This window comes from Pelodiscus sinensis, chromosome 1 (assembly GCF_049634645.1).
Source record: "Pelodiscus sinensis isolate JC-2024 chromosome 1, ASM4963464v1, whole genome shotgun sequence".
Classification (NCBI taxonomy): Eukaryota; Metazoa; Chordata; order Testudines; family Trionychidae; genus Pelodiscus; species Pelodiscus sinensis.
Window position 1 is genome coordinate 48,811,912 of NC_134711.1, and position 106,881 is coordinate 48,918,792.

The window sequence follows — 106,881 nt, forward strand, 5'->3', positions numbered from 1 at the left end:
TCCTATCCCCTGGCTAATAGCACTCCATGGACCCAACCTCCATGACTTGATCTCACTTCCCTTTAAACTCTGTTCTAGTTCTAGTCTTCACAGCCTCCTGCAGAAAGGAGTTCCACAGGTTGACTCTTTGCTTTGTGAAGAACAACTTTCTGTTACTAGTTTGAAGCCTGCTACCCATTCCTTTCCTTTGGTGTCCTCTAGTCCTTCTTTATGGGAACTAAAGAAGAACTTTTCTGTATGCATCCTCTTCACCCAACTCCTGCTTTTAGAGACCTCTATCCTGTCCCCCCTCCGTCTCCTCTTTTCTAAGCTGAAAAGTCCCAGTCTCTTTAGCCTCTCTTCATATGGGACCTGGTTCCCAACCCCTGATCATTTTAGTTGCCCTCCCCTCTCCCAGCCTCTCTCTTCCCCTCTTCCACCTCCTTTTCCCAGTCTCCCCCAGTTTTGTTCAATAAAGACAAATTCAAGTTTGGAAGACACGTTATCTTTATTTTGTACATCAAGAAGAGGGGCTAGGGAAGGGTAAGTGGAAGGAGGTGAGGGAGGAATGGGGCACGAGCCCCCGATGGCGAGGACTGGGCTGGCTCTGCGGGCTTCTGGGGGTGGGAGCTCTCCTGCAGCCCCCCAATTACCTCCTCTCCCCAGATGGCAGCCTGTGGCAAGTGTTGCCGGTCTGATGGCCGAGTGGTGTGATGTGCCCAGTGTGGGTACTCCGGGCACTCCAAGCCAAGACTGCTTTGCAAGCGGGGCACCCCTGAGAACTGTCTGTCCGGGGTGGGGGTCGGGACCCTTTAAGCACAGCCCTCGGCTAGCCTGAGACAGCATCTCCACGCTCTAAGTCCTCCTCTGATGCCCTGCCGGCACTGCTTCCGGCCATCCTTAACCCCGGTTCAGGGTCCACTTAATGTGGACATGCTAGTTCAAATTAGCAAAACGCTAATTCGAACTAGTTTTTTAGTCTGGACCGTTAGTTTGAATTAGCTTAGTTCGAATTAACTAATTCTAACTAAGTTAGTTCGAATTAACGTTGTAGTGTAGACGTACCCACAGAGAAGATACAAAATGTTTAACATACTCAGGGCTGAATTAATTATTCTGGGGGCCACATAGGGCTCTGGGGTGGGGCCAAAAAGGAGGGGTTCAGAGTGTGGGAGGCTGCAGGTTGAGGCAGAAGAGTGGGGGAGGGAGGGAGGTGATGGCGCCAACTGGAGATGCAGGCTCTGGGAGAGGCTAGGAGTGAGGAGTTTGGAATGCAGAAGGAGGGTCGGGACGGGGGCTGGGGAGCAGAAGAGGGTGTGGAGTTTGAGCTCTCGGAGAGGGTTCAGGACAGTGGCAAGAGGTTAAAGTGTGGGTCTGGAAGGGCGTTAGGGTGAAAGAAGGGACTCATGGCTGGGGCAGAGGGTTGGAGTGTGGGGCAATTACCTGGGGCAGCTCCCCTTTGGTGTGGGGGGAAGCAGGTGCCTCAGCATGGGCTGCACTGTCCTGCATTCTGGGCATCGGTCCCCACAGCTTCGTAACAACAGCCATACTGGGTCAGACCAAAGGTCCATCCAGCCCAGTATCCTGTTGGCCAACAGAGGGCATAAGGTAACAACAGGTAACCATCACGTGATCAGCCAATGGGAACTGCGGTGGAGTCTGAAAGTGAGGGCAGCACAGGGATGGAGCTTACCTGTGTTTGTGGCAACACAGCACTAGCCCAGCAGAGCAGATGGCAGCATGCGGAGCTGCCTCCCCACTCTGGCCAGGCAGGAACAGATAATGCACAGTGCCCAGGGCTGAAAGGGCCTCGCAAAAAGATCTGGATGTTGGCAGCGTGGAGATCTTTTGTGGCCCCCCCGAGTCTGGGGCCCTAGGCTACAGTCCCTATATCCCCTTTCTTAATATGGTCCTGAACATACTGCATAATTCCATTTGAAGAGGGGAGCAATGAAGCCCTGCCTATCACAGCAGAGAGATGTTCAGGCCACTAGCTCTCCTTTAGACACTAGAGACTTAAGCTCCTCCCTCTCTTCCTCTAGAAGCTCTTCTATGAATTGTCATACTTTGTCCCTCTTCAGATAGGCACTTCTGTGGAAATAGTGACTTGTAATTTAAAATGTGCATCTGAATACTAATGGAGGAGACTTTTCTAGTGAACGAGTCAAGTTTCTTAGGGGTCCTTCTTCCTTGGGTCATGTTCAGAGGCTCGCGCTGTTTGGATCTTTCATGCACTACTATTGCCACCAGTTACTCTGGGACTGGTGGAAGTAGAAACACTGTAGAGGGAATTGGATGTTTATCAGCTTTCTTGGACGTGGGTGTCAGAGATGCTGCAGTACATCACAGTGTCTTAGCTAGGTCCAGCAACCCCCTGTTGAAAGGCCTGGCAAACCTACCAGATGGGGAAGTAGGGTGTGGGCATGCAGAATAATTTACTGGCAGTAAATTGCGGGATTTTTATTGCACTACCTCTACCAGAACCTCCAAAGTGTCTGCCATGCATCACAAGAGATCTTAGAAGATCAAAAAAATCATCCAGATGGCTACTAAAAGAGATAACGGCCTCTTCAGATGGGGAAGGAAGATACTGCTTTGAAATCAACTGAATTTCTGCCTCCTCCTGGTTCTCTTCATATCTCTGATGCTCCTGCTGGAACAGATCATAAGATCAATAAACCTTCTTGAATAGACCTTGTCACGTTATTGGATTTTTGAGGGGAGCCGGGTCACCACCCATGGCGGGTGTTCGCCCCAAAAGTGGTACAAAGGGGGCCATATGAGGTGTCAAACAAAATCTATCTACTGATTCTGTATATGCCCTTCATATATCTGTATGATGTCTGGGTGTGGAGTTATGAATATGTACTCTGTATGGAGACTGGAAGTTTCTCTGTATGTGGTTGAGCAATGGGCTCAGCCTATGGACATGCTAATTAGCAAGGCTCCAGGGACAATAGGTCTCGTAAGTACCCGAGACCCACCTATAAAGGAATCTAGGTGCCTGGTCAGAAACCATGTGACTGTCTCCAGCTTGGAAGAAGCCATGAAGGAGATATAAATAGGCCATCTTGGTCTCCAGATCTGCTCCTGACCCTAGATGCAGCCTTGCAGGGATTCACGAGCTGGGAAGAACTGTGGACCCATCCTGGCATAGGATGTGCATCAAGGACTTTTAAGCCAGCATCTAAAATATCTCTGCTGCAAGCCTGCACCGAGAACTGGGAGATTCGATGCATGTAATGTATGATACTTTAACAACCTTACTCTCATGCTTTACTTTCTTGATGTTAGATTCTAAAGGACTGGCTCAGCGTGATCTTGTGGGTAAGGTCCAGAGTGTAAATTAACCTGGGATCTGTGGCTGGTTTCTTGGAACTGGACAGAACTTGTTCAGGGAAGGTGAGGTTGGGCTCTAAAACCCCTCACCTTTGTATGAGGCCTGGAGCCATCTGGAGCACAGATATTGCTGTGGTGTCAGAGGGGTTTTGCTCATGAGGCTTCAGGCAGGCATCTGAAATGTTCTGTGGGACTGGTTTGTGGCCTATTTGGGGTACTGAGAAAGCATAAGTTAGGGAATCAGCTAGCTATTATGAACTATGTGTATGGCTATACCCTTATGGCTGCCTGTACTGAAGTCTACTTCTTGTCTTGTGCTAAGAAGAGGGAGAGTGGCTCTTTGGGGTCAGCCTCAGATTGGATGACAATTAAGTATAATCAACAACTGAATAACCCTGATCCTTGCAGAGCAATGGGGTTGCCATAATCTATCTTGATTAGGCATCTCAAACTCACGGCCTAAAGGCCATCTATGGTCTGAGCAGTTCTATAATCTGGCTCATGCGCAGCTGCTGGCATGTGAGTCCCTGTGGCCATGGGGAAGGGTGACAGTATCTTTCTCCCAAGTGCAGCCCCTGCTGTGCTGCCACCCCAGCTCTTCTTCCCCTGTCCCACCCATCGCACCCATTTCCTTAAGCCCCTCCCTCGAGAGACACAACCTCAGGGATTACCGGGGGGCCTGGTGCAGGGCAGCAGTGGATCAGGTCCCCTTGTACTCACTATGGTGACAGGAGATGCAATGAAGTGGAGCAATGCAGCAGCCTCTGCTCTGCTCCACCGCCCGCTCCCAGCCTAGCCCAGTCACTCCACTTTACCACGGTAGCAGGAAGCAAAGCACCCCAGTCCTAGGACGGGCTGGCTTGGGAGATGTTAGCAGAGTTGAGCAGGCTGCTGCATAGCCCTACTTCCCTACGGCTTCTGCTGCCACGGTGAGTGTTGGAGGGGCAGCCCCTAGCTTGCCCAAGGTCCCACTGGCTAACCTGAGTATGGGGGATCATTCCATCCATAAGACAGCAGGGGTAGCCACCACAGTGCCCCCAAAGCATGGGGTCCAGGGTGTTGTTTGCACCAAATCATCCTATGAATTGGACGGCTCTGTACACACCTCCCCCCAGGCTACAGGCACATGCCAGCAGTGACACAGAGCTAGCATCCACAAGCCCCTCTAGCCCCACTGAGCTACTGGCGGTGGTGCTGGAGCCCCCTTAAAGGGGGTTACGTAGCCTGGGTGCAATAGGCAGGATGAGAGGATGTATAGGTGGGGATGCAGGCCAACAGGTGGGGCTGGGAGCCGTATGGGGGGCAACACTTGGAGACCTTCCCCAGTGCCCTGCCAGAAAGGGGAGCCTGCTGGTGCACTTGGAGGATTTGAGAACTGGCACTTAGGTAACACTAAGTTTGAGCCATGTTCTAGATGGGGGTGGGGAGCCTAAGACCCGGGGGGCAGATGCAGGTTCCAGCTTGCCTGGATCTGGTCCCTGAGGCTCAGGGCTCCCCCCACCCTTGGGGGCCCACACTGGCATGGGGTGGGGGGGGGGTTGTGTCTCACTTGTGTGCTGCCCCTGATTGCTTTTTCTGAGGATTAATAGCCCTGACCCAAAAAAGGTTTCCCACCCCTATTCTAGATCAAATCAGTTATCTCCAACTTGTCTGCAGAGGAGAAGCAACAAGAAAAAAAAAACCACATGAAAAGGAACACTGAACCAAGATGTTAGTCGTTAGTCTTGTGGCACCTTAGTCTCTGTCTATACTGCATCATTTTTCTGGAAGAAGAAATGCAAATGGAGCACTCGTCTGCCTATCTCGTGCTCTCATTTGCATATTCTCTTCTGATCCTTTTTGTGGAAGAGGTTTTTGCACAAAAAAGCACTGTATAGATGGTACCTTTTTGCGCAAAAAACCCCTTTTGCACAAGAACTCTTATTCCTCAAAAAATGAGGAAAAAGTGTTCTTGCGCAAAAACCTCTTCTGCAAAAAGGATCAGAATATGCAAATGAGAGCATGAGATAGGCAAATGAGCGCTCCATTTGCATTTCCTCTCCCAGAAAAATGATGCAGTGTAGACGGAGCCTTAGAGATTAACAAAAAAAGATATGTAGTATCATGAGGTTTCATGGGCAAAACTCACTTCTTCAGCTGAGCTAGAAGCTGGACTGGAAATAACAGGGACCCAGAACCTATACCAGAAAAAAAAAGGGTAGAGGAAAAAAAGTTTCTGGCAGCAGTACTGGTGGTAACAAGGCTAACTGAGTGAGCTGGATGTGTCCCATACTGATGTAAATAAGGTGTTAAATGCATAGAGGGCTGGCTTTATAATGTGACATCCAGTTAATGTCTTTGTTCAAGCCAAAGGAACCAGTGTCAGATTGCATATGAAGATCAATTCTGCATTCTCTATAATTGGCTTGTGAAATTCCTTTGTTGAATAGCTACTCTTAAATCCATGGCTGAGTGCCCAGGCAGGTTAAAATGTACAGCCGGGGTGGCCAAAACTGTGGCACTCAAGCCACATGCGGCTCTTTGCTCATAGAAATGCAGCTTTTTAGTGTTACCATGCGTCCGGTTTTTCCCAGACATGTCCTGGTTTTCCTGGCTTCTTTAAAACACAAAAAATGTCTGGGATTGAGGGAGGGGGCGGCGGCACCTGCCTCCAAGGGGAACATTTGACTGTCTTTTGGAGCCATGTGCCTGGACAGTTCTGTGCATGCGCCCCAGAGCCTGGAGGAAAAAGCGCTTGGCTGCAGCGGCAGCTCCCGTGAAACCCAGGATATTAATAAAAGAATCTGGGGCTGCCTGGCTCTGAGGGAGGGGTGAGTAGCTAGTATTGCTAGATGGTGGTCAGTTCAAACTGATGCATGACTGATTGCTGGCCTGGTGATATTGGGAAGGGAGCCCTCCCAGGAGCAGCGAGCTCGGGGCTGTATTTCTATACCTGTGGTGGATGGGTCAGGGGAGAGCGGCAGTGAGGGTGAAAAACTGCATGGCCCCAGATCCCTCTGCCCAACTCTCTCTCTCTTTTTGCTATTTCAAAATAGCGCGTCCACACTGAGTGGATGCTGAATCGCATTTAAGGCCAGCTGGAACCAGGTCTGGAAGGGCATCAGGTCAGGAGTTACTTTCTGAGGCCTGTGCTTAAAGGGACACCTCCTGGACAGCCAGTTCTCAGGTTTCCCTGCTTGCTTGCCTACCTCGATGAGGGACAGCAAAGCATTTTTGTCTCTGTGTGCTCTGGTTGCCCTCACTCGGGACACCACAGCACTCTGCAACATGGACCCAGAGCTGCCTCTGGGCGCTCCAGTGCTTGTTGTAGACACTTTGCTACGAGCCTGGCTGCACTTTCTGCAGGCTGCCATCTAGGAGGTCCATCGGGGGCTTTCAGTATCCAGGAAGCCCTGCAAGAGAGCATCCACCCTGAGGAAGACTAAGAGCTCCCCTGGTCTGCCCCACTGGGGGCTTGTGCCTCATTCCTCCCTCACTTCCTTCCACTTACCCCTCCCTAACCCCGCTTCCTGATGTCAAATAAAATACATGTATTTTCATTAACACAAACTCTCTTTATTTAACAAAACGGGGTGGGGAGGGGGGGAGATGAAACTGGTGACACCAGGGAAAGGAGGCAGGAGAGGGGAGAAGAGAGGGTGGGAGAGGGGAGGGGGAAACCTAGGAGGAGGGAGCTGGAAGGAGGAAGAAGGGGGAGAGGAAACTCAGGGTTGGGGGTCTCAACGGACCAACTTGATTTTTATGCAAACCTGCTCCTGGGTTCGCATGTGGCCTTTAGTGGCCAAGCTGGCAGCTATCCTGCCATAGACGGCCACATTCCTCCATCTAGTGCAGAGATCATGGACGTTGGGTGCATCCCCCCCAAACCTGAATAAGGTCCATGATCGCCACCCTAGACCAGGAAGACGCCCGCCTTCTCCAAGCCCTGGCAGGCTCCTGGGAGCTGGCAGACTGCTCCTGGGGAGTGGTGGAGGGCTGGCTGCCAGTGGCTTGCTGGCTCATGTTTTGGGGCCACTGGGTCGGGGCAGTGACTGCTGGCTCTGGGCTGCCAGGCTTGGAGCTGGCACAGGCACTGTGGCCAGAGTCTACCCCTTTAAGTGTTCCGGGGGGGAGGGAGAGGAGTGTTCTTGGTTGAGGCTGGAGGGGCCACCAGGGCACCCTGCGAAGGCTGGAGGCCCCCTATTTCGATATAAGTGTCTACACAGCCCTTATTTCAAAATAGCTATTTCAAATTTGGCATTATTCCTCATGAAATGAGGTTTATCAAATTCGAATTAAGCGCTCCGCTATTTCGAATTAATCTCAAAATAGCGGTTTGGCTGTGTAGACACTAGTAAAGTTATTTCAAAATAACTTTAATGTGTAGACATACCCTAACTGGTTGGCCACCCCTGACCTATAGGTTTATGTATGTTACCATTTCTGATATCTGACTTATGCCCATTTATCCTTTGCCCTTTGTCTCTAGTTTGGCCAATATACATGGCAGAGGGGCATTGCTGGCACTTGATGGCATACATTACATTAGAGGATGTGCAGGATGAGTTCAGACCTCTGAGGGGTAGATGCTAAAGCTATTGGTGGATCTTGAGCAATTACCACTGGTTTTGGGAGCTCAGAACAGCAGGTCTCATTCTCTAAAAATACCAAACAGAGAGTTTATGGCCAAGGAGTGAGCCTTGTCAGTAGTAAGTAGCAAGTGACATGCATCTGACAAAGTGGGTCTTTGCCCACGAAAGCTTATGCTCCAATACATCTTAGTCAGTCTATAAGGTGCCACAGGACTCCTTGTCACTTTTGCAGATCCAGTACTTGGATCCAAACATAGCCTGGTGAGTATTCAACAAAGTGAATGGTTCCAATATACATGGACAGCCAAAATAATCCAGTCTTGCTTTCATGAAGTTAATGTGCATCAGAAATGGAATCCACGTGGATAATCTTTCAAAAAAAAGAACTAGGGGACTTCTGGTGGGATTTTCAAATAATTTTAATAGGAATTGGGCATCTAAATCTCTTAGGCAGGGATGATAATCTCAGTCTCAACTAAACTGAAAGGTAATAATTACAACTTATTAAAATAACTTCTTTTACTCAGTCCTTATTTCACCTGTGGAACTCATTGCCACACTATAAAATTGAAACCAAGAGCTTAGCAAGTTTTAAAGGAGTATATATTTCTATGTATCATAAGAACATCTGCATTTACTTTAGAAAGGGATAAAAAAGTGAGAAATATAAACCCTCATGCTTCAGGGTATATACTGACTGATGTGGATTAGAAGAAAACTTCCACTACCAGTGGTCCATAGTTTATTTTGTAAACTTCTGCTCTGAAGGGTTTGGTCTTAGGGACTGTCTTACAGATTGTCTTCTTGTGTGGTACTCTGGACACTGATATCAGCTGAGGTGCCTATGCCAACATCTCCTTCATTTATATAGGAAGAGGGTGATGACAGGAGCTTTCTGGTGAGTGGCTCTCTATTTTGGAACTTGCTCCTCCCAACTAGAGCTAAAGTCCTTCTGTAAGTCCTGCTGGATCTATTCTCCCAAGATGGGACAGTAGAATCCAAATTTGTAGTGATAGGGGAAGTAAAGTTCATATCAGGTTGCACATATCTATGAGGTAAAAGGAAATGAACATGCCTGATCTGTGCTTCTTCCTGTCATCATTCTAGTCATTCCCCTCACCATGTCAACCCTGAGATAAATAAGTCAAGACTGAAGTAAACCTAGACTGATGAGAAAATGTACCTTATTTCTGGCCAAACAACTTCTCTTTTTAATGATCTGATGGCATCAACATGGACTTGGGGTGTGTCTAAAACTACATGGCTCCGTTGACGGAGCCATGTAGTCTAGACGTACCCTTGGTGATCAGACTGTTGATATTGCTCTTTAGTGTACGCAAGCATATGGAGAAGTCACGTGTATTGCAACAAATCTAACTTCTCATAATTTACATTTATGCCTAATCTGCCCATCTCATGTGATGATTCTGTCATAGATGTTTACTGTTTGAGTCCTGACTCATAATCAGTTGTCAATTACATAGGATTTAATAAGAAAATATTTAATTTACTAACTGCAAGATCCTATTAAATGGAATATCAACAATTCAAGCAACAGAATTAGTTAAAACATCATCAACAATAATTGACTAATTTTTTTAGGAAGAAGACAAGTCTACAAATATAAAATCTGGCTCAGCCTTATTTTTCCATGCAAGTCAGATTATTTAAATTCATGAATAATGGATACATCTTTTTATGATGTCTCATTGCCTTTCATAGTACAAGAAGACTAGCATTATGCAAATTTAATGTCTTGAAAATGGTTTTGTCAAATAAGCATCATTTTGTATTTTCTGTTAATGTAATTGACAAAACACTCAATACTACTGATTGTCTTTTCTTGTAAACCACTTATTTTATAGGCATAAACAGCTGTGTTTATGCTTCTATGAATTTCCGATTTCATTATGACGTTGTCACCATGCTGTGAAAGAGTAATAGGCAGAGTCCTAGACACTCTAGTTACCAGATGGCAAAAGCATTTCTTTAGTAATAAAGGTATAATTCAATCAACATTGGTACATTTCTAATAGTGCAGGAAGGTTTCTTTTTTTTCTTTAAATAGTTGATCCTGTGTGGATTTAACAAGTTAATCTGAATGCATGTAACTCTTGATTTACATAATAGTACCTGTCCTTAAAGCTTTAAGCAGATGTCATCAGTTAACCATTCGAGACATACCCTTTGAGGTCCTGAGCAAGCTCAACTTCCTTTGAAGACTTCTATGGGACCATTGCAGCTGCCCTAAAGTTAAACTAGGGGGAATTTCATCCACCAATGGCTTCAAAATCAGGGAAGTGGTAAGGTGATTCATAGCAACCACTGCACAAAGGATGTGTCCCATGAGATCCTATTCTTCACTCTGTTACACAAGTTTTACACCAATATAACTTGACTTACTACAGCAGGGTTCCACTATAAATCTGGTTTAACAGAGTCAAGAATCCATCCATTTTTGTCTAAGAGTTTGTGCTATACAGTTGTTATTCATCACTAAAAATATACCAAACCTCCTCTATAGGTGAACAGATACATTTCCCAGTATTATTGCTCTTTTGTGCCCAAAGCAGCCAGTTAAATTTTGGAACCCTGAGGATGCTCCAGCTGGACACAGAAATAGAGTGTTAGTATAGTGTGTAATGCTGTCTTGTTTATTTATAAGGAACTAAAAGATGTACCCTGTGTTGCTCAGGTCCTTAATTCAATTAATTTTCTTTTTTTTTGGAAAATAAAATGAAAATGTACATGCTTAATTTTACTCATTGCTCTGAAGTGGGGTTGGGTTGGGGACGAGGGGATCAATATGCAGGCTGTTCCAGGGAGACAGGACAACCCAGGCCTTCTCTCACTGTAACAGGTTGGGGTCAGATGAGAAGTTCCTCTCTATGGCTGCTGCAGCTGCAGCGGGCATAGCTGGGGAAGGAATGCATGTCCTCCAGGGGCAGGTCCGAGTTTGTCTGTCCCCCGGACACTCTAGCCAAAGTGAGAAAAGCAGCAAACTGTTGACTTTCTCCTCACTCCCTGATGAAGGGGAATATCCAGAGATGTCCCTGTAGAAATCTAGGGGACAGATTTCCTAAAGGATGCCTGGTGGGTGAGAGCTCAGGGCTGATGCAGTGCCGGATGTGGGGGGAGTACACTCCCAGCTATCCCCTTTCACCTGCCTGGTGATTCTCTCTCTTTTCTGTATGGTTTTCTGAGAAGCTATCCCATTCCAGACACATCCCATGTTCCTGGCACAACCAAACTGTTATGTTGTTTTAAATTATAAGAGGAAGCTGTATACCAAATTTAGTGGTCCTAGATCTTACTGTTTAGGAGTTCTCGAACAAACAGACAAACTCTCTCAAACTCTCTATATAGTTGATGCACAAAGCCCTGCTCCTTAAACACAGGGGGAACCAAAATCATAAGAAACTATTTCTTAGCTTAGCAGTGCCAAGACTCTTTAGACAAAAGAACCAAAAGATGTCTCTCTTGCCTCTTCCATGGCCACACTATGCTCCCAAGCTACTACTTGGTTTTCTTGCTTTTTGCCTCTGTCTCTCTCTGTGGCTACGTCTAAACTGGCATGATTTTCCGAAAATGCTTTTAACGGAAAACTTTTCCGTTAAAAGCATTTTTTGGAAAAGCACGTCTAGATTGGCAGGATGCTTTTCCGCAAAAGCACTTTTTGCGGAAAAGTGTCCGTGGCCAATCTAGACGAGGTTTTCCACAAAAAAGCCCTGATTGCCATTTTCGCGATCGGGGCTTTTTTGCGGAAAACAGTACTGTGCTGTCTACACTGGCCCTTTTGCGCAAAAGTCTTTCGGAAAAAGACTTTTGCCCGAACAGGAACAGCATAGTATTTCCGGAAAAGCACTGACGATCTTACATGAGATCGTCAGTGCTTTTGCAGAAATTCAAGCGGCCAGTGTAGACAGCTGGCAAGTTTTTCTGCAAAAACAGATGATTTTGCGGAAAAACTTGCCAGTCTAGACACAGCCTGGGTATATTCTTGTGAGTCCCTAATGTATGTGTGTTCACTCTGATCCCCACCATACAAATATCTGGATAATATACAATACCCAGTGCATCTCCTAACCTACATGGTGCTAGCTTTTGCGCAGACTCTTTTAGGTCTTGTTTTGAGTGAAGCGTCTTGGGCGTGTCTTACAAGTAGCTCTATCAAAGAACAAGTTTACTTATCAGCTTGAACAAGGTTTTAACTCAGCCTATAATAAAGTTTAGCGCAGCTCCCAACAACTCACTCACCTTCCAGATCTTTGCTTCCCCCATTATCTTTAAGTGGCCTAAAATAGCGATACCCCACAACTCATCCCAAACAGAAAGAAAATAATGAACAGAACAAATTACAAATCATGCAAGTTTAACTGTTCACATATATAATGTCTGTGTTAAGATAGTTTCACACCACCAGCATAAATATTCTTATTCCAATCCAAATCTCTTTGGGACTCTGCTCTCTGATAGACTTTCTTTGACCTACCAAGGAAGGACCCCTTTCAATCAACTCTGAAGAATGAATGTTGCTTCTGTAGAATTTGCTATCTAACACAGGCAATGTCCATTCTATTTGAATAGGACACTCAAGGTAGAGGGCTGCTCTTACCAATATGTGCTGCATAGGGCACCACAGCATTTGGGGGGGACCATTCCTCTGCTGGATGGGAGGGACTGTATTCCAATAAAGTAGGTAAGAGTGGGAAGCTAAATGTGCCAGCATGGTGCATTCAGGGTTCTCCGTGCTGGTGATGGGTCTCTGGGAAGAAGGGGGGCCTGGATAAGGGGAGTGACAGATTCACCTGTGAGTCTCAGTCTCTCCCCAACTCCTCTAATTCAGTGAGAGTAGGGCCAGCAGCCAGGTTGCACTGCTGACCACAATAACATTATCATATTCTTTCCTTTATCATATCTACCTCTTCTGCCAGAGTTCTTCTTCTACACCAAACCCCTGCCCACACCTGCAAAGTGAAGGCTAGCTCTGGTCCTCCCCCCGAATGTCCCAGCCCCTCCCAGCACAGAGCTCAGCCCCACCATGGAGGGAGGGTGTAGGTGCAGGTGCTAGCTGTCTGCATATGTACTGAGAGACTGAGTCATTTCAACAGCAGCCAGCCTGCCAGAGCATCCATCTGTTCTGCTCCAACTCAGTGACTGCATGCAGACTGCGGCTGCTGCAGAACGAGTGTGACATGCAGCACAACATTCATCATCAGCATGGACAGGGAGTCCCCTCTGTACTCCTTGCCAAGTGGAGCCCAGCCCCAGACAACCCCCCAATGCTGAGTGCACCAACTCCTCACACCCACTCTGACAAAAAACTTGTTTTAGAGGAAACGTTGACAATATATACAAACCCCAAAATGGCAATTTTTGGGGATCTTATTCAACTGCTAGGAAAATCTGACACAGTAATATCTCTGAAGTGTAAGTGAAAATTAAATAAATACATTGCCACAATTTGGGACCAAGAATTCAAAATGAACTGATCATGCTAAGGAGTGGTAAAGTGAGAGACAAAACTGTTCATCAGTTTCTTTGGCAAAATACTGTGCCATAATTCTAGATTGCATTCCAGACGTGTCATCAACAACAGATGTCATTACAGTGAGATTTGTTGACATTAGTGATTCAGCACAGATTACACTTAAGGAATCATCACATTTTTAGAAATACAGAACACTACAGGTTTTGGAATTCTTCAAGCTCTTCTTGATGAATGAAAATGAATGTGGCTCTCTGCACTGCGGGGGGAGGCTTGGTACGCACTGCCTCCACCCCCAGTAAAATCTCTCAGCTCCCATTGGCCAGTTTGCATGAAAGGGAAAAGTTAATTTTTATACCTGTGTGTCTCAGAAAATATCACACAGGATCTTATTAAATGTGAAAGGCACAGTATGACCATCATTTACAACTGTACTTACAGAGAAACCTTACTTCTTGGATTTGGTTTTGCTGCCTTCACATTTTTTTTGCTCTGGCTTTTTACTAGAGAAATGGAATAAAAAGTGCCATATGTCAGTTCCACCTGTCAATTATTAACTCAAGAGTCACAGTATTTATCTTAATATTGCATCATTTTACATTCTGATATAAAAATTACAAGGAAATGTTATTCTTGTAGTTAGAATGTTATGTGTTGAACTTCATTTCTTAGTTTCACAGCTAGAGTAGAAGATAAAGAAGAAATTTAAGTAAAAAATGGTTATTCATCTTTTGTATCTGTTGTTCTTTGAAAGGTGTTGTTTGTGGTTGATTCCAATCAGGTGTGTGTACATGCATGCCCAGTAGCTGGAAGATTTTACCCCTAGAAGCTAGCTATGGGGTCAGCCTGAGTACCCCCTGGAGTGGTGCCCATAGCGCGCCCAATTTAGGGCCCTGTCAACCCCACCCTCTTCAGTTCCTTCATGTTAGCTACTCCAACAGAGGGGAAGGAGGGTGGGTATTGAAATTGACATAAACAACACATCTCAAAGAACTATAGTTCCAAAAGGTTAAGTAACCATTTTTTCTTCTTTGAATGCTTGTTCATGTGCATTCCAATCTGGTTACTCACAAGCTCAAGTCTAAGAGGTGGGGTCAGAGTTCTGCACTGACTGCCCAAAGGCTGCATCAGATCTCCACTACTGTGTAATTGTGTAGTGCTCAGCAAAGGTATGTATTGGGAACCAGGTTGCAGCCCTACAGATCTTCTGAGTGGGCATCGGGTGAGGAACCCTGTGGAGGCCTGGTCAATGGTAGAGTGTACCATGACCAGGAGCGGAGGCATATCCATGAGGCCATAGCATTCTGGGATACAGGATACTATCCATGAAGAGATGCATTGAGATGATACAGGTTTGTCCTTCAATCTGTCTGCCACTACCACAAAGAACTGAGGTGACTTCCTGAATAGATTTGTTCTGTCAAGGCAAAAAGCCAGTGTTCTATCCATATCAAAGGAATGGAGAACCTGTTCTCCAGCACTAGAGTGCAGTTTAGGGTAAAACACCTAGAAAGAAAGATGTCTTGACTCATATGGAAACTGGAGACCACCTTTGGCAAGAAGGCTGGATGCGGGCAGAGTTGCACCTTGTCCTTCTAGAAGATTGTATTATGAGGGCCCTCAGCTCAGATATCTTTCTAGCAGAAAAACACTGAATAAGAAAGGTAGAGCAGGTAGAAAGTGGCCAAAGTTTCGAATGGGGGCCCCATGAGATTGGATAGAACTAAGTTAAGGTGCCAGGGAACGACTGGTTGGTGAATGTGAGGGTAGAATCTGTCCAGGCCCTTTAGAAATCGGCAAACTATTTCACGAGGCATACCTGCGCCGGTCAACAAAGGCTTCCTTGTTGACAGCGGCGCGTCCAGACTGCCCCATCTGCCGACAAACAGCTGATCATCAGTTGGTCGGCAGAGCACGGCAGCCATTTAAATTTAAATGAAGCCGCGATTATTTAAATCGCGGCTTCATTTCCCTCTGCCGATCAGCCTAATCTACATGGCTCCATCGACGGAGCCATGTAGTTTAGACACACCCACAATGTCCTGACAGGTATGACTTGAAAGCCTAACAAGCTAGCCAAACTGCCCTTAGCTCCATGACATTGATGTGTACCATTAGATCAGCTAGAGACCAAAGACCCTTAGTTTTGAGGTCCTCCAGACGGGTGCCCCATCCCAATTTTGAGGCATCCGTGACCACCATTTTGTGGTGTCACAAAGGGAACCCCTAAGCAGACTTTCTGTGGGTCTAACCAACAGGTCAGGGAATCAAGAACTGGGTGAGGCAGAGTCACTATCATGTCTAAAGCATTCCTGGTAGGGCGATAGACCACTGCAGCTGTGGCTGGCATCAGTCTGAGTCTGAGCCTGGCATGTCACACCACAGACACACAGGCAGACATGTGGCCGGGTATCTCAAAGCAGTTCCTCACTGTAGTAGTCAGGAACTGTTAGAGACTTTCAATGAGATCAGATAGGAGCTTGAACCTTGAGTGTGGCATGTGTTGAGTCCAGGACTGCTCCTATAAACTCTATTCTCAGAACTAGCAACAGCGTGCACTTCGCTTTGTTCACAAGAAGAATTATATCATTGAAGATGGTCCTGATAAATGCAAGGCAAGCCACTGGCCGATGAGCTTGGAGCAAGCTTTGATCAGCCAGTTGTCAAGGTACGGGAACACTTGTATGTGATGTCTGCAAAAGAAAACTGCTACCACTGTCATGCATTTGATGAATACACAGGGAGTTGCTGATAGACCGAAGAGAAGTACTGTGAACTAGAGGGTGCCACTCACCACAAATTTAGAATTTCCTGTGTGGCTGAACAATCACTATATGAAAATACATGTCCTTTAAGTTGTGGGTAGCATACCAGTCTGCCAGATCCAATGACAGGCTAATGGAGGCCATGCAGAACTTGGATTTCTCTATGGATTTGTTGAGTTCTCACAGGTCTAGGACTGGTCTGAGACTCCCCTTGGCTTTCAGTATTAGGAAATACCAAGAGTAAAACTCCTTGCTGCTGTGCACCTGAGGAGCCTCCTCCACTTCCCCCAATTGTAGAAGTGATTGCACCTTCTGCATTAGGAGTTCCTTGTGAGAAAGGAGGGAACTGAAGAGAGACAGGAAAGGGGATGGTTAAGAATTGAATAGAGTATCCTGTCTACCGTGTTGAACACTCAATGCTCCGTAGTGATACTGGACCATGCATGGTAGAAAGGGGATAGTCGGGAGGAAAAGGTAAATGGGGGTGGATGTACTGGCAAGTGTGGTGTGCTGTCCCTAACCGTGCCTTCAAAAGGCAGGCTTTGGCCCTGGAAGGGGCTTCAGGTGGCCTGAGTTTTGCCCCGAGGGCTGATGTGACTTCTTTCTGCCACTTCAGTTTCTCTTCCTAGAGCCATCTTGATAGCTCTGCTGTGGGAAATACTGTTGAGGCTGTGGTTGGAAGTGCCCACATTGGGTAGAAAGGGTAGAAAGGCACAGGGATCCTAGGGTAGTCCTGCAGTCTTTTAGGCTGTTGAGACTCTTCGGCTACGACTACACTGGCATGAATTTCCGGAAATGCTTTTAACGGAAAAGTTTTCCGTTTTAAGCATTTTCGGAAAGGCGCGTCTAGATTGGCAGGACGCTTTTCCTCAAAAGCACTTTTTGCGGAAAAGCGTCTGTGGCCAATCTAGACATGCTTTTCCGCAAAAAAGCCCCGATCGCCATTTTCGCAATTGGAAAACAAATCTCTGCTGTCTATACTGGCCCTTTTGTGCAAAAGTTTTTCGGAAAAAGACTTTTGCCCGAACGGAAGCAGTATAGTATTTCCGCAAAAGCACTGACAATCTTACTTGAGATCGTCAGTGCTTTTGCGGAAATTCAAGCGGCCAGTGTAGACAGCTGGCAAGTTTTTCCGGAAAAGTGGCTGCTTTTCTGGAAAAAGTGGCCAATCTAGACACAGCCTTCGTGTTCTCTGAGAATAATCCCTCTTCGAATGGCAAATTCTATATTGTTTGTTGGACTTATAGGGGAGGCCTGAGACTTGCAACCAAGACTCTTACGCATGGCAATTCCAGTGACCATCACCCTAGTAGCAGCATCAGCAGAGTCTAACGCTGCCTGTAGGGACACTCTGGAGATGAGTCTCCCTTCTTCAACCAAAGCTAAAAACTTGGCCCTGGAGTCCAACGGGAGGAGCTCTATGAACTTGGCCATTGCCAAACAGATGTTGTAGGAGCAGGTGGAGGAGTACCTGCTGACAATGGCCTGCTGGTTTGTGGTTTGCAATTGTAAGCTCCTGACAGAAAAGGACTAGGCATTTTAGCCTCTCTGTTTTTAAGGCAGGTCCCCTGAAGCCACTCTCTTTCCCTCTGATTAGCAGCATCTACGAGGAAGTTTAATTGCATCTGAGCGTAAAGGGGACAAAGTATCATCTCCTATTCCTTGGAGGGAACAAAGTATCATCTCTTATTGCATTTGGCTGTAGCTCATCAATGTCATGGATGCTGAGATCCCTGGCTCCTGCTCTGACCCTGATGGAAGGCCCAGGAGATCCAAAAGGGTTACTGTGGGGGATTCTGCCATTGCAGTGGCCATTGGGAACAGTGGAGCCATCTACTGTCATCGCTGCAAGGATGACCACTACCTGCTGCTGCTGTACTCCGATCTGTTCAAGTCCGACTCCAATTCGAAGTACAAAACCCAAAGGAGAACTGCACTTCTTGACACAGATTTAACTGAGGTAGGAGATCAGCTGTGGTTCCTGGAAGGGCAGGGAGAGCGAGCTCTAGACAGCATCATCACCAGCTTCCCTTTTGATTGCCTTGGTGGCCTCAGAAGAGGTTAAGGCACCGATGCAGAGTACTGCCTGCATGGCAAAAATAGTGCCAAAAAGCACATCAAGTTCTACACCACATGAAACACATCCCGTATGGAAGGCTAGGGTTGGCACTTTAAAGGCACTGATGAACAAGACTGTCTGGACTGGGCAGGAGTCAACATGGTCCCAGTGGCGGTTTTGGCAACATGGCCCTACTGTGGTGCTGGCACCATCCAATCCATGGGCATCAAAGCTGGAGATCAGCCTCTGTCCCTCTTTTTCTTCTAGCCTGGAGATTGGGAACAATACTGAGTGCCAACATGGCCCTGAGTGGAGGCATGTTGGTGCTGGTCCCTGCTAAAGTTCTTCTTGGCACCATCTCTTTCAGCATTGGCACCAGAATCTCTGGGCAAAGGAAGAGGCACTAGGCACCATGTCCACAGTGCCTGGGCTGACTGCAGTCACAGAGCTACTTCCATAAATAAAATTCAAAGAGGTTGCTCCTTCTCTCTTAGGGTATGTCTACACTAGCTCCCTAGTTCGAACTAGGGAGGCTAATGAGGGTGACCAAAATTGTAAATGAAGCATGGGATTTAAATATCCTGCACTTCATTAGCATGTTCCCAGGCAGTCGCCATTTTGGAAATTGACTAGCCTGGATGGAAGAACTGCCCGCATCTACACACGGCACAGAAGGGTGATTCCGAAATAAACCCTTTACTTCGAATTACCAGTTAAACCTCATGGAACACGGGCAGTTCTTCCGGGCTAGTCAATTTCCAAAATGGCAACCGCCCGGGAACATGCTAATGAAGCGCGGGATATTTAAATCCCATGCTTCATTTGCAATTTCAGTTGCCCTCATTAGCCTCCCTAGTTTGAGCTAGGGGGCTAGTGTAGACAAACCCTTACACTTCTGGGTCAGAACCCTTTACACATCTTGCAGTTCTTTTAGTGATCCTCACGCAGGCAATTTAAGCCGGAGGAGTGAGGATAATTTTTTGGCATGTTCTTGGTGCACTACTGACAAGCCTTAAAACCCAGGGAAGGAAGCATGCATTAGGAATGGCTTTTGATGAAAGGGGGCGTAATGAACTTATCCTAACACCAACACTAAGAACTACTATAACTATGAACTAACTAATAAGAAATAATGCTTATCTGCTTGCAAGGCAAGGAATGAGCAAGGGGAAGTTCCAGCTACTATCACTTGTGGTAAGAAGGACTGAGGAGATGGCGAGTTGGTAGGCCCTTATGTTGGGTGCCATATTAGCGCTACTCCAAAGAGATGCCCAGGCTAACCCTATCGCTAGCAACCAGGGGAAAAATCTTCTGGCTTCTGTGCTCATGCGCACGCACGCACGCACACACACACCTGATTGGAATACACATGAACAAGCATTTGAACAACTCATCTTTATGCACCACATGTAGTTTTTCCAGTGCCTAATGGATTCAAAGGATGCGGTGCTTTTTTCTTTTTTTTGTTAGAACAATAAAAAAATTCTTAGTAGGAAAGTTATATGATTTTGCGCACACATGCATGCGTATATGAGTGCATGTGTGAAAATCTAGTGACCACACAAGACAATGGAGTTCTCTCTGCTCCATCTGAGCACCTAAGAAGCACACAATAAAAAGTGCCATCAAAGACAAGCCATTACTACCCCCGGAAACCTGAAGTCATCTCCTGAATGGGGTGCAAGCAATCTTCAATTTTTATTCAAGCAGAGTGCGGAAAGTTATGACAGCTTCAACTAAGGGTACGTCTACACTACACATTTCTTTCAAAAGAGAACGTCTAGACAGCAACAATGTTTTTCGAAAAAGTGACAAGCTTTTTCGAAAGAGCGCACCCAGACAATCTGGATGCTCTCTTTCGAAAAAGCCTTGTTTGCGGTCAAGAAAGCCTTTTTTCAAAAGAGCGCTCTCAAAAAGGCATTCTTCCTCGTAAAATGAGGTTTACTACTGCTGTTGAAAAAAACACCGTGTTCTTTCGGTTTAATTTCAAAGAATGCAGCAGCAGTCTAGACACAGGTGAAGTTTTTAAAAAGGCCACTTAAAAAAAAAAAAAACCCTGTAGTCTAGACATAGCCTAAGAGGTAAATCTGGAGAAAAAAGAAACTGATAGGGGTAGTTACTGGATGGCATTTTGGAGTAGGAGAGACTTCCCCCACCCTTCTTACTTCCCGTGGATTTCCTCCATTTCCAGAAGCAGTAGCTATTTTCCTCTCAGTCCCTTTAAATAACATTTTAAAACTTTGATTCCAGCTTCAGTTCTCTCCTGCCTTTTAAAAGAAATAAAAGCTGTTGAACAAAGGGTGCCATTTATGCAGGACTAGGTGGGCAGTAGCCCCGTCCCGAGTTTAAACCCTCTGGATTTCATACTTAAAGCTGCAACAGAAGGACTTCTTAAATGCAACAGAGTTTGAGCTGCTTGCAGTTTTGGATTGGGACAGTGAGTTTGTTATAAAAAGCAGGAGGCAGGCAATTAATAACAGAAGACTGTTCATTCAAGTAATTAAAGATCCTTAAATCACCATGAAAACATTGTCAGGTATTTAAAAGATGGCGGGGGGAGACGGAGTAGCAATGAGTGTTGTGCTGCTGGGATTTAAATTTGGAGCAGTACTGATACACTTTAGATGTTCTTGAAAAAGGGGTAAATAGTGAGGTGGCAAAATTTGCAGATACTACAAAATTACTCTAAATAGTTATGTCCAAAGCTGACTGCAAAGAGTTACAAAAGGATCTTACAAAACTGGGTGACTAGGCAACACAAGGGCAGCTGGAATTCAGTATTGATAAATGCAAAGTAATGCACAGTGGGGGTGGGAAGGCTACCCTCTCATAGACTGCCACCCCGCATGGGCTGGAAGCCAACAGCCCCTTCTCCTACAGCTGCTTCTGCCCAGCGTGAGCCTGCAGATGGCTGGGAGCTAGCAGCCCTTCCTCTGCTGTTGCTTCCCCTCTCTCTTCAGCACGTAGCTGCTGACTCCTAGCCCATGCTGTCTGTAAACAAGCTGCTTGGTAGAGCTTGAGCTGCCCCATCCATGGTGCGGGGGCCACTCCAGCCCAGCCGTGATGGACAGGGGTGGGACACTCCAGCCCAGCAGACTGAAACGTCTCTCCCACCCTGTTTAATCAGTTAAATGGTTAAACTTAACATTTAATCAGTTAACTAATTAAATGGGATTTTATATCTCTAAACCAAAAATAAACCCACAATTTCTGAGAATCGTGAGTTGGTTGCACCAGATGCACATATGCACGAATGGGCTGAAGCAAGAGATCTGAAATCTATTTTTTCTCACTGATGCTTGGCAGGCTGGTTCTTGCTCACCTGTTCAGAGTCTAACAGATCACTATTTGTGGGGATGGCAAGGAATTTTCTTCCTGATTAGATTAGCAGTGGGATTTTTTTTGCCTTCCCCTGCAGCATGTGGAAGCCAGGTCACCTGCTAAAATTACAGTATCTGGGTATTTCTCACTTAATCAATTCCCTGCCATTGTGGGGGCAACAAACACTGGTGCATCTCAGGTCTTCCTGTTCTCTGCTTGTGGCACTTCCTATTCTCTAGTTTCCTGTGGTGTCTAGTACTTTGGTATCATTTTGGCTGATGTGTTTAGTGCTGGGTAGTGGTGACCTGTGACAGAAGAGGTCAGACTAGATGATTTGGTGGCCCCTTCTGACCTTAAATTCTATGAATCTATTCCAGAGACTTTTGTATGATCATAGACAAGTCATTGAACCGCACTGCTTCATTTTCCCTTTTAAGAACTGAAAATAATATTAACTTTTTGTCATAAAGCACTTGAAATCTATGTTTGAAACACTCCATATGTATAATAGTGATAGAGATGTAGCCGTCTTAGTCTGGTGTAGCTGAAACAAAATACAGGACTATGTAGCACTTTAAAGACTAACAAGATGGTTTATTAGATGATGAGCTTTCGTGGGCCAGACCCACTTCCTCAGATCAAATAGTGGAAGAAAACAGTCACAGCCATATATACCAAAGGATACAATTAAAAAAAATGAACAAATATGAAAAGGACAAATCACATTTCAGAACAGAAGGAGGATGCGGGGGGGGGGGGGGAAAGGAAGGTGAATGCCTGTGAGTTAATGATATTAGAGGTGATATTAGAAACTTCTACCCTTCCCCACCTCTAATATCATTAACTCACTGGCATTCACCTTCCTTCCCCCCCCCCTTCTGTTCTGAAATGTGATTTGTCCTTTTCATATGTGTTCATTTTTTAAAATTGTATCCTTTGGTATATATGGTTGTGACTATTTTCTTCCACTATTTGATCTGAGGAAGTGGGTCTGGCCCACGAAAACTCATCATCTAATAAACCATCTTGTTAGTCTTTAAAGTGCTACATAGTCCTGTATTTTACTCCATATGTATGGTATTCTACAATACTTCCCATCTATAGCACAGGGATTATTTTTACCATGCAGAGGTGCCAGATGATGTTGATGCTGATGTTTCTGTTATTTCTGAACCTTTCTTCACAGGGTTACTGGATATCTTTTTTGCTGACCATTCGGAGGCTGCCCGTGTAATTCTTAGAATCCTCTCTGAAATCTCACTGCCTAAGGAATATATAATCATGTGCAAAATTAAGCTCTCTTTCATACCTTAACATTGGTTTAGCATTCGTGACATGCTAGTTGCAGTGTTTTCTGAATTTTCTCATATAATTCTGTATGTGTTCCACTGTTGAGCTAAACTGTACATTTTTTCTGATTACTAACTTTCACAGAACACAGCTATTTTTGTGATACTTAAAGCTCCAATTGTATTGACATGATTCTGTTTTCTAATCAAATCTAAATGTAAATCTAGTGACACCTATTTGAGATGATAGCACTGTTACACCAATAACTATGAAGGCAACTTTGCTTTCCATTGCTATAGGCAAGGTCCTTCGCATTTGCTTCACAGATGAAATGATAATCTAAAGAAACTGGCATGTTGACTCTGAATCTAACTCTTACATGAACCTTGAGATGCTGTTCAAAATCTTCCTGTGCAGCCATTTTAGTCTATATATAATCTGTAGGTAACACGGATCTTTCCCTCTCCATGCAGAAAGGAGTGCACTATTGCCTTTCACTCAATATCTGTACTTTTTTAGGAATCCGTGTGGGCAGGGCATGGGAGTGAGCAGGAGAAATGGACCTGAATTGGTGGATGCACTTAAACACACACAACACAGCCCAAGCTCAAACGTCCATACCATAATTAAGCGGACCCTTAACCCAAGCCTCTTGAGCCTGATATGGGTAAGTCTCAGGTGTTTTAACTATTGTGCAGACATACCTTAGAGGGTGGGAAGTGAGGGCCAACTAGGGAATACATTGTAATATAGCTCCACTGAGGCTAAGGCAGAAATACTAGCAACCCAGAATCGATTCAGAGGACCAGAACTCCTCAAAATGCCCCTGTGTCCTAGAGGATAAGCAGTGATTTTGGAGGTTCCTAGTATTTGTGAGCTTTCCCCTAGTTTGCTCCACACTGGGGCAAGAATCTCTCAATGGAAGAATTCAGGGAAACTCTGGAAGGAAAAGTTGATGGAGTTTCCTAGTCCTACATTGGCATTTCCTTGCAAGCAGTAGCTGGTCAACACTTGAGCCAATCTGGGGACCCCAGGAGCACCAGAACCTTTGTAGAAGGGAGAGCGCCACAAACATTGGAACTGTGGCCCCACCCTTGCTCCTCCTCTTTCCTCTGTCAGCCCACCCATTGCTCCTCCTCTTCTCCCTGAGGCTTTACCCCCTGGTTAGCCCAGATGATGGAACTGGGTCAAGGAAAGTGTCTAGGATGCTATGGGAAGCACTGGCCCTCCACCTGCCCTGGGGAGAGAAGCCTGAGAGCAACCCCTGGCCTGTCTCTGTCCCCGAGTGTGTTGCCCATGGCAGATGGAGGATTGGCAGGGGTGGAGGTATCCCAATATTAGCTCAGTCTGTCTGGGTTGCTCTAAGGGGGATGAGACGTGCAGGAGGCAGAGCCCTATAGTAATTTAGGACTAAGGCTCAGCTTGGATGTTGCCCTTCTATTTACTTCATACTTTAACATTTTTAACTTAAAGTATATTTAAATACTTAAAGTACTTTTGTTGGTAAAATATTTTGGTCAGGGGGGTGAAAAAACCATCCCTAACTGCCAAAAGTTTCACCAACAAAAGCACTGGTGTGGACAATGTTGTCAGTGGTAGATGCTCTTCTGCTGACAGAGCTACTGCCACTCATCAGGGTGGTTTAATTATGCCAGTGGGACAGCTCTCTCCAACTGGTATAGAGCAGCTACATAGGAGACCTTTCAGTAGCACAGCTGCAGTGGTGCAGCCATGCCATTGAAAGGGTCATAATATACTGTAGACATAGCCTTAGGGTGTGTCTACATTATCAGTCAGCTCAACAAGCAACAATCAATACAGCAGGATCAATTTATTGAGTCTAGTCACCGAGTGCTCTCCCGTGGACTTCAGTACTCCACCAGAACAAGAATAGTAATGGGAGTTGACAGGAGAGCATCAGTTGTTGACTTACTGCAGTGTAGGTACCACTGTAAGCAGATCTAAGTTTGCTGACTTCAGCTATGTATTGTCCAGATTATGAACAGGAGGCTTCCAGGCAACTCTCCAACACTACATTCTACAGGCCATTTTCCTCTGATCGAGGAATATCAAAAGGAAATATACCATCTGCTCAAGAAATTCCCAACCAGAAGTATTATATCTCCTACCCAAGATCCATAAACCTGGAAATCCTGGATGCCCCATCATCTCAGGCATTGGCACCCATACAGCAGGGTTATCCATCTATGTGGATACTCTCCTCCCACCCTATGCTACCAGCACTTAAATACTATGTCTAAACTACATCCCTCTTTCAAACGAGGGATGTAAATTAGGCAGATTGAAAGTGCAAATGAAGCGGGGATTTAAATATCCCGTGCTTCATTTGCATAATTGCATCACAGCGTTCTTTTGAAAAAGGGTATTTTGAAAGTGAGACCGCCACTCACACCCGTTTTTTTTTGTTTTTTTAAACCTTTTTCAAAAGATCCTGTACTCCTCACTTTTTGAAATGTACTCCTTATCCTGTACTCCTCAACTTTTGAAAAAGATTTTTTTTTGAAAGAACCACGTCTAGATGGCAGTTTCACTTTCAAAATACCCTTTTTCAAAAGAATGCTGTGACGCGATTATGCAAATGAAATGCAGGATATTTAAATCCCCACTTAATTTGCACTTTCAATCTGCCTAATTTACATCCCTCTTTCGAAAGAGGGATGTAGTTTAGACATGCCCCAACACACTGCTGAGTTCTCGAGGAAACTACAGCGCATCAGTAATCTTCCTGAAAACACCATCTTTGACACCATGGATGTAGAAGCTCTCTACACCAATATTCCACATGAGCATGGAATACAAGGTGTCAGAAACAGTATCCCCAGTGATGCCATGGCACAGCTGGTGGCTGAACTATGTGATTTTGTCCTCACACACAGCCATTTCTGATTTGGAGACAATTATACCTTCAAGTCAGCAGTTCTGCTATGGGTATCCACATAGCCCCACAATATGCCAGCATTTTTATGGCTGACCTAGAATGTTTTCTCAGCTCCAGATCCCTAGCACCTTTCTTCTGTTTACGCTACATGGACGACATCTTCATCATATGGACCCACAAGAAGGAGACCTTTGAAGAATTCCACTGGGATTACAACAATTTGCACTCCACCATCAACCTCAGCCTGAAACAAGCCACACAAGAGATCCATGTCCTGGACACTACAATACAAATAAGTGATGGTCATATAAACACCACCCTATATTGGAAACCTACTGATTACTACTCTTACCTACAGGGCACATTACACCTTCCATTCTCTATAGCCAAGCCCTAAGATACAACCATATCTGCTTCAATCCTTCAGAGACAAACACCTACAAGATCTTTATTAACATTCTTAAAACTTAAATACCCACTTGGGGAAATGAAGAAACAGATAGTCAGAGCCTGATGAGTATCCAGAAGTCACCTGCTTCAGGACAGGCCCCAAAAGTTAAATAACAGAATACCACTGGTTATTACCTATAGCCCCCACTAAAACCCCTCCAGCACATCACTGACAATCTACAGCCAGTCCAGGAAAACAATGGCTCAGTCTCACAGACCTTGGGAAACAGGCCAGTCCTTGCCTACAGACAGCCCTCCAAGCTGACACATACCACAGAAACACTTACCAAGAAAGCTATCACTGCAACAAAGCCCATTGCCAACTTTGTCCACATATCTATACAAGTGACACCATCACAGTACCTAAGCATATAAGCCACATCATCAGGGGCTCATATACCTGTACATCCACTAATGTGATAGATGCCATCAAGTGCTAGCAATGTTGTCTGCCATATGTATATTGGCCAAACCGGACAGTCTTTGCACCAAAGGATAAATGGACACAAATCAGGCAGCAGAAAAGGTAACACACATAAACCTGTAGGGAAACATTTTTACCTCCCTGGACATTCAGTAATGATCTGAAAGTAGCCATTCTTGTACATAAGAATTTTAACACACAATTACAAAGGGAGACAGCTAAAGTGGAATTCATTTGCAAATTAAATACAATCAATTTAGGACTGAATAAGGGTCTCAACTGGTTAACATACAACAAAGGCAATTTCCCCTCTCTGGATATTCACATCTCAACATCAAATGCTGTCTAGAGGCCACTTCTACTCTAACTTGATTAGCCTCATTAACACAAGCAACTTTTTCCTTATATATATTCCTGCCTCTGTTACTTCCACTCCAATTCATCTGATGGAGTAGGTTATACCCACAACAGCTTATGCCCTAATAAATCTGTTAGGGTACATCTACACTTGCCCCCTAGTTCAAACTAAGGAGGCAAATGAAGGTGACCGAAGTTGCTAATGAAGCGTAGGATTTAAATATCCCGCACTTGATAAGCATAGTCGCGGCCAGTCGCCATTTTGGAAATTGACTAGTCCGATGTAACTTGCCGCGTATAGACGCGGTACTCCGAGAAAAACCCCTTAACTCGAATTAACTCGCGCTCCATTAGCAACTTCAGTTGCCTTCAAACTAGGGGGCAAGTGTAGACGTACCCTTAGTCTCTAAGGCTGTGTCTACATTGGCAAGATTTAGCGCAAAAGTAAGCACTTTTGCGCAAAATTTTGCCGCCTGTCTACACTGGCCGTGAGTATTTGTGCAAGAACACTGACGTTCTACTGTATGAAATCAGTGCTTCTTGCACAAATAGTTTGATGCTCCCGCTCAGGGATAAGTCCTCTTGCGCAAGTGTTATTGCGCAAGAGGCCAGTGTAGACAGGTAACATCAATTTCTTGAACAAGAAAGCCCGATGTCTAAAATGGCCATTGGAGTTTTCTTGCGCAAGAGAGTGTCTACACTGGCACAGATGCTTTTGAGCAAAAGCAAATCTTTTGCGCAAAGGCACATGCCAGTATAGACGCTCTCTTCCCCAAATACTCTAACGCAAAAACTCTTGCGCAAGAACACTGACGTTCTACTCTAACGCAAAAACTCTTGCGTTTAGAGTATATGCGTTAAATCTTGCTAGTCTAGACATAGCCTAAGGGTACATCTACATAGCAGCGTTATTTTGGAATAACTGACATTTTTCAAAATAACAACATGCATATCTGCACTACAAGCCATTATCTCAAAATAATGTCAAGCTGGAGGACTTCTTACTCTGACTCCTGTAACCCTCATTTCATGACGAGTAAGGAAAGTGGAAGGAAGAGTGTTCTTTCTTCAACTTCTTGCTGTGTAGAGAACATCAAAAGCTGAATTAAGCTATTTCAACTTCAGCTACACAATTGATAGAGCTGAAATTGAGTATCTTAATTCAACTTTTGTCCTGCTGTGTAGATGTACCCTAAGGTGCCATAGAGCTACGGATGTTGGGTAATTGGCTAATCATGTAGTCAATACAATTTTTATCAACTACACTATTAGTCGATAAGGGAAGGCACTCAATCCTAGCTCATGCCAGATCAAGGAACTACCCCCTCTGCATTTCTGCAGTTTAAATGTAGTAGAAGCCAGAGTGCAGGCAGCCCGGTTCCTACTACATTTAAACTGCAGAGGTGCAGTAGGGGTAGTTCCTGGACCCAGCACGAGCCAGAATTGAGCCGGGCTTGCTCAGTCCCAGCTCGGGTCCAGGACATAACCTTATTGCACCTCTGCAGTTTAAATGCCCAGCTCTTACTACATTTGAACTGCAGAGGCCCAGTGGGGATTGGTCCCGGACCTAGCACGAGCCAACACCGAGCAAGCCCGGCTCAGTCCTGACTACCTCCACTGTAGCTGCTCGCCCAACTCTTAGTACATTTAAACTGCAGAACCACAGCAGGGGTAGTCCCAGTTGCCTGCCTGGCTGGAGCAAGCCCTGTTCACGACAGCCCAGGCTTGAGCCTGCCACGGGCAGAGGCTGCTTTGTGCCAGCCTCTCCTGCTCCTTCATGCTGCTGCTTTTGACAATGTTGTATAAATGCTTCATAAAAATAAGAACCGAGAGTATTGTAATGGAAGAAGAACTAGGCTGGGTAGGTTGTGGTTATTTTTAGCTAACAATAATCTGTGTAATTATTACCATTCAATTTTAAACCAGATTCCTTTAATATCTTTCCATATGATGCCCTCCTTGCAAATGTAGAGTTGTCAAGATAACAGGTTGGAGTGCTGCAGATAAAGGACCCCTTTTTCTGCCCAGGAAGTAAGTCCGTTTTCTTGTCTCTGTGACATGCTGAATTGGGAAGAAGAGATTTTCTAAGAAACAGTAAGTAGTATAATTCAACTCTTTTTAGAAGAAAGATTTTTGGAATTAATGTTTCTTTAAAAAGTGCATGAGCTGCTTTACAAAATCTGTAGGGAATACAAAATAAAGATCTGAATGTAAATAACCTTAAATTTCCAGTATACTGAAAAAATTAACTTAGTCTCGCTCTTCTTTTATAGTGGGTTCATAATGGTGCTGACATTCAGACGGGGGGGGGGGGGTCTAAAATTATGTTGCACAAATTACCGACTGGAAGTAATGATAACTAGTTTACACAGTAGCAGAGTCTGCATTTAAAAGAGCCAGGGTATGTCCTCTGGAGAAATAAAGAGAGTTTCATCTTCAAAAGGAGGAGGTTATTCTTTGGAAAATTCACAGTTTTGTGAGACCACAAAGATTTTCATTATGACACAGAGAACAGAGACATTTATCTTTCATCAGTAGAACACAGTTGAAGTTCCCACTGCCTAAAGTATAGCCCTCTTCCACTGTGAGAAGATCTGACTTAGAACGGACTGACCAACTTATCCTTGCATCTGAATTTGGTAATATCAGGTGCAGGAATTGTAAGGAGGGAATATCAAATTCTGGCCTTTGACCTGAAGCCTCTACTAGGGTGTGTCTAGACTACATGCCTCCTTCGACGGAGGCATGTAGATTAGCGAGATCGGAAGAGGGAAATGAAGCCGCGATTAAAATAATCGCGGCTTCATTTAAATTTAAATGGCTGCCCCGATCTGCTGATCAGCTGTTTGTCGGCAGATCGGGGGAGTCTGGACGCGATGCCCCGACAAAGAAGCCTTTCTTCATCGACACAGGTAAACCTGGTTTCACGAGGCTTACCTGTGTCGATGAAGAAAGGCTTCTTTGTCGGGGCATCGCGTCCAGACTCCCCCGATCTGCCGACAAACAGCTGATCGGCAGATCGGGGCAGCCATTTAAATTTAAATGAAGCCGCGATTATTTTAATCGCGGCTTCATTTCCCTCTTCCGATCTCGCTAATCTACATGCCTCCGTCGAAGGAGGCATGTAGTCTAGACACACCCCTAGGGAAGCACTGAAAGAAAAATATATGTCAAAATAATTATTATTAAAAATAAACTGCCATGGATGGTTCTTTATGAAATAGGTGCAAAAGTGACCCTTTCTTCATTTTTACTCGGTATGAACTAGTCTGCTTATTTGTGGAAGTCCCCTATAAGGACCTTTAATCTGCTGGGGACTGCCAAAATTCTTTGTACTCTGGCTACTGCCTCTCTTCACCGTTATCTATTCCTGCACATCAACATATTGCCTGTGCTGGGATCTGCAATGGGGGGAGGCACAGATGATAACTCTACTGGCTCAATGCCCCTTGGGGAGTAACAGGAGATTTCTGGTCCCTCTGTGCCAACTGGGTGACACAAAGGGAGCTGGAGAACCTAGCTCAGTATCTTTGAATTTAAAACAAATGTCTGATTAATTTAAACTTTTTTTTTAAACCTGGAAGACATATTTCATTGTAACTAGTCACTATAGGGATCAGTAGATCAGTAAACCATGTATGCTGAATTTACATACCTATCTGTAACTATTTGTATATATATTCTGTGGTGAAGATAGGGCCTAGTGGCATACTTTTTTCTCAGGCAGATCTAGCAAATAGAGGCTGAAAGCGCTGCAGAGTTAGTAAGCTGAATTCTTGGTAAGAAATCTTTCATGCTTCTTTACAGGGAACCCTTTGCTTAAAGGGGATGTGAAAGGTGCTCCATTTAGCCCTCCTCAGCTAGAATAAAGGTGGCAGCAACGCAGATCCTTAACAATGATGAGGTAGAGCTAGGAGAAGAGGTCATCAGAAACCTCTGAGGCGGAAATTAGAATTTCACTGAATAATTAGCAATAAGTAAATATAATGTTATGTTACAATGAAATATTGTCCATTAAAAATAGAGTGATTCCTATTATAAGGTTTATGTGTACACAAAAGCTGTACCAATTTAACTATTCTGGTACACTTAAAATGGTACAACTCTCCAGTGTGAATGCAGTACACAAATATAAATTCACTTATACCAGTATACAGCTTATTCCCATACAAGAAGGGAAATAAGTTAGTGCAGAATAAGGCACTATAAACAGTATAATTGCATCCACACTAGGACTACTCCAGTATAACTATGCTGGGGGGGAAAACCCACATTCCTTACTAACACAGTTGTACTGGTACAAAATCTGTGTGTAAACAAGGCCAACAAAATGATCCTGATGACTGATGGCACCATAAATATTTAATTTTGTACTATAGGAGGAAAAATATTCATTTCCCTTCATCATTAACATATTTGTCTTGAGCAGTGGCCAATCTAGTTAAAATAAGCTGCCAACACTTGATGGCTAATAAAAATTCCTCCCATTGAGAGGAAATTTCATGTTACATTGCAGATCATAATCAAGAGGATTTGGATTGAATCAAGAGGCTTTGGGTGATATCATGCTGTATCTGGAGGATACAAACTTTGGGCATGTTTTAATTTGAAGTGTTTGAGAGAAAGGGAAAACTGCTGGCTTTATTTTTTATTTCACTGTGATTTTTTTTTAATAATGTCAAAGGGTCCCTATAACTAGAGCTGGATGACATTTTTCAAATACTTTATTCACTGATGAATGTAGTTTTGAGCCACCTGAAACTATTTATTAATTCATCTTGGGTGCGTCTAGACTGGCAAGAAAACTTGCCAGCTGTCTACACTGGCTGCTTGAATTTGCGCAAGAGCACTGACTTTGTAATGTACAAAATCAGTGCTTCTTGCACAAATACTTTCATGCTCCCGCTCGGGAAAAAGCCCTCTTGCGCAAGAATACTTGCGCAAGAGGGCCAGTGTAGACAGGGAAGAACTGTTTTGCACAAAAAAAGCCCCGATGGCTAAAATGGCGATCGGGGCTTTCTTGCGCAAAATCGCATCTAGACTGGCCACAGATGCTTTTGCGCAAAAGCACTTTTTGCGCAAAAGCATCCGTGCCAATCTAGATGCGCTTTTGCGGAAATACTTTTAACGGAAAAACTTTTCCGTTAAAAGTATTTCCGCAAAATCATGCCAGTCTAGACGCAGCCTTTGAGTTCATTGAATAGCTTTGACCAAACCAAAAACAAAAAACTGAAATATTTTGTAATGTCAAAAGGAAATGTTTAGTTTTGGCTTGACTTTTTTTAACCAATTTTCAGTCATTTTGACAAAAACAAAGGAAAGGAGAACTATATTTACAAAATGACTGGAGGAGTAATATTAAACACAGAAGGTTCAAGAGGCACATCATTGCAGCAAAGTAGTTAAAACACTTTCAATGCTCTTACGATCAAGTGGCAACTGTGACATTAATGAACTTCCAGCCAACAAGTTGACTTTCATTATTGTGTGAGGAACATTGAGAGACCACAGGAATCTGTAAGACATTTATGAGAAAAAAAAGCCACTTAACATTTTTCATAGAAGCTATTGCCATTATATTGATTCACTTCCCTCCAATTCTCCTCATAAGTTGTCCCCAAACCAGACTAAATATGTTCTTAATTTTACACAAAAAATGCCAACTCAGATATAGGGAGTCCTACTCAAAAAGAAAAACATGATACTGCAAGTTGGATTAATATTTACTGTGATTTTTAATAATTTATTAATTTTATAAATTAATACTATTTATTTTGTTCTCTTTTATTATGTTCTATAATTTATTATGTTCTCTTTTCAGGTTTTAGCTTGTTATAAGCCGCAACACAAGTATTCTATATATTTGGCATTCTTTATAATGTTTTATTTATTTGTGTGTGTGTGTGCGCGTGCGTGCAGTCGTATGCCTCATAAAGGACAGCTCTAAAATATAAATATTTTGAATAAACTTGCATGTGCAATACCAGACTAACTCTCCTGGAGGCAGTCATGTTCAGGTTTTAAGTGTCATGCACAACAATGTTCCAACATCATAGTGAAATAAAGATAGTTGTCAATTTATTTAATTACTATGGGTATCTATACATAGCTCGTTAGTTCGAGCTAGGTAGGCAAATGAGGGAACCGGAGTTGCAAATGAAGCCCGGGATTTAAATATCCTGGGCTTTATTTGCATGTTCCTGGGCACCACCATTTTTAAATCCCCCTCATTCCACGAGGAGTAACAGTTAATTCGAACTAAGGACTTAGTTCAAATTAACATTTAACTGCCGCGTCTAGCCACGGGCAGTTAGTTCGGACTAAGGGGGATTTAAAAATGGCGGCGCCCAGGAACATGCAAATGAAGCCTGGGATATTTAAATCCCAGACTTCATTTGCAACTCTGGTTGCCCTCATTTGCCTACCTAGCTCGAACTAACGTATCAGAGAACTTAGAAAGAGAAAAGACCTATACGTCATCAAGTCTCTCCATGCTGGGTCTTCAATAGATTCACAGTTCAGATAGAAAACAACAAACTATAATATGTGTACCTAACCTAATTACAAACATTATTTATGCTTTATTACAGTGGTTTGCAACCTTCTCTGGATCCCTAAAAGTTTTGAATCGACGTGCAGACCCATTTGGAACTCTTACATATAGTCTGCAGATCCCCCTTGGTCTGCGGCCCTCAGGTTGAAAACCATTGTTCTATAGTAACCATATTTGGTAGGTTGCTTAAATAGTCTATAGAACTCCTGGGGTCTGTGGACCACAGCAGGAAAACCTCTGTTTTACTACCTCATGGTATTCTTTTGTTTGTCAAATGTTGCACTTTCTATCCTCCCTATCCACTTTAATCTCACTGTTTATTTATGGAGTCCCAGGAATAAAAATGTTAATATGTGCTGCTCTTTGGTATGGTCATTTAACTTAATTTTTGTACTAAACTAGACAGAAGATAATATAAATCATGTTTATTTTTATTTTCCAGATGAAAAACTTTGCTAAATTGGAGTTAAGTTTGACAGACATATCCATAACATAAAGATTTAAAAAAAAAATCAAGAATGTTGTAGTAACAAAAATAAGGACAAAATCAGGAAATTCAGAGTTAAACTTAAAAGAACTTCAATGATGTGAAAGTATGGACATGCACAGTTGATTTAACCCAAACAATTTTATCTGCCTTTGTTGTGGTGCTGGCCTTCCCTCTTGTAGCCATCATGACACAAATATATTCAAACTGTAAACCCATGCAATGTGATCTACTTGAGTTTGCAGACCAGCTGAAACAACAGCTCTGAGTGGTATAAACTGCCTCATTATATTATTTTTCATGTTTTATTTAATAAAATTCTCTATTTTATTTTTTTTCTGAAGATGCCACAGAAATTTCTGCCAGAGCACTGCCACATCCAGTGACTTTGCACAGAACATACATCCTGTTCACCACAAAGTACTTGAACCTTTCACCAGAATCCTAATGAAAAAGTTATTTGTTTAATTGGGAATATTTTTTCTTTTACTGCACATATGACTGCACATAGCACAACTGCTGCATCTTTGAAAATAAGATATTATATTTTTTGAGGTTACTGATTAAAACAATATCCTTTTCATGGATAAGATTGACATAGATGGCATGACCCAGGGTTTGAACTCAGACTCAAGACTAACCTTCCACCCATTCTTATCTACAAACAGCACTATCCCAGGGCTGGATTTCAGGGTCTCAGGATCCCACAGGGATGGAGGGTCCAAGCCTAAGTCAAACTTGGATTCAGAGTTCAAGTCCTATTGCTCTTCAGTGTAGACACAGCTCCCCTTGGATCCATGCTCTGAGAGTCTGCCAAGTGCATCCCACACTCATATGGACTGACTTTCTTTTCCTATGGACAGTCAAGTTTTCACATGCTGCACCATGAACAAAGCACAAGAGCAACCACATTTTGGAAGGGTATTAGGAAGACTGGGATATGGTTGGTTAGATTTGGGTGTGAGTACTGCATTGTGGATGTTGAAGCCCCAGGTCCAGGCCTAGGCCCAGGTCAGAACAGTTATTAACCTCAGGTTGACAAACAGTGTAGATGCCCAAGCTCTGGACTCTAGAATCAACTCACATGTGTTCCTCTAACCCTAGGCTTACATTGCAGCATAGGTGTACCAGAGTTAGTTTTCTCCTGAAATACATTGTTATGAGAGACACACCATGTTATGAGGGCATTCTTATGATTGGGTGACTTATTCAACATATTCATAAATGAGCTGGAAAAAGGGGTAAACAGGTGGCAACATTTGTTGATGACACAAAACTGCTCAAGGTAGTAAAATCCAAAGAAGACTGTGAAGAGCTTCAAAGGGATCTCACAAAACTAGGCGATTGAGCAACAAAATGGCAAATGAATTTTAATGTTGATAAATGCAAAGTAATGCACATTGGAAAAAATAATCCCAACAATATATACAAAGTGATGGAGACTAATTTAGCTATAACCACTCAAGAGAGAGATCTTAGAGTCATTGAGAATAGTTTAGCTCTCTATCCATTCAATGCGTAGCAGCAATCACAAAAAAAAAAGCAGCAGCAAACAGACTGTTAGGAATCATTAAAAGAGAGACTAAGACAGAGAATATCTTATCTCAGTATAAATCCATTGTACACCCACATCTTGAACACTGTGTTCAGAAAGACTGCCATATGAGGAGAGATTAATAGGACTAGGACTTTTCCACTTGGAGAGGAGACAGCTTGGAGGAAGTGGCAGCACCGTAGTTTGGGAGCTGGGCAGCCCTACAGGCTGGAACAGCCCCCCCGACCCAGGGGAATCCCTCTTAACTGGTTTAAGCAGCTAACTGATTCAATGGGATTTTACATCCCTATTCCATATCTTGATTCCTGCTCCCCTTCTCATGTTGCGTACAGCTAGACTACAAGTTTTTGTCTGAAAAGGGTATGCAAAATGCGCTCCAAATTTTGTGTACCTTTTTCCGATTCTTTTGTCAGAAGAGGCTTTTCCAACATTTGGCCCTTCTAGACTGGGCCAAATGTTGGGAAAAAAACCCTCTTTCGGAAGCCGCAGCACGAGGAATACAAGGGCTTCCGAAAGAGCACATTTATTCTTCCACCAAAAAAAGAGGAAGTGCAAACACGTTCCCTGGACACGGCAGAGTTTTTCTGGGATCCCGAAATCACCTCGCAGTCTAGCCGTACCCTTTATCTCTCTCAGACCTAAAGTTTACAGGACCTACTACAGATTCCTGCAGAACACTAGGCCAAATGCAATCATTTTGGGAAGTTGGGGGAGCTGGAAAAGATGAAGATTAGAGAGCAGATGACTCAGGCAACCCAGCTCTGAACCTAAGAGGGCTGCAGGATCAGTTGAGTACAGGGGACACTACATATCTTAAAAACTCTACAAGTACTCTGCATGAAGGAGAAGCACTGGAAACCTAAAAGCACTATGGGCTTCAGGATTCACTGGAATCTAGTCTAGTAATCCCTGGCTACTGGCATGCACAGCACAAGAACAGCTGGCTGGGGGAGGTTAGCCACCAGTCCTACCCCTTCCGCCCAAAGCCCCATCCCTTCTGCCCTCCCCGCCAGAGCCCATGGGAGGAAGGACAGTTGCTACCACCGCAGTCTCTCCAGTCCTGAATCTGGGTCACAGAGTGGAAGCAGAGGCCTAGGAATGGAGCATGGGAGGAGCCATGCCTCTTTGCCTATGGTACTTGCTGCCCTGATGGTGTCTGCTGCCTTCCCACTATTATTTTGTGCACCATAATTTTGTAAGTAATATCAGGAAGCTATGCATTTCGAGCCTCCAGCTTTCTCTGGATTCACTTTCAAAACTACCAAGGCTGGAGGGAGATATGTACTATACCAGAAGAAAGTTATGCAGGACGATGTGAATATTGCCTTCACTGCATTGCTTTCTACCCTCTTCTCCTTTTGTACCCTCCCCCACTTTTCTCCACCTTGTTTCATTTGTTGCTGCCTTTTTAAAAATCTCTCTTTTATTCTTTCCACACAACCCTCCCATGAATTATACTGTACTGATACACCTATCCAATGAAACATGAGCTCTCAATGACTGGGTTAAGTGGTGTTGAGTAAAGAGTACCCTGTGGATTTCCCCATTGTACAGGTTTAATGGTCCATGTCCCAGCCACCTGCAAACCCCTCCATGCTGAAAAGTCAGTTACTGGTTTCCATAGCTAGTGTTCTTCAAGATCTGTTGCTCAAGTCCATTCAAAGCAGGTGTGTGTGCTTGACACATGCCACAGTGTTGGAAGATTTTCACTCAGTAGTATCTGTAGGAGAACCAGCTCCCACATCGCTGCAAGTGACACACACATGCTGTCCTATAAAATGCACTGCTGGACCCCGTCTAATCTCAGTTCCTTGCTCACAACACTCCTGTTAATGCATCCCAGAATCATGTTTGCTTTTTTTGGAACAGTGTCACACTGTGGACTCATATTTAGCTTGTGGTCCCTTTCTGCAGTACTCCTTCCTAGACAATCACTTCCTATTCTGTATGTCTGAAACTGATTGTTCCTTCCTAAGTGGAGTACTTTGCATTTGTCCTATTTACCTCAGATCATTTTTCTAGTTTGTCCAGATCATTTTGAATTTTGACCCTATCCTCCAAAGCACTTGCAACCCCTCTCAACTTGGTATCATTTGCTAACGTAATAATCGTATTCTCTATGTCAATATCTAAATCGTTGATGAAGATAGCGAACATAACAAGTCCCAAAACAGACCCCCTGCAGAACCCCACTTGTTATGCCCTTCCAGCATGATTGTGAACCGTTAATAACTACTCTCTGAGAACAGTTATCCAGACAGTTATGCACCCACCTTATAGTAGCCCCATCTAAGTTCTATTTGCCTAGTTTATTGATAAGAAGGTCATGCAAGACCGTGCCAAATGCCTTACTAAAGTCTCAGTATACCATGTACACCGCTTCTCTCTTATCTACAAGACTTGTTATCCTATCAAAGAAAGCTATCAGATTTGTTTGACATGATTTGTTCTTTTCCATGCTATGCTGGCTGTTTGTTATCTATCACTTTATTATCTTCCAGATGTTTGCAGATGAATTCCTAAATTACTTGCTCCATTATCTTTCCTGGGACAGAAGTTAAACTGACTATTCTGTAGTTTCCTGGGTTGTTCTTATTTCCCTTTTTATGGATGGGCACTATATTTGCCCTTTTTCAGTCTTCTGGACTCTCTTCTGACTTCCATGATAGATGTGAACTAGAGCATGAGATTGTGATTGAATGAGGTCAGATGGCACCATGTGGGTGTTTCCTGATGTGCTGATTATGCCATTCACACTCACCTCCTTACTCTTTGGGGTTCCCCACCACCGTGGTCTGCTGGACCAGATTCTCTGGTTTCCCCAAGACAAGGCACAAATTTGGAGTAACTGCCTTTCATGAAGAGCAATGCAGACACTGAAGCACAGCACCCAGAAATTCCGCCCCCAGAAAGGATCAAAACCCCAAATAAATCCGTCTTCCTCTGACTAAAAGTTTACACAAAGAAAGCCTATGAGGATGTTCACCCTCTTTATCAATGAAAGAGAAAACAAGCACATAAGATTACTCCCCTCAGACAAAAATTATTTACACTGGGCTCAATAGTAAACAAAGGTGACTTTATTAAGTACAAACAGTAGGATTTAAGTGGTTACAAGTGAAAACAGAGCATAGGAAATTGCAGAATTAAAGTTAAAAGAAAATGCATAGCTAATTCTAATGCACTAAAAAGCTTATAAGCAGTCCCTTACAGTAAAGAGCTTGTTCTTATTTCAGGACAGTCTTCAAGTCAAAAGATGATCCTTTACTCTGACTTGGGTCTCCCGTAGTTCCCTTTGTATCTTAGTATGTCAGGCTCTTCCTCAGGCCAGCCGATTATATATAGATTCTTCTTGGGTGAGAAGAATCTCTACCTCCACCTTCCATGGAAAATGATCTTGTCAAACTGGTACCCTAATATCAGGTGGCATGGTCACATGTCTTCCTAAGGCCAACCACTTCTTAGACTTAAAAGGACAAACAAGGGTGTTCTCAAGTCATTAAGTTGATCACCCAGTCAGTAAGGCTTCCAGGGAGCACTATTGAGGGCTTACATTTGCATATTTAAAACTATAAACAATTTCACACCTCATATTTCTAACTTTTCATATAAGAATGATACATGCACCCAAATAAGATATACAGATCCAGCAGACAGTAACATTAAGATTGATAGGTTATGTGAGGCATTTTGTCCAAAGCATCTTCGACACAGTAATATTTATACTCACAAGCCAATTTCATAAAACATGTTGGGGGGGGGGGGGGACTGAGCTCTGAACTCCTTTTTAGAAACATCAGGCAGGGCCAGCTAGAATTTGGACATTGCCTGTCACATAGTGGGCTATGATAAAACTATCAGGGCCTGGTGATTTGCTACACAAAATTGGAGGCTGGAAGAGAAATAAAGTTTGTGGCCAAATAAATCGAGCCTCTTAAAATCCTTATTCTTTCGGGTGGTGCTAACTTGGCCTTGATGCTTCCACTTCCAGAACCAGAGTACTAGGGGTGGGTGACTATATGAGTACTCATGCCCTTTGGTGGGAACAAAGTACTTATGCTCTGCCAAGGGGGGAGGAATGAGGTAGTCTGACAATCTTCATGACACCATCATGCAGGGGCAAGGTCACTCTGGCTGGGGCCACCTGTCCGAGCACCACAGAGTGTCCACAGTCTCCTCCAGGTTCCTCAGCTTGGAGTTTTAACTGAAAGGCCACTCTACAAAAAAATCTTGATGTGCCTTCCTGTCATCCTGTGGGGCTACAGGTGGGAGCCCCACTAGAGCCTCATTTAGGGATGAAGAGGAGGATGCTTGTATTGATGGACTTTCCTCTGGTAACGGGGGTGGGGTCAGAACATTGTTCTGCTACCTCCATCTTGATTGATGGGGTGGTGGCCCCAGAGACCTCAGGTGCCAGGAGCTGGAGGCTGATGCCACCTCTAATGACCCAGCTACTGAACAAGGCACCTGGGGTTGCACAGGGAATGCCCGTAAGTTCCATGGACACAAACGGCAAGCACATGCGCCTACTATGAATGGACATGAACAAGCACTTTAAGAAGAACTAACATAAAACTTCAGTGAGTTTTCTGGATCCTTTTTTCCCCACTTTGCTATGTTAGCAAGGAAAAACATGTTATTTGTTATTATTATTTGTAGGACCAGTGACACCAATCTGTGATCAGAGTCACATTTTGTTAGGTACTATACACAGTATTAAAAACAAAAACAAAAAACAAAAAAAACCCACCAGTCTCTGCCCCCAAAGAGCTTTAGAGTTTTTATTTTCTAGTTGCAGTTCCCAATGGAGTGTATTTCTTCCATAACTGCAGAAAGGCCACCTGACCCTTTAACACTGAAATATGTCAAGTGTAAGATTTAATACTTCTAAATTCATGGAGAGGCTATCAGGAAATAGCTTTAAAGACTGTCCACTGAGCCATTAGATCAAAACTGAAGTAATAAAGGGATGAATCATGTTCCAATATAATGAATTATATTGGAAAAGAGGAATGTTTCAGCTCTTTTGATACTTCTATTATTAGTCTGATATACTTATATCTGTCTGTAACATTATGAGATCTCTTTTTATAATAGCCTGGTTCATCAAAAATGACTCCATGTCAATGTATCATCTCAGAAGCCTGCTGTGAAACCAGTACTTGTAAGACTTGCTCAAATACAGAGACAGAAATAAATGTAGTTGTTTAGCGCAATGTTAAATCTGCAGATTATTCATTCCCTAATTTAGCTTTATTGTAACTATTCACAAAATCACTAGTTTCTAGATAAAGCAGTAACCATAGCAACCAGCCTTCATAAATTAGATAGCAATCAGGATTATCAGTCATAAGCAACAATTTCAGTCTGGTAATGTGAAAAAAACAATAGTTACAAAGTATTTGTGCCTCTACCTTGTCATATTCAGAAACAATCTACTGTGTTGAATTTGCAGTCTGTATGTACAAAGAATTGTTGCATATGTTTACTGCAATGAACTGGTCTGCAAACAACAGCTAGCAGTAATAAATAACAACAACTGAAATCCAGAGCTTTCCTTGGAGGTTAAAGATTGACTGGGAGGAGTTTCTGGACAAAGTATTTCTGATCCTTTTCTGGTTAACAGCCACCTTACTTAAAAAAAAAAAAGTGATATTTCTAACTGGTGATGTGGCTATGACATTTGAGGGTGCAAGCCATACAAGTGATGTACTGTGACATTCTTTCTCTACACCCTAAGATACCTCACAATGTTTTGCTCTACCTGGACCTCTCAAAAATGGACAAACATTATGAAGATCACACTTGAAGTGTCTGTGTATAGCTGCAGCCTGTCAGGAAACTCCAGTCAGACTTTGATTTTCACCAACCTATGTTATTATTTGCAGGGTGACAACAACATGCTCTCAATCCCAAACTCCTCTCCTGTGTGTCTGCCTTCTCAGGTATTTTGGGTCAGTTGCCCATGTAAGGGGATCAATATACAACAGTTTGCTACTTTAAAATGGAGTTATCCAATCCACTACACTGGATTACTTTTGATCTGAGAATAAAACAAATGTATCTAGAAAGAGACATATTTTAAGGGAATATAATTATAAGGCATTAACGTCAGAAACAACAATAAAACACTTTCTCCTGCTAAAACTTAAACTAGGCTTGATTCACGGTGATATCGCTATGTTCCCAGTAATATTGCTAACCAAATTTTTAGGCCAGTATCTGCACCTAAATGAACTCTTAAAGTTAGTATTATATTTATTGCGTTGTAGGGCCGCTCTAATAGTATGTCAGGGTCATTTTGTGATCAAAGTCTTGCAACATTTCTCCAATTCTTGTCTCTCCACCATCCAACTTCCCAGGTTTTCATCAGACAGGGTTGCACGAGAGGGCTTTTGCCCGAACGGGAGCAGCACAGTATTTCCGCAAGACTACTGACGATCTTACATGAGATCGTCAGTGTTCTTGCGGAAATTCAAATGGCCAGTGTAGACAGCTGGCAAGTTTTTCCGCAAAATCATCTGATTTTGCGGAAAAACTTGCCAGTCTAGACACAGCCTTTGGGTTTCAGTGCGGGGCAGCACCGCCCCGTCACAAATAGGAACAAGAAGACGACAACAACAATTTTATTTAACTTTATCAAATATGCTGATGCCACTTCATGGTTTGAATAGAAAGACTTCACACTTTTTGAATCCCTGCAAGTGTAACAGCTTTGCTTCTTTTCTTGGTAACTGTCCTGTTCCTTCTCTAGGTTCACCATTCATTGCTCCATTCTGGAACTCTTTGTTATCTTGTAACACAATGCACGACTACCTTCAGCATAAACTATAGAACCATTCTATTCAGATAACTTACTGACCTATCACTTTATATGGCTTGGTTTCAAGTCACTAGTCAAACAGATTTTAGGGTCAAAAACCTCTAGAACTAAGCAACAATAATTCTCCTTGAAGGTGGTCTATTCACATTTAAGGAGAATTTTAAATTTGGTTCCTGTTGGTGTTTATTCCCACATGCATGGAAGCAAACAGGATGATTTAAGAATGTAATACACCTTTTCAAAAAACTATAAAAAAAAAAAGATTGATCCACAGCTAAAACCAGCTTCAGAGTTGAAATGAATCTTTTGGACGGGGGCCAGGAGAATGAGAGATATTGAGGGGGTTACTATATATCAAGTAGGCAAACATTTACAGATTTCACTTCCACCCCAACTTAGTGATATACTAGCAGAGATCTGAGTTTCTGTCTCTAGGGACCAGGACTTTTATGTCTCACTGATATGCACTCTAAAGCCAACTTCTAAAGATCACATTTCACCAATGTTTAGGTAGGATAGTGACAGGCAAATACCAATGCACAGGCCAGAGGCAGTTATGAACATAAGAATATAAGAACAGACATACTGGGTCAGATCAAAGGCCTGTCATCTGATAGTGGCCAATTCCAGGTGCCCCAGAGGGAATGAATGAGGTTTCAAAGGATACATCTACAAAGCAATGCTATTTCAGGATACCGGAGTATCCCGAAATCGCTATCCCACATCTTCACAGCAAGCCTGTTATTTTGGGCTTGCTATTCCAATGTCCCTGTAAACCTCATTCTGTGAGGAGTAAGGGGCATTGCAGAATAGCTCTTTATTTTGAAATTTGGCACTGTGTAGACAGCACCAAAATGACAAAATAAGCTATTTTGAAACAGCATTGAAATAAGATAAGCAATTTGCATAGCTCAAATTGTGTATCTTATTTTGAGTTATGGTGCTGTGTAGACACACCCCAAGTGATCCATCCACTGATGCCCATTCCCTGCATCTGATAAAAAGAGGTTAGGGATACCCAGGGCGCAAAAAATTATGGAAAACCCTACTTGCCAGACAAAAAAGGGACTCGCCACCCTCCCCCCAAAAAAGTTTTTTTTAATAGCATAAATTCCTAATAAGAATAAGAACAGTAATTACTAATAAGTTATTAATAAATATCTTATAAACCTCTACTTTTTTCCTCTGCTGCCATGTCTCCTCCCCTTGCTCCATCAGCTCCCCTGGAACCTGCTGCCCCCCAACCCCTCACCCTCCTCTGCTGTCCTGACTCCTGCCCTTCTCACTGCCCTCAGCCTTCTGAGACCTGCCCCCCTCCACTAGCCCTTCTCAACACTCTGTGCCCACTCCTCCAATAGCCCCACTCTGATCATGTGAGCTACCCTTCCTCATCCCTGCTCCTAACACCTTCCTGTACACACCTGCCCTGCCTCTCTCCTCTGATGCTGGTCCCTCCCCTGCAGGTGTCTGCCCTTCTGCTTCACCCCCAGAACCCCCTGGCACCTGCACCCTCCTGGTGCCTCCCACTTCCCTCTCTGCTCCTGCTCCCTTTGCTCTCTTTTTCCCTGATACCCACCCCCTCACCACCCTCTGCCTGTTCCCTTCATGCCCCTGTGCTCTTACACATGCCTTGCTCCATATCTGCCTTCCTCATGCCCACTCCTTCTTTCAAGCCTTCTCCCAGCACTTCCCCCTTCCCCCACTAGCCCCCAGTGCCCTTACCCTCTCCTCTCCCAGCATCACCCTGTCCCCCTTCCCACTGACACCTCCCCTCCTGCCCTTTTCCTCATTGTCTGCACTTGCCCCCCTGGGATTTGTCTCTCCTGCACCCCTGTCCCTTGGTGCCTTCCCTTTTCATCTTCTTCTTCTCCTCCTGACCTCCTCCCCTCCCCTCCGCACAAGCCCCTTCCCCATATTTTTTCCCTCCCCTCTCCTCCCTTCCTCTCCCCCCAGCCCATCCCAGACCCTTCCCCTCCCCCAGGGCCAGCTATAGGTTTTTTGCTGCACCAAGCTAAACATTTTTTGGCCGCCCCCCCCTTTTTTGTTGTCTTTTACACATTTGCATTTTGCATTGGGTTTTTTTTTTGTTTGTTTTCGTTTTTGTCCAGGCATTTTAGCCCTATAAATAGCAAATAACATATTCATTTGTTTTTTTCCATAAAGATACAGGTGCTTCAAATGAACTCCCCCTTTCACTGCTGCTGGGTCACAACAGCCTTTTCCCTGCCCTGTCCAGCCTCTCCCTATGGACAAGTACCCCATACTCCCGACCCACAGGGGGAGCAGGGTGCAGGGACAGCACAAAGCCAGGGGGTGGAGGGAACAATGGGGGTGAACAGGGGTGGCGCGGGGAACAAGAGGCACAGAGGGACACAGGGATCGGGGGGAGCAGGGTGCGGTGGAGGCACGGGGAATGGGACGCGGGGAACGGGAGGGGCAGAGTGATCAGGGAACAGGCAGAGTGCAAGGAACAGGCAGCACAGAGCTGGGGGGCAGGGATCGGGGGGAGCAGAGTGCAGGGTGCAAGGGCGGTGCAGAGCCAGTGAGTCGCAGGGAAGAGGGAGAGCAGGAGGTCCGGGGTGCAGGGGAGCAGGGGCGGCATGGGGAACGGGCGGCACGGAGACAAAGGGGTGTGGGGGCGGGCGCAGCTAGCTGGGCGGTCGACAAGGAGGTGTACCGGTAGTTCGGAATAGGAAGCCTAGTCCGAACTACCTAGTTCGAGCCCCGTGTAGCCGCGCTGCACGGGGTTCGAACCAGCGGGGTTTTAAAAATGGCGGCTCCCCGCTTATGCAAATGAAGCCCGGGAAATTCAAATCCCGGGCTTCATTTGCAAGTGCGGTATGCCTACATTACCCCGCTAGTTCAAACTAGGAGGGTAGTGTAGACATACCCTTAGTTAGTGAAACATTCCTTCATAGCACTAAAGAAAGGGGTTAGTTCTGTTGCTCAGTTCTGATTTAGGAACTATAGTCACTTTCTTGCTTTTGGCAAAACAGACACAGAAAGGGAGAGAAGAGACAAAATAATACTGATGGGGCAAATATGGCTTTTGTTGATGTTCTCAGATTACATGGCAGCTAGTCAACCACAGACAGATGCTTTGGGCTGACAAATCACTCACAACAACTGTTGATCTGTATCTTGGCTCACCTCCGGGCTCTGGTAAATCATCTGGTTGTTCTGGTCAGGTCCCTGTTCCTCACTTGTCCTACTCAGGGTCAGCAGAGCTGGATGGGCTATCTCATCCCAATGTGCTGATGCTGTACAGTACAGCCAATTTCAGGATTTGGTGAAAAGCAAAGGGGAAGGGGAAGACAGGAGGAACATGGGAGGGACAGAAAGGAGTACACAACAAAGAGGAAGGCAAAGTAAAATCTCACTTGTATCAGGTTGGGGGTCCTTACTTGTGCAACATGATGGTCAAATATCCCCACTGGAGTATAAAAGTCTGATGTCATAGCAACAATCCTGACACAGCTATTTTGATGGTAAAAATATCCCCATTTCCCCAAAAAAGTCTGTTGATAAGGGTTCCACTTAGGCAACGCAATAATCCATCCTCTCATTATTATGTCCACCAATGAAGCCTAATTTCCAACACACACATGTATTGGTTTATTGATTTCTGAGTCTCAACTTCTCTTGTTTACCAGTGGTAATAGTAGACCCTTTCTGTTTAAAGAAATTCACTTGCTCTGTTTCCTTCTCACATCCTTTCTTAACTGGTTTCATATACCAGATCATTGTGACAACTCCTGAACTTCTACCCACTTTTCACCAAGTAGGCTAAGAATTAAAGTAGGCATATTAAGTCACAATTATTACCTAAGGTCCTGCTCCATCTACAGGCCTTCTTGCCCCTCTTTCAAGAATGGGCAGCATTTCCCCTGTCTGGCAGCTGTCCTTAGAACCCCCAAGGGAACAGACCAGTATGAAGGGAGCTCCATACAAACACAGGCTGAATGCATTTTTTAATACATTTATCATTAGTTATTAGGGAACAATTACATCACCCAAATCTCACTTTTAAATCTCTCCTCAGGTGGACTCTGATCTATAGAGTGTCCTCCTCAGGATATGTATGAGGGGAAATATGGTGCCACAAAGGTCAGTACAGGAAAGATATTCACATCTGGATCCTCCTCAAAGTGATGTCATTAGGACTTTTTATTGGCTGTGGCATCTGATGACACAGTTACCAGGACAGAAATTGGGAACAACTGCAAAGAAAAAGGCACCCCACAATGAAATGATGGTTAGGGTCTCTTCTTAGGAAAGTGTACAGCAATAATAAGAAAATTAAGTTATCCTCACTTCAGCCACAACTAAAATAAGTCTTTAATTTCTCCTTGCAGTAGCCATATGCACTAGTACTCACCTATCATAGAACTCTGGCATTTTAGGACAATGGAAATCTTCTACATCAAAGAAATGTTTACTCTCTTTGTCCAGTATATAAGCCTATTGAGAAGAAAAAAATATTAACTGTTGGTAGATTATCAATAAGTCCGATACATCAAACAGTGAAATTTTGGGACACATGAGCAATGGGAAGCTAAGGGAGTTAAGATTTCCATAATCATTATTGCTTTGAATGTATTTATCTGGGGGAGTGGATGGCTAGAGGAATCGCTCACAGGAAATTGGGCCAACCTAGGTTGTCAGTTATGATGCAGCCCATGTCAGCAGTGAGCCAAAGTTATTGCCATGAAAGCTGTTTGATGGCCTGTGGAGATAAAGTGGATGGCCTCTCCGCTTCCCAGTGGATCCACACATCACACAAATCATCACAATAATTGGCACTTTTGGGCAGCCTTAGCAGAGGCACTCAGGAACGGTAAACATGGAGACTGTACTATCCTTTCTTTCCCAGATACGAACCCTCCAAGGAAGTGTTGAAGCACACTGGCATGGCAGTTTCAGAAAACCGTGCACTACTGTTGCCTATATTGCATCTGTTCTGTGGAATAATGGGGGAAGCAGGACTGAACCCGCCAGGATTAATAAACCAGCTCTATACTCACACACAGTCATTTAAAATAAAGTGTTTGTTTACTGTTACTAATAGTACACTAATTGCTACAGTATTTAGCACATTCTTATAGTGCAAAGAACAGCCTTAAAAGAGTATGAGCAATCTAGCAAATGAATTTGAAATACCCGAATTACAAGAATTCAGTGACTAGACATGTCCTACACAGATTTCACACACAGTGTTTTCTTCCTCTTACAAACAATTCGTAAGATATTTACAAACGTGAAAGAATAAAAGAGAAACTGTTTTGTTCTATAGGAAGAAAGAGATGTTAAAAGTTCAGATGCCAGTGACAATGGGTTAGCCTCTGTCTAAGCCAACAAAACACATAAGCACATGCTCAATTTCAGCTAAGTCTACACTAGCACTTTGTAGTGCTGTAAACTTTGTAGTGCTGGCTCAGGTATGTGAAAAAATACTCCCACCAAAGCACAGCAAGTTACAGTGTTATAAAAGGCCAATGTTAATCTGTCTACAGTGCAGTAGCTACTCCCCTTGTGGAGGGGGTTTACATAGAGTACTGGAAGGTCGCTCTGCCAGTGCTCATGCCATGGCCACAATTTTAGTTTAAAGCACTGCCACTTTTAAGAATAGACAAAGCCTTAAAGTACATGGTTATTCACACTGACATCAGTAAGATCACTTGTGCTTAAAATTCAACCATATGCTTTAGTGCTTTGCTCACTCAGGGACCAGAGCCTTACTTTGGTAAGTGAGGACACATCTACACAGCAGGGCTAAACTAGAAATAAGCTATGAAACTTGAGCTATGCTAAATGCATAGCTTAAGTTGAAATAGCTTATTTCAAATTTGGCCAGACCTACACAGCACTTACTTCAAAATAGAGCACTTTTCCTCTGACCTTCCTTAATTCTTGTAAAATGAGGGTTACAGGAGTCAGAGTAAGATCCTCCAGAAGCCTCAACATTCTGTCAAAATAACTGTGGGTGTAGACGAAATAACGGTGCTGTGCAGACACAGTCATACATAGCCTTGGTCTACACTACAATTAAGTAGATGTAAGGCAGCTTACATTGCCCTAACTCTGTAAGCATCTACATTCAAATGTCATTCTGACCTATGTAACTCAGCTGCTATACCAACTTAAAACTCCACCTAAGCAAGGGGCATGGTGGTTAGGTTGATGTACATGAAGCCCTGGCCATCTAAGGTTTTGCTGTTCATTGCTTCACCTATTTGTGGTGCACTGTGTGACATTGGTCTAAGCACATGATGCAGCGAACTGATGTTTTTTTCAGTGCATTCTAGTAAAAAAAATTACAATAATTAAAGTAACAAATATCCTTAATTATAGCTCCAAAAAGAAAAGCGAGTGTTGCAGACAGTGGTCAAGAGGCTAAGAAGGGGAAAAAGGCAATGACTGTAAGCCACAAAATTGAATTATTGGATAAACTTGCAAGTGGTCGTAGTGCAGCCTGAGTAGCTAGAATGAACAACATTAAATTTTCTATGTTTTATGTTTTAAAAAAAGGAGAAAAACATAAGGGACTGCAAATGGGTCAGCTTCTGCAAAGGTATCATGTGTGAGTTGTGTTCCTACATAACTGAGAAAATGAAAAAGGCATTAAGCATTTGGATTGAAGATATGACACAAAAATGAACACCTACAAATAGTGTTGTAATTCGCCAACAGGCTTTGAGCTTGTGCAAGCATTTTGCGCAAGCCTTGGGTGTAGAATGGGGAAGTCATGACAATCATGACAGTGCAGTGTTATTCACTGTGAGCAAAGGGTGGTTTGACATTTAAAAAGAAGCAGTTTACATCCGTGGTCCCCAACACGGTGCCAGCGGGCGCCATGGCGCCCGCGGGGGCATTTCAATGCGCCCGCCAGGTGCTCGGGGCTGGCCTGGCCCCGGGCACATGGCACGGGCGCTTGCGGGGGGAGCGCGCTTGGCGGGGGGAGCGCTGGGCGCGCGGCACTCGGCGGGGGCGTGCGCCGGCCCCGGGCACGCGGCGGGGGGAGCGCCGGCCCCAGGCGCGTGGCGGGGGGAGCGCCGGCCCCGGGCGCGTGGCACTCAGCGGGAGGGGGGGAGTGCCAGCCCCGGGCGCGCGGCCCTTGGAGGGGGCCCTGCCCCCGGGCGCGCGGCTATGGGGGGTCCCCGCCCCCGGGCGCGCAGCTGGGGGGGGCCGCCCCCGGGCATGCGGCAAGGGGGGGGGCCGGGGGGGGGCCCGCCCCCGGGCGTGCTAGTGTCCCTGCCCCCTGGCGCCCGGCGGGCAAACGGCCATGCCCCCTGGCGCCCGACAACCTCAAAAGGTTTACATAATGGTTTACCACTGGTTTACATAATGTGAAGTTAATGGGGGAATCGGTGCCAGCAGACCATAAAGCAGTACAGGATTATCCCTCACAGGTTCTTAAAATTATTGCGGAAAAGGGTTATGTGCCCCAACCATTTTACAATGCAGATGAAACTGTCTTGTTTTGGAAAAGGATACCCAAAAGAACATACCTTTCCAAGGAGGAAAGGACAGCTTCAGGCTTCAAGGCAGCGAAAGACAGACTAACCCTTCGCCTTTGTCCTAATGCCACAGGAGACTGCATGGTTAAAAAATATGTTGCTCCCGCACTTTGAGCGCCAGGGCATTAAGAATAAACTCTGTTTGCCAATTTTTTGAATGTCAAGCAGAAGGGCTTGGGTCACAGCTGATGTATTTTTGGACTGGTTCACAACTGTTTTATCTGTGAGGTAGAAAAATACCTTTGGTCCAAAGGGCTGCCCTTCAAAGTGCTATTCATCTTGGACAATGCCTGAGGCCACTCAAAAACACTCTGCAATTTTCCCATCCTGACGTGGAAGTGGTTTTCTTGCCAACTAATACAACTTCCCTCATTTAGCCTCTCGACCAGAATGTGATTGCTACTTTTAAAGCCTACTACACCAGGCACACCTTTGTTCAGATTGGTAATACACTGGAAGATGATGAAACACTTGATTTCAGGAAGTGCTGGAAGGAGTACAACATTGCTAACTGCATCACTATCATAAAGGAATCAATTGATTACATGAAATCTAACAGGGTACGTCTAGACTACAAGCTTCTTTTGAAAGAAGCTTTTTCGAAAAAGATTTTTCGAAAAAGCTCCTTTCGAAAGAGAACGTCCAGACTACAAAAGCGGATCGAAAAAGTGATCTGCTTTTTCGAAAGACAGTTTCCAAACTGCTAGGATGCTCTCTCGCAAAAAGGGCATGCGGAACCACTTCTGGCAGGCCTTTTTTTTTTTTTTTAACTGCCTCCTCTGCATCCACACATGCCATTTTTTGAAAGAGCTCTTTCGAAAAAGGTGTTCTTCCTCATAAAAAGAGGTATACCAATTTCAAAACAAGCACCGCGTTCTTTCAATTTACTTTCTAAAGAACGTGACTGTAGTCTGGACGCAGGTAAAGTTTTTTCGAAAAAAGGGCCGTTTTTTTAAAAAAAACCTCTGTAGTCTAGACATACCCACAGAGGCAGCAAGGGGGAGCAGGGAGCAAGAGCCGGTGGGGAGCCAGCTTTAAAGCTGGCTCCCCAGGGAACACAGGATCCATGGAGCTGCCAGCTCCCTTCACTCAAGCACAGGGAGGAGATGACAGGTGAGAGCCAATATACATGGGGAGCCAGCTTTTAAGCCAGCTCTCATGTGCCAGCTCCATGGAGCTGCCTGTCCTCCCCACCTGCCTCACTGCTGCATTGGATGCTGGGGCCCACCATGGACAGAGGCTGCTACCACGGCCTGAAACAGAGGCAGCAGCACAGAATGGTAGGGGAATCAGTTTTTAAACCAGCTCTCCTTGTAGACTGGTTCCTGCCTGCCATCCCATGCTTCTGCCTTTGCATCAGAGGTAGTAGCATGAGGTAGTTGGGGCTCCCCAGGAGTCAAGCCAGGAGCACACTGGCTGCCAGCCCCATCCCCAGAGACTATCAAATGGTCGTGTAACTGCTAAGATTTCATGTGGTTAAATGACTATTCAATTAATCACTATCTAATATACCTAGCAAAGCCTAGCAACTGCTCAGCTGACCATGCCAGCTCCATGCTGCAGACATGCTCCTGCATGAAGTACACAGGAGGTGTTGGATCTTCTGGATCTGTGTGGAGATCAGAGTGTGCAGGCACAGCTTTTATCCAGCTGTAGAAACACTGATATCTCCTTGGGGCATGCAAGAGAAGGGATACAAGAGTGACCTGTAGTAATGCCAAGTGAAAGCCAAGGAGTTTCAGCAGGAATACCAGAAGGCAAGGGACGCTAACACTTGCTTTGGTGAAGCACGGCAGACATGGCATTCTTACAGAGCTGCATGCCATCACCCTCAAGAGCACCATGGATACTTCAGATGAGTAGGAGTTACAGTCCCCCTGCTGTGAAGTGATGAGGAGAAGTAGTATGGAGGGACAGGAGACTGAAGGATCCAGTGGCACAGTGGCCAACACCAGGGAAACTTGTCTGCCCCCCTCCCAGCCCCGGACTCCTTAAAGGGGCACGGGCTGGCTACAGTGCCCGTGCCAGGTGCAAGACTGCCAGCACCCAGCCAGCAGACCCTGCACCTCGCACGGATCGAGCCAGCCACCCGATGCCCCCCAGCCCTCCCCCTCTTCCCGGGACCAGGCTGGCGGCTCCCGAGAGCTTGCCCGGGACCGCAAGAGACGGGCACCCGCCTGGGCTAGTGCAGACATCGTGGACCTCGTCCACGATCTCCACACTAGGCACAGGAAAGTGGCCAGCTTGGGCAGGAGAGCTGCCAGCCTGGCCACCCAGGAGCAGGTGTGCAAGAGAATCAAGGGGGTCCACTGAGACCCCCGACCCTGAGCCCTGAGCTTACAATGGCCGTCCTGGGTCAGGCCAAAGGTCCATCTAGCCCAGTAGCCAGTCTGCCGACAGCGGCCAACCCTAGGGATCCTGGAGGGGATGGACCGAAGACAGTGACCAAGCCATTTGTCTCGTGTCATCCCTCTCCAGCCTTCCACAAACCTTGGGCAGGGACACCACTCCTACCCCCTGGCTAAAAGCACTCCATGGACCCAACCTCCATGACTTGATCTCACTTCCCTTTAAACTCTGTTCCAGTTCTAGCCTTCACAGCCTCCTGCAGCAAGGAGTTCCACAGGTTGACTCTTTGCTTTGTGAAGAACAACTTTCTGTTACTAGTTTGAAGCCTGCTACCCGTTCCTTTCCTTTGGTGTCCTCTAGTCCTTTATGGGAACTAATGAAAAACTTTTCTGTATGCACCCTCTCCACCCAACTCCTGCTTTTAGAGACCTCTATCCTGTCCCCCCTCCATCTCCTCTTTTCTAAGCTGAAAAGTCCCAGTCTCTTTAGCCTCTCTTCATATGGGACTTGTTCCCAATCCCTGATCATTTTAGTTGCCCTCTCCTCTCCCAGCCTCTCTCTTCCCCTATCCCACCTCCTTTTCCCAGTCTCCCCCAGTTTTGTTCAATAAAGACAGATTCCATTTTGGAAGACACGTTATCTTTATTTTGTACATCAAGAAGAGGGGCTAGGGAAGGGTAAGTGGAAGGAGGTGAGGGAGGAATGGGGCACGAGCCCCCGATGGGGAGGACTGGGCTGGCTCTGCGGGCTTTTGGGGGTGGAAGCTCTCCTGCAGCCCCCCAATTGCCCCTTCTTCCCAGATGGCAGCTTGCGGCAAGTGCAGCCGGGCTGATGGCCGAGTGCTGTGATGTGCCCAGTGTGGGCACTCAGGGCACTCCAAGCCAGGACTGCTTTGCAAGCGGGGCACCCCTGAGAACTGTCTGTCCGGGGTGGGGTCGGGACCCTTTAAGCACAGCCCTCGGCTAGCCTGAGACAGCATCTCCACGCTCTAAGTCCTCCTCTGATGCCCTGCCAGCATCAGCAAAACGCTAATTCGAACTAGTTTTTAGTTCTAGATGCGTTAGTTCGAATTAGCTTAGTTCAAATTAACTAATTCGAACTAAGTTAGTTCGAATTAACGTTGTAGTGTAGACGTACCCTCAGGCTGTGTCTAAACTAGCAAGTTTTTCCGCAAAATCATCTGCTTTTGCGGAAAAACTTGCCAAAAGGGAATTGAGTTCAGTATATCAAGCTTCCATTTATCTTGTGAATAATTTCCATTCAATTTGTGAATAGTACCTCTGCATTGTATCTTTTGCAGGCAAAAATGTAGCCTGGACAGTGAGATCCTCAACACTGGCAGAGCCGCTCAGCCAGATAAGAATGAGGACGAAAATGGCAAAATGACATATTCCAAGAGATATTACAAGCCTCTGCTGCTTCAAATACCAAGCACAGGGCATGGAGGATCATTCATGCAGATAGTGGGGACAGGAATAAAGCAGAAAGAAGAAAAGCACAGGAAAAGGAGAGAGATGTGTAGCAGGAGTATTACCACTTCTCAAGCAGCAAGCAGATAGGTTGCAGACTCCTGTTGGCATTCAGGTTCAACAGACCTGTCCTCATCTCCCTCTGAAGCCCATTCCATATGGTGTATGGGTTCCCTACACTATTCCTACCATTCCATTCTGAGGGAGAGTACAGGTAATCACAGCTGCACTTATGCTGACCTATACAAGACAAGGTATACATGTATGGGAAGTAGAAATGACTGTTCTTTCCCCTTCAAAAGTTCTTTTTCCTTTATTTATGAAGTTCCATTCAGTTATAAATGCATCTATTTGCATGGGTTGGAATAAAAGTCTATTGATGGAAACTTAATTCATCTTTATTAGTTCACAACATATGCTTGCTGGGGCTGACATCAGGCACAGATAACAGCAATTGGTACATTTGCATCGGTACATGTTTTATTGCTACACACGCAACCTGTTCAGAGTTGGTGAGATTGGTTTTCATAACCTCTCACCTGTGTAAGGTGTGGTGCTGGCTGTGGCACAGGTAAGGCTGGAGTATCTCAGGAGATTGATTGTGTACTTCTTGTTGGTCAGAGTATCAGCTGAAGTGTCCTGTGTAACAGGTTTGGTGCCTTACAAAGAAGGATCCATAAGTAGACCTGATTTTAAGCAATTCACCCTGATTTGACCCTCTCAGTGCTGCACCCAGACTCCCTGTTATATTACAGAATGCTGCTGTGGTACAGCTGCACCAATACAGTTGTACTGCTGCAGGTTTTTAACTGTGGACTAGAGATGTAAAACTTTAACCGATTACCTGAAAAACATTATCCTTACCTGCATGCTTACCCAGTAGCTAGTTAACCAAAGGGCCAGGCCCACTATGAGCAGCCCCCCCCTGTTGTGGAGTAGCCAGCAGGGTCCCAGCCTGAGTAGGCCCAACAAGAGCAGATCCTCTGTTCATAGTGATCCAGCCAGAGCGTGCGTGCGTCCCTGATGTCATGGGAAGAGGTGCCGGCACAAGAGAACACCGCATTCAAAAGGGGAGTAGAGCAGAGTGGAAGAGAGGAGGGAGGCAGAGGAGAGCAAAAGTTATTTCCAAAAGCCGTCGCAGTCCGCACAGTGAACCCCTTCGGGCCGCATGCAGCCCACGGGCCATATGTTGTGCAGGCCTGCTTTAGCTAGACACCACTAACAGCTACAATGAAGAGAGAGTGGGTGGTGCCCCTTATACCGTGCCATGAGAGATCAACTTCAGAGGGTGCTGACCCACTTCCCTACAGATACTGCTTAGGGAAAAATGTCTGACATCAGTTCATGTGGCAAGCACACACAATGTGAAATGGACATGAGCAATCACTCGAACAACCCCACGCCTCGGTTTCCCCTATCTATCCAACCCAGTAACTATGGAGAAGAAGGCCATAAAGTTAAAGCCAGTAAAAACAGGGATGATTAGCTATGCTAGACCACGGAATTGCCAACTCCCTACCATTCTGAAGGGGACCAAGACTAGGGGGAAATTGAGTCATAACAAGGACTTGACAAACATGGAATTGGGTGAGGTGCCATAAAAGGTATAGCTCCTCATTTTGCCACAAAGGAACTCTAACAGACAAAGACGTCATAGTACAAACCACAGTAAGTAAAATCACAGTTTTTCTATCACAGTAAGTAAAATACAGTTTAAAAAAATGGATGGTGTTGCCCAGAAAAGAGGTTTGGCTGGCAATGAGATAATTCAATAAAGCCCGATCAGCAGTGATTTTATATTTCCTTTTTATATAACCTGTTCTGTTCTATGTCTGTTCTTATACCATGGCACATTGTCGCAGTATCTGAGCATCTTCCATTAGTGCATTAATATCTGTCACATGTTGTTTGTTCTCTCATCCTCTCGCTGGGGAAAGAAGCCTGGCTATGTCTAGACTACAGGGTTTTTGTGGGATAGTGGAGGTATCCCGCAAAAACCCCGCCATGTTCAAGGAACGCGTTTGCTCTCCTGCTTTTTTTTGCAGAAGAGAAAATGCACTCTTTCGGGGAGCCCTGTATACCCCTGTCTAAACGGCGCCAAATGGCGGAAAAGCCTCTTCCAAAAAAAAAAAAGCAGAAAAGCTACGCAAAATGCGGAGTGCATTTTGCATAGCTTTTTCCGCAAAAACGATGCAGTCTAGACCTAGCCTGTGCTTGGATTGTGGAGCATCTGCATTTTATTTTGGTACAGTTTCTTTTAGAACCAAGTATTAGTAGTTACTGCAAAAAAGATGTAAAATCAACACTGAAAGGTGGAAAGAACGATGCTCTATCTTAAGCAGCTAAGAATATGAAAAAGCCCTCTATCAGAGAAAGATTAGATCATGTGCAAAATCTGTAACAACTATGTGGGATGAAATTTTTCTTCAGAATTAGCACAAATATCAATAAAAACTGCGTCTGCTTAAACATGGCTGATTTTGTTCCCATGTCTGACCCATGTTCTATTAAAAAAAAAAAAAAAAAAAAAAAAAAAAAACCACTGAGACAGAAGTTGAACTAGAAGCTTAGTAAGGATGTCATTTACCTTTTCATGATCTTTATTCTTCACTAAAGACTGTGGATCCTCTCTAGCCATAAGTGATTGTTTTATAGCTCCCTTTATGATCAAAGTGGAAATATTAAAAGGTTTTAGCTTCTGGCTACAGTTTAAATCAAAAAGTGCTCTCTTCCTTTCTTTCACTGTATTCCAAACAAGAGCTCGAATGCAATATATATCCTGGAAAATAGGAAATGTATCAGTTAGTTCCTGGAAGACCAGGCCAGAACTAAATTATGGCTGCACTAAAAAAAAAAAGAGAATGGGAACAAGGGGCTTTTCCTTCCAATTTCTCTGTAGTTAAGGGGTCTGAGCTAGCAAAGCTATTAGTTATTGTCTAGAGATGATATATGTCTGGGCAAAATGATGGGACCTGATGCAACACTAACACTATAGGGGTGGGAAATGGCTAACCTACCTCTCATAACTGTTAAAAACATCCTTTAAAAAAAACATTGACAAGTCCTGTGGCACCTTAGGCTGTGTCTAGACTGCAGGGTTTTTTCGAAAAAAGTAGCCTTTTTTCGAAAACTTCACCTGCGTCTAGACTACAGCTGCGTTCTTTCGAAATTAAATCGAAAGAACATGGCTTTTCTTTCGACAGTGGTACTCCTCATTTCACGAGGAATAACGCCTTTTTTCGAAAGTGCTCTTTCGAAAAAGTGTTCTTTAATGCAAACTATGCTTTTTTGAAAGAGCATCCAGACTGCCTGGGTGCTCTTTCGAAAAAGTGGCTTGCTTTCTCGAAAGTACTGCTTGCAGTCTAGACGCTCTTTTTCGAAAGAGGCTTTTTCAAAAGTATCTTTCGAAAAAGCCTCTTTCGAAAGAGGCTTGCAGTCTAGACGTAGCCTTAGAGACTAACAAAAACATATGTATAGTATCATAAGCAAAATCCACTTCTTCAGATGAGATGATCTTGAGTGGAAAAGGGGGGACTCTCAGAATAAGAAGGGAGAAAGGAAAGAAAAAATTCCTGTCAATTCTAGTCCTGGTGCTAATGAGGCTAATTTAGTAGGCTGGAAATGTCCCATACTTAGCTTTTGATGTCAATAGGATATTGAATGTAAAGAAAGCTAGGCTATGTCTACACAGCAGCATTATTTCAGAATAGCTGACATTATTCTGAAATAACATAGTCCGCATCTACACACAGTTATTTTGATATAATGTTGAGCTGGAGGACTGCTCAACCCTCAGGCTGCGTCTACAATGGCATGATTTTGCGCAAATACTTTTAATGGAAAAGTATTTCAGTTAAAAGTATTTGCACAAGAGAGCGTCTATACTGGCATGTGCCTTTGAGCAAAAGATTTGCTTTTGCGCAAAAGCATCCGTGCCAGTGTAGACTCTCTCTTGAGCAAGAAAGCTTCGATGGCCATTTTAGCTTCTTGCACAAGAAACTGATGTTACCTGTCTACACTGGCCTCTTGCGCAAGAACACTTGCACAAGAGGACTTATCCCTGAGCGGGAGCATCAGAGTATTTGCGCAAGAAGCACTGATTTCATACAGTAGAACATCAGTGTTCTTGCACAAATACTCGCGGCCAGTGTAGACAGGAGGCAAGATTTTGCTCAAAAGTGACTGCTTTTGTGTAAAATCTTGCCAATGTAGACAGCCTCATTGTATGAGGAGTAAGGGAAGTCAGAGGAAGAGTGCTCTAACTCAAAATAACTGCTATGTAGACAGTGCCAAAAGTCAAAATAAGCAATTTCAACTTAAGCAATGCAATTAGCATAGCTCAAGTTGCGTAGATTATTTCAAGTTAGCCCTACTGTATAGACATGCCCCTAGTGTCCTGAAGAAGTGGGTTGTGCCCATAAAAGCTCATGATACCATCTACATTTTTAATAGCCTCTAAGATGCTGCAGAAATATTTGTTGATTTTAAGTATTATAATATGTTAACCAGTTCAAATTTGTTTATGAAAGTCAATTCCACACTTTCTCTCTAGTTGGCTTTTACAATTACGTTGTAGAAGAATGGTTACTTTTAAGTTCATTAATGATTGCCCAGGTAAGTTAAAATGTTCCCCTACAGGTTTATCTGTTACTATTTTGAATAACTGATTTGTGTCCATTAATCCTTTTTCATAGAGATTGTCCAGTTTGGCCAATGTACATGGCAGAGGGACATTGTTGGCATTTGATGGCATATATTACATTAGAGGATGTCCTAGATAGGGACATGAGACAGGTGGAAGAAGCTTGTGCATGTGTGGAATGTGCAGTTAACTGAAGGGATGGGATTTTGGCAAGGTTGTAGCAGGTTGTAATGCAAGCAATGATTCAAGAGGAGAGCCTCTGGGAGGAAACAAGTAGGTCCTTGATTCTGTCTGCAATCCACTGAGTGGATTTCCTAGAAGGTCTAGTGTGTTCTATATAAAAATCAAGAACGTTCCTGACATCCAGAGAATACAGTGAAAGTTCCTTGTTGGAGACATGTAGTTTTGGGTAAAACGGTGGAAGAAAAATATCCTGACTGACATGAAATGATGACACCATCTTAGGTGGAAAAACTGTGGAGTTGTAGCTGAACTTTGTCCTTACACTTCTTTTTTTTTTTGTAAGATGGCTCCGATGTCAGGGCCTTAAGCTCTGATACCGACCTGGCCACTGTGATCGTGACTAGGAAAGCTACCTTCCAGGAAAAATAGTGGAAGGAGCAGGTTGCTAACAGCTCAAGGGAGGGGAAGGCATCAATTTGACAGCTCAAAATTAAGATCTCATGAAGGGATTGGCTGTCTCATGAGAGAGGAAAACCCATCCAAACCTTACAAGAAGCAAACTACCACTGGGTCAGAGAAGAAGGAGCAGCCCACTGAGCCAGGACCAATGTGAGTCCCTTGGGAAAGGGACACCCGTACACACTGCCATGGCTCAAGCCACCACTGGAGGCAATTAAGGACTTGAGGTGTGAGTGTGACCAACCTGTTCAATCAATCTTGACCCGGTCTGTAAATCTGAGGCAGCCATACCAGAAGAGGGCAGAGTCAGAGCTTGGCATGTTATACTGTGTAGGTACAGGCTGACATGGGGCCGAGTAGCTTCAGACAGTTTCAAGCTGTCATGGTGGGAAAGGCATTAGGTGTCTTGTAAGTGCACTCAAGGTAAAAAAAATGAGATTGCAGGAGAAGTTCTGGCCTGGATCAAGTCCAACTTGGCTCCTACGTACTCTATCCTCTGATCAGGGATGAGGGTTGGCTTTGTCATGTTCAGGACCATGCTGTGCCTGAGATAGGTGTCACATTCCTGACTCACATGGTTCTCCACTTAGGCCTGAGACCTTCCCTTGACCAGCCAGATCATCCAAGTAGAACATTTGCACATGCCTTCTGTGCAGGAAGGCTGCCGCAATGGCCATGCATTTTGTAAAGTCGTGTGGGGCTGCCAGTAGGCCAAAGGGGAGGACTATGAATTGGAAGTGTTGGTTACTTATCAACTGATATAAACTCCTGTGGAAAGGATTATGGCAATGTGGAAATGCACATCTTTCAAACAGAGGGTGGTATGAGTCACATGGATCCAATGAGGATATGATAGAGGGCAGACAGACCATACGAAACCTTAACCTTTTCACAAACCAGTTGAGATTGCAAAGGTCTAAAATAGGCCAGAGACCACCCTTGACCTTGGGGATTAAGAAATAATGGGAGTAAAATAAACCCCCAAGCCTTTGAACTCCAGAGGGAATGTCTCTATTGCTCCTAACTGTAGGAGCATGCCTGCACTTCCTGTATGAAGACTTGCTTGTGTAAATGGTCCCTCAACAGGGGCAGAGAGAAGCAAGAGCTTTAGAGGGGATATCCCAGTTCTACCATGCTTAAGACCAAGTGGTCTGAGGTGATCCAGGCTCACGCCTGGTAAAAGTGGGATAAATAGTTCCCAAACATAGGAGAAGGACTCGGGATAAGGACTCATTTTGCCTCCAGGTGCACCTTCAAAAGGGACTTTGTTAAGCCCTAACCCTGATTATGAGAAGAGCTTGGAGGTCTCCTTCTATTTCTGTGACCACCGCTTCTATTATAGTCCTGCCTGTGCTGGGAAGGATAGTAGCAAAACAGTGGCTGTGGTTCAAAGGGCTTCCTCCGTGTGGCCAATGTATGGTGGCCCAACAACTTTAAGGTTGCCTTTGTGTCCTTATGGAACCTGGAATCAGTCTGCTTAGCAAAAGCCTAGAGTAGTTGAAAGGCAAGTCTTCTACTGTGTGCTGTACTTCTGGTGGAAGGCCAGAAACTTGTAGCCATGAGTTCCTACACATCATGATGCCCAGGGACATTGTGCAGGCCATTGAATGCACAGAGTCTAAAGCCACCTGTAAGGAGGTCCTGGAAATGACCTAACCCGCTTCTACAAGAGGTGCAAACTCAAGGCAAGAGTCTGCAGGGAGGAGCAGTTTGAATTTTGCCAAGGAGGTCCAAGAGTTAAAATTATAGCAGCTTACCAAAACCTGTTGGTTAGAGATTCTAAGATAAAGGGCCCCCAGTCAAATAGACCTTATGGCCAAAGAAGTCCAGCTTCTTGGCCTTCTTCAATTAGGGATAGGCCCCTGATGGTCCTGACTTTCCTTGGCATTGGTCGCATCCACTACCAGAGTGCCCAGTTGTGGATCAATGAAGAGATATTCATAGCCTTTGGAGGGCACAAAATATTTTTTCTCTGCTCCTTTAGCTGTGGGCTGAATGGATGCAGGAGTTTGCCACAAAGTCTTTGTGGTCGTAGATATAGTTTGGATCAGTGGCAACGCCACTCTAGATGGCCCTTTGGAGGCAAGGATATCACTCATGGAATTGATTTCTTCCACCACCTTCTCTGCTTGTTCTGAGCTACCCTCCTAAACAAGTCTCAGTAGGATCTACTGTCCATGTCTGGTAAGGATGTGGATGAGCCAGCCACTGCTTCATCCAAGGATGATGATAATGCCCCCACAAGTCCTCCTGACCTTCAAGCTCTCTAAGGGCATCCATGATGGGTGGTATGGTAGGCAGAGCAAGTGTGCTTGCAATGCTTGCATGCACCTTGGAATCCACCTCCAATGCAGCAACAGGTTCAGTGCCAATCAAGGTGACATGTTTCGACTGCAGTAGCCAAAGGACTGTGGTACTAGCTGGGAGCCAACGGCAGTGCTGGGTGGCAAAGGCGGCACCAGCATGGGAGACTGTTGCAGAGCTGTCTGGCAAAAACATATTGAGGCACCACCTTCTGATCCCCTTGGCAGTTCTCTGGCTAATAAGATGGATGGTGGAACTCGCCTGTTTGATGCCACTGGAAAAAAAGCCAGGAACTGCAGCCCTTGGCCTGGTGGTATGCCCATAGCATCCAAAAAGGCCATTATGCTGAGGGTTGCCACTGAGGTGCCCAAAACATTATCAGGGCCTGGAGAGGTTGTTCCCTACAAGATTATCTAGAGTGGTGTTGACTTCTCAACTTATAGGAGCCTGGCTCCAAGTCAAGATTGAGCCTGACCACGAGGACCATGGGGAGTTATTCCAGAGTGTGCTGGTGAGCAGTGCTAAGGAGAGCAGTCCCGGCAGTGATGGTGTCCAGGAGAGTGAAGCCAGGGCAACCGGTACCGAGGTGAGGGTGACAATTGGTGCAGCATTGCCGGCTTGCCCCAAGATGGTGCCAGTGACTTGAAGGGGCCATGATCCTGTTGGTGTGAAGGACTGCACAGAGACGGTTGGACCATGAGCTCAATAAGGCTGCCTCAAAGGTATTAGGGATGGGAAGGCATTTCCACGTCCTTCATACGGCTCTTCCTTGCCAGGAAATCGACCTGCACTGAACTCAACGACTCTGGCTGTGCCAAAGCTGATGGAGTGGGCTGTTCTCAAGGCACCTCAGAGCATCCTTATGTGGGATGCACTCCATTAGTTTTATTGACTCTGCCTCTCTTCAGTCACTTCTGCCTCTTAAAGACACTGGAGAGTGAGAGCAGTGCTAAGACACTTCAGTGTAGAATGGCGGTGCTGTTGTCTATGGTGCTGAATTTTTTGGCAATGCTGAATTGTTCCACACAGAGGTCAGTGCACTGAGATTCAGTGAGGCTGGTTTGGGTGCTTGGCCCAGCTACATGGCGTGAGAGTATAACAAATTCCATTAGAAGGATTTTCAATCTGAAATCTTACTCTTTCTTTGTGTGAGGGCGGAAACTCCTACAAATCCTTTACTTACCTGTTTGATGTGCTTCTCCCAAGCACTTAAGTCAAGATTCACGCAGGTCCCCTGTGGGCACAGACTTCTAGCAAGAAGCACAAAATGTGAAGCCCTGGGAATGAGGCATGCTTCGGTCTCCAGGGAAAGGGAGGTGAGGGCCAATCCCACTAACTAAGATGATAAGCTATATAGAAAGGTGTCTATAAGGTACCATAGGACTCCTCATTGTTTTTACAGAATTACACAGCTACTCTTCTGAGACTATTATACAAAAGGTAGCTTACATGAGCCTTAGGGAAACGCTTGCTGAGGCAAGAGAAGGAAGCTCCAATGATCACCACTGGTGGAAAGAAGGAACTGAGCAGGAGGGGGTGCGGAGTGGCAGTGGCTTATATTCAGTGCTCTAGCAGCGCTACTCCAGGAGACTCCATAACCAATCCCACGAGTACTAGAGAAAAAACCTTCCAATGACTATCCATGCAGCATACACAGCTACTTGGAATCAACATATGCAATCACTTGAAGAAGAACACCTTTTCTACTAGTGCAGTAAAAGCAGCTTAGCTGCACACTGCACTCTCCATAGCACCTCTAGATGCACATGCCTTACAAAGTCACTCTTGCTCAGGTGATGCACCTACTCTCATTTTTTGTATGACTATTCCTTTAGGGTACATCTCCACTACAGCATTAATTCAAATTAACTTAATTCAAAATAGTTAATTCAAATAAGATCATTCAAATTAACACATCTACACACAAAACCTATTTCAAAATAGCATTTTGCTATTTCGAAATAGTGTGTCCACACTGAGTGGACCCTGAACCGAAGTTAAAGCTGGCTAGAACCAGTGGCAGCAGGGCATCAGGTTAGGACTTAGTGTGTGGGGCTGCTGCCTGAAGCTAACTGAGCTCTGTGCTTAAAGGGACCCTACCCCCACCCTGGACAGACAGTTCTCAGGGTTCCCCGCTTGCTTGTCTACATCGAAGAGGGACAGCAAAGCAATCCTGTCTTGGAGTGCCCTGAGTGCCTGTACTCGGGACACCACAGCACTCGGCCACATGGAGCCAGAGCTGTCCCTGGGCACACAGGTGCATCTCGTGGGGTCGTTGCCATCAGCCTGGCTGCACTTGCTGCAGGCTGCCATCCGGGGTGTCCATCGGGGGGCTGTCAGGATCCAGGAGGCTCTGCGGGAGAGCATCCACCCTGAGGAGCCCTCAGAGCCACCCTGGTCCTCCCCACTGGGGGCTCATGCCCCATTCCTCCCTCACATCCTTCCACTTACCCCTCCCTAGCCCCCCTTCCTGATGTCAAATAAAAGACACGTATGTTCCAAAACAGAAACTGTGTTTATTGAACAAAACTGGGGGGGGGGGGGGAGATGAACCTCTGGGGAGACGGAGAAAAAGGAGGTGGGAGAGGGAAAGAGAGTGTGGGGGAGGGGGAAACCTGGGAGGAGGGAGCTGGAAGGGGGAAGCAAAGGGAAGAAGGGGGAGGGGAAGCTCAGGGTTGGGGGTCTCACTGGACCAACTTGATTTTCATGTGAACCTGCTCCTGCGTTTGCATGTGGCCTTTGGTGGCCAGGCTGGCAGCTATCCTGCCATAGATGGCCGCATTCCTCCATCTAGTCTGGAGATCATGGACATTGGGGGCATCCCCCCAGACCTGAATAAGGTCCATGATCTCCACCGTGGACCAGGAAGGTGCCCACCTTCTCCAGCCCGTCAGGCTCCTGGAAGCTGGCAGACTGCTCCTGGGGAGCGGTGGAGGGCTGGCTGCCTGTGGCTTGCTGGCTCATGTTTTGAGGCCACTGGGTCAGGGGCCCCGTTGGCCACTGCTGGCTCTGGACTGGCAGGCTTGGAGCTGGCACAGGCACTGTGGCCAGAGTCTACCCCTTTAATGGTTCCGGGGCTGGGGGGGGGAAAAGAGTAAGTTTTCATGGTTGTGCCCAGAGTGGCCACCAGGGCTCCCTCGGAAGGGCTAGAGGCCCCCTATTTCGAATTAAGTGTCTAAACAGCACTTATTTCAAAATAGGTATTTCAAATATGGCGTTACTCCTCGTAGAATGAGGTTTACCAAATTCAAATTAAGCGCTCTGCTATTTCGAATTAATTTCGAAATAGCGGTTTGCATGTATAGACGCTATTAAAGTTAATTTGAAATAACAGCTGTTATTTCAAATTAACTTTGCAGTGTAGACATACCCTCAGACATAATTTTGCTCACAGCCTCTAGACTCAAACTACTGCGCAAAACTTGTACTACAGCCTTAGAATTTGTCCTGTAGGTCACCATTATTTGAATTTTACTACACAATCATAGAATCATAGAATAGAATCAAAGAATCATAGGACTGGAAGGGACCTCAAGAGGTCATCGAGTCCAGCCCCCCGCCCTCAAGGCTGGACCAAGCTCCGTCTACACCATCCCTGACATCTAACCTGTTCTTAAATATCTCCAGAGAGGGAGATTCCACCACCTCCCTTGGCAATTTATTCCAATATTTGACCACCCTGACAGTTAGGAATTTTTTCCTAATGTCCAATCTAAACCTCCCCTGCTGCACTTTAAGCCCATTACTCCTTGTCCTGTCCTCAGAAACCAAGAGGAACAAATTTTCGCCTTCCTCCTTGTGACACCCTTTTAGATATTTGAAAACCGCTATCATGTCCCCCCTTAATCTTCTCTTTTCCAAACTAAACAATCCCAGTTCATGAAGCCTGGCTTCATAGGTCATGTTCTCTAAACCTTTAATCATTCTTGTCGCTCTTCTCTGTACCCTTTCCAATTTCTCCACATCTTTCTTGAAATGTGGCGCCCAGAACTGGACACAGTACTCCAGCTGAGGCCTAACTAGTGCAGAGTAGAGCGGCAGAATGACTTCACGAGTTTTGCTTACAACACACCTGTTGATACAACCTAGAATCATATTTGCTTTTTTTGCAACAGCATCACACTGTTGACTCATATTCAACTTGTGGTCCACTATGACCCCTAGATCCCTTTCCGCCATGCTCCTTCCTAGACAGTCGCTTCCCATCTTGTATGTATGGAACTGGAGGACTTCTTATTTTAGCTCCTGTAACCCTAATTTCACGAGGAGTAAGGGAAGTCGAAGAAAGATTGTTCTTCTTTTGACTTCCTGCTGTGTAGACAGCGCCAAAAGCCAAATTAAACTATTTTGACTTCAGCTATTCAACTGATGTAGCTGAAGTTGCATATCTTAATGTGACTTGCCCTGCAGTGTAGACAGGGCCAGCTCTAGGCACCAGCAAATCAATCACGTGCTTGGGGCAGCACATTTCCAGGGGCAGCATTTCCAGGTAAACAGCCGCCCCAGCAATGCCTGGCACCGCCCCATCCTGCCGATTTTAAAGGAGCTCAGCTCTGGCTGCGTGTCCCCGGGAGCTGGCTGCGGAGCGCGATGCGGCCAGGCTCCTCCCCGCCCTGTCGGCTCCAGCCCTGTCACGGCCCCAGCCCCTTTCGCCGGTGAGAGACCACTCCCTGCCGGCTGCCCGGCTCGCTCTACCTATCCCGCCCTGCGTCCCTATGGCTCCGCGCTGCCCGTTCCCCGCGCCACCCCTGCGCCCTACACCTTGCTCCCCTACACCCTGTTCCCTGAGACTCTCTGGCTCTGCACCATCCTTTCACCCCGCACCCTGCTCCCCCCGATCCCTGTGCCCCTCTGGCTCTGCACTGCCCGTTCCCTGCGCCGTCCCTGAACCCCGGTCCCCATACTCCTCTGGCTCTGTGCCCCCTCTGCACCCCGCAGCCCCTTTTCCCTGCACCCCTCGGTCTGTGCTCCCTATTCCCCACACTGCCCCTGGACTCTGATCCCTCTGCCCCTCCCATTCCCATGTCCCATTCCCCAAGCCTCCCCTGCATCCCGCTCCCCAATCCCTGCATCCCTCTGGCTCTGTGCCTCCTGTTCCCCGTGGCACTCCTGTACCCCTCACACTGTTCCCTGTACCTCTCTGGCTCTGCACACCCCAGCACCTCAGTCCACCTGGTCCCCTCTGGCTCTGCGCCTCCCATTTCCCACGGTGAACCCTGCACCCCCTGTTTCCCATGGTTCTCTGGCTCTGCACTGTCCCGGCTCCCCCTGTGGGTCGGGAGTGAGGGGTGCTTGTCCATAGGGAAGGGCTGAACAGGGCAGGGAAAAAGCTGTTGTGACCCAGCAGCGAGTGAAAGGGGACAGGGAGTTTACTTGAAGCGCCATTGCTTATGGAAAAAAAAATATTAAAATTATATTTGCTATTTATAGGGCTAAAATGCCAGGACAAAAACGAAAAAAAAAAATCATTGCAAAGTACAAACATGTGTAAAAGCCAACAAAAAAGGGGCCGGGGGGAGCAGCCAAAATTTTTTTTGCTTGGGTCAGCAAAAAACCTAGAGCCGGCCCTGAGTATAGACGTGCCAAAGGGGGAAAATGATGTAACAGATAGAGGATATGTTAGCACTGACTAGCTTTGTGCATAATTCCCAGAAAAGAGTAAAATTACGTATGAATAAACCACGTGCAATGTATATTAGGGAGTAGAACATGCAATTCATGTCACTGTTACTTACAGGGTTCACAGGGTCTAACTCAACAGCCTTGTTAGCATCATCTATTGCTTCTTTCAAATTACCTAGAAACAGTGAAGAAAACAGAGCACAAAATAAATATATAAGAATCATTTTTCTAGTATCAGCTATATTAATAAGTAACAGATTTAAAACAAACAATAGGAAGTTTTTCTTCACACAGCACACAGTCAGCCTGTAGAACTTCTTGTCAGAGGATGTTGTGAAGACCAGGAGTTTAACAGGGTTCAAAACAGAACTAAATAAATTCATGGAGATTAGGTCCATCGATACTTATTAGCCGGGCTTGACAAACGGCGGCAAAATCTACTCGCCAGCCCTGCACTGTGCATACCCAAGACCCGCATTGCGCAAGCGCACGCCACCGGTGAACAGGGCGCCTGGCTGAAATCTATTCACCACGGATTCACTGATTTGTCGAGCCCTGCTTATTAGCCAGGATGTGTTGGAATGGTGTTCCTAGCCTCTGTTTGTCAAAAGCTGGAAATGGATGACAGGGGATGGATCATTTGATGATTACCTGTTCTGTTCACTTTCTGTGGGGCATCTGGCATTGGCCACTGTCAGAAGACCAGATACTAGGCTACATGGACCTTTGGTGTGACCTAGTATGGCCATTCTTATGTTCATAAAGAAACCAAAGCATTACATGCAACAGCACCATTAGATAGCACTGCTACTGTTGACTGTGATATCTTCTTGACAGGATTGTCTGGAATCCCTCTCCTTCCAAAGACCCTGCATTGCTCTGACCTTGGCTTAGATGAAGAAAATGTGATGTGGTAGCTCCTTCAATTACGTGTTCAAAACTATTTCTGTGGGTGGGCAGACATATTCCGTGTAAAGGGATATGAATTATGTATCTCTCCACAGGATCTAAGAACATTGTCTGCACTCAAAAGTGAACTTAGTAAGGACACAAACTCAAAATCCCTTGGGGGCAAACACAATAAAATACCACAAAGCTGTCATGCTGGCTTGAGGCCACAGATTTCTGAGATTATATGGAGACACATTAGACTCTATTATATATGGGAAACAGTGATTATTCAGTATTTAAAACTAAAATAACTGCTAGGAAAACTTTTCTAAAGTCTGACTTTTAATGGTAGTTTGGTGAATAATATTTGTCTTAATATTGAGCAAAAATGCCACTAATTTATTTTAAAAAGTATAAACTGGGATATCACCTAACAAAATTAAGATCCACATAATCTAATAGACACTTGAAAAGTAGTGTTGTATAGCTGACAGAGAAAAGAAGTGGGAGCCAGAGCTCCTGGGTTCTATTAGAAGCTCTGCAAGTGTCTCACATATTTTCCCAGTAAGCCCTATACAACCCTTGTGAGATAAGTAAGAAAAACAAAATATAAATTAAGAGGTTTGTGTGGACCTAAATCCACATATATAAGTGCATCCTGGGTACAAAGAAGAAATGCATATGCTGACAATTTTCAGTCGGCCTGGTTGGGTATTCAGAATACCTGCATGCTGAAGAATGGGCACTTACAAAGGAGTAGGCAGTGAGCACAATCAGAGATACTCATTTTCAGAACTGTGTGGGGTCAACAAGCTAAAGTTGTAATTCCACAATCAGCAGCACTAAAATATTGTTATTTTCGAGTGAAACAGCCATCAGAGGGGGACATACTCCACACTCTGCCAATATATTACACTAGCACAGGTAGAAAAGGTCTCTACTCAGCCACCTACTGTCTGCTAGATTACCCACTCTCATACAAAACAGGCTACAGCTGAGAACAAGTGATAAGAAGGGGGATAGGGTTTGTGGGGAGAGATTGTATAGGCAGAATTTAGGAAGCTGTTACAGGGGACAGCAGACAGGGCTTGAGGAGATGCATTGGTGAGAAAAATATAAAGAAGGCTTAAATAATGCTTAATATTGATTTAGTATAGTACAGATCAAACATTTTTGTATAAATCTTGAGGAATTTAACATTTCTCCAATGCATCCTTATGAGCAAAAGGAGTCTGTCTTCAGAAACAAAGAGAATGCATTAAAAATAACTAATCTGTTTTGAAGGCATAAGCTTGGCTTCAGAACTCATCTTCATAGCTATGACCTTCTCAGCTACAGAAAAAAATTAGAGAAGTGGTCTAACAGCTGAAGTGGTAAGTCAATTTTACCTATCACAAATCCATTCACTTCTATTTAACCAAACAAACCCTTTAAAAAAAAAAGGACAAAACAGATATGCAGCAGTTTGGCAATACTAAACTAAATACGCACTAAAACCTTCCCCAACACGCATATCCTTCTGTTTTTTACCCTACATTTTCATCAGACACCGACTGTTAATTTGTATGTCACTCAATTTTTGCTAAGCTTCAGCATACATATTTCAGATAGGTTTTCAAGGCAAAATTAATACAAATATGTGTTCTGTGAAATAACTTATCAGTGTTTATAAAGCCAAATCACAGCATAAATGGTATTAAATTCATTCTGCAACCAAGTACATTTTGGAGGAAGATTAGACCATTTTGTGATATTTAAGAATTATACTGAATGTACTAGGACATATAAAACTCTAAAGGAAAGAAGTACTTTGATAATTTTTAAGAGGTAAGACCTTAAGCAGTAGTAAGTTATAGCCTAATAACATAAGGCTTTCTGTATCCTCCAGTAGTTATCTACATCTATGGTCATATTACATAGCCTAAACAATGCTAACTAGCTTCTCACATTATATAATGATGAGCAGAATTTCAAAAAAACATTGCAAATGGAAAAAGATTTTGAATTTGATAGCATTGTATTTTCACTGCTCTTCAGCAGGAGCTACCTGTGTCAAGCTGGTCTCTAACATGTACAGTAAACTTCCGATAATACGGCACCTTTACGACCCGGGGGTGCTGGATTATCAAATATGCCGGACTATCGGAAGGGGCAGCTATGAGGGGTCTGGGGAGGGGTGGGGCGGATGCCTCCCCTTCCAATAGTCCGGCCCTGCCCCAGGCGTCCCTGATTCAGCCGCTGCTGTTCAGTTTCAGGAGCAGCTGAATCGGGGATGGCTGCAGCAGAGCAGCTGGGGTGCTGCCGGGTTGGTCCTGTAGAGCCGACCCATGGCGCCACGAGACCAACCCGGCAACACCCGAGCTGCTCTTGGGAAAGCCTGGCTCCTCGGCGCTACTGGACCAACCCGGCAGCACCCCAGCTTCTCTGCCCCAGGTGTTCCCGAGTCAGCCACTGCTGATACTGATCAGCGGCTGACTCCAGGAAGCCCGAGACAGAGCTGCTCTGCCCCGGGTTTCCTGGAGTCAGCCACTGGTCAGTTTCAGCAGTGGCTGAATCAGGATGCCTGGAGCAGAGCAGCTGCGGGGGGCTGACGGGTTGGTCCCACAGCGCCGAGGAGCAGCGCTACTGGACCAACCCGGCAGCACCCCAGCTTCTCTACCCCAGATGTCCCCAAGTCAGCCGCTGCTGAAACTGATCAGTGGCTGACTCCAGGAAGCCTGGGGCAGAGCAGCTCTGCTTCGGGCTTCCTGGAGTCAGCCGCTGGTCAGTTTCAGCAGCGGCTGAATCGGTGACAGCTGGGATGCTTCCGAGTTGGTCCCGCAGCCCCGAGGGGCAGCGCTAGGGGACCTACCCGGCAGCACTCCAGCTGCTCTGCCCCAGGCTTCCCCAATTCAGCCGCTGGTCAGTTTTAGCAGCGGCTGAATCTGGGGGCAGAGCAGCTCCAATGGTCCGGCTGCCTGGAGCACTTCCGGGTTCCTGATGATGCCGAACCATCAGATGCCGGACCATCGGAGTTTTACTGTATAAATAAAAAAACTGTTACACTGATGTCTACACTGCCACTTTTTCACCTTTTAAGGTACTTTTATTTAATTTAAAAATGCTAATTCTGTGCATGTTCAAATTAATTTGAATTTACATCCAAAGAGAACTTGACACATCACAAGTAAAAAAATTAATAAACATTTAATAAATAAGAAATGCATCACTCAACTTTTCATAACATAATAAAAAATGTAAACATTAAGAATGAATAAATATTAGTTAAGCCATATAACTGTTTAAATAAATGTGTATATACCTTATTCTACTGATTAGCAAAAAGAAGCACCATATTTAGTGAAAAGTCCACATTTAATTGCAAATCAACCTGTTTTAATGGTTACCAACTAATGAAAATTAATCTTTGTTTATGAGAATTACTAAAAAGTACTAAGGATTAAGACTGATTATTTAAATCAAGGTTTCCTGCTTGCTGATTTTAATGAGTAAAACTGGTGATTTAAATTGCTTTGATTTAAATCAAACCATCCTGTTCTAGATGCCAAAATTCAAACTGTTTGCAAAGTTTCTAAAATTGGTCACAATACTAATCAAATGCTTTTTTGTTAGTTCCATTGTCTTAGAGCCCCAGACTTTTGGTGATCTGTAATTTTAAATACACGTTGCCTAGAAAAACACCAAAAACATCTTACAATGAAATACAATTATTCTTAAGAACAGATTTTCCATTCAGTTCAGTGTGAGCATCAAAAAAACTATGTGGTGTTGATTAATGACCATGAATTCACCACAGAACAACAACATCCGATTTTTTGTTAAGTTCCATTATTAGTTGCTGAACCTCTTCATACATGCCAGTGTTAACATGTCAGCAAAAAAATTCACAAGAAGTTCCCAGAGTTTTGTTAGAAGGAGCAAATGGGACACTGGAAGGTATGAGCCAGTATTTTGAGGGGGCACTAAGTATTTTCTGGCTCATAAGTGCCGACTCCAAGGTTGCTCCCCTGGAGCACCCCTGGAAAAAAAAAGGTAGTTTCTGAGCATGCATTGGCAGCCCCTCCTATCAGCCCCTTCCTACCTCCAGTACCTCCCACCTGCTGGTAGACCCTGTGGATCAGCACCTTCCTCTGCACTTCCCGGATATCAAGATCAGCTCATGTTTTATGGCATTCAAGACGCTGCGAGGAAGGGGGAAGAAGCAAGAATGTGACATACTCAGGGGAGGGGATAGAACGGGACAGGATGAGAAGAGGTGGGATGGGGAGAGGGTGGGAGTGTGGCCTTGAGAGAAGGGGTAGAATGGAAGCAGAATTTGGGGCAGAGCAGGGAATTGAGCACCTTGGCTGGCTGGTTCTGGTCCAGATGCTCATGGTTTAATTGATCACCATATATGGGGCAGGAAAGGAATTTTCTCCCAAATCAGATTGGCAGTGACCTTGGGGATTTTTTGCTTTCCTCTGCAGCATGCAATACAGGTCATTTTTCAGGAGTATCTGAGTATATTTCACTTACTAATTTTTTGCCAAAGCAAGGGTCTCACTGCTACTGATGCATCTCAGTCTCTCCTGTTCTCTGCCTCTGACACATAATAGGTTAGTCTCCGGCGATCTCTAACACATTGATGTAATTTTGGTTGTTGGGGTTAGTGTGCAGATTCTACTTGGTGTTGATGGCCTGTGATATAGAAGATGTCAGATTAGATGATGTGGTGGCCCCTTTTGACCTTAAACTCTATTTTGCTTCTGGAGAACAGGGGTTTTTTTGGGGGGAGAAAGAGAGAAGGTTGGGAGGGTTTTTTTTGGACATATGCTGCCATAATACTCTAAATTTTAGAGTCTAAAACAGCCACTGAGGCCCACAAAAGCGTATCTTAAACACATGGTCCAGATTAGGATACCTAGATCTAGGAATGGAAGGGACCCCATCTTCTATAGTAAAGGGCCTCATTTGCCACTTTGGCATCTATCCCTTCAAACCTGCAGAGTGCTTTTTGTGCAGCATGGGGTCTGGTTGAGAGAAAGGAGTGAATGAGGCAGGGAGCTGGTGACAGAATTGATGCAGAGACACAGAGAGGATTTGAGATTAAAGATTTGAGATGCACCGGGTTTGAGGTTATATTCAAAGTTTTTTCCTTGGGGAAAACCCTGTACTCCATGAAACAACATGCAGGGGAGACAAGAGAAAGGAATCTGTGAAAAGATCTTTTAGAGATTTTTTCCCCAGAGCTACCTACTGTTTCTTTTTCACTGGAGGAGATAACATGGATAATGATGTACCCTACTATTAGCCTTAATAGCCTCTATAGCTACACTAGACAGTTTACAGCAGTATAGCTACACCACTATAAGTTCTCTAAGTAGCTCTAAGTCGACAGGAGAGAGCTTTCCCATGAGATTAATTACTCCAGCACCCGCAAGCAGTGGTAACTATGTCAGTCGGAGAAGGACTTCCACACCTAAGCAGCACTGTTTACACCAGCACTTAAAGCCGCATGTTATGTTACGTTACTCAAGAAGGTGACTCTAATTCACACCACTGAGCAACATAACTTAAGTTGACTTAGGGTACGTCTACACTGCAACACTATTTTGAAATAACTACACTATTCCAAAATAACTTAGTCTGCATCTACACAGCAGGCAGTTATGTTGAAATAGTGTCAAGCTGGAGGACTTCTTACTCCGACTTCTGTAATTCTCACTGTATGAGGAATTGTATTATTTGTCGAGCCCTGGTTTTTTTTATATATATATATATCTACACACACACACACACACACACACACACACACTATATACTGTATATAAAGTGTTTTTAACCCTTTTTATTGTAGCACAAGCACTGTCCAGAGTCACACAATGCCGGTGGCAGACTGACTCGGTCCCGTCCGGTTTCGCTTGGTTCAGCTGATGCCACTACTGCCTTGTGACTCGTTTTTTACCGAAGTTCACTCACTAGGCTCTTGCCATTTCACTCACTGGGCATCTTGCTCATTGCAAGTAGATTGCAACCCAGAAGAGCCGGGTTCAGGCGATCTGTGCATGTGCAGCTCGCCGGACAGCACGGCTGGCGAGCAGGGCTCGCCGCGGTTCGATGAGCCCTGTATATAACCATCTTATAGTACCTCCTGATAGTCCGGCATATCTGATAATCAAGCACCACCTAGGTCCTAGAGGTTCCGGATTATCGGAAGTCTACTGTATTTTAAAAAATAACCCTTCATACAATAAACCACTATAGCAAACACACAATTCTCCCCATAGGGGAAGGATGAGAGACACAGAATGGATCACACATGACTGATGTTAATTACATCATTTAAGGAACTAGTGAAAAGCATTCACATACTACAGTGATGAAGGAGATATCAAAACCAGAACTGAAAAGAAGAGAATGTGCCTGCTTTTCGACATGCACATAGATTATGAGTTGTCAGACATTTTATTGCTCAAGACTGTGGATTTTTTGTTTTGTTTTTTCTTTACATATTCTGCAGTGAGCTTTAACCAGATTTGAATCAGAAAGAACAATTGCCAGATAATACTTAAAAGTTCAGAGTTTTTGCTCACAGTGCCTCAATCAAAAGCAAAATATAGATCTTTGAATCCCAAGTGCAATCCACAAAATTCTCACCAAACCCTGTAACTCACCTGGCACCTATATTTTAATTCCTTCTGCCTGTATTTCTGCCTCTTGGCATGTGCATTGCACTTACGCTCTCAGTGTCTAGAACCTAAGCTACCCCAAAATTCCCAAACTAGCTGAGCAATCATTAAGTACTAGGGACAGACTTTCTGAAGTGGTCCTAAAAGTGTGTAATTTATTATGCACATTTTTATATCTAAGTTTGTGCATAAGTAGATACACTTTCAGTTATGCAACTTGTTTTCAGTGCACTTTCCCACACACTCTTCTAATGGAAAAGTACAGCTGATGTCTTCCGATTTAATAAAATACATCTCTGTTTTGTAACATCAACTTTTCATGTGTGCAATCAATAAAAAAGATATTCAATCTTGCTGAATTTGGGTTTCTTTCAACCAAGATCATAGAATCATAGAATACTAGGACTGGAAGGGACCTCGAGAGGTCATCAAATCCAGTTCCCTGCCCTCATGGCAGGACCCAGTACTGTCTAGACCATACCTGATACACATTTATCTAACCTACTTTTAAATATCTCCAGAAATGGAGATTCCACAACCTCCCTAGGCAATTTATTCCAGTGTTTAACCACCCTGACAGTTAGGAACTTTTTCCTAATGTTCAACCTAAACCTCCCTTGCTGCAGTTTAAGCCCATTGCTTCTTGTTCTATCCTCAGAGGCCAGGAAGAACAATTTTTCTCCCTCCTCCTTGTGACACCCTTTTAGATACCTGAAAACTGCTATCATGTCCCCTCTCAATCCTCTCTTCCAAACAAAAGATCTTACAAAAGGAGTCACACATGGACCGTTATGCCTTCCTCGATTCACACTGAAATCAACAGATCTATGGGAAAGGTCCTTCTGTCTGGATCCTTTTGTATTACACAAGTCTTTATTTGATGCTTCAAGCCTAGATAGTTAAATTTTCCCCCCCTCCCCCAATAGCTCCTGACTTGACATGGAGAAGTTCCTTTATGCAGGCCAACTGCCAGGGGGAGGCACAAATGGGACAATTGCCCTGGACCCTTTAGAATCGCCACTGGAGCACTGTGGTGTACTCCAGAACTCTGCACCTTGTGCTTCAGATGGCTCCAAGGTTCAGCGGGGACGTGATGGGGGCACCATGCTGTCTGGGCATCACTGGTGCCTGGATGCCCCAGCCCTGCCCCTTTCAAAAACACAGAGCCACCTCCACACACACACATATTACACAGCTCCCCAGCTTTTACACTTTACTTTTATTTTAATTTGAGGATTTTGTAGATGGGATAAAACTTGAATTAAAGTTGCTGTTTTACTGACCAGTTGGGCTTTTCTCCCTTTGTTCCTAAAAACTATAAAGTATACTCAATAGTTAATATATGCTCCATTCTCTAATTACTTAATCAGATTTGTATATGTAAAATGCATAAAAATGCTTGCAAATTTTGAAAGTATTTCTTTTTTAAAGTAATTATTTTCATTTGATTTCTTAAACTTGCTTTTTTATTTCTTTGCTGACCTGCAAAGAATGAAAGAGCTGGACTGTCAAAGAGAAGCAGGTCATTGAAAAGAAGCCTTCATTTACACTCAGTAATGCAGTGAGTAGGCAGCTGGCCACTAGGATTCCCATCTATCAAAGTCACATTGCATTCAGACGACTTGAAGACTGCACATTGCTGTGAGCACCCCTGTTTTCTTTTAAAGTCCACCCTGCTGTCAGTACATAAATCTTTCCTGGGAGGTTGCAAAACTAAGTGAATGTATCTTTCTTCAGACTCACCCAATATTTCCCACATTGCTAATTATAACAAAAGTGCAAGGCATAGCAGAAGTATTCCAGAAAAATCTCTCTGTTTGGAATGTCAATGCTTATTTACTAAGTTAAGACTTAGGGTCTCTTACCACATTTTACATATGCATATGCTCTTCTCGCAAACAGTGGTGTATGAAGGAAAGTTCTGGAGACACAGCCAACTTGACAGGAAAGCTGGGAAGAAGATAGTACATGAACTGTAATATTATGATCTAAAAAGTAGCTTTACAGTGCATCCAGCATTGTTACAAAAACAAACCTTGTCATTTATGAACCTAATGATAATCTGGAGCTATCCACATTAGCACCATTGTTCTTTTATTTATTTCAAATTACTGTTTTTATTTACCTCAGCGGGGCTCTGTAAGATTACTCCCCAGCTCAGATTCCTATGGGGATGATTTATGTCATCATTCCAGTGTAACATTTCCCATAATTGTATTGAGTTTAAAAAACATTAGAACCTAAGGGGCTAGACAAGGAGCTATAACATTAGCAGCATGCTCATATAAATCAATTTACTCCCTTGGAGGGGAAAAATGAGGAAGAAATTTAATGAGATTGCACATGAACTGCAAAGCCAATGTGCACTTACCCTTAAGTGTGTTTAATCAAAATGTACAGATGTATCACACAGATAAATTCAAAAATGAGGCATCCATCTCTGTATAATATTACCTCAACAAAGAGCAAGTGAACTTAAAGCCTAAGGTGCCAGAGGATTTTAATGGCCTAATTTTCAGGATGCTCATCAATTTTATGATTATTTTTACTGCCTGCTACCCACATTGTTTCCTATTTACAAAAGCATTTATTATTATACCTTAAAATATAATTCAATTGCTGTCACTGCCTATAGTAAAAAAAATATGACTAGCATGGCAAGACTGTTTCCAATTACCTTAGATGCAATTTATCCTGCCAATCAAAAATGCCTAAATTGGAAAGACTTTAGGGTATGCATGAAATATCAGATATTAATCCAAATATTGTACATTGACCCATATATTCGCATGGAACAGAATTTAATCAACTATTTCACAGAATAAATTTCTGCTTTGACAAATGCTAGATTCCTGTGCCATTACAACAGGTATTACATTATATAAAGCATGATGTCAAAGACCAAGGGTCAGTGACTCGGATCCCGATAAAATCTAAGTGTCTCCAGCAAGCTTCCAAGAGGCTGAAATTTCCATCAAAGTTAATGAGAGCTGAGGATACTCAGCATTTCATAGGATTTAGCGCCAGATGACTAATCCCAGAAACACATTATGCAACCTGTCCAGAATGTCCTGCTACCATTAGGAAATGGGATTCAGATATAAAAATTAAGAAACTAGTTATTTGTCTTTATAGGGCCCAATCATGTGAGGTGGTGACTGTCCTCAATGCCCACACATTCCAGCATAGCATCTCACTGGAGTGCTCCAGCCTTAATGAGTATTAGATTTAGGTATGACGTCACTGATTCATAATTATAAAAGGTCCTAACATTTTCAGCAGTCAAGGTCTATCCCATATTTTCAAAAATATTGACCATTCCTCATTAAACTAATGACTGGAGGTTGTGGGTGTAGTAAATGGGGAATTTCAACTTCTTATTTCTCCCATTACATAAAACACCCTCTTAAGATGTTGTACAAGTCTATTTCTAATATGCTTAATGCAATGTGCAAGCATATGATAACCTAATACATTCAGAAAATTGATTATTTGTGGTTCTGTCTGATCTGAGTCCCAAGTGCAGTGGTGTTTATTATACTGTATGATCTCATTTTGATGTACAATAGCTGTAATGCTAAGATGCAGCTGTTATTCGCTTTAGAATAAATATTAATATGTAATAATATAATAAAAATAATAAAGTCACAAGGTAGAAACAGGACAGTGCATATTAAAACAGGCTCCTTTGATTTAATTATTGATTGAATTTTTACATATTCAAAACATTTAAGATAGTTTTCTCCAAATATAAAAAAGGTACTCAATATGCAATGTACATACTGCAATTTTACCTTAGGGATAGATGCAACTTCTATTGCTTTATTAAGCTCTCGCACTGCTTCCTCATGGAGATTCTGTCTTTGGAAAGCTATAGCTAAATGATAATAGGTTTCAAATAGCTGAAATACACAACCAGAATCTTAAATTATTGTTGAAGTTTTAGTATTGCTGAGATTCTGAACAAGTTTAGGACCAGTTTTTAATTTGTTCATAACCAATTAAACTGCTTTTTACCATTTCTCCTGTCCAATCATTGTTTTACATATTTATATGCTAAAATAATTTCAAATGTATTCCCTCAGCTACTCCCTAAGAACTTTGGGCTAGATTCTTATCTTAAGTTCATTAAAATCAATTGAGGTATGCCACTCTACATCAGCTGAAGGTCTGGCCCGTCAATGATTATCTAGAACTTAAAAGTACATTGTCCAGAAGAGAAGCAATATCATTAATATTTCAATTTACAAAGTCTGTAGTTCTCATACTAAGCTAATTATATATAATTAGTAGATCACCTAAATTAACATAAAACACTGCAATCTGAACACAAAACTAAGAAAGCCCAGATTAATAAAATGACATGGGTATAAATCTGCAAGGTAAGAACAAGTGTAAACTGCCTCCATCCTAAAACTTTGTCAGATACAGCTGCATCCAAAGCCTTGGTGAGCAAATGATTTAATGCTCACCTGAACACAATCAAAGAATCACAAAGTTGGAATAGACATCAGGAGGTCATCGAGTCCAAACCCCTGCTAAAAGCAGGATCAATCCCAGCTAAATCATCCCAGTCAGGAGGTTGTCAAGTTGGGACTTAAAAACCCCTAGGAATGGAGATTCCACTATCTCCTTAGATAACCCATTCCAGTGCTTCACTACCTTCCTAATGAAATAGTTTTTCCTAATATCCTACCTAGACCTCCCACACTGCAACTTCAGACCATTGCTCCTCGTTTTGTCATCTGTCACCACTCAGAACAGCCTCTCTCCTTCCTCTTTGAAACCCTCCTTCAGGTAGTTGAAGACTGCTATCAAATCCTCGCCACACACACACTCTTCTCTTCTGTAGATTACATAAACTCAAATCCCTCAGCCTCCCCTCGTAAATCATGTGCTCCAGCCCCCTAATCATTTTGGTTGCCCGACACTGGACTTTCTCCAATGTGCCCACATCTTTTCTGTAATGGGAGACCCAAAATTGGACACAATGCTCCAGATGTGGCCTCACCAATGCCAAATAAAGATAAATAATCACGTCTCTAGATCGGCTGGCAACATTTCTACTAATGCACCCCAATATGCCATTAGCTTTCTTGGCTACAAGAGCACACTATTAACTCATATCCAGCTTCTCATCCACAGTAATTCCCAGGTCCTTTTCTGCAGAACTGATGCTTAGCCAGTCAGTTCCTAGCTAGTATCAGTGCTTGGGATTTTTCCATCTTTGTTGAACCTCATCAGATTTCTTTTGGTCTAATCATCCAATTTGTCTAGGTCACTCTGGACCTAATTCATGCCCTCCAGTGTATCTACTTCTCCCCCTAGCTTACTGCCATCTGTGAACTTGCTGAGGGTGCAATCTATCCCATCATCCAGGTCGTTAATGAAGATGTTGAACAAAACCAGCTGCACAGCCGACCCTTAGGACACTCTGCTTTATACCTACTCCTATTGTTCACTACGTGTTACACCCGATGATCTAGCCAAGTTTCTATCCACCTGGCAGTTCATTTATCCAATCCATACTTCCTTAACTTGCTGGCAAGAATACTGTAGGAGATCATAACAAAAATGTTGCTAAAGTCAAGGTATATCATCATGTCCACTGTCTTCCCCATATTCATAGAGACAGTTACCTCATTATATAAGGCAATCAGGTTGGTAAGACATGAATTGCCCTTGGTAAATCCATGCTGACTATTCCTGATTACTTTCCTCTCTTCCAAGTGCTTCAAAATGGATCCCTTGAGGATCCCCTCCATTTTTCTGGGGCCCAAAGTGAGGCTGACTAGTCTGTAGTTCCCCAAATTCTCCTTCTTCCCTCTTTTAAAGGTGGGCGTAACTACATTTGCCCTTTTCTAATTGTCCAGGACCTCCCCCAATCACCATGAGTTTTCAAAGATAATGGCCAATGGCTCTGCAATCACATCAGCCAATTCCCTCAGCACCCTCGGATGCATTAAATCTGGCCCCATGCATGTCCAACTTTTCTAAACAGTTCCTAACCTGTTCTTTCTCCACTGAGGGCTGCTCATCTCCTTCCCATACTATACTGCCTAGTGCAGCAGTTTGGGAACTGATCTTGTCTGTGAAAACAGAGGCAAAAAAAGCATTGAGTACTTCAGCTTTCCCACATCATCTGTCACTAAATTATCTCCCTCATTCAGTAAGGGTCCTACACCTTCCCTGACCACCCTCTTATTGCTAATATGCCTGTAGAAACCTTTCTTGCTACCTTTCACATCCCTTGCTAGCTTCAATTCCAATTGCGCTTTGGCCTTCCTGATTAAACCCTGTATACTCCAACTTTATAATTAAACCCTGTATACTCCAACTTTATATTTATAATCTTCCTTAGTCACCTGCCCGTTTTCACTTCTTGTAAGCTTCCTTTTTGTGTTTAAGCTCACCAAAGATTTTACTGTTAAGCCAAGCTTTTCTTACTGTACATTGGGATGTTTTTTTCCTGCTCCTTCAATAAGGCTTCTTTAAAATACAGCCAGCTCTCCTGGATTCCTTTCAACTTCATGTTAGTGTCCCATGGGATCCTGTCCATCAGTTCCCAAAGGGAGTCAAAGTCTGCTTTTCTGAAGTCCAGGGTCTCTATTTTGCAGCTCTCTTTCCTTCCTTCCTTTGGTCAGGACCCTGAACTCAACCTTCTCATGATCACTGCTGCCCACAACTACTTCCCCTACTAATTCCTCCATGTTTGTGAGCAGCAGATCAAGCTGAACATGGTCCTTGGTTGGTTCCTTCACACTTGTACTGGGGAGTTGTCCCCAACTGTCTCTAAAAATGTCCTTGATTGTTTGTGTACTGTTATATTGGCTTCCTAACAGATGTCAGGGTGAGAACCAGGTCCTGTGATCTGAGCTTTTGCTACTTGTCTGAAGAAAGCCTTATCTTCCTAATCCACCTGATCTGGTGGTCTACAGCAGACATCCACCATGATATCACCCTTGTTGCTCCTGCCTCTAAACTTAACCCAAAAACTCTCAATGGGCGTTTCTCTCATTTTATATTGGAGCTCTGAGCAATCATACTGCTCTTTTACATAGAGTGCAACTCCTCCACTTTTCTCCCGTCCTTCCTGAACAGTTTATATCCTTCCATGACAGTGCTCTAATCATATGAGCCTCCCCACCAAGTCTCTGTTATTCCAATCATATAACTAACCTTCATTAATTTATTTCAGGTTTCTAAAGACAAGTATTTGGAGTTGAAATGAAGAAACATATGGCAGCTGCACACTGAAGCCAATGTTACAGAGAAATATGGCTACATCCTGGTAAAATTCTGGCCTTAGGCTATGTCTATACTATAGGGATCTATTGGAAAAAGGTACACAAATAGTGCTCCGCAATTTGTGTACCTTTTTCCAATAGTTTTTTTGGAAGAGGCTTTTCTGAAATTTGACCCATCTACACTGGAGAGGAGGACAGGGCTTCCAAAAGACTGTGTCTGCTCTTCCACAAAAAAAAAAAAAAAAAAAAAAAAGAAAAGAGGGAAGAGCAGACGCTTTCCCTGGACATGGCGGAGTTTTTCCAGGATACTGTCCCAGAAAACCCCCAGGCTACGTCTACACTGGCCCCTTTTCCGGAAGGGGCATGTAAATTTCACTAGTCGTCGTAGGGAAATCCGCGGGGGATTTAAATATCCCCCGCGGCATTTAAATAAAAATGTCCGCCGCTTTTTTCCGGCTTTTAAAAAAGCCGGAAAAGAGCGTCTACACTGGCCCCGATCCTCCGGAAAAAGTGCCCTTTTCCGGAGGCTCTTATTCCTACTTCGAAGTAGGAATAAGAGCCTCCGGAAAAGGGCACTTTTTCCGGAGGATCGGGGCCAGTGTAGACGCTCTTTTCCGGCTTTTTTAAAAGCCGGAAAAAAGCGGCGGACATTTTTATTTAAATGCCGCGGGGGATATTTAAATCCCCCGCGGATTTCCCTACGACGACTAGTGAAATTTACATGCCCCTTCCGGAAAAGGGGCCAGTGTAGACGTAGCCCCATAGTGTAGACATAGCCCTAGTGAAGGCATTAGAAGTTTCACCATAGATTTCAGTAGGGTCAAAATTTAATCTTATGCCTAGGAACACCTGCACAGGAAGCAGGGAAGGAGGTACAGCACCTGAGCAATGGTGGCCATTTTTGTAACAGCTCTTCACCCAAGTACTGTATCTGGTGCATAAAGGACCTATCCCACCAGACACATTATGGGGAGATGACAATACCACCAATAAAGCACTGCTCTCCACAGCTACAACCATGCATCTGTAGGATGAGATCTAGTTCTTACTTTCACCTGAACAGTGTGTTCTCTCAGCTTCCCTGAAATCTAGTCAGATAAATGTGGTTCAAATATGTCACTCAGTTATATGTTCTTAAAATTTAATCATTCAGATGTTGGTGTTATCTAAATGAAGGCTCCAATTCACAACCAGATCCAGATGAAATCTTGCACACATGTTGAGCCCTAGTGATGTCAAGGGTCCATCCAGAAAGATTTGATTGCTGAACTACAGCCTTATATTGTGTCATTTTGTAAAACAGTATTTATCCAGTAATGTCAATCCTGGGTGTTCAAATTTAAGCCATGAGTAAAGTCCCCCAAAATCATGTGACAATTAAAAATCAGGGTTATTTTAAGGGTTATTTTCATTTGCTTTCTGGTTTCTAAGTCTTTAGAGTTCACATTTTCTCTGTAATTGTGATGGTTAGAAATTTTTTTTAAATGAAAGCTTAGGTTTTCACAAAATCACATCACTTCAGAAGCTGGGATTTTAAGAAAGACCCTCTATCTAGGCAACTTGTATTAAATGTCAAGATCTGGCAATCCTACTTGTCACCTGAGAAACTATTTTAAAATTACCAGTTGTACATAGTAAGGACCAGGCTCAAAGTCTTTGGGAAGTTCCTCTTTGCTCAGAGTTTTCAAGAGTGCGGTATAATGTCCAACAACCTGAAAGCAAAAAACATAAATGGCAAACTGACCGCGTCAGACACCCTGAGAAGCAAAGTACAAAGCTCCGCGGGCGGGAGGCGCACCCCCAGCGGGTGGGAGAGCACAGGACAGAGCACAAATACCCGCAGACTGGTGCCACAGCAAGTTTTCATTGCAGGGGGGCTTGCTCTGGCTGGGATGAAGACTGTTGACTGCTCGGTAACTGATGTGCAATGAGACCCCGCCTACTCCGGGAAAGGGGGCCCTTCCGTCCCGACCCTGCCGGTCCCCAGTGAGCTTGGGAGAGGGCAACCCGCCCGGCCCGTGCCCCGCGCCCTCTGGCGGAGGCGGGCGGAGTCACCTCGCTCCAGCGCAGGGCGCGCTCACAGGCTACCGCGGAGAGCAGCTGCGCCTCGGCCCGCGCCTGCGCCCGGGTTACGGTCCTCGTCGCGAAGGAAGAGGGGAAGGAAACGGTCAGCCCGGAGATGGCGGCTTGGGGTAGCACGTGGAGCCTGACCGAGGACGTGGCAGGCAGCGGGACCCGGGACATGCCGGACCCCGAGGCGGCGCTAGGCGACCCGCCGCGCTAGGCACAACAGGCCGCGTTTCCATGGCACCGGGGGCGGGGCCGCGATTGCTGCTCTGAGCCCTGCTGCAGCGCCTCTTCCGCCAGCAGCGTGCGCCTGAGCTGAGCCCTGCGCCTGCGCGGGAGAGCATCACCTCTCCGCCTGCGACTCTGTCCCTAGCCCTCCCGCTTTAAAAGGTGGGCGACAGCCAGGGGAGGGATCACGTGAGGTTTACCTCACGTGATCCCTCCCTCTGGGGCATTTGGCGCTGGCGCTGTCTGCAGACAGGATACTGGGCTAGATGGACCTTTGGTCTGACCCAGTATCGCCCTTCTTCTGTTCCTATAAGAAAAAACCAGGAGCATAGGAGCTGTTTTAGCAAAATGATAACTTTCCTTCAGCCCATTTCTGCTTAGATATGCCCACTCTTCTCCACCCAGATGGTTTTTTTATCTTGTCTTCTTATAGTAAGTGCCAGATTTTTAAAGCGTTTTAGACACCTGAATAATCAGACAGGTGTCAGTAGCCAGGATGGGGCAGTCTATCCTAGTGTTGAAAAAGCCAAAGGTTGGAGACTGAAGTCAGTGGGTACATCTATACTTGCTCCCTATCTCAGGATAGGGATGCAAATGTAGCCGATCGAAATTGCTAATGAAGCGGGAATTTAAATATCCCACACTTCATTAGCATAATCTCACCCGCGCACTATTCCGATCATCAGCTGATTCGAATCAGGAAGTGCGCTTCGGGCCGCATTAGTTCGAATCAAATCCCTTGATTCATTTTTTGAGGAGTAACGTTAGTTTGAACTAAGGGGTTCGAACTAATGCAGCCCAGATCACACTTCCTGGTTCTAATCAGCTGGCAATCAGAATAGCGCGCGGGCGAGATCATGCTAATGAAGCATGGGATATTTAAATCCCCACTTCATTAGGAATTTCGGTCGGCTACATTTGCATCCCTATCTTGAGATAGGGAACAAGTGTAGATGTACCCAGTAACACAAGCCAGTCATAACAGCCAAGGGTCAGAGGTGAAATCAGGAGCCGAATAGGAATGTGATAGGAGTAAGGCTAGAGCAAGACAGGTACAGAAGTAATCACAGCTGCAGTCATGGTTTCTTCAGCCAGTCAGGCAGTTCCACTGTAAAGTCTTGCAGCACCTTAAAGACTAACTAAACATGTAGATCAGTGTTTCCCAGCTGGTGTTCTGTGGGATTCCGTGAAGTGAAAATAAGGGTTCTCTGAGAAAAATCAATTACAATAACATTTTATGATTTAAAAAAAATATTCAAGCATTTATTAATTTTATTGAAAACAATTTTCATTTGTGTTTGCTTCAGACAGCCAATTAATACAAAAATTTTAAAGAAGTTTCTCTGATTACAGCTTGGGGCAGCTTTTGTCAAGGATATTCAGCTTTATCAAGACATGGAGTTCATCAGTTGTTACCCTTCACCAGCGCATACTTGTGCAAAACTGGGTTCTCGAATTATGCAGCAACAAAAACAAAATACAGAAATCGACTGAATGATATCCGCGCCAGATATGCGAATCCAACTTTCCAGTATTAAACCAAATGTAAAAAGAATTTGCCAAGATAAGAAGAAAAACCACTCTTTGCATTGAAAACTGGCAATATAATGCATATTAGTTTTTGAGCTTTATTTTTTGTACACATTAAATGTGATTTTTGTTTTTAAATATGTGCAATTAAACTAAATGTGGATGTCATGACCTTGTTTAGCATTTGTTTATTATTATCCTTACTTATTTGTGATCTACTTTTTCAGCTCCATATATAAGACTATTATTAGGGGTTCTGCAAAATTATTTCAAATTTAAAAGGGTTCTGTGAACAAATAAAATTGGGAAACACTGATGTAGATTAGTGATAGAAATGTAGCCGTGTTAGTCTGGGGTAGTTGAAGCAAAATGCAGGACAATGTAGCACTTTAAAGACTAACAAGATGGTTTATTAGATGATGAGCTTTCGTGGGCCAGACCCACTTCCTCAGATCAAATAGTGGAAGAAAGTAGTCACAACCATATATACCAAAGGATACAATTAAAAAAAATGAACAAATATGAAAAGGACAAATCACATTGCAGAACAGAAGGGGGATGCGGGGGGGTGGGAAGGGGGAGGAAGGAAGGTAAGTGTCTGTGAATTGCTGATATTAAAGGTAGGGAGAGTGGGATGTTTGTGAGTTAATGGTATTACAGGTGATAATTGGGGAAACTGTCTTGGTAATGGGTGAGATAGTTCAAATTCTTGTTAAGTCCTTGTTGGCAAGTGTCGAATTTTAACATGAATGACAGTTCAGAGGATTCCCTTTCAAGTGCAGATGTAAAAGGTCTTTGTAGCAGAATGCAGGTGGCTAAGTCATTTAGAGAGTGTCCTTTCTGGTTAAAGTGGCAAGAAACTGTTTTCTCTTTGTGATCTTGTCTGATATCTGTTTTGTGGGCATTAATCCTTTGGCGAAGTGTCTGAGATGTTTGTCCAATGTACATAGCAGACGGACACTTTCGGCACATGATAGCATAGATTATATTTCTGGATGCGCAGGAATATGTGTTCTTGATCTTATAACTCACTTGGTTAGGTCCAATAACGGTATCAGCAGAATGAATATGTGGACAAAGCTGGCAACGGGGTTTGTTGCAAGGGAAGGTACCAGGGTTGGTATTAGTGTGGTATGTCCTGTGGTGGTTGGTAAGAATCATCTTGAGGTTAGGTGGTTGTCTATAGGAGACTATGGGTCTGTCTCCCAGAGCCTCTTTGAGTATGGTATCCTGTTCCAATATAGGCTGTAGTTTATTGATAATGTGTTGGACAGGTTTAAGTTGGGGGTTGTAGGTGATGACAAGTGGTGTTCTATTGTTGGTTTTCTTGGGTCTGTCTTGAAGTAGATGGTTTCTAGGTATTCGTCTGGCTCTTTCAATTTGCTTTTTTATTTCTCTGGGTGGGTAGTTGAGATTTATAAATGCTTGGTAGAGATCCTGAAGCTTCTGGTCTCTGTCAGTGGGGTTAGAGCAGATGCGGTTGTATCGAAGGGCTTGGCTATAGACGATGGATCGTGTGGTGTGTTCTGGATGGGAGCTGGATGCATGTAGGTAACTGTATGAGTCGGTGGGTTTTCTGTAGAGAGTGGTGTCTAATTTTCCATTGTTGATTTGTACGGTGGTGTCCAGGAAGTGGATCTCTCGTGTAGAATGGTCCAGGCTGAGGTTGATGGTGGGGTGTAGGTTGTTGAAATCTCTGTGGAATATCTCCAGTGTTTCTTGGCCATGTGTCCAGATCATAAAGATGTCATCGATGTACCGTAGGTAGAGGAGGGGTGAAAGGGGACGTGAGTTGAGGAAACGTTGTTCTAGGTCAGCTAGATGTAGATGGTATCATGAGCTTTCATGGGCACAATCCACTTCTTCAGATGAATGGAGTTAAGGGGTCCAGTTCCCAATAAATAGCAGAGAAAGAGAAGGGATGGGGGAGAAGAGAAGGGGAAAGAGGGGAAAATTGTCAATTAGAGTGTCCATGCTAAATGAAATTGATAGAGTGGGTACTAAGTGCTCTTAAGTACCTTGTGCTTAGTTTTTTATGTTATTAGGATGTGGAATGTAGTGGGCCATCCAGACCAGGTCTTTGTTTAGACCTCTGTTGCAGGTATTGAACTTCTAAATGAAATTATTTACTAGGGATATTAGAAAATGGTTATTTAATAATCATGTAACTGCTAAATTTCTTAGCGGTTACACTGTTACTCGATACCCTTGGGGGCGGAGCTGGCAGCCAGTACACACCCTGTTACATTCTCAGGGAGCCCCCTGCAACTCCATGTTGCTGCCTTTCTATCAGAGGCAACAGTGCAGGGTGACAGGTGGAAGTGGACCCAGACTCACGGCGGACAGAGGCTGCTCTGTGGGATGATGCAGAGGCAGTAGCGTAGGGCAGCAAGTGGGCTCCCTGCACAGACTGGCTCCTGCCTGCCATCCCACATTGCTGCCTTCGATACAGAGGCTGTTACAAAACTCTGATACAGGCTGACTCCATTTATTCACTCTGTTGCTTAGCTATTAGGGTGTTTACTTTTTAAAGTTTCTTTCCTTCCATCACTCCTCTGCACATTAAGTTATCCATAGTTTTATATGCTTTCAAGTTACAAATGAGTTTAAAAATGTGGCCGAATAAGATTGTCTTTTAAATGGTTTGTAGGCATTCCCTTAAACTGTGGCTGTCTCAGGTAATTATGTAGCTAGTTCTTTTCTCCATATCCCATCATGCTTTCTGAGGAAATGGTACAATATTAATAATCTGTATGAAAAGAAAATAATGTACACAAGTATTGGCTGCTTTTCAAGAGTAGATATCTTGACAATTGTAATTTTTCAAAATATCAAAATTCATGTAACCTAGACACCTAACTACATGTAGCATTTATTCCTCTCTTCGCAGGAGGATCTGTACATCTTCCCAAACATCATTTTGAAATCCATTTATAAGTTATGTGAACATGAGTGTATTTCTTGAAAACGTGCCCTTGTACAGAAATATCTTAGCTTTTTTTATTTGTTTTGCTTTATACATAAGTACTTACATTTGTGACTCACTATAATGCATACTAGTATGCTAACATTCCAGTTAATTGGCATGGATAATTTAACCTAACCTGTTCACCTTGTTCCCATACAAAATTGAAGGGAAGCAAGTGAAACCAGTGTTTTATGCTTTTCCTGCAAAACTCAATACTTTCAGTACCTGGTCAAGAACGTAAGAACAGCCATAATGGGTCAGACCAGCTGTCCATCTAGCAGAGTATTCTGTCATCCAGTAGTGGCCGATGACACATGCCCCAGAGGAAATGACTAGAACAAAAATCATTAGATGTCACCCATCCCAGCTTCTGGCATGCACACAACCCCTGGCCATCCTGGCTAATATCCATTGATAGACCTATCCTATATGCATTTATCTAATTCTTTTTTTGAATCCTGTTATAGTCTTGGTCTTCACAACATTCTCTGGCAAAGAATTTAACAGGTTGACTGTGTTTATTAAAAAAATATTTTCTTGTGTTTGTTTCAAACCTGCTGCCTATTAATTTCATTTGATGACCCCTAGTTTTTATGTTATGAGAAGGAGTAAATAACACTTTCTTATCTACTTTCAAGCAAAAGGGATAGATTAACTGGAACAAGAGTTCATATATACTTATTTTACCAAATAAAGATGTGAGAGCACTAGAAAGCCCTGAGAACAGGAACTTTTGAAAATAATTAATTTAAATCATTACTGACAAGATGCATTTGATTCTATCCTTCAATTCTATATGCACCTGTAGATCTGTTGATTGGTAGAATTCATAAAGCTCAGTAAGCAAATTTTATATCTAGAGGTCTTTGATTAGACTTGTTTTTTTAAAGTATACAGGTGAAAGAGCACTTTTCACAAAAGCATAATATAGGTTTATGAAAATAAGTAAAACTGGAAGATCCTGGACTATTAAAATTATAGTTAGGCACTAAGTTACATTTTTAAAATCTGCAACTCACTTACTTAACATTCTCCATCTAAAATCAACATTGTGCAGCCTCTTCCCCTCTGCACCCCAAGTGAAAATAAGGTATTGAGTCAGTGATCTCTATCAGACCGCCTAGAAATCATAGACTCTATAAAAAAAAAGAATATTAATATTCCAGAATCATGATGCAACCAGTCATGTCTTTTTAAAAAACAGGAGGTTTCTTCTATTTAATATTAATCAACTGAATAAGATTCCACAAGTGAAAATATCCTAAACATTTAGGAATCTTCCCAAAGAGAGTACATTGTCATAAAAAATTGTAACAAAACTGAAAGCACTTACCAACATCATTTATAAAAATAAAAGTCTTTAGTGATTTATCACCCATTTAATGACATATTTCTCCTTTTAAAAATCCAAAAAGACACATTTTCCCACATTATATTATTTGGTCCATTTCCCTTTCAGCTTTCACAACTGCTTTGTAAAGCGTGTACCACTGACATATGTAGGTGTCTGATCTCAGACCTAGTAAACCAGGTATGTTTAGTCTAGAGAAAAGAAGATTGAAGGGTGACCTGATAATAGTCTTCAAATACGTTAGCTGCTATAAAGATGACCAGGATAAGTTATTCTCCATGCCCACTGAAAGTAGGACAAGAAGTAATGAGCTTAATCTGTAGTGAGGAAGATTTAAGTTAGATATTAGGAAAGCTTTCTGACTGTAAGGGGAGTTAAGTTGTAGAATACACTTCCAAGAGAGGTTGGGAGTCCTTGTCATTTGTAGAATAGTGATAGAAATGTAGCCATATTAGTCTGGTGTAGCTGAAACAAAATACAGGACTATGTAGCACTTTAAAGACTAACAAGATGGTTTATTAGATGATGAGCTTTCGTGGGCCAGACCCACTTCCTCAGATCAAATAGTGGAAGAAAATAGTCACAACCATATATACCAAAGGATACAATTTAAAAAAATGAACACATATGAAAAGGATAAATCACATTTCAGAACAGAAGGGGGATGCGGGGGGGGGGAGGGGAAGGAAGGTAAATGCCAGTGAGTTAATGATATTAGAGGTGGGGAAGGGTAGATGTCTGTGAGTTAATAGTATTAGAAGTGATAATTGGGGAAGCTATATCTTTGTAATGGCTAAGATAGTTGGAGTCTTTGTTAAGTCTCCTGTGGAGAGTGTCGAATTTTAGCATGAATGCCAGTTCAGAGGATTCCCTTTCAAGTGCAGATTTGAATGTCTTCTGAAGTAGGATGCAGGTTAGCAGGTCATTGAGGCAGTGTCCTTTCTGGTTGAAATGACAAGCAACTGTTTTTTCTTTGTGATCCTGTCTAATGTCTGTTTTGTGGGCATTGATTCTTTGGCGAAGTGTCTGAGACGTTTGTCCAATGTACATAGCAGACGGACACTTTCGGCACATGATAGCATAGTTTATATTTCTGGAGGCACAGGAATATGTATTCTTGATCTTATAACTCACTTGGTAGGCCCAATAATGGTGTCAGCAGAGTGAATATGTGGACAAATCTGGCAGCGGGGTTTGTTGCAAGGGAAAGTACCAGGGTTGGTATTAGTGTGGTATGTCCTGTGGTTGTTGGTAAGAATCATCTTGAGGTTAGGTGGTTGTCTATAGGAGACTATGGGTCTGTCTCCCGGAGCTTCTTGGAGTTTAGTATCCTGTTCCAGTATAGGTTGTAATCTATTGATAATGTGTTGGACAGGTTTAAGTTGGGAGCTGTAGGTGATGACAAGTGGTGTTCTATTGTTGGTTTTCTTGGGTCTGTCTTGTAGTAGATGGTTTCTAGGTATTCGTTTGGCTCTTTCAATTTGCTTTTTTATTTCCCCGGGTGGGTAGTTGAGGTTTATAAATGCTTGGTAGAGATCCTGAAGTTTCTGGTCTCTGTCTGTGGGATTAGAGCAGATGCGGTTGTATCGAAGGGCTTGGCTATAGATGATGGATCGTATGGTGTGTGCTGGATGGGAGCTGGAAGCATGTAGGTAACTGTATGAGTCAGTGGGTTTTCTGTAGAGGGTGGTGTCTAATTTTCCATTGTTGATTTGTACTGTGGTGTCCAGGAAATGGATCTCTCGTGTGGAATGGTCCAGGCTGAGGTTGATGGTGGGGTGTAGGTTGTTGAAATCTCTGTGGAATGTCTCCAGTGTTTCTTGGCCATGCGTCCAGATCATAAAGATGTCATCGATGTAGCATAAGTAGAGAAGGAGTAAAAGGGGACGGGAGTTGAGGAAACGTTGTTCTAGGTCAGCCATAAAGATATTAGCATACTGTGGGGCCATGCGTGTACCCATGGCTGTGCCGCTGATCTGGAGGTATAAGTTGTTCTCAAACTGGAAATAATTGTGGGTGAGAACAAAGTTGCATAGGTCTGCTGCCAGGTTGGCAGTGGTGTCCTCTGGGATAGTGTTTCTAATAGCTTGTAATCCGTCTTCATGTGGGATGTTGGTGTATAGTGCTTCTACATCCATGGTGGCAAGGATGGTGTTATTAGGGAGGTTATCGATGTTTTGTAGTTTCCTTAGGAAATCAGTAGTGTCTCGGAGATAGCTGGGGGTGTTGGTTGCGTAGGGTTTGAGGAGAGAGTCTACATAGCTGGATAGACCAGTAGTGAGTGTGCCAAGAGGCAACCAGACAACTCTCCAACACCACATTTTACAAACCTCTCTCCTCTGATCCTACCTCGGAATACCAAAAGAAATTACTCTGTCTCCTTAAAAGTCTCCCTACAGCTACTCGGGAACAAATCCACACAGAAACACCTTCTGACCCCCGACCAGGATTTTTCTATCTGCTTCCCAAGATCCATAAACCTGGACACCCCGGACGCCCCATCATCTCTGGTATTGGCTCCTGTTCCTCCCCCTTTGCTGCCTCTCAATGATAGAAGCAGCAAGGGGGGTGGCAGCGACTAGTTGAGTGACTACTCGACTATCCGATCAGCTTAAGCTTATGCTTATCGGATAGTCGACTAGTGGCTTATATCCCTAAGTTAAACTAAGGTATTAACAATTGTTAATGTAAGTTAGTAAAAAAGGGATAAAGAATAAGAAAGAAAATATCTTATTGCTGTTATGTAAAAACATGGTATGCCCACATCTTGAATACTGAGTACAGATGTGGTCACCTCATCTCAAAAAAGATATATTGTCATTGGAAAAGGTTCAGAGAAAGGCAACAAAAATGATTAGGGGTTTCGAATGGATCCCGTATGAAGAGAGATTAAAAACACTGGGGGTATGTCTACAATACAAAGTTAATTCGAAATAACAGCCATTATTTTGAATTAAATTTAATAGAGTCTATACATTCATTAATTCGAAATTAATTCGAAATAGCGGAGAGCTTAATTCAAATTTGGTAAACCTCATTCTATGAGGAGTAATGCCAAATTCGAAATAGCTATTTCGAATTAAGTGCTGTGGCCATTCTTGGCATAACCAGTAAAACTTACTCCTCATTCTATGAGGAGTAATGCCAAATTCGAAATAGCTATTTCAAATTAAGTGGAGCCCTGGTGGCCACTCTTGGCATAACCAGGAAAACTTACTCTCCTCTCCCTCATCCCCAGAGCCATTAAAGTGGTAGACCCTAGCCACAGTGCCTGTTCCAGCTCCAAGCCTGGCAGCCCAGAGCCAGCAGTGGCTACCAGGGCCCCTGACCAACTGGCTTCAAAACATGAGCCAGCAAGCCACTGGAAGCCAGCCCTCCACCACTCCCCAGCAGCACTCTGCCAGCTCCCAGGAGCCTGACGGGGGCCGGAGAAGACGGGTGCCTTCCTGGTCCAGGGTGGAGATCATGGACCTTATTCAGGTTTGTGGGGGATGCCCATGATCTCTGCACTAGACAGAGGAACACGGCCGTCTATGGCAGGATAACTGCCAGCCTGGACACCAAAGGCCACATGCGAACCCAAGAGCAGGTTTGCATGAAAATCAAGTTGGCCCAGCCAGACCCTCAACCCTGGGCCCGGAGCTTCCCCTCCCCCTTCTTCCCCTTACTTCCCCCCTTCCAGCTCCCTCCTCCCAGGTTTCCCTCTCCCCTCTCCCTTCTCCCACCCTCTCTCCTCCTGTCTCCCGCCTCCTTTCCCCAGTCTCCCCAGAGTTTAATTCCCCCTCCCCAGTTTTGTTAAATAAAGACACTTTGTGTTTATGAAAAAACATGTCTTTTATTTGACATCAGGAAGGGGGGCGAGGGAGGTATAAGTGGAAGGACATGAGGGAGGAATAGGGCACGAGCCCCCAGTGGGGAGGACCGGGGTGGCTCTGAGGGTTCCTCAGGGTAGACGCTCTCCCGCAGAGCCCCCTGGATCCTGACAGTCCCCCAATGGACGCCCCAGATGGCAGCCTGCAGCAAGTGCAGCCGGGCTGATGGCAACGACCCCATGAGATGTACCAGCGTGCCCAGGGGCAGCTCTGGCTCCATATGGCCGAGTGCTGTGGTGTCCCGAGTGCAGGCACTCAGAGCACTCCAAGACAGGACTACTTTGCTGTCCTTCATCGAGGTAGACAAGCAAGCAGGAAACCCTGAAAACTGTCTGTCCGAGGTGGGGGTAGGGTCCCTTTAAGCACGGAGCTCAGTTAGCCTCAGGCAGCAGCCCCACACACTAAGTCCTAAACTGATGCCCTGCTGGCACTGGTTCTGGCCAGCTGTAGCCAAACAGGAACCCCCCTTGTAACATCCATTTTTGCTTGCCTGGAGCATACAGGGCACACAGAACAGTAAAAGCCTTGCACAGAAAGCCCAGGCTGTGTGACCGTGAATGGCTGTAAACAGAGATACGCCAATTGCTGACCAAGAGGCTGCCAAGGAGTGCCCTTGACTTAACCCATGTTGATACGAACACACAGCCGTCCGCAGGGGGAGGAATCTCTTGCCCAGTAAAAAAATGTCTAGTACTCACAATTTAGTTATCTCTCTTGCAAGTGAAAATTAACTTGAAACTTGCTTGTAAGAACTGGCGCCACAAAATGGACCAGTACAATTTGGCCTCTAAGATAAGAACGAGGATACGAGCCCCTAGGGGTATAAAGATGGGTCCAGCAGCACATTTACTTTGAGTGTCAATCTACCATCTATCTGCTGGTCGGGTTAGGTGTTTGATCTCCTGAGGTTCCAAGGGGATGCCCACTTCGTATTCGTCTTTCCTAGGAATTGAGAGACCGGCCCTGGCCTGACATGCTGGAGTCGAGAGGCACAGAAAGGGGTAAAAATTGTACCTGGATGTGGTCCTTTGTCTTAAGTGTACACATAGACTTAGAGCTCTTTAAAGATTAAGCTGTCACTTGGTACCATTATTTTTATTTTCTATCTTTATTTTCTTTGTAACTATTTTTAAAATTTGTTTTTGCTAACAGTTAAGAAAGAGAGCAATAGCCATTGTAACCATATGCTTTTATAAGTCTTTTAATAAACCTGTAACTGTTTAAGCTTTAACCTGACTCCTTCAGTTGCTGTAATAGAACCAAGCACAATTTAAAAGAACTTCAGCCGGTCATAAAGGGACAGGCATAGGAAGAGCTTGGGCGTTTGGATCCGTGTCACTTCCAGGTGACAGATCCGTTGGGGCACCTTTCAGCCTTTCCCAGGCTGCCCGCTGCGAAGGAACCCTGTGTTCTAGCAGCTAAAATCTAAGGTGTAATAAGCTCTTCCTATATAAAGGGGCATCTGTTGGCCTGCTGGCCACCCTCTGCGACGGGATCCCGGTCCTAGCAATAAAGACACGGGCGTTAAACCTTTTCTTGGAAACACACACACACACACTGCCCTGACCGTTGGCTGACACCAGCCTTAACTTCAGTTCAGGGTCCACTCAGTGTGGATATGCTATTTCAAAATAGTTTTTGTGTCTAGATGCGTTATTTCGAATTAGCTTAATTTGAATTAACCATTTCGAATTAAGTTAACTCGAATTAACGCTGTAGTGTAGGCATACCCTGGGACTTTTCATCTTAGAAAAGAGGAGACTAAGCGGGGATATCATAGAGGTATATAAAATCATGACTAGCATGGAAAAAGTGAATAAGGAAAAGTTATTTACTTGTTCCCATAATATAAGAACTAGGGGTCACCAAATGAAATTATTAGGTAGCAGGTTTAAAACAAACAAAAGGAAGTTTTTCTTCACGCAACGCACAGTCAACCTCTGGAACTTCTTGCCAGAGGATGTTGTGAAGACTAGGACTTTAACAGGATTCAAAAAAGAGCTAGATGAATTCATGGAGATTAGGTCCATCAATGGCTTTTAGCCAGGATTGGTAGGAATAGTGTTCCTAGCCTCTGTCAGAGGTTGGGAATGATTGACAGGAGAGGGATCACATGATGCTTATCTGTTGTGTTCACTCCCTCTGAGGCATCTGGCATTGGCCACTATTGGGAGACAGACCTTTGGTCTGACCCACTATAGCTGTTCTTATGTTCGGATTATATGGGCTACAAGCAGGTCAGATCACAGCTCAGCTCAGGTAACTCATAAATTGGGCCATTGTGATATTTTAGATAACTCAGCAATCACCAACCTTCCTCTACAGCTCATTTGAATGCTCACTTCTTTAGGTTGTAATAATGATTTAGTGTTAGCAGGAAGACAGCATATATACTTCAGAATTTCCCATTGGCAGATTACTTGACCCAACTGCCACTGCTCTTTAAAGGTTCTGTGGCTACATGCTAGCTTGGGCATCAATGCTTAAAAAGGATTCCCATGGCCAAATTTCATGTAATTTTAGGTGGGTCAGAATTAGGATGTCCAGCCTGATACAAGCTACTTTGGTATGTCTGTATAAGGCTAGATATCACCCAACAAAATGTGAACTAGTGGAAGAAAAAGTATCTTGTGTGCTTGGGTTGAAAAGCAGTCTGCAAATGTATATAACCTGTGTTAAAGCTCTGGATACAGGAGAGACCTACACTGGCGAGTTATTGCGCAAGAACATCTGCCATGTGCGAGATGTGCTTTTGCGCAAGAGCATCCATGGCAGTGTGGATGCTCTCTTGTGCAAGAAAGCTCTGATGGCCATTTTAGCCATAGGGCTTTCTTGTGCAAGGAACCCCTGTTGCGCATCCACACTGCCCTTTTACGCAAGAGCTCTTGCGCAAAAGAGCTTACACCTGTTAGAAAAGAGCACAGCTCTTGCACAGGAAGCCCTCTCTTACCACGCCGTACTGTAAATCTTTTGCGCAAGAGCGGGTGGGCATTTTGGACGCTCAGAAGAAGAACAGCCATTCTTGCGCAACAACCCGCCTGTAGACATAGCCTTAGAGTTTGGGACCAGATTATAACTGGCACTACAGTGGCGATGCAGGAGTGTAAGAACTATTAAGATTCTCCCAACCTTTCACATTGCTGCTTTAGAGTTCCCTGTATCACAGCTGAGGCATGGGGAGGGGTGTCAGCCGACGGTCAGGGCAGTGAGTCCCTTATGACCGGCTGAAGTTCTTTTAAATTGTGCTTGGTTCTGTTACAGCAACTGAAGGAGTCAGGTTAAAGCTTAAACAGTTACTATTTTATTGTTACAGGGTAAACTTAGTTGTTAAATGCTACTACTGTGTTACAGATAACACAGCCACTACAAAGGACAGGGCAGAAATTACTAATAAGTCACTTACAAGTACCATGAAACCCTTTTGGTTCTCTGAGCTCTTATTAAATGCATGCAAAATACACATAGCAGGTATATAGTCTCACCCCTGCGTTCCAGACTTGGCGTGGCCAGCGTCTTTCTCTCAATCCCTCGGGAAGAAGTAGGGCGAGGTTGTGCGTCCCACAGACCTCGGGAGACAATCAATACCTGCCAGCAGGTATAGATGATTGGAGCTCAAATGGGGTGGGTTGCTGAACCTCTTTTATACCTCTGGGTCATGTAGGCTTCTTCCTGGTTTTAAGTGGCCAATTAGGAAAAATGGCTTTGAATGCCAAGTTTCCCACCTGGGAAAATGCAGACAATGGGCACCTCTGGTATGTGATGGGCGAAGATTCCTCTCCTGGGACAGTGCAGGCGTGTCAATTACTGGTACTAGCCATCAGGGCAAAGGGAGGCCCCGGGTCGTCAGCTAGCCCATTTACTGTCTGGTTTCTGTTTATGGTAGAGTCAGGGACAGGCAGCACACCTGTGTTCCCAGGGCATCAAAGGCTGACTGCCTTTCTCTTGCTCTCTGGGGGAGAAGGGGGAAACAAGATGGGGTTTGTGGAAAAACAAGATGGGGTTTGTGTCTGGCTACAGAGGGGACAATAAATGATGCACTCCTGAGCCTTACTAGTTGACCATGGAGCATGGGAGGATGAAATCTTGTCTCTGTTCCATCATGTCAGTCAACAGAGTTGAGCTGTTGCTAGTAAGCTGTAACCTTTTCTGAATGGATAGTTATTGTCTTTAGAATACAAGTGGGGGAGGAAAGGGGGAAAGATTCATAGATACTACTACATTAATTTAATTTTGTCTCTAGAGTTTTCACCTTCCAAAGGAAGAGAGAGAAATTCTGATGAATACTTTTAACCTGATCCTCAGATGCAGCCAGTGATAGCACAGCGCAACTTGGGGTAGGAATTACCGTCTTTGCATCTCATGCTCCTGGGACAGCTGTGTACCAGGCTGATCTCTAGCACTGATCTACATTACTCCACTGCAGCAGCCGGGAATAGTCAGGGAACCTGGAAGATTTGATCATGCCCGATATTCCATAGCTATATCTCCTACCCTTGTTGCAATGAAGAGGTGATGCAAAAGCTAATTCTGTACTACTATAGGATTCCAATACACATAATTCCCTATTCAGCTAAACTATCTGTAGGACTCTGGCTTATTCATGTTGAGAAATTTAGGTATTTAATCTCTACGGGCATGTCTACACTACCACCCTAGTTCAAACTAGGGTGGTTAATGTAGGCAACCGGAGTTGCAAATGAAGCCCGGGATTTGAATTTCCCAGGCTTCATTTGCATATTGCCGGGTGCCACCATTTTTATATGTCCGCTAGTTCGGACTCCGTGCCCGCGGCTACATGCGGCACGAATTAAGTAGTTCGGATTAGGCTTCCTATTCCGAACTACCGTTACTCCCCGTGGAACGAGGTGTATTGGTAGTTCGGAATAGGAAGCATAATCCGAACTACCTAGTTCGTGCCGCGTGTAGCCGCGGGCACGGAGTCCGAACTAGCGGACATATAAAAATGGCGGCACCCGGCAATATGCAAATGAAGCCCGGGAAATTCAAATCCCGGACTTCATTTGCAACTCCGGTTGCCTACATTAACCACCCCAGTTCGAACTAGGGTGGTAGTGTACACATACCCTATGAGCTGAAGTCTAGAAGGAGAAAAATATGTCTGAATAAGAATTTTACAGTATATTTATACTTTAATAACATAGTGGGATACTTCTGTCCTACATGGCAAAATCTACAATAAACATTTGCTTTTATCATTATTTAGATTTCAGGAGCCAGTAAATTCAGGAATGTTTAATCTATTATGTACACTTAAATGCCATAAACATTGACTTTGGTGCATAAAAATGTAACACGATGCCTTTCAAAACAATATGTGCTTCTAAAGCATTCATACATTTTTACTGTTATTGATGGTTATGGAAATATTTTTAAAATATACTTATGTCTGACAAGAAAACAAAGTATTCAAGGACCTAATCCTGCCTCTGTTGAAGTCAGGAGGCGTTTCGCATCAGTATCCTTGCATGCTATTAATTAGACTTCTCTTTTTCCTTCTGAGATCAAAGAAGAGTCTCATGCAACAATTGACTGTATTATCAGTGTATCTTGCGAGATGGTCATAAATTTTAATGGCTTCCACCCATGTGATTACACACTACAAAATAGTTGAATAAAAATATTGAATGTCTACTTGTTCCCTAAATATACCAGCCTACTGAATAGAGGAATATATTCAGTGGGCTGGTATAGAGGCTCCCAATAAGCTCTAATAGACAAAATTAAGGGTCCTAAATCTTACACTATTAGAATTTCATTGGTTTTTTTTTTCTGAATATTGCAAGATTGGACCATAAAAAAATAAACATTATATTTTGAAGATATAAAGATGTTGGATTTTCCCTAATTTTAATTCTTCCCTTGCTTTTTACCTCATGTGTTCTTCCCTCCGCACTTACATTAACATACATCAAAGAACTTGCCAAAATGTGGGCCAGATTTTCCATTGCCTTATACCTTATGTCAATGCAAAGTGGATATAAAATACTACTAAATCAAAATGGTAATCCAGGCTTAATCTGTAATGATTGCATTTTTGTTACTATCTAAATGTGGCTTAATGACATACAGGCAGTCCCCGACTTACGTGGATCCGACTTACGTCGAATCCCTAGATACGAACGGGGTGAGGCAACTCCCGCACATGCGCAGCAGCATTCCCGGGGCTAGCTCACCTGGGTCCTAGGATCCTCCTCCTCCTCGGGCCGGCTCCGACTGGGGTCCCGCAGAGCTGCCGGGCAGAGGAAAAGTGCCTCCCCACGCCTGCTGCCCCCCCCCACCCCCCTGCCAGCAACAGGCTGCCCCCTCCCCTGAGCAACAGGCTGCCGAACAGACAAAAGCAGCCTCTCTGCCCCTCCTCCCCTTTATACATGCCGGGCTCCTGGAGCGCAGCAGCGTCCCGGGGCTCGCTCACCTGGGTCCTAGAATCCACCTCCTCCTCCTCTTCGGCCGGCTCCAACTGGCCTCTGCCTGCAGCAGCTGGCCACAGGGACAGGGATCCCGCAGAGCTGCCGGGCAGAGGAAAAGTGCCTCCCCACGCCCGCTGCCCCCCCCCCCCCCCGTGGCCTCGCATCCTGCACGCCTCCCCCCTCCCCCCTGCCAGCAACAGGCTGCCCCCTCCCCTGAGCAACAGGCTGCCGAACAGCAGACAAAAGCAGCCTCTCCGCCCCTCCTCCCCCTATACATGCTGGGCTCCCTGGGCAAACAAAGACTCCACCAAAACAAACAAAGTGCTGGCCTCATTGTGTTAGCAAAAAAAGGACCCTCCTCCTAGAACCCTGGGTGGTGTGTGGAAATAAAGCTATTAGCTCAAAGCATGGTGCAGAGCTGTTTGGTATTTGATGAGTTACTCCTTTAGTCCTGAGTTTGTCACAGGGACAGAAATAGATGTGAAATCTTCTGAACAGGGGAACAGACAGCAAAACAAACATTAGAGGGGAGTTAACCTTTCCCTATGCTATCCAAAACTAAAAAAAATGTTTGGCTAGAGTTTCCCCTACAATATGTACCAGTTCCGACTTACATACAAATTCAACTTAAGAACAAACCTACAGTCCCTATCTTGTACGTAACCCGGGGACTGCCTGTATATGAAACAAATTAGTGGCCTTAATCCATGTCTTGGAGAACAAGTGTCTACATCACAATCACTCCCACCATATTTGGCACCCTTTGCCTAGAGGCTGAGGACTGAAAGGCTGTGTCTACATTGGTACCCTTTTCCGGAAAAGGGATGCTAATGAGACCAGTCAGAATTGCAAATGCCGCGGGGGATTTAAATATCCCCCGTGGCATTTGCATGAACATGGCTGCTGCTTTTTTCCGGCCTGGGGCTTTGCCGGAGAAAAGCGCCAGTCTAGACAGGATCTTTCGGAAAATAAAGCCTTTTCTGGAAGATCCCTTATTCCTGATTTTAAGAGGAATAAGGGATCTTCCAGAAAAGGCTTTATTTTCCGAAAGATCCCGTCTAGACTGGTGCTTTTCTCTGGCAAAGCCTGGAGCCGGAAAAAAGCGGCAGCCATGTTCATGCAAATACCGCGGGGGATATTTAAATCCCCCGCGGCATTTGCAATTCCGAAGTGTCTCATTAGCATCCCTTTTCCGGAAAAGGGTGCCAATGTAGACACAGCCAAAGTGTTTTAGAATTAAACTATTGTGTTGCCTCAATAAGAGGACTTCTCTCTTCAGGAATATTCTAACCCCACTGTGGCTCTATCTTTTAAATATATTAAGAGATGCCAGGTTCTTAATACATTTAAAAAGCACAGGTGCAGCATCTGGGACCGGGTGCAAGCTCGAAATCAGCTGATTTCCAGCTTGTGCCCAGTCCCCCCACTACGCCCCTGCCTCCCTCTCTCTGATAGAGGTAGCAAGGTGAGGGAAGTGACTAGTTGACTAGCATATGCTTCTCAGGTAGTCGACTAGTTGCTTACATACCTAGCACAAAAACATTGACTTCAGTTGAAATATAGCAGGGATAATTATGCCTCCTGAGTTTTTCATTTTTCATTTGCATGGTGGGATTAAAACAGGAAGGGCTATTAAACTGCAGAATAATTGATTATTCAAGTTGGCTTGGTAGCAAGAAAAAGAATAGCCAGAAATTGGATGAGTGCAGAACCCATTTTCACTAAAAGAGTAGGTGAATCTGTTTCTTATAATCATTAATTTAGGAGGCACAAGAAGAGATTTATGAGATTTTGAACCTTGAAATATAGATATCAGGAAGAAAACTCCTCATATAATATGTGCAGTCTGCAGTTTTTCATGACATATTAAATTAAATGTTAGACATTACAGTTATCACTTTGAATCTGCTTCATGCTTACCACTCCATCTCTCAGACTAATGTAACATTATCACAACTGGATATAAGATGTATTTTTAATAAAAATAAAATGTAGCCATTTCTGCTGAAAATACACTGTAGGATTAAATGTTATATCTATGAGAAAGTACTCTGATTTTTAATACTTCTGCATTTGCTCGTAAAACTGTAACCCTTTTCCAAGTGGAGTTGACAACAGTGAGGGCCAGGTTCAATATCTAGGGGCTTCCTCTTAATAATACAAAAGATAATTGGCTCAATTCCTTACTTAGTAATCTGGGAAAATTTCACACCACACCTGTGCCCTTCCAAGAGACAATACCTCCCCACTCACAAGCACTGAGCCTGCGTGTAATAAGAGAAGTCTCATGGTTTAAGTATGAGTAACTGAATAAAATGCTGAAAATGACCTCACTCTCCAGGAGACCCATGTGGCAAAAAAAAAGAAAAGAAAAGCCCATTGCTACAAAATCAATGGCTATAAATTCATAGCCAGCCATTGGCACCTAAAATATGTCCTGGCAATTTACTTAAAACAACAGAATAACAAATATGTGGTTCTACCTCCTACAGGGGACAAATAAAGTACAATCTCTGTGTGCATTGGTAAGCAAACTAGCATTAATACATATATAAACCATCTTGTGTATAGTGACCTTATCCAACTTCTGGAGAATGCACAGACTAGTCACCACACTCAATGTAGCTTATGCAGCAAACAATATATAGGTGAAGAACTGACCCAACAGGCATCAGCAAATTATATGCTCATTTTTTATGCAAAACAGTGTAACACTTTCCATTCTGCAAGATGGAGCTGAGGATACTGCTCTGACCTGACATTCATCTCTAACGATGATACTGGCACACAAATTCTTGCATGGGAGATCATCCTTGACTACTTCCTGAACAGCCAGCATCGAGCAGTACTGACACCAAAGTCCAGTTCTCTACTGAAAACTGGCACTGTGCTGGAACTTCACAAAAGCAGATGGAGCCACTTTCACTGTGATTATGGCCAATACAATTTCCTGCTTTCCAACACAAAAGATGTCTGGCTATTTTACTGCACTCCCAATCTCCACTCCAACAAAAAAACATTCTCCAGGGACACAGGTTATGATATACTTCTTGCTGGACTGCAGAGCACCAAGGGCTCCTCCACAAATAATAGTGACCATAGGCGCTGATTTCCCCTCTAGCTGGAGGTGCTCGACCTTCCACTCCAACCCAGATCCCACCCTCATTCCATCCCTTCCCCCATTCCTCCTCCTGCCTCCTGGAGCTTCCTGAATGCTGCAAATCAGCTGTTTGCACACTCCAGAAACTCTAGCAGGGTAGAGGTGGAGGAGTTTGTCAATGGGGCCTCCGGTGGGCGAGAGGCACAACGGGGAGCTTGGCTGCCGGTGAGTGTTCTGCACCTACTAATTTTTCCCCAGAGGTGCTCCAACCCTCAAGCACCCACTGAGTTAGCGCCTACGTCAGTGAAGAGACCCAGAAATTGGAAAAGCTCTTCCTGGTGTAACTGGATGCAGCAAAGTAGAAACAGTGGCTTGAATATGCAGAAGGCCTAAACTATACACACTTGAACAGAAACACCTGGAACCTGATAAGCCACCTGGGGGCTGGACTCAATGGCCTCCTGAGGTCTCTTCCAGCCCTCTGATTCTAAATTCCACACCAGAGCTGGCCCAAGGTACAGGCCAACCGGGCTACTGCCTGGGGCGCCCCATTGTAGGGGGCGCCACGCGGGGCAGCTGGGTCAGGCGGGGCCAGCACCATGCATGCTCTGCATGCCAGGGGGTGGAGCCGTGCATGCGCTGAGCACCCGGGGGTGGGGCCGCACATGCGCTGAGCGCCCGGGGGTGGGGCCGCGCATGCGCTGGGCGCCTGGGGGCAGTGGGCAATGCACGCCCGGGGGCAGGGCCGTGCATGCGTCGCACTTCCGGGGGGCAGCCCCGCACTCCCAGGGCCCAGGGTGTGCGAATGGCTCGGGCCAGCCCAGCTCCACATATGCCATGAGACTGCAGATGGAAGTCAATGCCATCACTGCTAAAATCTATAGACATCAAAACAGTCCGTGGATCAACAGTACTCCAGACACAGGGATGGCGACAGCTTCTGCTGGCCCCTGAGAAAGGTGGTGGAGCCCCTGGATCTGCACTTTCATAAGGGGTGGGAGCATCAGGAGGAAAGGGTGTGGCCAGGGGCAGCCAGCGCTCTGCACCTCCTAGAATGCAGTACTCTCCCCACCCCAGCTCTCAGAATTGCCCAGAGTGCATGGCACGAAGTTCCAGCAGTAATTTAAAGGGCCCAGGGTGCTGTTGCAATAGTAGTGGCAGCGGCCAGGAGCCCCGGGCCCCTTTGAATCACTGGGCCCCAGGGCAACTGTCCCCTTTCCAACACCAACCCCCATCAGCAGGCCTGTGCAGACAAGTCCAGCATCGGATTCAGCAGGCAGTGTCCATATGTATGCCAGCATACCAAGAGATCAGCGTAGCCATGGCAGTCATGAATTTGCAAAACCAATGAGAAAGGTGATATCTATCCGGAGCTCATATATAACCTGGGTCCACTGGCATAGAAAAGCATAATGCAGCTTTACCTCAACATGCTGGAGGCTGGTGAAATTCCCTGTATCTGTAGAGAAGCCAAAGTCATTGAACTCATAAAGCCCAGAAAACCTGCACATCACCCTTCTAGTTATAAGCCAGTCTCCCTATAAGAGCTCCACTTATAAGATGATTCTGAACCAAATCAGGCCCACTATGGATACCGGCCTACCCTAGTAACAAACTGGTTTTTGACCACACAGAAGTAGCTCTAAGCAGGTCCTAACTCTCAGTATAAACATCAAGACTGGATTCCAACAAAAAACTAAAGACAGTACTGCTTTCATTGATTTGTCAGTGGCATTTGACAGTCTGGAAGGATGATCTGCTACTGATTGTCCAAAATAATCCCCTGTGTACAGATTATCAGGCTGCTAAACACCATGCTTAGCAGCAAAAGGCGGAATGTATACCTCAGAGGTCAAACCAGCAAGTTGTGCACTTTTAAATAATGACTTACCACAAGGTTCTGTACTTGCTCCAACACTCTTCATTATTTACACAAGTGATCTGCCTGAAACAGTAGTGCAGAAGTGTGCATATGCTGATGATTTGGCGTTCACTCAAGCCTGTAGCCTTAAAGAACTTGAAGTGACTTTAAAAACATGGAGAAATACTTCCAAAAGTGGCTTCTGAGACCAGAGAACCAAGGACTCAGCAGTCTCTACTTTCCATCTTGACAATACAATCACACAAAACATACTGACTGTTGAATTTTGTGGTGAAACTGTGCATTATGACCCAAAGCCAAAATATCTTTGGTGTCATTCTTGACCACACACTGATCTTTCATGACCTCCTCAAAAAATAGCCTCTAAAGCACAGACTTGCATCAAGATTATTCAGAAGTTAGTGGGAATAAGTTGGGGATTACGGTAGTCACCCGCATAGACTCTTAGGGTATGTCTACACTACAGCACTAATTCGAACTAACTTAGTTAGTTCAAACTAAGCTAATTCGAATTAGCGCAGCTAGACTTAAAATCTAGTTCGAATTAGCGTTTTGCTAATTCAAACTAGCATGTCCACAGTGAGTGGACCCTGAACTGAGGTTAAGGATGGCCGGTAGCAGTGCCGACAGGGCATCAGAATAGGACTTAGAGCGTGGAGCTGCTGTCTCAGGCTAGCCGAGGGCTGTGCTTAAAGGGTCCCGACCCCCACCCCGGACAGACAGTTCTCAGGGGTTCCCCGCTTGCAAAGCAGTCCTGGCTTGGAGTGCCCTGAGTGCCCACACTGGGCACATCACAGCACTCGGCCATCAGCCTGGCTGCACTTGCCGCAGGCTGCCATCCGGGGGGGCGTATTGGGGGGCTGCAGGAGAGCTTGCACCCCGAGGAGACCGCAGAGCCACCCCAGTCCTCCCCATTGGGGGCTCGTACCCCATTCCTCCCTCACCTCCTTCCACTTACCCCTCCCTAGCCCCCCTTCCTGATGTACAAAATAAAGGACAGGTGTGTTCAACAATAGAAACTCTCTTTATTAAACAGATCTCGGGGACACTGGGAAAAGGAGGTGGGAGAGGGGAAGAGAGAGGGTGGGAGAGGGGAGGGCAACTAAAATGATCAGGAGTTTGGAACAGGTCCCATATGAAGAGAGGCTAAAGAGACTGGGACTTTTCAGCTTAGAAAAGAGGAGACTGAGGGGAGATATGATAGAGGTCTATAAAAGTATGAGTGGTGTGGAGAGGGTGCATAAAGAAAAGTTCTTCATTAGTTCCCATAATAGAAGGACTAGAGAACACCAAATGAAATGAATGGGTAGCAGGCTTCAAACTAATAACAGAAAGTTCTTCTTCACAAAGCAAATAGTCAACCTGTGGAACTCCTTGCTGCAGGAGGCTGTGAAGGCTAGAACTATAACAGAGTTTAAAGAGAAGTTAGATAAATTCATGGAGGTTGGGTCCATGGAGTGCTATTAGCCAGGGGGTAGAAATGGTGTCCCTGGCCTCTGTTTGTGGAAGGCTGCAGATGGATGGCACAAGACAAATGGCTTGGTCATTGTTTCGTTCCATCCCCTCCAGGGTCTCTAGTGTTGGCCGCTGTCGGCAGACAGGCTACTGGGCTAGATGGACCTTTGGTCTGACCCAGTACGGCCATTCTAAACTCAGGGCTTAGGGTCGGGGGTCTCACTGGACCACCCTGATTTTCATGCACACCTGCTCCTGGGTGGCCAGGTTGGCAGCTATCCTGCCCTAG

General features: G+C 44.4%; 1 protein-coding gene across 11 annotated transcripts; it reads right to left on the reverse strand.

Moving 5' to 3' along the window:
- Positions 1 to 479: 479 nt before the first annotated feature.
- Positions 480 to 84,166, reverse strand: LOC102446356 (uncharacterized). Of its 11 annotated transcripts, none has more exons than XR_012904030.1 (13): positions 83,767 to 84,164; positions 83,334 to 83,423; positions 78,259 to 78,366; positions 76,330 to 76,414; positions 67,019 to 67,080; positions 56,283 to 56,474; positions 46,739 to 46,821; positions 32,369 to 32,457; positions 28,851 to 29,003; positions 22,645 to 22,786; positions 13,817 to 13,880; positions 5,447 to 5,495; positions 486 to 2,629 (listed from the first exon to the last, which is right to left on the reverse strand). XR_012904030.1 is itself a non-coding variant. In XM_075929645.1 (12 exons), the coding sequence occupies exons 1-11, from the start codon at positions 83,576 to 83,578 to the stop codon at positions 13,826 to 13,828; spliced, it is 1,089 nt and encodes a 362-aa protein (XP_075785760.1). In that variant the 5' UTR covers positions 83,579 to 83,645; the 3' UTR covers positions 481 to 2,632; positions 13,817 to 13,825. The 11 variants fall into 11 exon arrangements, 9 of the variants coding, with proteins under 9 accessions (XP_075785768.1, XP_075785756.1, XP_075785760.1 ...); XR_012904027.1 differs by having other exon boundaries at positions 487 to 2,632; XM_075929645.1 differs by lacking the exons at positions 5,447 to 5,495; positions 83,767 to 84,164 and adding an exon at positions 83,549 to 83,645 and having other exon boundaries at positions 481 to 2,632.
- Positions 84,167 to 106,881: the final 22,715 nt, after the last annotated feature.

What these genes read in the sequence shown, in the direction of transcription:
- LOC102446356 (XM_075929624.1), bottom strand. Translation starts at nt 83,955, where the DNA reads ATGTCCCGGGTCCCGCTGCCTGCCACGTCCTCGGTCAGGCTCCACGTG. An exon ending in AGTTAGACCCTGTGAACCCT is followed by an intron (nt 56,475 to 67,018) that starts GTAAGTAACAGT and finishes CCTATTTTCCAG; the next exon opens with GATATATATTGCATTCGAGC. An exon ending in ATGCCAGAGTTCTATGATAG is followed by an intron (nt 32,458 to 46,738) that starts GTGAGTACTAGT and finishes AATGTCTTACAG; the next exon opens with ATTCCTGTGGTCTCTCAATG.